General features: G+C 42.8%; 2 protein-coding genes and 1 non-coding gene across 3 annotated transcripts; 1 reads left to right on the top strand and 2 right to left on the bottom strand.

Moving 5' to 3' along the window:
* Positions 1-24,840: 24,840 nt before the first annotated feature.
* Positions 24,841-24,947, bottom strand: LOC123238436. The gene has a single exon (XR_006505606.1). It is a non-coding gene; the product is annotated as a U6 spliceosomal RNA (small nuclear RNA).
* A 17,947-nt stretch (positions 24,948-42,894) lies between these two features.
* EMILIN3 (elastin microfibril interfacer 3) lies at positions 42,895-63,233 on the top strand. Its single transcript, XM_044659803.1, has 7 exons — positions 42,895-43,080; positions 52,920-53,016; positions 53,428-53,577; positions 54,119-54,296; positions 57,155-57,277; positions 60,673-60,917; positions 61,339-63,233. The coding sequence occupies exons 1-7, from the start codon at positions 42,895-42,897 to the stop codon at positions 63,231-63,233; spliced, it is 2,874 nt and encodes a 957-aa protein (XP_044515738.1).
* A 3,677-nt stretch (positions 63,234-66,910) lies between these two features.
* LPIN3 (lipin 3) lies at positions 66,911-96,796 on the bottom strand. The gene is made up of 18 exons (XM_044661569.1): positions 96,605-96,796; positions 96,117-96,212; positions 94,448-94,698; positions 92,180-92,303; positions 91,727-91,820; positions 91,169-91,268; positions 88,847-88,992; positions 88,454-88,547; positions 78,616-78,685; positions 77,597-77,689; positions 76,561-76,613; positions 75,272-75,404; positions 74,023-74,171; positions 72,234-72,320; positions 70,467-70,619; positions 68,632-68,746; positions 68,441-68,544; positions 66,911-67,055 (listed from the first exon to the last, which is right to left on the bottom strand). The coding sequence occupies exons 1-18, from the start codon at positions 96,794-96,796 to the stop codon at positions 66,911-66,913; spliced, it is 2,199 nt and encodes a 732-aa protein (XP_044517504.1).
* Between the last annotated feature and the right edge of the window lie 47,383 nt (positions 96,797-144,179).

Here is a 144,179-nt window from a genome sequence, read left to right as displayed (position 1 = left end):
TTTCTCACTCAAGATCTCCTTTTTAATATATCTTCCCTCCACCCATCCACCCCTACCTCCACCCTGGGGTTGGCTCTGGCTAGGAAAAGTGCCCTCTATTCCCATATAAGCACTCAGGCCAACAAGGCAGATATAAGAGAGACTGAAATGAACCTGAGAAAAATTAAGGTAGGAAGACTTATACTTGGGCCCATAAACGGTCAGGGCAGTTGGCCTTTCCTCTTGGATGGGCCTCCAATGTCCCAGGAACCTTCAGACAGCATTCTACCCTCGGATCAAGGCTCCCCAAAGAAGACAAACACTTGGCTTGCTAGAGAATCCAGCCCTTCCCTTGAACCTGTATAATCCCTGTAATTCACAGGGTGAAGGAAGGACAAAGACTGACCCTCCACGACTCTGTCCCTTGGTGTTCTTTGCCACTGACTCTGCTTGGGCCAGCAGCTCTGCCCTTTGGTCCACCTGTTGAGGGAATCCACCCCCTCTATTTCTTCTGGTTTTCTGTCTGTCATCTTCTGTTTTATTTATGCATTGTTTATTATTATTATATATTTAATTATATTATAATTATATCTAATTATTACTTTATTTTGTTACTTATTTTATATATGTATTATATATTATATATATTATACATAATATATATATAATATGATAGTGTATTATATTGTATATAATTATAATATAAACAAATGCATTAGTTATTTATCTTCCTTAGAGTAGACCCTCAGGAATTCATACCTCCTCAAGGAGTTAGCCTTGACCAAGGAATTTTAGCTTTGCTAAAGAAACATTATCAATATCAGAACAAAGTCCACTCAACACAAAGTGTATGGGGTTTGGGTGGGGGGATTGGGGAGAGGTTTAGCAGAGAATAACAATACCTAGGCTTGTCTATTCTGTATAATTATCTCCATTTCTATCTGATGCCTCTATTGGCCTGTGAGCTCCTTGAGAGTTTTTATATTAAATTTATAAGTTCATAGGATCATAGACTTAGAAGTAGAAGGAATCTTGGCAGTCAGCTTGCTCATGTTACAGAAACACACACTAAATATCAAAAAGGAGAAACTGTGTTCAATAATGAGGGATGTGGAGTCACTTCGTAAGTGTTTATTGACTGAATGAATGTGAAATGAATAATATGAAATAAGACAGTAATTAATGGTTGAGGGAGGCTGGGAGATAGAGTGGTGAGAAGCCAATGGTTGACTTTTTCTTCTATGTTGTGTGAAGTCTGGTTTAGGCGTTATGTAGCAGGAACAGCCAGAACATATTAGCATGTGCTTAGTCCTGAATGAAACTCTTGGCCATTCTATTAATTGTGAGCCAGGCTTTGCTTGGTAAAAATCATTATTGTTACAAAATTCTGTTTTCTCCAATGTTTGTCCTTTTTACATGCTGGTGCACATTACCTAAATTCTCAGTATATCTCATCAGGGTGTCAATCATACGAATAGTTTTTTGTTATGTATGCCATGAGCTGACTTTTAAATCATACAGACTAGATTTCACTCTTCTAGTAAGGAAACATATGAACTCGATTTTGGTTGCAAAATGGACGTCCAGAATCAGACTTGGGCCCCTCACTTCTGCCGGATTGCTGGCATTGGAATACTAACTGGTTGACTTCATGGATCTCAGCCATGCTGTTTGCAGTCCCTGTTTTTGGAGAGAACAAAAAGGCAATTCAATAGATTGCTATGTTGGCTTAACAAGTATATCAGGAATTAATAATAGCTCCCATAATAGCTAACATTTACATAGTTCTTATTATGTGCCAGGAGTTGGGCTTTGCTGATACACCGAGAGACAACTTGATCCTCTCCATCAGCTTACAACAAACTGCCTCAGATGTGAGCTTTCGGTAATGCCTTGTTTCTGCCTCTTTAAGTTACGTTCACAAACCTTGTTTTCAATGCGCTGCCTCTAAAAGTTTTGATGCTTGTAACTTTTTTTTTTTCGGTTGTGATTATTCCAGAATCATGGATTTTTATTGTTATTATATATATTTTTGGTAACTCTTTGGCTGTTGTCCTGGTGTATTCTGACAGTGGATGCATGCGCCGGCCCATGTCAATCGAGGTAGATGATTGTGAAACAGCAGACTTCTAAAATAAACATTTTGGAACTTAGTGGACAAAATAAATGCTGCGTTGGGGATATTATTGCTTAGAAAAAACACCTTTTTAATAAGAATGCAACATTTATTCATCTTTCCAACTGGTTTCTTTTAAATTCAATTCTGAACTCCAAATATTAAATTTTTACTAAGAATCTGAAATATATTCATCCCTTCCTCAACAATTCCTCCTCCTCCAAAAGTCATAAACAGTATAAGTTTCACAGCCCAGAAAACTATTTTAAGAGCAGTGTAAGTCCAATTCCTCCACAAAATAGTCTTTGGTTACTTGTCCCCCATTCATCTGGAATGTCCAAAGCAATTAAATTTTGGACCACAGAGCTAAATGCTTACTATTTAACATCAAGCTTCATGAGGGCAGGGGATCATGTCTCTATTTTTGTCCCCACTGCTCTCCTGAACACAAGAAGCCATCTCTTATACTGTTCAGTCATTGAACACATACTAGAGAGGAAAATTCATCATTTACTTCTCTTCCCTCCTTGATGCCGTCCATTTTGGCCATCTGAGCCAGGCAATCCCCTTTTTCTCTTGCTTCCTGGGTCTGGTGATCCCCACTTCCGTTTCCCCCCTGAACCTAGGGGGTCACCCTTTTCACTTGCCCTCACAATCCCACTTTATAAATATTATTTTGTTTGATCCTTCTAACAACCCTAGGAGGTAAGTATTATTATTATCCTTATTTTTTTTTTTTCCCCGTTTTGAAGATGAGGAAACTGAAGCAGAGATTAAGTGACTTGCCCAGGAGCCCATAGCTAGTAAAGTATCCAAAACTGAATTTGAACTCAGGTCTTCCTGATTCCAGCTCTAGCACTCTATACTCTGAGCCACCTAGCTGCCACAAAGTGTAACCATAAAGTACAATATTCAAATCTACCATCAGCTATGAGACCTGTTTTATTCAACAAAGAACTACCTTCAATGAAATTACCAAAAACAGGGGTTTAGTATTAAAATTAAAAAAAAAAAAAAAGAACCTGATGATTAAAATTGTATCCCATGAAGCTTGGCATAACAAGGAAGGAGAACAACAAAGTGATCAGTTCTCTACCTGCAGTGAGCTCTCCATCCTCAAATCCTCATTTTATTACTCAAGCAGAATATTCTTTGACTCAGTGATACTGCTACTTCTGGAACAGTGGTTCCCAAACTTTTTTGGCCTACCGCCTTCTTTCCAGAAAAAATATTACCTAGCACCCCCTGGAAATTATTAAACTATTTGTTGAACTCAGAATAGAATGTAATACAAAAAAAGTGTGGCCATCACTGCTCTCCTGGATTGCTGCAGCACCCACCAGGGGGTGGTGGCACCCACTTTGGGAATCACTGCTCTGGAAGAAATCAAAGAAAGATAAGAAGGATCTATGTGTACCAACATTTATAAAACAGTTCTTTTGGTGGTGGCAAAGAATTGGAAATCTAGAGGGCTGATAAATGACGGGGCATGAATATGCTGGGATCCTATTTAACTATAAAAAATTATGAAGGGAATGGGTTTTATAGAAACTTGAGGAGACTTGTAGGAATTAATGCAGAAGGCAGTGAGCAGAACCAGAACAATTTCTACAGTAACAAAAATATTACAAAAACAAACAGCTTTGAAAGACTTAGGAACTCTGTTCAAATGAAATGATCAACCACAGTTCAAGAGGACTCATGATGAAACCTGGATAGAGAGAGATGAGAGACTCAGAAAGCAGCCAGAGATTTGGGATTTCATTTCTTTAAATGACCAAGTTGGAACCATCCCACCCACCCACCTACCTACCCAATATATATATTTATAACAGAGGCTTTGTTTTTCTTGCTTTCTCAGTGGAGGGGGTGGAGCAAACTGAAGGGAGGGAAGGTGGACTTCGATTGCTTGAAAAATAATTAAATTAAAAAATAAGTTGAAAAATAAATAAAATAGAAATATGGAAAATATAGGAAAAACAGGAAAAAAAAAACGGGAAAATAAATAAATAAATAAATAACTCAATCAGATCCAAATCTTGTGGATCTTAACTTGATGACAAAAATCACACTAGAGGGCATCTAGGTGGCTCAGTGGACTGAGAGCCCAGACTAGAGTTTGGAGGTCCTAGGTTCAAATCTGACCTTGGACACTTCCTAGCTGTGTGACCCTGGGGAAGTCACTTGATCCCCATTGCCTAGCCCTTACTGCGCTTCTGCCTTAGAACCAATACACAGTACTGATTCCGAATGGGAGGTAAGGGTTAAAAAAAAATCATGCTAAACATGTAACCTATCTATAGGCAAAACACATGCAATCTTCTTCAAGAAGGCACTAAAATATGTTCAAATCATGAAACTTTTCTTGAGAAGAATTCAATACAAACAGTATTCCTGGCATACAGGTAGTGGGAGACTGTTCTTTTACTAGGAGTTTATTTTGCTAAACCAAATACTGCTTTATTTGTGAATAAGACAACAGAGACAAAAAAAAAAGACATTATATTTTTAAAAATACCATCCTCAATAGAAAGAATGAATCTAAGAAAGAAAAATGTGGTAAACAACAACTGACTGACTAATCCTAAAAATGATGATCTTGCCACATTTGCTCCTTAAATTTAATTTAATGAAAATCTTTGTCAAGGCAATGGATTAAAATCATGTGGGTTTTCTTTATCTGAAAAATAAATCTCTAAGAAACAGTGAAGCTAAAATCATAGAATATTTTTGGGTCCTTGAAGAAGGGAAGTTATAAAAGATCAACATTGGGGGTTTAAAATTTTATTTTTACTTTGAATCATCACCAAATGCAACTATTCCATTATACAAAAATAAGAAAAAAAAAAGAGGATTGTCTAGGGTGTCCTGAATTTCTCAAACATGCAGTTTTCTTAAAAATGAATCTCAATAACAAGACCTGTATAACCAAGTGGAATTGCTTGTCAGCTCCAGGAGTGAGGAGAGAAGAGGGAGGGGGAGAACATAAATCATGTAACCACGGGAAAATATTCTTTTTTTTTTTAAACCCTTGTACTTCGGTGTATTGTCTCATAGGTAGAAGATTGGTAAGGGTGGGCAATGGGGGTCAAGTGACTTGCCCAGGGTCACACAGCTGGGAAGTGGCTGAGGCCGGGTTTGAACCTAGGACCTCCTGTCTCTAGGCCTGACTCTCACTCCACTGAGCTACCCAGCTGCCCCCAATATTCTTTTTTTTTTTACTTTTATTGATTAATTTAAAAAATTTCCCACAATTACATAATTCATGTTCTTTCCCTATCCTCCTTCCACCCCACTCCCGTAACCAACGCGCAATTCCACTGGGTTTTACATGTATCACTGATCAAAACCTATTTCCATATTATTGATATTTGCACTAGGGTGATAGTTTAGATCAGTGATTCCCAAAGTGGGTGCTACCGCCCCCTGGTGGGTGCTGCAGCGATCCAGGTGGGTGGTGATGGCCACAGGTGCATTTATCTTTCCTAGTAATTGCTATTAAAATTTTAAAAAAAAATTAATTTCCAGGGGACTAAATAATATTTTTTCTGGAAAGGGGGCAGTAGGCCAAAAAAGTTTGGGAACCACTGGTTTAGAGTCTACATCCCCAATCATATCCCCATTGACCCATGTGATCAAGCAGTTGTTTTTCTTCTGTGTTTCTGCTCTCACAGTTCTTTCTCTGGATGTTGTAATAGGTATAGACTGTAAAAGTTTAAAATCAGATTTGTGTAAGCATGTTAGGGAAAGCCTTTGCTGGAAGTCATGGACATTCTGAATAGAATGCAGGGGGTAGGGAGGAGAGTGCTGAGCAACAGACAGACGGCTTTGCTGTGAGGGGTTCAGAGCAGAAGTGCAATCTGCAGTCCCTATTTGACCTGGGATCTTGGAGAGTGATGAAGGTTGAAAAGGCTGAAGACATCAATTCTGCAAGTCAACTCAGAGTAGGGAAGTGGCCTGTGATCTGGTGGACAGTTTGCAGACATCTCTCCCTACCTGGTCACTTTGGATCATCAGCTGTGAAGGAGTTGTTCCTGGTATCCTGAAGACATCTCTGGAACAGTTGTGAGACCCCAAATTCAAGCTCTCTTCCTTAGGTCCTTAGCCAAGCTGTCAAACTTGACAGAAGCCAGGTTGGCTAAGGAACTTACCCTTTTGACTCCAGTCCTGGGCAGTTAGATATAGTTTCACCTCACCCCTTCACCTATCCCCTCATATTACAATTAAACTGTTACCCTGTGTCTTTTCTAGTACTTTAAAGTCCTCATGGTGTGTATTTAATACTCTGAAGTTATTCCAGGCTGGGTGGGGCACAGTGACAGTTAGTCAAGCTTAACTGCCATTTCTGTCAACGGTCATTCCCCTTATAGTTAAACCTGGTTCCCTGGCTTGTAAAGTCTTACCCTTTGTCCCTTCCTGTCTCCTATCCACCCCACTGAACCCACAAATAATATTTAAGTTAACTCTCCTAGTTTTCCCCATAATAATGTGGATAGTTTTCTTTCTCATAAGTTCTTCAGAAATGCCTTGGATCATTGCATTGCTGCTAGTAGAGAAGTCCATTACATTCTATTGTGCCAGATATAGTGTATCCATCTCTGTGTACAATGTTCTCCTGGTTCTGCTCCTTTCACTCTGCCTCAATTCGTGGAGGTCATTCCAGTTCACATGGAATTCCTCCAGTTCATTATTCCTTTGAGCACAATAGTACTCCATCACCAACAGATACCACAGTTCATTTAGCCATTCATTCCATGGGAAAATATCCTAAAAAAATTTTTTAATTAAAAAAAATTAATCCCAAGAGGTAGCTAGGTGGCTCAATGGATAGAGAATCAGACTTGAAGTTGGGAAGATCTGGGTTCAAATTTGGCCTCAGGCACTTCCTAGTCATGTGACCCTGGGCAAGTCACTTAAACCTGATTGCCCAGCCCTTATTGCTCTTAAAATTCATTTAAAAAATGAATTTCAAGTTGAAAAGGGACATTAGAGAATAATTAAGTGTGGCTCCCTCATTGTGCATACGAGGAAACTAAGGTTTGGAAAAATTAAGTGACTTACCCAGGGTCTCACGACTAATAAGTGTCAGAAGAAGAGATGAGCACAGGGCTCCCTGACCCCAGCACTCCATCTCCTGCACCCAGCTGCCTCTTGGTGTTGCTTGTCTGTGAAATAAGAACATTTTGAAAAACAATTGAATGAAGTTAGAGGAGCTGTGTGGAAATCATCTTAAAGAGTGACCAGAAACTTTTTTGTGAAACTATAAAGCAGAAAATTACCAAGAAATTGTCAATGATCTCCTCAAAGCCTATAGCGTTATGGGAACTAACATGTCATTCAAAATACATTTCTGGGATTTGCATTTGGACTTCTTCCCAGAAAACCTATTGCAATCAGTAATAAGCATGGAGAATGCATGCATCAAGAAATCTCCACCATAGAGAAGTACGAGGAGCCAAGAATGCCAGTTATAATGTACTGCCGGATCCTGAGTCCTGATGCCCCAGGGGCAAAATATAGCCGGAAATCATCTGAAGCTTAGAGATCAGTGGCTCCACCAGAAGCTACAGCCCAGTTAAACAAACCCAATTTTGTTTAATAAAAAAATTATTATTTTTTTTAAATCCTTACCTTTTGTTCCAAGGCAGAAGAGAGGTAAGGGCTAGGCAATGGGGGTTAAATGACTTGCCCAGGGTCACACATCTAGGAAGTGTCTGGAGGCCAGATTTGAACCTGGGACCTCCCTTCTCTGGGCCTGGCTCTCAATCCACTGAGCCACCCAGCTGCCCCCAATAAAAATTATTTTAAGAGGATAGGAAATTGTGATTCCTTTGCAGATAATGAACAAATGACAAAGTAGGGAGTCATATTTGAAATCAGCACAAAAAAGCACTCTGAAGTTTGACTAATCTTAATACCAATTTGCCAGGTAAAATGATGCCCCTCATCTGGGCTCCAAGTGAATAGAACTGTTGGCTGTGTAAGTCTTTCACAATCATAGATGATGAGGTAAAGAATGTCAGCTTCAAAAAGGAAAGTGACAGTCCGCTAAAAAAGGCCTCCATAAAGCATGTTAATGTTTGCAAAGTACTTGAACAATATTATCTCATGGATCCTCACTACAGCCCTGGGAGACAGGTGTTATTATCATCCCCATTTTGCAGGTGAGGACACTGAAGGGGAAGGGATGGGTACAAGCGTTTATTAAGCACCTACTACTTGCCAGGCTCTATGCCAAGGCCTTTACAAATATTATCTCATTTGATCCTCACATCAACCCTAAGAGGTAGGTGCTATTATTATCCCATTTTACATATGAGGAAATTGAGGCAGATAGAGGTCAAATGATTTGTCCCTTGTCATATAGCTAGTAAGTGTCTGACACTAAATTTGAACTTGTATTTTCCTAACTCTAGGTCCAGCACTCTATCTCCTGTGCCACAGGAGGAAAAACAAATTCCATTGGACAGTAATTGTGTGACCCTTATTCTATTCCAAACAGCATTTCTCTTTATCATTTTAAATAGATTTTATTCTTTTCTTTTCTTTTCTCACTAGGACTCCTCCCTGTAACCCTACCAGAGAGACATCCCTTACAACAAAGAATTTTTTTTAAACTCTTACCTTTCATCTTAGAATCAATACTGTGATCAGTTCTAAGGTAGAAGAGAGGTAAGGGCTAGACAATGGGGGTCAAGTGACTTGCCCAGGGTCACACAGCCAGGAAGTGTCTGAGGCCAGATTTGAACCTAGGACCTCCTGTCTCTAGGCTTGGCTCTCAATCCCCTGAACCACCCACCTGCCCCCAAAGAATTTTTTTTAAAGAATTAAAAGAAAGGAAGAAAAGTTCCATCAAGCTAAGCAATGCTTCCAAAGAGCAATTCCAGTAACTCTTGGCTATGATGCTAACACTAAATTTTTTTTTACTTCATATTAACTCTAAGTGAGTACTTCCATGACTTTCTCAGCAAATGGACTACTCCCAGGAAAGAGAGCATCATCAGAGCATCAGTTATATCATTGAAATATCAGAGCACCATTATCCTCATTATGTTTCCATCAAAGTCCTTTTCAGATGGCTCACTGGGAGATGGAGATGACATTGGATTCTCAAAGGCTATGTCAGTAGAGTGTAAGTTCAGACAGATGGGAAAAAGAAGGGGAGGGAAAAGGAAGAAAGGGGAGGGGACTGGGGGGGGGATACCTAATCACATTGAAGACAAACCAAACAAATTAAAGGGAGGAAGGGAAGTCTTTGCATTTTAATAGGGTTACAGGATTTATAAGTAGTAGATATTAGTCAGTCTGTTTTACAAATAAGGAAACTGAGATCCAGAAAGTTCCAGAAAGATGCAGAGAATCACTTGCCCAAGGTCACATAGGTGATAAGTAGCTGAGCTGGGCTTTAAACCTCTACACTCTGACTCTAAATCTAAGACTCTTCTCACTATGCCATCTACCATCAATAGCCATAGTGCCAGGTAAAATGATGCCTCTCATCTAGGCTTCAAGTGAATAGAACTGTTGGCTGTGTACGTCTTTCACAATCATAGATGATGAGGTAAAGAATGTCAGCTTCAAAAAGGAAAGTGACAGTCCACTAAAAATCATACTTGTGGATTCAGTGGTCCGAGGCTGGTTATATATTATTTACAGTAATTTCTTTTTCAATAGTAAGGGCTAGGGGCAGCTGGGTAACTCAGTGGATTGAGAGTCAGGCCTAGAGACGGGAGGTCCTGGGTTCAAATCCGGCCTCAGACACTTCCCAGCTGTGTGACCCTGGGCAAGTCACTTGACCCCCATTGCCTACCCTTACCACTCTTCCACCTATAAGTCAATACACAGAAGTTAAGGGTTTAAAATAAAATAAAAAAATAATAGTAAGGGCTAAGATCCTCATTAGTGCCTCCATACCATGAAATCATGGGTCCTTGAATCATTTTCCTATTGCTATTATGAGGATGTAATGTAGGAAATGAGACTCTTTTGCTTTGAAATTTTTTATTGAGAAATGGACACAGTAATTATCTTTCAGTATCTGAAAGGAGGTCTTATAGAAGAGGGAACAGATTTATTCTGCCCAAGGGCCGATCTAGTCTGTTCTGTCTCCTGAGGAATCTCCAATATCCTTCAGTACTGAGTCCATTCCCCAATAATAGTAGAATCTAGATCTGGAAGGGAACTTAAGACATTTAGTCTAAAAAAAAAGACATCTAGTCTAACCTCATTTTATAGATGAGAAAACTGAGGCCAAGAGGAAGAATATGACTTGCCTAAATTCACAAAGAGAGTAAGTGGTCAAGCTGAGATTTAAACTCAGATCCTCTTATTTTAAAGCTATTGGGGATTTTCGTTATTGTTGTTGTCATTGTACCACACTCTCTGAGTCAGAAACTGAATTAATGTTCCAAGAACAGCATGGAGGCCATGGCCATTTGCAACATCCCCTAAGAGTGTGGTGCTCTGCCTGAATCCTTGACTTATTTATCTCTTCCCTTTTTCCTTCCCAACTGTTGGTTAATGGATAATGAAAAGTTTGGCCAAATTAACCTTTATGGTCAATAACTGAGTTTTCCAGATGCCTCTCTGAAAGGGGTTTTCCTACAAAGACTGGACTTTTTCCCTGTTGAACTGTACTTTGAACAAAACATAAATGACAAAGTTTTATATACTGGGTTTTTCTCCAGGGCTGTTCCCATCAGAAGCCAGAGAGTTTTTATTATATTCAAAACCCTGACTTGGGAGAGCATTGCTGAGGGGGTGGTTCTAGGAGTCTGGGGAGAGACCATGTCCAGAATGGGAAAGACTCGGGAGCTTTCAGGGTGGTCAGGGAAGTGACCCAGATTTAAAGGGGCTGATTCTTGTAAACTAGTCATGGCTCTGGTCATGGCTTGTACACACATACATGCATTCAGCATTAGGTGATGTTTGTATACAATGCACTCTGTATGTATTTATAGACATGTTCACAGATATTCATGTAGACAAGGCCACAAGTGACCACCTATTAGGGATATTGAAGGATGGATTCCTGCTTAGGTACAAGTTTTGCATTAGAGGTCTTCTGGGCTTCTGACAGCCCAAGAGTCTAATATTTGCACACTCATACACAGATAGGGGGACAACATTTTCTTGTTGAATTCCCACCTGTCTTTTAAAGCTCACTTCAAAGACCACTTCCTCTAGGGAGCTTTCCCTGCCAGTAATAGCCTTTCCTCTCAGGCCTCCCATAGCCTCTGTTTTGTAGCTCTCTAACATTCTAATCTATAATGCTATGTCTGAAAATGTCCCTTCTCCCTGTCTTGTCGTTTTTTAGTTGTGTTCAACTCTTTAAGATCCCATTTGGGGTTTTCTTAACAAAGATGCAATGAGGAAACTGAGACAAATAGGGTTAAATGACTTGCCATGGGTCACACAGCTAGGAAGTGCCTAAGGCTAGATTTGAACTTAAGAAGTTAAGGTCTTAATGGACTTCTCTACTAGCAGCAATGCAATGATCCAGGACAATCCTGAGGGACTTATGAGAAAGAAAACTAGCCACATTCAGAGAAAGAACTGTGGGAGTAGAACCGCAGAAGAAAAACATTTGCTTGATCACATGGGTCGATGGGGATATGATTGGCAATGCAGACTCTAAACAATCACCCTAATGCAAATATTAATAATATGGAAATAGGTCTTGATGAATGACATGTAAAACCCAGTGGAATTGCTTGTGGGCTCGGGGAGGAAGGAGGAGGGAGAGGAGGGAGAGGAGGGAAAGAACATGAACCATGGAAAAATATTCTAAATTAATTCATTAAATAAAATTTTTTTTAAAAGTTAAGTCTTCCTGACTGTAGGCTTGGCACTCTGTCCATTGTGCCAGCCAGCTGTCCCCTCCTCTCCTTACCAGACAATCAGCACCACAGAGGAAAGGACTGTGTCTTATAGAAATCCTGCCTCTGCCCCAGCACCCAGCACTATCCTCTGCCTATAACAGGTACTTAATAAATGCTCGCTGAATTGGAAAGATGAATGATTTTGAAAGATTTAGAGACTCTGATCCATCCAGAGGCCTGTTATGATTCCAGAAGAGCAATGAAAAGTGAAGAATGGTGCAGTCACCTTGACAGAAAGGTGATGGACCAATACACTGAAAGAGACATCGTGTTACTGGGCATGGCCAAGGTGGGAATTTGTTTAGCTTGATTGTGTTTATTTGGTTCAAGGATTTTATCCTTTTCTAAACATGTTTGTTTTTTCCAGTGGGAGAGAGAAAAAAATAGATGCTTGGCGATTGAAAAAATTAATAAAGACAATAAATATTTGTTGAAATAATGGACAAATAGACACACAAGCTAAAACAGAAGCCTACCTGCGGAATCCTTCTTAGTTTATAGTTAATCAGGACAATTTTTCTTGTCTCGTTCCCCCCCCCCCCCGCCCCCCAACCTAGGGTCAGAGCTGCCCAGGTATCCAGGATACCAGGGAAAGAGGAAGAAGAACAAGGAGAAAAATCTGATACAGTAGAAAATATTTAACATCAGGGTGGACCAGGCCTTTCCTCCCAAGTTACTGAGGAGACACGGAGCCCCTTACTTTCCTACTCAAAGCCACACTCTGACCCAACCTTTCCCCCCAACTCTTCCCCGAGATCTGAGGGTGAGGGAGCGGGGATCAACACATACGTAGATATACATGCTTTTGCAGGAGCACGTGCATGCGCATAGACACATACAAAAGAACGCTGGGATGGATCCAAAAAGCAGGAAGTGTGCCCGGATGCCGTACCCCACCCCCACCCCACCCCATCCCAGCTCTCCCGAGTATAATTCAACAGTCTCAGCACTGCTTCTCCAGGGCAAGCCATGCCTAGAACTGCCTCCTTTCCTGAAAGGTTTGAAATCCCAAGAAAAAAATCGAACCTGGCCACGTGCAGGGAAAGAAAGGTCCTTTGTGCCAGGCCCCAGAGCAGCTGGAGCCTCTCTCCCAGGATGACGGCCCGGAGAGGCGCAACAGGCGCCAGCCCCGGGCGGCCCCCACACCCCTCCTTCGTTCCCTCCCCACCAAGCTGAATGAGACCCAAGCTGTTTTCCGCCCCCCAGCAGGCCCCAACTCCCCTTCCTCATCCAGACTGCTTGGCTTGAGTTCCAGGGGGAGGTGGCAGGGAGGCAGACTGAGCCCCGATCCGGGCATCACACTGACGCCATCAACCTGACCAACCCCTGCGCCCTCACCTCAGCCCAGACTGAGCCCCAATCTCTAGGCCTTGATCCCCCACCACAGTCAGGCCTGAGCCCCGACCGGGGCCGCAGCCTGGACCCACTAGCCGGGAAAGCCCAGGCTGAATAATATTCCTGCTTTTGCTTGAATGGTAATCCATGGCTTGCCTTATCTTCTGTTTGGGATTCTCTGGCCCTTCTTTATAAATGACCCTCACTTTCAGCACTAACTAGCCAGTGTGCCTAGGCTGGCTCTACCCACCCTGCCCTTCCTTCAGCTCTCCTCACCCAGAGCATGAACAAAGCCCCAACAAGATGGTGTCACTGCTCTCCTGCGTCATGTTCCTGGCACTTCCTAATAAGTCCTGACATTGCTTTCTAGAAAAAGCAGCCTGCTGCAGTGGGAAAGCCTTGGACTTCTGAGGCAAAGGTTCACCCCCTGACACTGCTCCTAGGTGATGTGGGGCACGCCCGGTTACTTCTTGAGCCTCAGTTTCCTCATATGTAAAATGAAGAGGTTGGACTCAAAGAACCCTGAAATCCCATCCGGTTCTATCTCCATGAGCCTGTGATCCAACTTATGATCTTCACCGGCGAACGGGGCAACCACCATCTTCAGACACTTTTTGCAGTATGGTAGAAGATCTTTAAGGGGCCAATTCTTTTATTTCATTCTCCAAAAGGAAGTAACAAATCGGTGTTACAAATGTTCTGGTCTGTGATATGTGAGCGCTAGAAGTGAACTCACAGTCTTCCTTTTATCCTGGTTCTGATCCCTCCCCTCATTCACCATTGGCCGTCACAGAAGAGTTACAATCTATACTAGCTAATCAGAGCACAGGCCAGTGATACCTCATTATACTAAATATTCATTTGGTCCTAGCCAATCAGAGAAAAGCACAATCTGCATAATGATTTTTTTCAACCAATCAGAGGAGGAGAAGGTTATACGCTATATAAACTGCTCTTAAGTTTCAGTTTCTATCTTATCTCGGGAGCCAGATGTATTTCCCTGAGAGGAGTCCATGCTATCTCTATTCTGCACAACTGGGATTTATACTAAAATGCTTTGAGATCCCTCTAGTCATGCTTGGGGAAAGCCTAGACATCTCCAAGCTCACTGGCCAAGGAACTATTTCTGTCTAATCAAGAGGACCCTCTTACCTCTGCCACTTACTATCTGTGTGACCTTGGGCAATCTCTCAGCCTTTCTGAGCCTCAGGGTCTTCATCTGAAAACTGAGGAAGTTGGACTCCACAACCTCTAAAATCCTTTGTAGCTCTAAATCTATTGTATTGTTGTTGTTGTTATCATTGATATCATTATCATTATTATCATTATTATTATTAAAGCTCTGCTTAAATAAATACTTATAAAGAATTGAGGCAGTTTGGGGGCATCTAGGTGGCTCAGTAGACAGAGTCAGGTCTGGAGTCAGGAGGACCTGGGTTCAAATTTGTCTTCAGATACTTCCTAGTGCTGTGACCCTGGGCAAGTCACTTAATCCCAATCACCTACCTAGCCCTTGGAATTGATTCTAAGACAGAAGGTAACAGTTTAAAAAAAGAGTCACGGCAGGATGAAACATAAGATATTTAAAGACATAAAACAGAAAAGAGGTCTTCCAGATGAAGCAGAATGAGTTTATATTTACAGGCACCCTTATTGAGATAATAGCATTTCAGCTATAAATTTAATTATATACTTCCCAACTTACAAGAAGAATCATTGGGATAAAAGCTTTCATTGTCTGGCAAAAAAGAGTGCAAAAAAACTCCCCCACAGAGAAGCTTTTCTACCTGGAGCTTGAATCAGAGAGGAATTTACTATGGATCCTTGGGTAAGGATATACAAGATGCTGACAAAGCTCAGGAAGAATAGAACAAGTATAAACCCTTTGTAAAAGTTGAGGTCAAAACAGTAAGGCAGAACTTAAAGAAAGCCCACGTCCACAGCACTGAGGCAGCATGACCCAACTGCTTACCAAAGGGGAAGAGGTCTTGGCTAATTCAGATGAAGGGATAGACAATGTAATTTCCAGAAAGAGTGCACAGGTCTCATATAAAGGGTAGTTCATTAACAATAGAGGCAAAATGGACATGATGGTAGGACTGGATCATAGGTTTATAGTCCTTCCTTCCTTCCTTCCTTCCTTCTTTCCTTCCTTCCTTCCTTCCTTCCTTTTTAAAAAAACCTTTACCTTCCTTCTTGAAATCAATACTATTGGAAATTTATACAATTGGAAACAATACCAAAGTATTGTTTCCAAAGCAAGAAGAGCAAAGAAGAGCAAAAAGGGCCAGGCATGGGGTTAAGTGATTTGTGTAGAGTCACACAGCTAGGAAGTGTCTGAGTATTGATTTGAACACAAGACCTACCATATCCAGGTCTAGCTCTCAAACTACTGAGCCACCTATGTGCTACCTTTCTTTCCTTTCTTCTTTCTTTCCCTTTTCTTCTTTCCTTTCTTCTCCCTCCCTCTCTTTCTCTCTTCTTTCCTTCTTTCATTACTTCATCTCATCTCTCTCCCTCCCTCTCTCCTTCTCTCCCTTTCCCTCTCTCTTTCTCTCTCTCTCAGACTCTGTCTCTGTGTCTGTCTGTCTCTGTGTCTCTCTCTGTCTCTGTCTGTCTCTGTTTCTCTCTGTCTGTCTGTCTGTCTGTCTGTCTGTCTGTCTGTCTGTCTCTCCTTTCATTTACAGGAAACATTAGAGTTTTAAGAAAGCTTTGCCCAGGTGCTATATCTCATTCAGTTTCTAAATGAGGGGCATCATTATGTAATAAATAGCTTGCTAGAGTCAGGAAAACTGAATTTTGAATGATGTCTCTGATGCTCACCTACTAGCTGGATACCACAGATAAGTGATTTAACAATGCATGAAGAATCTACCAGATCTAACCAAGGCCTTCCTCTGGTTCTTTGGATATTTTATAGATACCTGTGAAGCATACAGGCAATTTATTTGTTGCCACAATGCATTCCAGCCTCTTCTGCTCTTCAGTGCTTGGTCCAGCTCAGTACGGACTACTCATCCAATTACATGTTATTGGGGCATGAGCAATGTGTGTTTTTCATCCACTTAGTATTTCTTGTATGATTGACTGGGCTTATCTCTGTTTATTTGCTATGGCATTATTGATAAGATATAGTATTCAGGGTTGAATGCAATCAATAGAGTATAATCAGCAAAAAGGAACCCCTAGAGAAATTCAACTTTGTGCTACATATATGATCTGAACACCCAACAGGACAGCAAGGCTATCATTTATCTTGTTTTGGACATTAGGATTCTACTAGTGGAAGTGATAAGGGATTTTAATTTTGTTCAGACCCTGAGGAAAACATCGTCCATGACACGAGAGGTAATAAAGTTGGGTGAAGATGGAATATATAAAAAAGTGCTAAAATGTGTAATAGAGTTGATAAGTGCTGAAGTGTTCAGAGATCAATGTGAGCCAGGCTAGTTAAGAAGGCTTCATGGGAAAGTTGGGCTTTGAGCTTGAAGGATGGATGGGTAGACTTTGTGCAGAGAGTGGAGGGGCAAGCACTCCAGGTGAGGACATTAGTATGAACGAAGGCAGGAACAGACATGTTTAGGGGAACATAGGTGCAGTTTGAATGAATTGAATGTTTGGTTTCAGAACGTTGTGGGAAATAAGTGGAGATGACCAGCAAGCATTTGAAAATCCAGGCCTGCAGGTCTGGGGGGAGAATGGAGCTGGAGACGTAGACCAGGGAGTCATCCACATAGAGACTGAAGCCATTACTGGGGCCAAGTTGACCAAGGGAGAATACAGAGAGAAGAGATTAGAAGGCCAAGGATATGAGCCAATAGGAGGATAATGCAGCTGTTTGTAAAGCTAATGGGAGCTTAGCCTGTATTAGTAGGATCCTCATGTCCAAAAAAAGAGAAATGACAGTCTTGCTGTCCTCTTATTTGTTCAGATCACATAATCAGTCCACAAGGTCCAGTTCTGAGTGTCATATTTTAGAAGGAAAAATTGTAAAATGGAATATATTCAAAGAGGGGAGAGCCAGATCATGAGGAGGCTCAGATGAGGAGGTGACTAAAGATATTGCCATGGAGAGGTTCAATTAAAAGAATGAGAATATTTAGTGCAGAGAAGAAAAGATGGAGGGAAGAATGTGCTCTTTGTCTTCAAATACTTAATGCTGTTTAAGTGAAAAAGGGATCAGGCTTGTTCTGTGTAGCTTCTGTGGAAAGGATTAAGACCAGTGGGTGGTAGTTATTAAGCCTCAAGATTCAGCTTAATATAAAGAACTTTCTAATAGCCAGAACTGTCCAGTGATGCAATAAACTGCCTTACTAAATAGTGAGCACCCTGTCCCTTGAGGTGGTCAGAGACAGAGAAGCTGTCTGTCAGAGATGTTATAAAGAGACCTCCCCAGGGAAGAAGGTTAGACTAGATGACCAAGCCCCTTTCCAGCTCTGAACATCTGCGATTCCATGTTCATCCATTCTCATTTTCTGTCCTCCCCTCACCCCCAAACTCACCCTCTTCCTAACTTCGCTTTGTCAAGGGTACCACCATCATTCCAGTCACCGATGTTCCCAAATTCAGAATCACCTTAGACTCTTCCCTTTCCTCCCTCTGCCTTACCCGATCCCTTGCCAAGTCTTATTATAATGCCAGTATACAACCCTGCACTGCAGGGAATGCAGTGGGGTGGATCAAGAAATGGTCCTTGCCCTTCAGGAACTTACTATCTAGCTCTGGATAGAGGATGTGCCCATGGAAAAATGATCAAGGCAAAAGGGAAGCACGTACCCAAAGAGCTACAGGCAACGTGTGCTAGCAACTTGAATCTCCCTCTGTCCATCTGTGTGTGTGTGTGTGGGGGGGGTGGCTCTCTAGTTCTGCCTTTCCCTCCCATGGGGGGCTCCTGGCTTGCCTGGCTTGGCTGCTCTGGCCAGTTCCCTCAGGAGACGGATGGGCTCCTTGATTCCAGGCTGCACATCTGGAAGTCAACACTATTAAAACAAACCCCATTATATAACAATTGACATCTGGAACCCGTTACCGCTACATTTTTAGAAGAAGAAATTGTTTTTGATGTGATTTCTCCTTAAGAATGTGGCAGCGTGCCCTCACCTTGGCCGTCCAGGGGCCGGTGCTGGGGAGGGGGGGGGGGAGCTGGAGAGGAAAGGGGGCTCATGGCCTCGCCAAGCCTTGAGTCTTGGATTGGCTGCTACTTCTTGTGCATCTCGGTTCAGGCTGGAGACACGTTGCGGCCACTAGGACGACGCAGGGAGTGTGACCAAGTTGGAGAGGGTGAGGTTGATGGAGAGGGTCAGCGACCGGGACCAGGACTGGGAAAAGAGACAGAGACAGAGACCAGGAACAGGGAGAGGAAAAGAGAGAGTGAAGAGGCAGGTGCGGGGGCAGAGTGTGATCCCGAGGACAGGGACGTGATGGGTGGAGAGGCAGACGGGCTTTCGTTTGCTCACACAGCTTTATTAAATAGCCTCTGGCTTCCGGGCACTCAGTGTAGGTAAGGCAAGGCGCCTGACTTTTCAAATCTGAGAATTTAATATGGGGACAACGTACAAGTCCAGATGCTTAATTCAGGGCTCGACACAGGGCAAGAGAGAGGGACGACACTGTGTCCTGTCCCAATCAGTGTCTTCAGTGGGAAGGGAATGCCCCACTGGCTGTCGCCGCCCTGGCCACCGACACAGCTTCTGGGCAGGGGCCCCATCCTGGGACTTCGTCTGGCAGCTTCATTCCGGGCCAATTACACGCCTGACTCCTCCATCGCCTGGGAAATCCCGTCTGGTTTTTACTCCAGTGCTCTTGAATAGACAGGTTAGTGTGGGTGGATGAATGGGACAGCAAGCTCTTCCCAGGCCCACTGAGACCCACCGTGGGCCAGCCCGGCCAGCCCAACCCAGGCGGCTGCGCCAAGCCTCAGAGGCCACGGGCTGACTTCCTGGGACTCACAGGTACGGTTCAGAGTGGGCTAGCTGCATTCAGAGTGAGGAGGATCGGCTGTCTTGGGCCAGAAAACATCTCTTAGTTCAACCCCTTATTCCACAGCTGAGAAAGCAGAGAGGTTAAGAAATATGCTCACAGTCAGTCACACAGTGGCACAGTCGGGATTCAAACTCGGATCATCGGACTCAAAATCCAACACTCTTTTTTCCTAAGTCACATTGTTATGAGCCTCCCTTTCCTGGGGCAGAGGAGGGAAGAGGAGGGGAGGGGAGAGGAGATGAGCAAAGTGTCTGTGTTTGGGGAAGGGATGTTGGAGAGAGAAACAGACCAAGATGCATCTGGGAGAGAATGAGCTGACCAGTTTGAGCTGATGACCTAGGAGAATAATAGACTGTAGGACAGGAAAGATAGGTGAGAACATATAATGAAAATCATCTATAACTCAATCAACAAACATTTATCAGGTACTTCCTTTGTTTCAGGCCATGTTCCAAGTTCTTAGAACACAAGATAGAAATGAAGCAGTCAGTGCCCTTAAGAAACTTACAGATGAAAATGATTGAGGCAAAGAGTTTGGACTTATGAAGCAGGTATGGAAGAAAGGGCATGGGATTCTGAGTCAGAGGACGTGGGTTCAAATCTCAACTCTGCTATTTACTGTGTGATTCTTGGGCAACTCTAACTTCACTTACCTGCTCTGTGAAATGAAGGCTGGACTATATCATCAATTTTCAAACCTTTTGGTCTCAGGACCCCTTTACACTCTTAAAAATTATTGAACTTTTGTTTCTGTAGATTTTATCGACCATATTAGATACTAAAACATCTTAGCATTATTATAAAAATAGTTTTGACCTCAAAGACCCTGGTGAAAGGGTCTGGAGACCTTCCCCACCCAGGGGGATCCCCAGGATGCTTGGCGAACCAAATCTGATCTCTTCCAGCCCCAAATCTATGATCACCACGATGGGCCTCAGTTTCACCTTCAGTAATATGAGGATAGTGGATTACATGAACTCTAAATGTGTTGTCTAAAAATAATGTTTGACCTGGTTTCTAGTCCTGATTCTTCTCAAAGCTTGCTATGTGATTTTATAAGTCATTTCCCCAGTCTAGGTATCAGTGTTTGGGTTTTTTTGTGTTTTTTCCCCATCTAAAATGAGGAGACCAGGGAATGAGAGCTGAAATTCTAGAAGCTTCTGGCAACTAGCTTAGCAGTTTTAGTTTTAGATATGCTCCATCTGAGAGAGAGAGTAAGAAATGTCTAGGTGGAGAGACGTCCTCTTACCCTCCCTGGGCCTGGCCTTCATTCCTTTAAAGCAGGGGTCTGCAACCTTTTTGGCCGTGAGAGCCATAAGCGCCACATTTTTTAAGATGTAATTTCGTGAGAGCCGTACAATATGTTTAACACTGAATACAAGTAAATATGTGCATTTTATGTAAGAACAACACTTTTAAAGTACAATAAGTCTCTGAACTATTTTTAATAACATTATGTGCTAACCAATGATGAATAAAGTACATTAATGTGACTTCTGGTGCTGCATGGTTTTGCTGATTATTAATAAAAATTATTTTGATTATTAATCAAAAGACAAGACTTAATGGGGCACTATAGTACTGATATAACTGCACACATACATATAAAACTCCTTTACACTAAGAAAATTGCTGAAATAAAGAGAGAAAATTTCAGGGAAGAATACTTTTTCCTCTCCCTCTCTCAAGTCAGGCAACAGGAGAAGAAAAAGCTGCCGGCCTGCTGGTTAAGCCATTTGGCCACATAAATTAAGTAGGAGATGAGTAGATTACAGAAAATAACATGACTTGTATGCAGGCATTAGTAAGTAGTGGGGGAGGAGGGTACATGGAAAACTGGCCAGGACACATCACACACATTTCCTGGTACAGCACTCAGTGCTGCCTACTCAATCATTCTGTATCAAATGAAACAACTACTGGAGAGAAATGCTTCTCACTAATGAAGCATATGTAAAGATGTAATCTGGCTATAGTTCCCCTTTAAGAGCAGGTAGAAAAGTTAAAAACAATAACAATCCCACAAATAGGGAGTGCAGACCCCATGAATGCACTGAGATAAAGCCATGTAAATCAGAGGTAGAGGGGTAGAGAATGTAGACAAAGTGATCAATCACTATACTGAACCCCAAGATGTTAGTAACAGGTGTGGAAAGAGTAAAAGGAGGGCAGGAGGAACACACAGCACACCTACCAAGCTGAACTAAAGACCAGGATTCATCTCGCACGGCAATATCAATGAGGGAGCCTTCTATCTTAGAAGATAGTCAGGTTCCAAAAGGATCACATGACGCACAATGTCATGCATAAACGGTTAGTCACTGTGCCGCAGTTAGTTACTGTGCCGCGGTTGACTTTATGGCTCCTGCAGAAAGAGCCAGATATGGCTCGAGAGTCATACGTTGCCAACCCCTGCTTTAAAGGAAGAGAGAGCTGTTTTTCAAAATTTTGTTTTCCAAGTTGGAATATACCATTGTTCATTTTTTTAATTAAACATTTTACTGATGCCTCTTTTTTACAGCATTCTCACTTGCCAATATCTTCTCTATTACCCCTTCCCTTTCTTAGGATACTTCACCAAAACAAAGAAAGAAAGTTAAGCAAACCAACCTAAGACACTGGTCCTGTCTTATGTATGCCTCAGTCTTCACCTATAGCCTATCACTTCTCAACTAAGGATTTGAACGCAAGTCTTTTGGCTCCACCTGCTTGCTCTTTCCACTACCCCTAGCCTAAGAGTTATTGAAGGAATCAGGGTGGAGACTGAATACAGAACCTACCGAAGGAGAATGGTCCCTCCAGTTAACTACCCCTCAACATCATGTTTCTTGGTGACACATGTGCCAATATTCTAATGGATCTGTGATCTTATCAATGTGGATAGATGCCAGTTGTGACTATCAGTGCCAATCTATCCTGCGTAACTCTTGGCCACGTCCTCCTATAATCCCTCTAAAACAGCTTTGCCCAAAGTGCCATGGGTCTTCCTTGTGCTAGCTTGGCATAGGGTAGACACCGTTAGGGTATGTAGACTGTCCAATGGTTATCCCTCCCTATTGCAAAGTGTCCAGACAGTCGTTTTTCTGGTCCTACAGTTTTTTCAGTCACATCCTTTATGTGTTTGTCAATGCCACCATGATGCAGTGTTGACCTCTATCTGTGGTCAACTCCAGCAAAGCCCCAGCATTTGTGGTGGACTGGTGGATCAACATTTTATCAGAAGCTACTATGTATGTGTCAGGCATTGTGCAAAGTGCTGAAGATACAAATAAGAAAAAGAAAGGGAGTCCCCGCTCTCAAGGAGCTCCAATCTAATGAGGGGAAATAATATACAAAAGGAAAAGGGATAGAGAAGGGAAACTAGCATGGGGACATGATGAAGTTCAAAGCAGAGTATTCAGGTGGGAAATGAAGAAATGGCTGGCCTGGGAACCATTCCACTTAAGTGGAAGTGCCAGGAGAAGTTGGTCACAGCCCAATCCAGTCCTGTTTCCTCCCCTTACCTCTCACCCCACCACTCAGTCCCCGGGGGAATCTGCCTGTTCAAAACCCCACCCTGCCCTGTTGGCAATCCCCAAAGGCAATGAAGATTACAGAGAGGAGGCTTCTAGTAGAAGCTGAATGGCCACTTTTTGGTTAGGTTGAGTGGGGACTGTTTTTTAGATCTAGGTATGAGTTGGACTGTGTGACCTCTGAGGTCCCTTCAAGCTCTCAGATCCTGTGATCTTCTGGTTCTCTTGCATAATTCCTTGTTTATAATGGATTACAGCTTGCTCCCACCCACCATGTACCTCTCCATTGTCCTTTAGGTGATCCTAAACCGAAATTCTCTGGAGACTGTGATAGTACAAAACTTGCAACCCTCTTCACCAGAAGCACAGAGATATTCAAAGACGAACCTTTGCTTCAGGGAAAAGCTCGGAGTCATTAAAAAAGAACTGCAGAGGGGTAAATTAGGTGGCTCAATGGGTGGAGAGCCAGACCTAAAGACAAGAGAGCCTGGGTTCACCTCTGACCGTGAACACTTCCTAGCTGTGTGACCCTGGGCAAATCACTCACCCTCCATTGCCTAGCCCTTACTGCTCTTCTGCCTTGGAACCAATACACAGTACTGATTCCAAACAGGAGATAAAGGTTTAAAAAAAAAAAACAAATAAACTACAAGCTTTCTAAAGTCAATGCAGCCCATTCTGTTCTTCCTATTAAACTTTAGACCCAGCTATTATATATATAGAGAGAGAAGCATAAGTATTTGGACTAAATGTGTTATCACATCTGTTTAGAGAACTCCCATGAGGAAGCTCTCTTCATTGATGCACATCAGCACATTCTTGTTTCCAGTAATTTATAATCTTAGAGAATTGTCTGGGATCCTTAGGGGTTAAATGACTTGCCTAGGGTCACATATACAGTATGTTTTTGGGACTCAGTCCAGTTCTTCCTGACCCAAAGTTAGCTCTCTAGCCACTCTGCGATAGCTGCCTCCTCTATGTCTGTCTTTATCTGTGTCTGTCTCTCTCTTCTCCCCACTCCTTCTCTGTCTGTCTCTAATTCTTCTTTCTCTCTCTCCCCCTCTTCCTCTCTCTTTCCTTCTCTGTCTCTCCCTTACTGTTTGTCTTTCTTTCTGTCTGTCTCCTTACACATTTACACACACACACATATAGTTATTCATCCAACTGTATATGATAGTCTGGACAGTTGAGAATTCTTCATCTACTTGGTTTTTTCCTGTGTGATAGTTAAATCAAATTTTTCAGTGATTATATATCTCATTTAGGAAGTTTTGTAATGTTCCAGGTCTTGAAGCAATCAGCATAATGTCAACTGTAAACAAGAACATCAAGAGGACCTCACCATCTATAGGGAATACCCCTTCAATTTAGTCTCTCTGCTGGACCTTCTCCATGACAGTGGAGAATACCTTTGGTAAATATGACTCCCTATTTTATCCTCTGCTCTATGTTATTGATGAGAGAGTCATCTCCATATCCATCAAAATATTTATAGCAGTACTTGTTGTGATAGCAAAGAACTGGAATTAAAGTAGATACTCATCAGTTCTGGAATGGCTAAACAAACTGTGATACATGAATGTAATGGAATACTACTGTGCTATAAGAAATGATGTGTGTGATGAATACACAGAAGCAGGGAAAGATCTACATGAACTGCTGCAAAATGGAGTAAGCAAAGTCAAGAAAATAATATATACAATGATTAAAGCAATGCAAATAGAAAAGAAAGCAAATACAAAACAATCAAAAATGAATGTAAAAAAATTACAAAGGCCAAAAATGGCCCCAAGGAAGAGAGAGGAGAGGAAATCACACTCCTTTACAGAGGCAAGAGAGCCACAGATGTGGTACATTGCATATTTGTTGATACTTTTCCAAAGCATTAATTGGTTTCTCCTCCTCCTCCTCTTCCTTCTTCTCCTCCTCTTCCTTTTCCTTCTCCTCCTTCTCCTTCTCCTTCTTTTCCTTCTCCTCCTTCTTCTCCTTCTCCTTCTTCCTCTTCCTCTTCCTCTTTCTCCTTCTCTTTTCTTTAAAAGATATGGAACACTTTACAAATTTGAGTGTTACCATTGCATGGAAACTGTTCTAATCCTCTCTGTATCATTCCAATTTTTGTATACGTGCTACTGAAATGAGCATCCTCCTTTCTTAAAAAATTTTTTTGTTATAGCAATTGTTATATTGACTCTTTGGAAGGAAGGATGGGGAGAGATATTAGAGAGAATCTTGGTAATGTAAAAAACAAATTATATCAATAAAATATCTTTTTAAGTATAAAGAAGTCCTTGAACAAATTATCTTTGTTATTTAATGCAAAGATATTTTATTTTCCCAATCTTTTTTAATGCAAAGATATTTTATTTTCCCAATCACATGTAATAATAATTTTCAACATATGTTTTCCAAAACTATAAAATTCAAACCATCTCCTTTCCTTTCTTCCTTCCCCCCACTTGGAGATGATAAGCAATTTTTATCTGGGCCATACAAGTATTTGCATGTAAAACACACTTCCATAATGGTCACTGTTGTAAGAGCATGCTCATATAAAACCAAAACCCCTAAATAAAACCATAAATGCACTGATGTTAAAGATAATTTTGCTTTGATCCACATCCATCTGACTCTAATAGTTCTTTCTCTGGATGTAGATAGCATTCCCTCTCATAAGTCCTTCATAATTGTCTCAGATCATTGCATTGCTGATAGTAGCCAAGATTTCACAGTTGATCATTGTACAGTATTGCTATTGCTATGTACAATGTTCTCCAGGTTCTGCTTATTTCACTCTGCATCAGTTCCTGCTGATCTTTCCAGCTTTTTCTGAAATCATATTGCTTATAATTTCTTATAGTACTATAATATTCTATCACTAACATATATCACAATTTGTTCAGAGATTCTCCAATTGATAGACATCCCCTCAATTTTTAATTCTTTGCCACTCTAAAAAGAGCTAGTATAAATATTTTTGTACAAGTCCTCCCCCCCCTTTTTTTAATCATTTATTTGGAATACAGACCCAATAGTGGAATTACAGGATCAAGGGGTACTTGCACAGAATCTCATACAGTTTTTAATGTGTAAATGAGTGACACCTTGTTGGAAAAGAACCTTAAGGCACCGTTTTTCTCTCTGAAATCAAATGCCTTACTATAGTTTACAGACAAGCACTACAGAGCCTTATATTCTCAACATCTTTCAATCAATTGCACAGTTGTAAAGATGGGGGTCTGCTTAGGAATATTGTTCCTAAAGTTTGCCCATTTCCTTCTTGGGTTTTCATCACTGATGCTTGAAATTTTTATAGATTGTTTTCATTTAAAATTTTTTTCACAAGTGGGAAAGCAGACATATGGATGTTTCATTATTAATATTCTCTCTCTTGTCTCCTTTTGGTAATAATAAGGTTCCATTTTTTTCTTTTCTTTTCTTTTCTTTTTTTTTTTTTTTTTTTTTTTTTTTTTTTTTTGCTATTTTCCTGTTGTGGATGGATACCTTGAAAACTGATCCTTCAATGAGCTCCTAATTGTGTTAGCTTTAACATAGACTTCCTCTGTTATATATAACATGGTCCAACTGCTAAATTAAAAAAAAAAACGAATGCACTCTTAGGGTTATGTAAAGAGAGACACTGTTCCAGAACATGGGAGGTGATAATCCCACTCTACTCTGCTCTAGTCAGACCACATAGGAGTTGTTGGTTTAATGCTTCACACCATATTTCATGAAGGACTTTGACAAGCTGGAAAGTCTCAGAAAGAGCTGAAGGGACCTGAATGATTGGCTGAAAAAATGAGGATGCCATTTATTTGTTTTGGAGAAAATAAAACTTAGGAGTGGGAAGGGCAAGGAGGAAACATGATAGCTATTTCTAAATCTGAATGTTTTTGATGGGGAAGAAGCATTCAACCTCTCCTTTTTGGGCAAAACTAGAAACAATGAGGGCAACTAGGTGGCAAAGTAGATAGAGTACTATGTCCTGGAATCAGGAATATTCATCTTTCTGAGATCAAATCTGACCTCAGGCATCTAGCAGTTGTGTGAACCTGGGCAAGTCACTTAATCCCATTTGCCTCAGTTTCCTCATCTGCAAAATGAGCTGGAGAAGGAAATGGCAAACCACTCCAGTATCTTTGCCAAGAAAACTCCAAATGGGGTCCCAGAGAATCAAATACAATTGAAACAATTGAACATCAACAAAGGGGAAATTAAAAAAAAAAAGGAGAACTACAAGGAAACTGATTTCAACCAGATATGAGAAAAAACTTCCTTAACAATTAGAGATGACCAAGTGAAAGGGACTACTTCAGGAAGGAGCAGGTTACCAGTCACTTGAGGTCTTTGAGTGAAGATTGGATGGCTGCTGTGGGAGTCCTATAGAAGGGATCCTTGGTTAGGTATGGATCAGTCTAGACTGGTTCTCAGAGCTCTTTCTATGCTAACAATTAAGTGAATTTTGAAATTACTTCCCTATAGAATAATGCATATGTAACAAGCCATGGGCCTAGGGAGGCTGAGGCTCCTGCTTCTACTGAGGAGATCTTGTTCTGGGGTCATATTGATCAGAATCAGTCTTGAGATAGCCTTGCCTCTAAAGAGACAAATTCGAAGCCCTTTTTGTTGTTGTCCCTGCACCATTATTCCCTCACCCCAGCGTTAAGCTCTGGATACAATCACTTTAGGTTTAGGTCTCCCCAAAAGGGATCCAATGTGCAAAATAAATCATGTATAGGTCAACTGTTTCTTTCCTCCATCACAAATAAGGTTCATAAATGTACAAGGACCCTACTTTCACCTCAACTCTGTATTCTCCAAACAAATCACTTAATGTCCTTATTTTCTGGTAAGCTAAAGCACTGCTCTGACTTGTTCTCCTAGTGATGATTACCTTCTTCTCCTTCCTTTAGAAGTTACCTTCTGAACTGTGGGAGGAGAAACACAGAGGAAAAACAACTGCTTGAACACATGGGCTGATGGGGATATTATTGGGGATGTAGACACTAAATGATAACTCTAGTCCAACTATCAATAATGTGGAATTAGGTCTTGATCAATGATACGTGTAAAACCCAGTGGAATTGCGTGTCAGCTTAAGCGGGGCTAAAGGGGCTTGGGGAGAGGGAAAGAACATGAAACATGTAACTATGGGAAAATAGTCAAAATAAAAATGAATAAATAAAGGAAATGTCATCCAAAAAAAAAAAAAGTTACCTTCTGCTGAGCAGCCAGCCCCTGGACCCAGGAGCATCTGACCTTTCATATTCACAAGGTGGCTGGCTTCCAAGGTGAGCAACATCAGTCTTGGGACTGATCACCCCTGCTCAGGGAAAGCAACACAAAACAGGAGAAACATGCTGAGATTTGAAGTCTAGTCACAGGCTTGCCATGGACAAAATGAATAAATGTGAAAAGACATTTATTAAGCATTTCCTAGGTGCTAAGCCTTGCTCTAAGTGATTAAGATACAAGGAGAAAAAAGCAAGACAGTCTTTGTTCTCGAGGAGCTCTCACCTGGAGTGGATAATGCATGAAAACATCAGCTGAAAGGTGAATGCAGTGCCTGAGGGAGCCGCAGCAGGGTAGATGGCACGGCTGCTTAGGGGTTCAGATGATGGTACATGTGTCTGTTAGGGGCAGGAGGGATCTGATGTACGAGAGCACAGTCAGGCCCAGAGGACCTTAGGACACAGTTGGAAAGCAAATGCCAAGGTCTGGTGGCCCTTCATCATACTAAAAGAATTAGAATTATTGATTCCCATCACATCCAAGCAACATAAGCAGTCTTGTCCCTCCTTTCAACTGGTAGCCCTGATGGGGTCTGGACAGTGGGAGTTGGGAGAGGGACAAAGGAAAAGCAAATAGGTTGGATTGATGCCCTTGGCAGCAGATCCAGCCCACTCCCTGGTTTCATTGGATGGGATCATGTGTTCCTGGCCACCAGAGCTGGAAGTGAGGAGAGAGAGGGAGAAGTTCCCTCCTGGCTCCCCTGTAGCAAGTCCAGAGGAAATCTGTCAGAAAAGAACAAGAGCAGAAGTTGTCCTTCCTTTTAAAGTCTACTGAGTGGGTTTCTCTTGCTGCTCAGTGACCAACCTTTGACATAAACTTCCCTTATGGGGAAATGGAGGTGAGCAGTGTGGAAAAAGTACCAACCAGAGACCTCTGGATGCACAAGAGGTAAAGAACTTGTCTCTATTGAAAGTGAGCAGGACATACACAGGGCACTAAGCATGCTCCATGGGGTAGCCCCTGCCACTTTATCCTCAAGTATTCTATGTCAACATGGAATCTAGAGACCCCAAACTTGTGGTCTGGTGAGATCTGATATACTCCAAGGTTTAGGGCTAGCTTTTAAGTTGGAGACCCCAAAGCTTGTCCTTGTTCCCTGTTCCCGTGAGAATCCACCCTGAAGGGAATCTCAGGCTAGCAGTTTCAGACTGAATAATGGACCCTAAGGTAAAGGCTAAGTGACTCCTTTTGCCGTAGAAGCTTCTCCCATTTTACCACATCCCCCTTTCTGGGAATGAACTTGAGACCTTCGGCTTATGAGACTGATATACTGCCTACTGCACTAAAGAGTCACTTGGCTTTTACCGCAGGGTCCATTATTCAGTCTGAAACTGCTGGCCTGAGATTCCCTTCAGGGTGGATTCTCATAGGAACAAGGAACAAGGACAAGCTTTGAAGTCTCCAACTTACAAGCTAGTCCTAAACCTTGGGGTTTATCAGATCCCACCAAGCCACAAGTTTGGGGGGTCTCTAGATTCCATGTCAACATCAAAATGGTAGTGGCTCCACACCACTACATTTTAAAGTTACCATTTATTTTTATTTTTATATATAACATAATATAATATATAACAACAGTATGATGTATATGACTTATTGTCAATATGTAATAAATTATAATAAATATGCTTTTCTAAGAGAAACAAATTCTTCCATTAGCTCTATTTGAAAACTGATGTCTCATCTTTTTTGTTTGTTTGTTTTTTAACCTTCCCTCTCATCCTCCCTTTTCTCCTAAGAAAATAGGTAATATGCTATTGGTCACTGATGGCGAACCTTTTAGAGACCAAGTGCCCAAACTGCAACCCTCAGGCTGCATGTGAGCCCACTCAAAGGGAGGGAGGAAGGACTCCCATTGGGCTTGCTGGGCAGAGGGTGGGGTGATATGAGAAATGTCCTCGGGCATAGTGGAGAGAGGGAAGGGAGCAGCCCCTTTTGGCATATGTGCCATAGGTTTGTCATCACAGACATAGGTTGTACATATATTATCATTTAATGCATATTTCCCTGTTCTTCGTGTTGTGAAGCAAGACACATATTATTTACACTAGATTACATTTTTAAATAACTACTTTTTACTCTATAGCAGATTGCTTGCCATCTCAGGGAAGGAAGAGAGGAAGAAGGGTAAGAATATGACTCAAATAACAACAAAAAAGATAAAAAAAATTGTTTTTTCATGTAATTGAGGGAAATCAATAAATTAAATTAAATAAATAACTTCCAGAGGCAGCTGGGTGGCTCAGTGGATTGAAAGCCAGGTCTAGAGACAAGAGATTCTGTGTTCACATCTAGCCTCAGACACTTACCATCTGTGTGACCCTGGGCAAGTCACTTAACTCCCATTGCCTAGCCCTTACTACTCTTCTGCCTCAGAACCAATATACAATATTGATTCCAAGATGGAAGGTAAGGGTTTAAAAACAAAACAAAACCGAACTTCTAAGCAGTACAGTAAGATTAACAGGACCAGTCATTAAACAAACATTTATTAAGTATCTACTAAGGGTCAAGCACTGAGCTAGCACCAGTGATATAAAGACAAAAAATAAAAGTGTTCCCTATGCTCAAGTGGAAAATGATCCAAACACAGAAAAGTCAACAGAAAATAGACACATGATCATTTTTGGAGGGAGGTGGGCACCGGTAGCTAGGGAGAGCAGCTGGGGGTGCCAGGATCTCTTGTTGAGCTCGTGAGAGCCAGGGATTTGAAAGAAGCAGAGGTGAGGAATGGATATATTCCAGGCAGGGAAGATAAGCACGAAAGGCACGAAGACAGGAGATGGAATGTCATGTACAGGGGCAGAAAACAGGTCAGTTTGGCTGGAAAATACCATGTGCAAAGGGGAATAATATTCAGCCAGCCTAGCGAGAAAGACTGGAGCCAAACTGGGAGGGCTCTGAAGGCTGAACAGAAGAGTTTGTGCCTGAGCCAGGAGACAATCCAGAACCAATGGACCTTCTGAACAGGTTCTGCTGCCAGGTTAGAACTAGCAATATGGCAGCTGGGTAGGATGAACTGGAAAAAGGAGGCCAGAGGCAGAGACCAGTAAGGAGGTGATGAGGGAGAGCTTGAATGAGGGTGGTTGGGTATGAGTAGAGGGAAGAGGGATAGAGGCAGGAATATTTTGAATATAGAATCAGGATAAGATTGCTGATTAGGTATTATGAGTGAGGGAAAGAGAGAAGTTGAAGATGACTCTTGAGGCTGCAAATCTGAGTTTCTGGAAGAAGAGAAATGGGGAGGTTATATAGAAGGTAGGATAGGGTAGGTATGAGGGGAGAGGGGAGAGATGAATTCTCTTTGGGACATGTTAAATTTAAGATGCATTAGGTGGCACAGTGGATAGAGAGCTGGTCCTGGGTTCAAATCTGACCTCAGATATTTCCTTGCTGTGTCATTTAACCCCCATTGCCTAGCCTTTACTGCTCTTCTGCCTTAGAAGTGATACATAGTATTGATTCTAAGGCAGAAGGAAAGGGTTTAAAATTTTTAAATTAAAAAAGACACTGGGACAGGGGGAGCTAAATAGCCTAGTAAATAGAGACCCAGGCCTGGAAACAGGAGGTCCTGGGTTCAAATATGGCCTCAGATATTTCCTAGCTGTGTGTAACCTTGGACAAGTCACTTAACTCCCATTGCCTAGCATTTACCTTCCTTCTGTCTTAGAACTAATATATAATATTGATTCCAAGACAGAAAATAAGGGTTTAAAAACTTAGAGTTAAAAAAAATTGCTAGGACTGGAGGGGGGGAGGGGAGCCAAGTGGCTTGGTGAATAGAGAGCGAGGCCTGGAGACAGGAGGTCTTGGGTTCAAATATGAGCACAGACACTTTCTATCTGTGTGACCCTGGGCAAGTCACTTAACTCCTATTGCCCAGCCCTAAGCGTTCTTCTACCTTTGAACCAATACTTTATATTGCTTCTAAGAGAGAAGGTAAGAGTTAAAAAAAAATGCTTAGGGGGCCATGAGTGCCAAGGAGTGCATAGGACTGAGAGATGATAAATGTGTTTGTACAAATGTGTTTCTGAAGATCCGTGTGTGGTTTTGAGTGTCTCTGACTGCTTAGATGTGCGGGTCTCGCCAGTGCTGCCTAGCTTGGGAGAGCAGGCAAGGACGTCTGGGCTATAAAGGGACCACGAGACATGCGGTCAGAAGCTCTTTGGGTGGCAGGGGAGGGAGGTCACCTCAGAGCCCTCCTCAGAGAAGCACACAGCCCTCCCTGCCTGATGTGTGAGATTTCCCTCTCCAGAACCCCCAGAGTGGGCTGGGGACAGCAGGTCTGGAGCCAGGCTGGGGCCGGGATGCTCATCCGGGCAACTGAGATCCAGAACCTGGAGGAGGGCGGCTTGGTCCCCATCTAACCCCAAGGAGGCAGGAAACCAGACCGTAGCGGTAGGGTGGGGGCGTCCCTGGGGGAGGTCAGAGAAGGACAATCATGTTTTTTTCTTCTCAGCAAAAGACTTTGGTGCCATTCTATGGGCAGGGCATCCCTGCAGGACGCTGCTTGGGCCGGGTGTGATGCTTGGGTTCAAGCTGAGCTCTCTAGGCTGAGACTTTCCCCCCCTCCTTCCCTCCCTGCCTCCCTCCTGCCAGCTCTCAGCCCCAGCTCCATTTCTGGCAAAGACAAGGAGCTGAGAGGCTTCCTTCACCCCACCAGCTCTTCTTCATCCAGGGCTCGACACGAGGGAGACGGGGGAGATGGGTGACCCTCTCCTCTCTGTTCCAGTCACAGTGATATAGTCAAAGCCAGATGCACAGTAGGGGAAGGGGAAGGTGAGGAGGAAGTGATCCAAGAGCAGCCATGGGGTTGGGAAAGGCCATCAAGGCCATAGATTTAAAGCTGAAAGGGACCTCATAAGGTCCCTCTTTTGCAGATGATGAACCAGAGGCCCAAAGAGGTTAAGGGACTTGCCCAAGGTCTCACAGATAGCAAGAGCCTGAGTCAAGATTCAAACACAGACACTTTGATTCCAAACCTAAAAATGCTTTTCACTGAACGACACTGCTTCCAAGAAGCCTTCGTCTGAGGCTCGGGTTAGGATGTATTGGAGTCAGCTTGTATCAGCTTGAGAGAGTCAACTGCTAAAATGTTCTTTGTGAGCATTTATATCTCAGAAACCTGCAAAAGCCACAAATCAGGACTTTTTTTTCCTTCTACATTTTCTTTTGTTTTCAATTTTTCCACGATTCCATGATTCTTGTTGTCTTCCTCCCCTCTTCCCTCCCCGTCCCTGAGGCAACAAGCAATCCTACTGGGTCATACATGTATTATCTATCACTCAGAACCAATTCCCATATTATTCATTTTGTAATAAAGTAATCTTTTAAAACCAAAATCCCAAATTGTATACCCATATAAATAAGCGATAAAGCATATAGGACTTTTTGATTGTCTGGCCTTATGAAAGAGATGGAGAAAATGCTAATGCAGATTAAATTTCAAAGTATGTCATGGGTACATTTTTTTTTAAATCCCTTACTTTCTATCTTAGATCAATACTATGCATTGGTTCTAAGACAGAAGAGTAGTAAGGATTAGGCAATAGGGTTAAATGACTTGCCCAGGGTCACACAACTAGGAAATATGAACCTAGCCAGATATGAACCTAGGACCTCCCATTTCCAGGCCTGGCTCTCAATCCACTGACCGCCTAGCTTACTTCCAATTTTTTTTTTCTAAAGCTGGTTGTTAAACATCTACCGGAATACTTTTGGATTTAGAGCACCTGGGATGGAATCTTGGCTCTACCACAAACTAGCCAAGTGCCATTGTGCAAATCACTTTTCCTCTCCATGCCTTTGGTTTCCTTCATTTTGAAATAGATAACAACTATGCCATCTTCTTTTCAGGGTGTTGTGAGGAACTAATGAACCCTGAACTTGGAATCCAAAGACCTGGGTTAAATCCCACTTTCCTTAATAAAATTGAAAGTAAGAGAACCATTAAACTAATAAATAAGACTATGAGTTGATTTTATGAAAAAAACACAAATAAAATAAACAGAGCATTGGTTAATTTGATTTAAAAAGGGAAATAAGAAAATCAAATAATCAATATCTAAAATGAAAAGGGTGAACTCACCACCAATAAGAAGAAATTAAAGCAATCATTAGAAGTTACTTTGCCCAATTATAAGCTAATAAATCTGACAATCTAAGTGAAAAGGATGAACATTTACAAAAATACAAAAGAGGAAATAGAATCCTTAAATAACCCCTTCTCAGAAAAAGAGATCGAACAAACCATCAATGAACTCCCCAAGAAAAAATCCCCAGGGCTAGATGGATTCACAAGAGAACTCTCTCAAACATTTAAAGAACATTCAATCTCAATACTACATAAACTATTTGGAGAAATAGGCAGAAAAGGAATCTTATGAAGTTCTTTTTATGAAACTAATATGGATCTGTTATGTAAGCCAAGAAAAGAAAGAAAAGTAGAGGCTAATTTCATCAATGAATATAGATACAAAAATTTTTAATAAGATACTAGCAAGGAAACTACAAAAATATATCATAAGGATCATTTGCTATGACCAGGGGGGATTTATAATAGGTATATGCAAGGCTGGTTTAATATTAGGAAAACTGTCAGCTTAATTAAGCATATCAATAACCAAACTAACAGAAATCATATGATTTTATCTCAATAGATGCAGAAAAAGTCTTTGACAAAATACAATACCCATTCCTATTAAAAACACTAGAAAGCTTAGGAATAAATGGTTTACTCCTTAAAATGATAAGTAATATACACCTAAAACCTTCAGCAAGTATCATCTGCAATATGGACAAGTTAGAAGCCTTCCTAATAAGATCAGGAGTGAAGCAAGGATGCCCGTTATCACCACCGTTATTTAATATTGTAGTAGAAATGCTAGCTTTAGCAATTAAAGAAGAAAAAGAAATTGAAGGAATTAAAGTAGGCAATGAGGAAACTAAACTACTGTTCTTTGCAGATATGTGATGGTATACTTTGAGAATCCTAGAGAACCAACAAAAAACCAATTGAAATATTAATAACTTTAGCAAAGTTGCAGGATACAAAATAAATCCACATAAATCGTCAGCATTTCTCCAACAAAGTCTAGCAGCAGGAGTTAGAAGGAGAAATTCCATTTAAAATCACTCTAGACAATATGAAATACCTGGGAATCTACTTACCAAGACAAACACAGGAATTATATGAACACAATTACAAAGCACTTTTCACACAAATAAAGTCAGATGGCTGAGGACACCAGCGTTTAGGGGGCAAGCAACATCTCTCTTGCGATCTTGGTACAACTCCACTTGGGACGATTCCCTCTATTCTCCTCTCTGGTCCCCTGCCACCATCTCCAAGGTCCTATAATCATATACTCCTCTCTTGGGGCCCACCATCACAGTGGTTCCTACCTGCTGAGGCTGCTCATACCCCCTTCTACCTCTTCTCAGGTGTTGGGATAATTAGCCATGTAAAATGTGTATGTGTGTGGGAGAAAGTCAAACTTCTTATGTGACTACACTCAGTTAGAGTGGGTGGTCTTCTGTGGCCAGACCACTTTATACCACTTCCAGGCTTGGGAATCCATGCTACGTCTTTCCCAGGTCTCAAGAGAGATCGTTTTACATGCCAGATGAAATAAGATTTCAGATATTCATATACCCAGTATGGGCCCTGTTTTTCAATTCAAATGATTTAGCCTAGAATTCTTAGTTATTGGTCTGTTATAAGGTAATTTCTATCCAGCCCAGAAATAAATGCAAAACTCTATGGAGGACAAATTTATTTATTTTTCATTTATTCATTCATTTATTTGTTTGTTTGTTATCATTAAAGAAAATTTTAATGGAAATAAGGTGTAAGAAGCTATTGTTGAAGCAGGGAGGGTAAAGAATTGTGGGGAAAAGGAGGCTAAAGGATGGTCAGCATGGGCTCCGGAGCTACTGAGAATGACCTTAGAAGAGTTTGCACTAGGGCCTGTGTTCTGTGTGGTCTTTCTTTCTGGAGCAACTGAGCCTCTGCCTCTTATGTCTCTGCAAATGACTCCAGCAGGGAGCTGAGAGCAGGTACAGGGCAGTCTCGGAAGGGCAGTAAATGGCTCTGTGGGTAGACAATAGTCAAACCAGGGGAGAGCTCAGTGCACAAGCTGAGAGGAGTAAAAAGAGATCAGTTAGCCTAGAGAGTAGAAGTTTTACTTTGGAGAAGATCTGATTGACAAAAAGGCAGCAGGGATCTAGCCAACTCAGTCCAGGAGGAGAGAAGAAAGAAGAGAGGCCAGGCCAGAAGTTGGGCCCACATAAATCTCCTGAGTTGTGTCAGAAGCAAATTTCTCTCTCTAGTATGTTGCCTTTTTTTTTTAACATCATCTCTCAGTGACCTGGAGGTCAAAGACCACTAAGTAAATTCAGGTATAGATAAGCTCTCAGAGAAAGGAAGTTAGAGAACCAAGGAATCAAGGAGAGGGGAAACTGATTCCATAGGCTCTGCCCCTCTGGGTGGCCCAGAAAAATTAAGAAACTATGATTGGTTCCTGAGATGTGATGTGTGAGAGTTAGTGGGTGGAGAGAAGGGTTTATAAGGTCAGACCAGGAGCCTGTTGAGGTCTTCTAGTTGGAATGAGGAGAGCCCAAGGAACTCTTGTCAGAGTTAGCCACAGGCCCATCATGGCAGCCAATAGATTAGAAAGCTAAGTATCTCTCTACCTCTTTCCTACCTTTCCCTCTCTTAATACTCCTATTACTTTGATTTAATAAAATTATTAAGCTACTATCAGCCTCACAATTTAATGATTACAGTTGGACCTCTTGGGTCTCTGCTCTGATCCATGACCGCCGGTGCCATCCTGCCCTTGCTTCATCCCCATAGGACAGGACAGCTGTTGTGGGCCCCAAAGGAGCTGCCTTCTCTGGGAGCTATCAGGGTCCCAAGACTGCAGCCTCAGAAAGCAGCTTGGGTCCTGCATGGTATCAGTGAACTCCAGAAACAAAGGACTGAATCCATTTCAGGGTTTTCATGCAAAGAGAACCTAAAGCCAAATCCCAACCAGGATTTTCTCAAGGGCCACATCTGGTATGGGCAAGAGTTGGGGGGAGGGGGGACAGGAGAGGAGGGTTTGGGGATGGATGGGATATTTTACATATTATTTGCATAATGTTTGCATCTGGTTTGCATGTGTCCACTTGGAGTGTCCCATCTGTTCTCGTGCACTTTTCAAGTTGCTTCTAAACAATCCAAGGCTGATGAAAGTCAATCCGTTTGAGATCTAAAGCTCCTCCACTCAGAGGATTCCACAGTGGCCTCCTTCCAGTCCAGTCTGCCGGTGGCCCCCAGCCAAGGGAGGAACAATTCTCCCAGATAACAAGGTGGCTCCTAGAGACTAGGTTGACCTAAGCAAGTGGGGGTCCAGGTAAGAAGGAGATATAGGTAAGCCACAGAGAATAAACATAAGTACAAACAAAACCTACTTAAAAAAAAAAACTTTACAAAATGGTTGTGTATTTGAGAGCAGCTTTGCTGGCTGGAGTAGGAATAATCAAGATGTAAATGAGCTTTTTACAATGCTAATGTTCCTGCAGAATGGACAGGGAGACCAGGAAGCCAGCCCCTGGTATGTGTTACTTCCTATGGGGAGGAGGGGAGGAATGATTGGAAGCTAGAAAGATCCAGATGTGTAGTGCTTGGAGGAGAAAGTTAAGCATAAAAAGAGACACTGAGGGGCTCTTTAGAGAAACTCAGAGTCAACAAAGGGAGTAAGCTTTTATAGAGCTCCTACTAAGTGCCAGGCATTTTAAAAATGTTACCTAATCTGGTCCTCACCACAACCCTACAAGGTAGCTGCTGTCGATAGCCCCAATTCATAGTCGAGGAAACTGAGGCAGCCTGGATAAGTTACTTGGGTCACACAATTAGTAAGGATCTAAGACAGGCTTTAAACTCAAATCTTCTTAACTCCAGGGTTAGCACTCTATCCAATGCTCCACCTAAGAGATACAGAACCCCATTTACAAAAATTGTAGGACCACATTGAAGGATGAACAGAATGAAGGATGAAGAGGAATGGCATTAGATATACTACCAAAAAAAACCCAAACCAACCAACAACAGCTGTAGAAGATTTAGTAAAGGGTGAATGGGCTGTAAGAATTAATAGAACCTCCACTTGGAGAGACACTGATGGGGTGGAAAGATCCATGACTGAAGCCAGAAGACCTGAGTTCAAATCCAGCCTCTGATACTCCTTGGGCTTCAGTTTCCCTTTGGTAAACCAAGTAGGGGTTGGAAGAGATGGCTTTTGAGGTCCCTTCCAACTCTAGAATTCTCATCCAGAAAAACACTGGACTAGGATATAGGTGGTGACAGAGAACTTGAGGCTGGACCTGAGGCTCATCAAGGAATGAGTGACAGAAGTGAGCTAGCTGATGGGAGGCATGATACCTAGTGCAGCAGCCTGTAGGAATCTGGAGCTGACTGACATTCCCTATAGGTGGTCAGTCTCCTCTCTGACTTTACCTGAAAGTCACCTGGCTCAGACACACTAAACAGAGGGCACCAGGAGGGAAGGAGAGAACCAAAAAGGCCATCTGGGGTCTTCCATGAGCTGCTCCCTGAACATATACACAAAGCTCCTAACACAACCTATGGGTTAAAGGCTCCAGAATATTAGAGGGCTTGGGGCCAGATGTTAAAGCAGGGTGGGGGGCCCCAGAACTTCCCTTCTCTTTCCATCCCAGCCCCACCCCATCTCCAGGCTGGTGCCAGATGCTGGGAGCCTTAGAGGCAACTTAGGACCCAAGAGATTTAGTGGGGGGGGGGGGATCCTCTGAGATCTGGACTAGGACCAGAGAATGTGGCTCAGGCCATGGGGCAGGTTATGATAGTTTCCGACCTTTGGGTGGTGGAATCCTGAGAGGGCTTCAGAATTATTCCAAGAGATCTATTCCATCTAATGATTCCCTCTAATAAATAAACAAACATGACTTCTCTAGATTCACCCACCTCACCCAGATAAATCATCCCAGAATGATATATTCTCAGAGTTGGAAGAGACTTTGGAAATACTTCATCCAAACCTGTGAGTCTGAATAACCTCTCTGGAACTCAGTTTGGTCCTCATTAAATGGAAGGGGTTGATCTAAATTCCTTTCCAGTTCTAATCTATGGTACCATGATCCTTTCATCTCCCTCAAGAATCTCCTTGATTACAGGAGGCTGTCCAACTTCTGCTTGAATGCTTCTAATGCCAGGAGGCAACTTGCCCCATCATTGGTCAGCTCTCATTATCAAAGTTCTTCCCTATAGTGAGTCTTTTGATTGCATTTGCCAGGTCCTAGAACCCACATGATTAGCCTCAGCCCCCAGACCTCCCTGACGAATGTGGCTGAGAGCAAAATCTGAGTAGTCCCCTGACTCCTGAGGGCCAATCCAATTGTCAGATTCTGTGACACCAATGGGAGCCTCTTGGGCCCAGGGCTGTCAAGAGAGGCCATAAATATGCGACACCTAGATCCTCATCTCCATACCTGGGCCTTCCTAGCATCAGCCTCCTCTGAAGACCACCTCCAGGCAGAGTACTGTGGACTAGAAAGGTGTAAATAAGCCTAGGACTTTGGAGGGACAAAAAGAGAGTCAGGAAGTGGAGGCAAGGGTTGAAAAAATAGGGGGAAGCCAGAGGTGAACAGTTAGACAGACTCGCAGGGCTGGCAGAAGATCAGGAATATCTGCATAATAATAATTCGAATAGCATTTTAAGATTTTAAAAGTACTGTCTTTGATCAAAATATACTATATTTCACTTTCTTTTCATTTTTTTGTTCAAATTCTCTTCCACAAAATTTCTGATCAGGAAAAATTTTTACATTAAAAATAATATTATTAATAATAAAGATAAAAGTATTATCCTTACAATAATCTCGTGAGGCAAGAACAACTAGGTCCCAAATGATGTGAATAATGAATCCTATGGAGTGGTTGTATTATTCCAACTTGAACTATCCTACATATAATTATGTTCTTGTGTCACTATTATCCCTGTTCCACAATTTACAGGAACTAGGTTTTTTTTTTTTGTTCTACTTTTGTTCTAGTTTTAAGGGTCACTCAGCTACAATAATACAGGAATCCAGCTCTTTCTACCACTCCACAGTACCTCTTGTAGCAAGACTAAAGATTGTAAAGCAAGACACCAACATGAATGGGAAGGTAGGTCTGAAACCAGATGAGCCTATAAGGAAGACAGATAGGTGGGAAGTGAAATGACCAAAGGTCATCAAGTCCAATGCCCTCATTTTATGGATGAGGAAGGAAAGGCCCAGGTTAAGTAGACTAAGAGAGTAAGAGGTTAAGGGACTTGCATAGAGATGCACAGCAGTAAACATCAAACATAGGATTATTACCCATATTCTCTGACTCTAGAATCAAAGTTCTTTTCACTTCACCAAAATATCTCTCAGTACAGATCAAAATGAGATAGTGATTGTAAAGTGCTTGACACATAGTGTTAGTTTTTATTATTTTTGTTGTTTTTATTATTTATTACTAACAGTTTCCTAGTTCCCTCTATGGGCTTCACTTTTCTCTTCAGAGGCACAAAATAACAACAGGGCTGGATAAAAATGAAGGGGTTGAACTAGGGTTGCCTCTAGCTCTAGAATCAATCATTATCTTTTAGCGCTAATCTCCTCATCTCTCAAATGGGGATAGCAATACCTGAACTATTTGCTGTGAGGAAAGTGTTTTGAAAACTTAGAAATACTAGAGAAATGGTGATTATTATTAATAATAATAATAACGCTAGAAAATGCTTTGTTATGTAGGACGGCTCTTTGAGAGGGTAGGGGGAGGGATAATAGGGAAATTTCACCTGTGTAAAGACAAAAGATATCAAAAGAATTTATTTATTATTATTTTTTAAGAAAATCCTTACCTTCCACCTTAGAATCAATACTATGTATTGTTTCCAAGGCAGAAGAATGGTAAGATCTAGGCAATGAATGAGGTTTAAGTGACTTGCCCAGGGTTACACAGCTGGGAAGTGTCTAAGACCAGATTTGAACCTAGGACCTCCCATCTCTAGACCTGGCTCTCCTCTCAATCCATGGGGCTACCCAGTTACTCCATAGAATTTATTATTTTTTTAAAAGAAAGAAAATAGGTCTGAACGAGACTAGCTGTAAGGCCAACTCAATGGTGTGCCCCAAAGTCACTGGCCCAAAGTCACTAGATTCCCCCATATTAGGAGAGTAATCCTATAGAATGAAGTAGGAGAGAGTGGTTCAACTACAAAGGCCTGAACAATTCATGAATGAAGGAGCTGAACCTCTCATTATAAGGGGGAAAGAAGCAGAACATCTCATGGTTAGAACATAGAGGCAGTTGGTATAGTGAGGGAAAAGCCCAGACTGAGAGACAAGGGACCTAGTACCAGTCCTGGCATTATCACTGAGTGATAGTTGCATGGCTTTGGACAAAGCCCTTCCCCTCCTCATTCTGGGCCTCAGTTTCCCCATATGTAAAATGGGGAGGGGGATGTATTAGAGCATCTCTTAAATCCCTTCCAGCTCTAGAAGTCTGAGTCTAGGAGAGGCCAAGTGCAGGAAAGTCATTTAGATAGAGTTCCTGGGTTGTGGTTTTGGTGATCATGGGAAAAGCAGTTTTGACCAAGAGAGTCCAGAAGAAAGGATTCTGTTTTCACAGGGATCCCTGAGCTTTGGTTCTAAATTGAGGAAGTAAAAGTCTGTGCAAACTAACAAGAAAGGACAGTGGCCTAAAAGATCCAGCTGAAAGACTTGGGGAAACTGGGGATGAACCAGGGGCAAACCTAGAAAGGACCTATCTGTATGTTAAGTTTAGTTAAATTGAACTGAGCAATGGGAAAGTAATCGTGAGAGAGATTCCAGGTGAGTGGTAGCAGAGTTCTAGCAAGCCAGCAGAGAATTCAGTTCTCTTGTGGCTAATGGGGGGAAATGATGGGGATGGGCGAGGGTTGGTCTTCATCATACTCACACGTTGACTGATCTAGGTTACTTCAAAACTATTCTTTAGTTGTTCCTTGGACACAATTCTTATTTCCCCATTCAGACGAGGAGCTTCTTCCTTCTCTCCTTCCCTCCTTCTTTCCCCCCTACTCTCCTCCAGCTAGGTGGCACAATGGATAGAGAGCTGGACTTGGAGCCAGGAAGACCTGCTTTGGGTTCAAATTTGACCTCAGACACTACTAGCTATGTGACCTTAGGCAAGTCACTTAATCTCAGTTTCCTCAACTGTAATATGGAGAGCAGCACCTACCTCAACAGGGTTGTTTTTGAGGGTCAAATGAGATCATTATAAAGTGCCTGGGTCATAGCAGATACTTTATAAATGCTAATTCCCTTTCTGTCTCCTCATTTTTGCCCACTATTTGTCCATCTACTCCTTTCCCTACCTATCTTCTTCGTCCTCCTCCTCCCTCTTCCTTCCATTATGTCCTTCTTCTTTTCCTCCTTTGTTCTCCTATGTTTCTTTCCCCCTTCCTCCTACTTCCCTCTCCCTCATCATCTCCTCTTCCACCTTCTCTTCATCTCACCGAATTCTTCCTCTTCTTTGATCATCATCAACATCTCCTCCTCTTCCCAGCACTCACCATCCCTAGTCCTCTCCCCAGAACAATGAAGCTGAGCCCAGAGGGAGCAAACAGCAGCAGTGGGTGGCTCTCTGATGGCTGGTTGATTGACAAGATAGTCACTCCCCAGAATTGCCGAGTAAATGACCCTGGCTACAGTCAGAGGGGAGAGGGAGGGATTTCTGAACACAACATGGAGCAGCCATGACATGACGTGGCCCTGCAGCTGGAAACACCTCTGGCCAGTCCGTGAAAAACCTCCACCCTATACTCCAGTTAGGGAATTGTCTGGGACAGATGTGAAACACCTGGAGTTCCTGGAATCCCAGGCACAGATCCCAACTGGGCAGCCCCAGCTGCAGCTCCTCTTCCAGGCAGGGGTGGAAAGGCTTGAGGTGGGGAAGGAAGGGGTTGTTCTTTAGAAAAGGAAGGCAAGCCAGTTCCTATCTTCGAGAGACGATCAGAGTAAAGAAAAGAAGTGAAGGGCTCCCCCACGTCAGCTTTGCTATGAAACAAGGAGAGGAAATGTTAAGGGCTTTAAAAATGTCATTGCTCCCTCTCTCCCCTCCCAAATCTGGAGGTAAATGCAGCTTAATATACCCCATCCCTGCAGCTGGTCACTTATTCAAGGAGCAGAGACCACCCAAGGAGATCAACTCTATGACCTAGCCAAGGCTACAGTTTGATGAATTTGAGGGCATGTTCAGAGGACTAGACAGGGTTGGCTGAAAAGAGACTTGCCTAGCTCAGGACTCAGTCTTGACTTTGGGGGCCTTGGAGGGCCAGCCTGGATTGCCTATCTCCCAGGCTCCCCGATGGTGGAAGCAGCTGACAAGGAAATTCCAGGCCAGCCAGGTCCAACTGAACTGAGGGCATTCAGACAAAGCAGTCACAAGCAGGAAGAAAGGTGGATGCTAGTTCCTCTGGATGTGCTCCTGACAATTGTTGGATCCCTTCTGCCCTTCCTAAAGCCATAGGCTCCTCAGACCTCCTCCTGCTGTTTGGCCAGAAGTGGCCTGTCCCTCTTCTCTCCAGCTTCAATCCACTGTTACTACTTCTCTAGAGCCAAAGGAAAAAGTTCGATCCTCCATCCCCATGATGGCCCTAGAAATACACCTGAAAGCAGTAAACATCTTCCCCAATTTTCTCTTCCACTTTAATCCTTCCCAATTCTTTCAATCAATCCTTCTATGGCATAATTTTCAGGACCCTCCATGCTCTCTCTGGTTGACCTTCTCTGGACCAATTCCAGCTTGATTATAACAACACCAAAATATGGCCTGCTCTTATTAAATACACCCTTCCTAGGTGCTGTGGCAGAAGCAGGTAATACCATCTCTTGAAAGCCAATTGTTCCATTTTCAGCGTGAGCATTTATGTTCTGGGATTGATTGATTTGTGGATTGTCCCTAGTCTTAAGAATGTGATGGAGAAAATGTTAACAAAGTGGATTAAACTTAAAAATGTTTCCTGTGTATGTTTTGGGAGAGCCAGTTGTTAAATACTTACTAGTTGTGATTGTCCCCTTCATTATATATTAAGGAGAGAGGGAGAGAGAGAGAGGGAGGAGAGAGGGGGGGGGAGAGAGAGAGAGAGGAGGAGGAGGAAATAGAGTGGGGTTATTGTCTCCCTGTTTTTTTTTTTTGGTTTTTGTTCAAACCTGTGGAATCATCAGAGTGAAGAACTCTTGGCGTGGTAAATCTCTGCTGATGCAAAATGGCAATTGGTCTGCAACTTATGTTCTTAGAGTCGCTAGTATGTGTCAAATGCAAGATATGATTGTCTACCATGTCATGATGATTTCAGACATTTTTCCTTTATTAATGCCACCTGAGATGTTGGCTTTTTTGGTTGCTCAGTTCATCTAATAATTTGCATTGACATTTTGGTTCAATATAAGGAAGAACTAGATAGACAGACATATAGATAGATAGATAGATAGATAGATAGATAGATAGATAGATAGATAGATAGAGACTGACAGTTATACAGACAAAGAGAGATGTAAGTAGAGAGGGGAAGAGAGAGAGAGAGAGAGAGAGAGAGAGAGAGAGAGAGAGAGAGAGAGAGAGAGAAAGAGAAATTTCTATTTATCAGAGCTGTTCAATAATGGAACACTATATGGTAAATAGTAATTGCTACAAATGTTTGTCAGAGACTAGATGACCACCTATCTGGGAGAGGGTCAAAGGAATTGCCCATGGGGTGAAGAGTTGGACTAGATGACCTCTAAGGTCTCGGATGCTTTCTGGATACACATGTGTGATGGGGTTTGATAATAATTTATACTTATATAGCTTCTGTGTATTTAAATGTGAGTGTGTCTGTGACTACTGGGGTGAGAACCTGGTTGGGAAATGATGGAATCTTTTTCACTCTTTTGTCTCTGGTTTCCAAAAATGCACTTGAAACATTTTTGCCCCTTCCTGTCACCTGGATTCTGACCCCTATGACATTTTTGAACCCCTCTCCCTCATAGGACCCCCACCCCGTGTCCAGGAGTCACTTCTCTATTCCTTTCACCCTCTTTCTCTCCTTATTTTCTGCTCCCACTAGGCAAGGTATGTGCTGGCAAATGTTTAACAACCAGCTCCCTGGAAAACAATGCATGCCGGATACACTTTTAAGTTTAACATGCATTGCTGACATTTTTCTCCATCACTTTCTTAAATCTAGACAATCAACAAAGTAAGCCTGATTCATAGTACTTGCCAATTTCCAAAATGCTCTCCCTGAAAATTTAACCATCTGTTCTCTAGAACTAGTATATGCCAGGTCCCAGGTAACCTCTGCCCAAAATCCACATCAGGAGAAGCTGGGGCCTAACCTTGCCCCTTCAGGGTTTTTCTGATTAAAGGGGAGTGGCACAGAGAGGTCAGGTCTGCTATTAGTTTCTTATGAAAAACGCCTCTTCCTCCTTCAGGGTTTGAGCTGGGCCTCTCCTGCTGGCTCAGGCTTGAGGGACAGAGAAGGGATAGTCTCAGTCTTCAAACTTCAGCCTCCTCTCTCTGCATCCTTTTTCCTCCCTCTTCTCTGTCAACCCCAGAACCAAGCATCTGGAGCATCTGGAGCCAGGAGAGGAAGGAGCCAGGGATCCCACCTGGGAGAGACAATCAACTTGGAAGGGGACTGGGAGGGCAAAGGAGGGGGTCGAGGAGGGAAGTACAGTATTTATTCCAAGTTCCAGCTGATTCCCAGGAGCAATAGTCTAGTGGTAGAGAGTACCTGGAGGGATAAGAGACTGTAATGTTAACAACCTCCTCCTCCTCTTCCTCCACCTCCTCCTCCTCCTCCTCCTCCTCCTCCTCCTCCTCCTCCTCCTCCTCCTCCTCTTCTTCTTCCTCTCTCTGTCTCTCTATCTCTGTCTCTGTCTTTCTGTCCCTCCCTCCTTCTCTTCTTTCTCTCATTCTCTCTGTCTGTCTCTGGCTCTCTCACATACACAGTCACTCATTGTCACTCTCTCCCTCCCTCCCTCTGTCTCTCTCTGTCTCTCTCTGTCCCTCTCTCCCACATATTCACTCTTTCTCTCTGTCTCTGTCTGTCTCTATCTGTCCCTTTGCTTCCCTCTACCCCCACTCCCTGTCCTCATTTTCTTTTCTTTTCCTCTCCTCCTCTGTGACTTCAGACTGGTGACTCACCTTCTGGGGACTCCAGCCCCCTTAGTTGGGTCTCAGGGTAGCACTGTAGGGTCAGGGCTGGAGACGGGTATGACTGGTTTGGGTAAGGGGCAATGAGACAGTGCCAGTACCCAGGGATCCCCCTATCATAAGCCAAGGGACAATAGGAAGGGAAGATGAGGTGACAAGTTTTCTGGGTTAGGGGGCGCTGCTGCGCCCCTACCCCCATCCAGAGGGAAAGTGAATGTGGGAAGGTATTCTTTTAACCCTTAAAGTCTCAGGTAGAAATGGAGTGTAAGTCATTTGATACTGATGACTGGGGGAAAGTGAGGATGGCTAGGAAAGACTCAGAGCCTGACCTGGCAGGCCAACCTACAAGGAAGGGCTTGGAGAGAAGCCAAAAGGCAGCTACCCAGGCAGGGATGGCGAGGATGGTGCTGTGTGCTCTCCATACAGTCTCAACCAGAATGTCCTGGTTTCTTTATTTGTCTGATTGGGCTGATTTTGCCTAACTGTAAACTCATGCAAATGTCTTTTTGACCTGCTTATAGCCTTGGTTTTTAATGAGGGTAAGGAGGAGAAGAGGTAGTTAGATAGTTAGATGGCTCAGTGGACAGAGCCCTGAACCTGGTAGTAAGGAAGACCTGAATTCAAATGTGGCCTCAGACACAAACTAGCTATGTGACTTTGGGCAAGTCACAACTCCTAGAGAAGGAAATGGCAAACCACTCCAGTATCTTTGCCAAGAAGACTCCATGGAAGTGTAATCCATGGGGTCATAAAGAGCTGAACATGACTATACAGCAACAAAGAGAAGAAAGGAGAAACCATGTTTCCATGGGATTTTCTTGGCAAAGATACTGGAGTGGTTTGTTCCTTTTCTAGGAGTTAAATGACTTGCCCAGAGTCACACAGCTGGTGAGTGTCTGAGGTCAAATTTGAACTCAGGTCCTCCTTTCTCCAGCTAAGGAAGGTGAGAAACCTTGGATCATAGAGAGCCCTAATTCCTAGGGAAGAAGACCCGAAATTTATTTCAGTGAGAGCCAGGACTTCAACCAATCAGTGTTCACAGAATCCCAGCCTCTTAGCTTGAAGGGACCTCAAAGACCAACTATGGCAGTTTCATAAGGGAGCAGGAATCTTCTCTGTCCATGCCCTTCCTGTATGAGTGGCTGTGGATCCCCACACCTCCCAGTTATCTGCTTGGGTGATGAATCTCCTTCTTCCTCCATCCAAACCCAAACATAGAACTAAATCCTTCATAAACCTTTCTTCACACCTCTTTGGAGCAAGCATCTAGGAAGAAAGAGAAAGCAACACATCACTTCAGGGCCTCTCTGTTCCCTGTCAACTCCTCTGGCACCTAATAAAGCCAGGTCTTGAAGCAGATCACATTGGCTTCATCCAGCCTTCCACTAGCCCATCTACCAGCTTTTGCTGTGTCCAAGCTTGTGTAAGGGGGAAAAAGGGGTTTTATGGGTTCAATGTATTAAAGGTGGTCTCCAGAGGATTGAACTATTATCAATTCTCAATTAAGAATAATCTCAAATCAAAATTGACTTTTATGGAAGTTTATTTATTTATAATTAGGAAGGTTGAAGGTAGGGAAATTGAGAGAGAAACTCTGGCCCAGACCAGAGGCCTGGACCAGGTAAGAATTTAGAGGCCCAGCAGAGGGGCACAAAGGTTCATTAAACAAGGCTTCTAGCCACAAGGCCTTTTACAATTAGAGAGGCAAGAGAGGTCTCCCTGAGGGTAGAGCCTCCAGAAACGCCAAGGGAGGAGAGAGCCAGCCTAACTTACCCACGTGACAGTTCAAAGGGAAGCAGTCTGAGGTCCCACCAGAGTATCAGCATTCCAACACTCCTCCATGAACCAGAAGAGGTCCTCACCAGATGCTTTCTTCCACCAAAGAACTTCGCTGACTGAAGACCTTCTCCTTTTAAAGGGGTCACTTATGCGTCACTTCTTGTTCCTCCCTCCTAATTTTCATGTCCAATCATAATAGATGATTCTCATAGTACTGCCTAGGGGGCAGTCAGTTGACTCTAGCACACTTGGGTTATGGACCTCCCAGAATTAAAGGTCTTCTCACCTTTGGTGATTAAATCTAAAGATGGGCAGTGTAGACTTAATCTAATTATCACACTTGCCCTTGTTTCCCTTTTTGGGGGTGTTGAGGGGAGGGAGAGAAAGAATAAGAAAAGTACTGGCCTTGGAGTCAGAAGATCTAAATTCAAGTCCCAACTCAGTGATTTTGTGAACCCCAACAAATCATTCAAATTTTCTGAGTCTCAGTTTCCTCATATTTACTATGTTGTTGTTCAGTTGTTTCAGTCATATCAGACTCTTCATGACTCCTTTTTCAGGAGGTTTTCTTTTCTTTTTTTTTTTTTTTTTGGTAGAGATATTTTATTTTCCAAATTATACGGAATAACATTTTTCCACATGTTTCTGAAGTTATGTGATTCCATTGATCTCTCTTTGTCCCTTTCCTCCCATTCCTCTGATCTGGTAAGCAATTTTAAATGTGTATTATCATACAAAACCTATTCCTATATTGTTCATTTTTGTAAGAGAATAATCATGTAAAACCCAAACCCCCAAATAAACTAAAGTGAACAATCATGTTTTCTTCTGCATCCCAACTCCAATAGTTCTTTCTCTAGAAGTAGATAGCATTCTTTGTCATAAATACTCAGAATTGTACTGGATCATTGCATTGCTTTTAGTAGCAAAGTCTATCACAGTTCATCATTCCATAATATTTCTGTTACTGTGTACAGTGTTTTCTGGTTCTGCTTATTTCACTCTGTATCAGTTCTTGTAGGTCTTTCCAACTCTTTCTGAAATCCTCCTCTTCATCATTTCTTACAGCACAATAGTATTCGCCATTCCTTCAGATTGGGGAGGTTTCTTGGTAAAGATACTGGAGAGGTCTGCCATTTCCTTCTCCAGCTTATTTTACAGATGAGAAACCTCAGTTTTGTTTTTTTTTTTACCTCAGTAAACAGGGTTAAGTGACTTAGCCAGGGCCACACAGCTAGTAAGTGTCTGAGGCCAGATTTGATCTTAGGACTCCAGGTCCAACAGCTATATCCACTTCACCACCAGCTGCCCTTAGTCCTAACCCATGTCCCCCAGTAAAGCTTCCATCTTAACTGCACCCTATGTGTCTTCCTCTAGATCTCTTGATTTCAGCTGTGTCCCAGTGAAGCCCATGTGCCCCATTATTCTTATCACTCTTTACTGATACTTTAGTAGGTCTATTTCCTCAGTATGGATCCTCCCTAAGTACACATCAAATTCTTTCTATGCCATCTCATTGCAATGCCTGTGTGATTTTTATGCATCTTCTTCCATAAACTCTCCACTTAGAGTGCTTGGGATCATGAAATCATAGATAGAAAATTGGGAGGATCTCAGAAGTCATCTAGTCCTTATTTTACAGATGGGGAAGCTGAGTTTCCCTAAAGTCCCTAAAGTGAAATGACTTGCCTAAGGACACACAAGAAGCAAATGACAAAGCAATCAGTCAGACAAGCCAGACAGTCAATTAACATCTAGTAAGCACCTACTATGTGCTGGGCACTGTACTACGAACAGTTTTCTGAGGGGTGCAAGTACAAAATTCTCCATCTATGATTGGCTCATTTTCTCTTTTTCTGACCTATCAACAAGCAGTTAAGTGCTTATTGAGTTCTCCCCCAACTGTGCTAAGCCCTGAGAATATGAAAGAAAAGATAATGGGTGACCTCTCTTAATTTGGGGGTAGAGTGGGAGGAGAAATCCACAGTTGTGACTTCAATGGAGAGGGAGAAAGAAGGATAGGAGGAATACTTCTACCTATGAATGTGTACAACTGGTTTGCGATTTACTGTCTGAGACTTGCCTGGGGAAAGTGAGAAGTTAAGTTGTTTTTATGTGTTTGAAGCAGGATTTAAACCCAGAACTTCTCTCTTTAAAATCATTATTAAATATTATTTTATTTAGCTCCCCTGGAGATCTATTCTGATGTCATGACTTAACATAACCTTAGTTGGGTTCTTCTTTTTTCTTTTTTAAAACTCTTACCTTTTGTCTTAGAATAAATACGAAGTATTGGTTCCAAGGCAAAAGAGCAGTAATGGGTAGCCAATGGGAGGTAAGTGACTTGTCCAGGATCACACAGAGCTAGGAAATGTCTGAGGTCATATTTGAACCCAGGACCTCCTATCTCGGGCCTGGCTCTATATTCACTGAGCCACCCACCTGCCCCTGGCCTGAGGTTCTTGAAGACAGTGCCATTAGAGGCAAGGCTTTGGCAGGACTAACTGATGTTGAGAAGCAGCTAGATGGAAGTAATATATAAACCACCAGCCCTTGAGTCAGGAAGATTCATCTTCCTGAGTTCAAAGATCTCACCTCAGATTCTAGCTGTGTGACCCTATGCAAGTCACCTGCCCCTGTTTGCCTCAGTTTCCTCCTCTGTGAAATGAGCTGGAGAAGGAAATGGCAAATCAAACCTCTCCAGTGTCTTCACCAAGAAAACCCCAAATGTGCTCATAAAGAGTCAGACACAACTGAAAACTCAGCAACGACAAAAATCAAGTTTGAACTGCTTGGTGGATGCAGCCTCTGTCCTTTGAGGACTGGCCTAAGAGAAGAGAAATTTATCATTAGAAACTTGGTCACCAGAGAACGGTTTCTCTTCTCCCGGGGGAAACTGATCTAGGAAGGATTGGATCTCTTCATAGACAAAGGGTGATCCCATGTCAAAGAAACCAGGGATATTTTGTGAAGTGACTCATGAGAGAATCCACACTGCTGTTTCAATAGGGAGGCAGAGGTCATAAAACCATAGAAAAGGACCTCAGAGACCATCTAGAGTCCAGGCCCACTCATTTTGCAGATAAGGAAACTGAAGCCCTGGGGAAGTTAAGCAAGTTACCCATAGTAAACATTAGAGTAGTAAACATTTGAGGCTGGATTTGAATCTGGATCATCTGACTCCAGGGATAATGCTAGGAATGGGAGACAGGTATGGAAACTGCTCTGGTTTGGCTTGGTCAGGAAAGAATGCCTGTGCAGGGAAGATGGGATTTGAGTTTTTGGACAGCTCCTAGTACAGTAGATAGAGTGCTAGATTTGGAGTCAGAAAGACCTGAGTTCAAATCTATCTTCAGACACTAGTTGTGTGACCCTGGCTGGGCAAATCATTTAACCCTGTTTGCCTCAATTTCCTCTTCTGTAAAATGAGAAGGAAATGGCAAAACACTCTAATATCTTTGCCAAGAATATCCACCCTCCCTCAAAGGGTCATGAAAAATTGGACACAGAGAAAATGACTGAAAAACAATAAGATGAATAATAATAGCTCCCATTTCTATGGGATTTTAGAGTTCTCAGAGTTCACCCTCCTAACAACAAAACTGTGAACTAGTTATTGAAAGTACTATTACATGTATTTTATTTTATTTGTTAACCCTTACCTTCCATCTTAGAATCTATACTGTGTATTGGTTCTAAGGCAAAAGAGCAGTAAAGGCTAGACAATGGGGGTCAAGTGACTTGCCCAGGGTCACACAGCTAGGAAGTGTATGAGGCTAGATTTGAACTCAGAACCTCCTGTCTCTAGGCCTGGCTCTCAATCTACTGAGCTACCCAGATGCCCCCTGCATTTATTTTAAAGATGAGGAAACGGAGGTATGGAAAGTAAATTAACTTGCCAAAGTCATTGTTGTAGTGGGCATATGGATTCAGGTCTCAGGACTGACTCCAAGGCCAGTGCTGTAGAATGGATGGACAGGTAGACAGTTTTCAGCAGAGTCCAGGTTATTGAATGTGACCAAATTCTTCCAGGAGGTGAAGGAGGATGAATGTGGCTAGAAGATATGACTATTCCATTCATTCTATGTGATCCTGATAAGGGGAAGGCATAAGGAGATGTAGGGAGCTTTGCCCATTCACAAAGCCGGGTGATTCTACATTCTCAGAGGAACATCCAGGGTGGTCAGAGAAGAGAGGGTGGGAGGGGAGGCTGGGGTCTCAGAATCACTGTCTCAGAGTTGAGAGAGATTTCAAAATCTCAGAGCTAGAGATCCTGGAGTCCAAAGCCCTGAATTTGAGAGTTGTTTTTTTTTTTAAACTTGTAAACTGAGGCTTAGCAAGGTTAAGCTGTGTGTAGTCTAGCCTGTACCTGGCCAGTAATATCCTCTGTAGCACCCTTTCATTCATATCACTAGTGATGGAAAAATCATTCTCCCTTTGCTCAGGCTGCCCATCACACTGCGACAGCTCTAATGGTTGTTTTCCTTAAGAAGTTCAAACCTTCTCCTTCTGTTAATGGGCACCCATTGCTCCTTTGTCCTGCCTTCCGGGGCCAAGTAGAGGCAGGTTTGATCTTTTGCAGAAAATAACCATTTAACATTTGACTGCTGTGAGTATATTTCTCCTAAGCCTCTTCTCAGAGCTCAGCACCCCGTTCCATCAAAGGAGCTTCCTAAGGTAGGTCGGTGTCCAGCTCTCCCCCAGCTGATCGGCCTTTTCCGAACACTCTTCTGTTTTCCAATACTTCAGAGATCTCCGGTCTTCCCGGAGTGGGCACTCCCTCCACACCCTCTGCACAAGACCTCTAGGCTGTGCCTTATGAGATAGATCATCTGGAAGAATTCATGCGGTGGCAACTCATCACCCAGCGTGCAGCCTACTTGTCAGTGCGCTCCCCCTGCCTTGGTGCCCAGAACTGAGCCCATGCTCCAGATGGGGTCCGAGCAGGGCAGAGGACAAGGAGGTGATCCTCTCTTCCCTGCTGGAGGAAAGCAGACCTCTATCAATATGCTGCTCCCACCCCCGCTTCTACAGAAGCTGGGAGGAGGGGGGTGATGCTGCCCACTCGGAGCACCCTGGCGCACCCTGAGGCCGCTCAGGCGGGCCAGGGTCCTGTTCTGAGCCGAGTTAGAAGGGCATAGCCCACCAGCTCCTTCTTCTTAGGCCCCCGGGTTGTGGGGTCTCGGATTTGCTCCGGGATGGGGTGAGGTCTGGGGCTGGGGGAAGAGGCCGAGGGAACGAGAGCAGTTTATGCTAATCTATGGAGAGCCCGCCCCTCTCCCGCCGGCCTCCCCGCCCCTCCTCTCCCCTCTCCAGCCCCGCCGCCAGCGCCGGTGGAGACAGCGGGACCGCAGGCGCTACAAAAGCACAAGCCCGCCCCGGGCAGCGAGCTCCTGGGTGCGCGGGAGCCCGAGTCGGAGCGGGAGCCGGAGCCCCCGGGCCAGGGCCCAGCAGGAGGAGGGGAGGGCGGGTGGCCTGCGGGCTGGGGCTTGAGGCAGTGGGACTCAGGGAAGGAGGGTGGGGGCTCCAAACTGGAGGAAGGGGCTTCTGGGCGGTCCAGAGGCTAGACAGGGATTCTGGAAGCTGGGGTTTAGAACGAGAAGTTCAGGGGCTCCAGCAACTACAGGGGCAAGGGCTCAGGAAGAGGTGATAGAGGAGCTCGCCTGGGGCTCCGAGAGTGGGGGTTCAGGGGAGGGTGCTCCAGAGATCTCGAGGGAAGTTGAATCTGGGGAAGGGGGCTCACAGGGAGAGGGGCCGGAGCGGGGGAGTCAAGGGGTTCGGGCTCTGTGTGAGGGGAGGTATCGGGGAGCTCTGCGGGGCTCGTGTCTCCTCGGGACATTCTTTGCCACTGATTTGGGCTTGCTCTTTTGGAGATCAAAACTCGGGCCCACACTCTCCAAGTGATTCTGCCGGTGCCGGACCGAAGCAGGCGGGCAGTAAAACAGAGAGGGAGCAGCAGCATCAGTGCCAAGCCCCCAGCTTGCGGGCCGGGGGGCGGCGGGGATAGGGATGGGGCCCCCGGACCCGGGGGCGCGCTGGCTTCGGCTCTGGCTGTGCGTCGGGACACTGATCTCCTGCGCGCAGGCGAAGGGGACCTACTTTCCCCGGCCCGGCCCGCCTAGCCGCGGCCGCTACAACCTGTACACGACGGGATCCAGCCCGCGGCTCCGTGAGGGGCAGCACAAGTAAGAAGCAGCTCCCCCTCCCCCAGCCCCCCATATCTACACTCTCCTCTTTCTCCCCCGGTGCGGCCCCCGGGGCTGGGGGACTGGAGGAGGGGAGAGGACCCTGTTTGGAGGAGAGGGTCGTATGGTTTAAAACAAAGGTTCTAGCTGCCAATTCACTCCCTCTTCTACTTTCCCAAAATTTCTCCCTCTCCTCCTACCCCCTCCCTTCCTCACTCGCTCCCTCTCTCTCCCTGCCCCCCCTTTCCCTCTCTTTCTCTGTCTCCCTCCCCTTCCTTTCCTCCTCTCCTGTCTCTGTGATCTCCCCCCAACTCCTTTCTTTTCTTCTTTTGACTCCCTCTCTGGTGTTTTTTCTTCCCCTCCCCTTCTTTCTCCTCCCTCCTTTCTCTTTTCACATCCCTCCCTCCTCTCTTCTTGCCTCCTCCTGGGAGAAGCAGTTGGAGAGGTAAAATGGGTGATATGGGTGCTGGAGTGGGGAAGGAGGGCATTTTTTTCTTTGAGAATTATGTCCTTACTTAAGAAGGCCAGGAAGGAAAGGATGTGGGGTTTGGGAAGACAAATAAGCCAAAGGAGGCCTAATAGGATGGAGACTGGAACACTGGCCATGCCCACGGAAACATTTCCAGGAAAGTCACATTTTCCAGCTGCTCGAAGTGCAAACATCAGGCAGAGCTAGGGAGCCCGGCCCCAGGTGCTGGGAGAGGAAGGAGGGGCTGTCTGAGAGTCCAGACCCAGCCCCCGAGCTGGCCTCCCCTCACCAATCCTCAAAGCCCCCTTTTCACAAACCCCTTCATAGAGCCTGGGATGAGGGCACCAATCTGATCATCCGGCTAGAGAGACAAAGGATAAGTAGACAACATAGGGTCTTTCAGGATGGCTAGGGGCCTGTTTGTGCTTTCCCTGGCCTCAGTTCTCCCTGTCCTCACTCCCTGTCCACCTCATTTCTTTCTCCAGCTTGGCTCTGAGGCAATATGCTGCTGTTTTCATTCTAGATGTCCCAGCATAGTATCCTGCATGCCCTGAGCCCCAGGCAATATTCAGCATGTGTGCCTGATGTTCAAGGGCTGGGAGTGGGATGGGGGTCCTCTCCCAGGCCACGAACTCCCTCACTAGGTCATGCAGAACAGGTGCTTGGCCCAGGATTCCAAGCATGGGAATGCCTATGGGATTTTGGGTCAATTGCTTTAGCTGATTCCCAATTTCTCTATTGATAGAAACCAAAGGGTTTTTACTTGAGAGGCTCTTCCCATAAGCACTAAACCAAACCTGAAGGGGCTAGCTACTAGGTCATGGGACCGAAGGTTAGAGGTACCCCCGAGATCATTTAGTACAACCCCTTAATTTTCCTGGGAAGGAGTCTAAGACACAGAGAAATTAAGCAACTTGCTCAAAGTCAGACAGCTATTAAATGGCATAATCTGAATTTTAAGCCTGTCCCCTGACTCTGGATGGAAGAACCTAGAAGTTACAAAGTGGCTGTCAAGGCTTCTTCTTTTCTGTAGCGCTGTAGGTGGATGCTAGACTTGGAGTTTGGAAGACAGGAATTTAAATCTTCCCCTGGACAGTTGAGGTGACATAAATCCCTATCTGTTAAATGGAATTCTTAATAGCATCTACCTCACAAAAGTGTTGTGAGGAGAAAATGAAGTGATGTGTGCAAAGCACTAAATAACCTTCAAATGCTCTATGAATGTGAGCTGTTAAGGATTTCTGGGAGTTTTCCCAATTTCTTTAGTTTTACATGTAGCTGCTGGTTTTGAGGGGGATGTTGAGGATGTGGGCTTCCTTTGACCTCACTCTTTCATCTTCCCTGAAGTCCTCGTAAGGCCTTCTCTAGGAATTTATGGAATCTCTTGAGTCCATGTGCTAAAATAGATGGGATCACAGTACCAGCATGAGAGAGGGGGACTGAGATACCCTGGTTTTGAGTAGAGCTCTGGGGAAACTGAGTGGGACTTGGTCAGTAGAGGAACTAGAAACTTTGGGCCCCAAGCAATACCAAGAGGGTCTCTAGCACATCCTGGGACTTTGAATAATTAAACTGCCACAAACTGAGGCACTAATCCTCAGCAAGTGGTCCTCTCCTACAGGTGGTGGGGGTAGCTGAGAACCTTCAGTAAGTAATCCACATTCTATGCCCATCAGAGCATTGGCTGAGTAAATCGTGGCATCATCAGGGTATTACTACACTCTAAGAAAAGGCAAATATGAAAACTGCAAGCGGCTCAGAAAGGCTTGCATAAAGTGATATGGAAAACAGCTTGGCAATAATATATCCTGGTTGTAATTATGGGAGATTATATAAAATTGGCACTATATACCAACTACAACTATGCAAAACTAATGGCCACAAAATATTTTTTAAAAATACCAAGAGAAAAAGAGATGGGGATGTCAAGGGAGAAACAAAACAAACAAAAAATTTTAACCTTATTTTATTATGGCTATAAGCACATTTTTAACATTATAAGAATTTGAAGTGTACAATTTCATCTATGATGGTTTTTAATGGTATTCAAATATTTGCTTTTATTGATGGTTACCAAACTTAAAATTCTAAGATTGCCAAATAATAATAACGAAAGAACAGAACAGAACTTTAGCTTGGTGAGTAGATAGACTCCATCTATCTTGGGTTTTAGGGGTCAGGCAGCCACTGGGTCTATGTCTATAGGAAGGCTCCTAAGGAGAAAAGTGGAGAGACCTGTTTGGGAGGTGGGTAGGGTTTGATGCCAAGGATTTATGTTGAGAAGTAAAGGGAAGAAGGCATATGGGGCAGGAAAGGGGAGAGAAGAAATGTATTCTAAGAGGGAAGGCACTGAGGCCAAAGACCTTGACAGACTGCTCTGTCTTCCCAGCATGCTCTGTGCTTATGTGGTCCAGAAGAACGTGACATGCATTTTGCAGGATGGAGCTGAAAGCTACATCAAAGCGGAGTATCACAAGTGCAGCTGGGGCCCCAAATGCCCAGGAACTGTGGTGTGAGTACCCTTAGAACTTAGTTTACAGAGGGAGGGGAGGATAGTAGAGTCACAGAGGCCAAGGGAGGAGGGAGAATTCAGGAGAGGGAAGTGATCCAATATTGCAGAGAAGTCCTGGACGATGAGGAGTAAGAAATGGTCTTACAGATCTCCATGCTGGAAGAGAGTAGAGTTTCAGAAGAGTGGTGGCCATCGAAGCCAGATTGTAAAGGGGTTACTGGGGAGAGGGGCAGATGGTGAGGAAGCAGAGGAAAGAAGATAGTTCTTAACCTGGACAGATTTTAGGGAATCTGTGAACTTGGCTGGGGAAAAAAAAATCACATTTATTTTCACTAAGCTCTAACTAAAATTCAGCGTTTCCTTCTATTATGAATTTAAAACAAACAAACAAAACATTACTCTGAGAAGAGGTCCAAAGGCTTTACCAGACTGCCAACAGAGTCCAGGACAAAAAAAAATATTAAGAAAGCCTAATGAGGCCAAGTAGGCATTAAGTATAGGAGGTTAAGACCGTGTGTGTGTGTGTGTGTGTGTGTGTGTGTGTGTGTGTGTGTGTGTGTGTGTGTGTGTGTATCTGTGGGAGTATGTGTTCAGGCATGTATATACATGAGGGTAGAAGTGCCTGGGTATTGATCTCTTAGAAGCTGTGCCCATATCCCCGCGTGTGTCCGAGTGAGTGTGCCTGTGTACTCTTAGAAAGTGGGAATGCCTGGGCATCCATGGAAGGTTAGATCAGTGTATGACTGGATTCGTTTCTGGAAAAGTGTGTAGGTGTGTGCATGTATGTGTTTCAAAGTGCATGTCCGTGCATGTGCATGTGAAGGGGAGCCAATGTGCATATGTCTCTGGAAGGGGTGTAGGTGTGAGTCTGTGTGGGGATGCACCATATGTACAGTGAGAACCAGGGAGCCAGCCTGTACAGTCCTGCCCTCCGGCCTCCCCCTGAATCCTAGAAAGCCAGGGCGGTCATGCTGCCTGCAGCTGAGATCATGGAACAGGCCCGGGAGGAGTGGAAACCTTCAAGTCATGTGGACCTCTCCAGTGGGAGCAGGCAGGAGCCAAGAGGCTGGAACGTAGGGGGTTCTCTGCCTGGTAGGCAGGGAAGGGGGACTTCTCAGGGGCTCCCCCTCCATCACTGTCCCCACCCGCCCCTCTCCTGCCTCCCCTCAACCCCTCAGTTCTCCCTTCCACCAAGGTTACCTTCCCAGTTGGAGGGGGAAGAGGGGCCAGCAGAGGGGAGGATTCCAAGCCGGAATTCCAGGACTCAATTCCAATTCCAGGACTCAGTCACTGGCCTGCCCTCAGCTTTTTGCCCCTGAAGTCACAAGGCCAGTCGCATCCAGCTCTTAACCTGCTAACTCCAACAGCATCCCCTCTCCCTTTCCCACCCTTACTAAAGGGCCGGATATGTCTTCAGGGTGGGATTCAGCTAGAGGTGCTCAGACCTGGCTGGCTGGAAGGAGAGGGAAGCTCAAAGTTTGGCAGACAGGGGAGATATGAGATAACTGAGGTTTATGCCAGAATCATCTAGGTTTTTCAGGCGGAAGTAGATGTGGACACAATAACAACTCTAGTCTGCAGGGCACATTTTTTTTATAGACGAGAAAACAGAGGCTCATAGAAATAGAAGGTCCTACCTAAAGGCAGGCAACTCCGAAGTGTTAGGCTGGGAATTCAAACTCAGGTCTCTTGATCCCAAGCCCACTAAGATGCCACTCGGCCACTAGCTGTGGCCTAGGGTCTGAGAACTCTTAGGAAGGGAGGTAGCCTCCAGAGGATTCCATAAAGAGGACACTCTATCTTGCCACCTCTTTATAGCTACAAGAGGGTTAGATTGAGAGAAATGAGCCTCCCAGCCAAGATGGGACTCTAGCTTAAAGTTCTGCCCATAGATAGCATCACTTAATTAAGTCAGTTCTCAAGGACACAAGGAGGGGTCTCATGGATCACTTAGTGCAACCCATAGTAAAAAAGAACCTCCTTTAGAACATGTCTTATAAGTCTTGGGGAGCCCACCCTTCCTGAGGCTGCCCATTCTTTCTTTACACAGTTCTGCCACTTATAAGTTATCTTCTTTATATCTTCCCCACGTTTCTCCTAGTTTTGTCTACTGGGGAACAGAGAAAAAACCAAATCCGTCTTCCCAATGACTATATGTCAAGCACTTAAAAGAAGTCAACATTTTCCTCTCCTTCTCACCTCTATTCCTTTACCAAGACTTCATATGGCATAGACTTGAGGGGCTTCCCAATCCTGACTGCCCTCTTCTGGATGCTCAGTGAGGGGGAGTAGAGTACCAGAGTCAGAATCATAAAGACCTGGGTTTGAATTCAGTCACAGATCCTTCCTGGCAACATGACTGTGGGCAAGATCCAATCTGTAAAATGGGGATGGGGTTATTTGATGACCTCTAAGATCTTTTCTGTTGAAACTTTTATCCTGTGATCACCAGTGTCTGCATAACTTAATACTCCAGATGTAGTGTGAGTAGTGATAATCAGCATCTATGTTTAGAAGCGATGGCTTCTCAGCCCATGACATAGGGTACACCTGCAGTAGCCACCATAGGGCTCTATGGATCACCTCACCTCTAGACCGAAGAGAGAATAAGAAGGGAAAGAGGAACAACAACATCAACAACAAAAAAAGAGCAGATCAAGGGAAGACCCCCTCAGGCTATATTTAGGTCCCTGGGTGCCTGGGATCCTGTAGCCTCAGTCCAAGAAAAGGGTACCCACCACTATCATCCTTCCCCTCTTCCCCTTGCCCCCAAGGACCCCGTGGGCTATGTGCTTGTGCCTGACTGGTGGAAGAAGTCCCGATGCTGTAACCTAAAGCCACCACTAATGCTCCTCAAGAAAGAGGCGGAGGAGTTTTGGAGGGAGGACGGAGAGAAAAACTAGCTATGCCCGTTTGTGTGTCCAAGTCATTTGTATTGACTTGGATAGAGTGGGTCTACTGGAAAGAATGCTGGACTTGTAGTCAGAGCACCTGGGTTTAGATCTCAGCTGATACACCATCCGAGTGACTAAGGAGCAGGCCATTTTAACCTCTCCAAGACTCGGTTTCCTCATTGTTTAACATGGGAATAACACGTGCAACATTAACCTTGTAGGGGCTTGTTAGGAGCCACAAAGGGCAATTATTACCACTGTGCTCTCAGAATATGGTTGCCACAAACTATGACAGCCTCTTTTCCTTCTCCCGTTCTACTGGTTTTCTGCATTCTTTTAGGCCAAGGGGTATGTGGTTGAGCTGACCTGAATGGGGTACGGGACAAGGGCTGAGACCCAGAAGCCTTGACAATAGTTCAGCCTGTGCCGAGCGGTCTACTCAAGAGTGAGTCCTCTTACTGTCATCACTAGTGAAAGATATCAATCTCTTCTCCATCCCAGGTACCGCACACTCCTTAGGCCCAGATACAAGATCGGCTACAAGACCATCACGGAGTTGGCCTGGCGTTGCTGCCAGGGCCTGACAGGAGAAGGCTGCTCTGACCCTCTCCCTGACTCGGGGACATTTCTCCCTCAGCCAGGCCCCCAGACTCCTTCTGGGCAGAAGCCGTTTTTAGGCCCCAGAGTGCCACCTTATGCCAGACTGCCCACCAGCCCCTTCCCAGGAACCAAGAGCCATCCCTACGGTGAGACAATGAGTAGCCAGCTCCTGGAGAGTTCCTTGAACAAGGCATCAGAAGTTAGGTCTGTAGGGAGGACCTTGAGGGCCAATCTAAGTTGGGAGATAGCAGGTCCCAGGGACAGAGTACCCAGAACCTTCTTTCTCACACTCCATTGATGGAATCTAGTGGCCTGGGGTAGGGTGGGGAGGACAACTAGGCTTGATTTTGAATTCTCACTGCTACTTGCTGTTTGTGTGACCTTGGGTAGTCATCTTCTATCTCTGGGCCTCAGTTTCTTATTTATAAGATGAAGAGGTTGGACTGGATGACTTCCAATGGTCACTTCTAGTCTTTATAAGCCTGTAGTCTTTTCTGAAGGGTGATTGAGGGGTATAACTCTAGGAATTCCCTTCTACATCCTGCTATTCCATTTTCTCCTTCTCAGGTAGGAAAGGTTCGGGGCTGTTCGGTGAAAGGCTAGCTCGGCTGGAGGGTGATGTCCAGCGCCTCACTCAGTCCTATGGTACCCTCAGTGGACTTGTGGCTGGGCTAGGAGACCACCTTCAGCTGACTATTCACGAGGACAGCAGCAGGATGACTGGGGCCCTGGGGAATCCCCCCACTGCCCCAGATGCCCCTGTGGGCTTTGGAATAATCCCTGGAGGAGTCATAGATCCTGCAGATAAAGCAGGGGGTCCATTTCCAACACTAGGAGAGATCCTGACCAAAGTAACCGAAGTGAGTGATGTCCTTAAGACCAAGACCAGCCTGTTAGATGAGGTTCACAGCCTGGTTCTGGGTCATGATACTCAAATAAAACACCTGCTGGAGGGGACTCGGCCATCTCCGCTCACCTCCCTGACTCTGCTGGAAGAATATATTGACCAGAGATTGAGTCACCTCTGGGGTGACCTGTTGGATGGTTTTGAGAAGAAACTACTGGACCTGCAGGCCACATGTGACTTCCGGATCAAGGAGCTGCAGCAGCAGTGTGAGGAGGAGAAAGCCACGAGCCTCAGGCTGCAGCAGAGCCTGGATGGCAAAGAGCTGGAGATTAAAAAAGAGCTGTCCCTGCTGGAGACTCAGATCCAGGGGCTGACCATGGCGGAAGACTGCTGTAGCCACTTGACATTTGTCACTGAGAGGATGGACATCCTTGAGAAGGGTCTGCACACCCTCGCTGAAGCCCAGAGGAGTCAGGCCCCACAGTTAGATGGGGAGATCAGCCCAATCTCCACCACCATCCTGGACAACTTTATTGACCAGCGATTGGAAGACCTGGAGGCCAGGCTTAATGCTACTGAGGGAGGGGTAGGTGGCTGTTGCCAAGACCTAGAAGAAGGCATGAAGGGGTTAGTGGGATCTGAGCTAGATGGCATCAGAACCACAGTGGAGGATAGAATGCAGACCATGGAGGATCGGTTCATGACCATCGTAGGTGAGCTGGGAAACATCAGTACCCTGAGATCTACGGAAGGGGTAAACCTGCCACTGGTGGAGATGGAGTTGGCCAACACTGGGCAGCAGACCATCCGGGAGCTAGCCGTGGTAGAGAGCAGGCTCACCTCCCTGGAGAGCTTATGTTCTACTGGCTCCACTTCCAAAGATATAGAAACCCTGACCACAGAAGTGAAAGACTGTCAGAGCAAGAGCAGAGCCCTGCTGCTCCAGGTGGACAGCAATGCTGACCTCCTTCAGAAGCTCAATGCCACCGTCTCGGAAATCCAGAGACAGCTGGAGAAAGCAGCAACCAGCTCTCTACAAGGAGAAATCACTCTGCTCAAGATCAACCTTAACACCGTTAGCAAATCCCTCACTGGCCTCAAAGACTCCGTCAGCCAGTACTCGGACACCGTCTCGTATGTCAACTCCTCGCTTGATGAGCGGGAGAGGAGAGTGGAGGATGAGGTCCACTCGATCCAAGCCAGAATCAGTGATCAGGGATCTAAACTCTTGGTGAGTAACAAACAGGTCACGAATCTCAAAGGGGACCTGGAGAGGTTCAAAGCCAGGGTCACCAGTGACCTGAGCAGTTGCCAAGATGCAGCGAGGAACGTGCAGCAGGAGGTGGGCCACTTCGAGCAACGGGTAGCCCAGATAGAGAGCACGTGTGGCAAGCTTGGCCTTATTGCGGGAGGCCTGGACAGCCTTCAGGATGAGGTCCTGAGACGGGTAAGGGGGATGTGGGGTCACATGGACCAACTGAACAGAACCCTAGTTGCCCATTCCCAGGAGATCATCAGCCTTCGGGATGGCCTCATGGACTGCCAAGCCAAAGTGGCTGAATTGTCAGAGCACATTGGGCCTCTGCCAGTGCCTGGAGAGCAGCAGGAGAATTAGCCAAGCTGATACAGGGTCAAACTCAGCTCAAGCCCCTCGAGGTTCTCCTTTCTGCTGCTACAACTCACCTCCCCTCCCCCCAATCACAGTGAAAAACCATTTTGGGGAACTTCCAGGATAATTCTCATTTGCCAAATACACGCACTGGCCATTCTCAGTGCAACTCAAAACTAGAAAATCCAGGAGTGCCATGGATGTTGGTTGTTATGACTTGGAGAAAGGAGATTGGACTCAGTAGCCTCTTTGAGGCTTTTTCATTCATACCCAGATCATTGATCAGGCCCACAGGATTCTAGCCACCAAGCCCTAGACATGCATGTCCATTTGGGCAATGTCTGTGTTAGGAGGTTCTATCTCCATCACCAGGAGGAGCTAGCTTCCTCAAAGACTTCCATTCTCCTTTGCTCCATGGAAACCAGATTCTTTCCTCTGTTCCCATTCTCATCCCACCTGGGCTTCTCCTTCAGGCCCACCTCAGACTTTGTTCTCAGCAGGATCTCCAGGCCCAGGCTCATCCTCCTGGGACTTTTTCCCCCCCATACATGGCAGCTTTGCATTTCTATGAGGAGCCTCCATTTCTAGGTCTGACAACACAACCTGAGGGGGATTCAACCTAGAGATGGTTGAGTTTTTCCTTGGAGACCTCCCCTTCCTCTAAAAGGACATTATAGGCATCTACTTTTTTCTCAGGGGAAGGAAAGCAGGCCTTCAAAGAAAAGAACGAAGATAGCGTTCAACAATGGAAGTTCCTAAAGATACAAGAACTTGTGAGACTGGTTTGTCTTTTTTTTTTCCTTCCTTTCATATCCATTGCCATCCCATCTAGAAAAGCACCTTCTACTAAGCACAGGCCTCTGGGAAGTTGGGTCCTTGGCTGATCCAGTGGTGTCATGAAAAGAATTTAATATTTGGAGATAGAGCATGGATTGAAACCCCAGCTTGACTATTTAGAACCTATGTGACTTTGGACAAGTCAAGATCTTTGGGCCTTGTTTCCTCATCTGTAAAATGAAAGGGGCTGGAGATGATCTTGAAGACCTCCATCTAGCTCTAAGTGCTATGATCCCGTCTTGTCCTTTGTTTCCATTCCTAAGAGAGAAAATGCTATGGAAGCAGGGATTCTTCTCAATCAAATAGGGGGAATCTCAGCAAAGTAGAGCCATTCTTAAGTTGGCAATAGCCAGGGTGAAATCGTGCAGATCCTGATGTCCTCCCCAACCCCCCCCCCCCAGGACCCTCCGAAGGCCTGCTTGGTGGGAAATCCAAGCATGAAGCCACCTCCTAAGCTGATGAGCAGCAGCTTGGAATCTATGGTGCTAATCTGGCCTCTTCAAAGGCCATTTAGAAAAGGTTCCTTGCCTGGCTCCACTTGCTCAGGGACAAGGTGAATGGATGTAGAACTTTGATTTTCTCCAGAAAGGAAAGGGAGGCCTTCTCAGGACAGAGCTGGTATACTGGGAAAGGGGTGGGGGGAATGTGACCCCAGCACACAGTGGGTCCCATTAGAGTGGCCATGGGTCTTTTTCCAGGGAAGAAATGCTCAGCACCACCCCCACCCCTTCTATGTAGAAGATCCCATCAGGGCTCCCTCGATTTCTTTTGATATTATGTGCTTCATTTGGATTTGGAACTGTTTGTTATATTTGGGAAGGGCAGGAATTGGATTAAAGCTTCTTGCCAGTCAGAAAGTGATTCCTTTGATTATGAGAAACAGGATCCAGAGCTGAGAGGACACAGCAGGGTCATGCCCGTCTCCTCACACCAGTGCCTTTGTCTCAAAGCTGCCTCCGCAGGAACTGGGCCAGATCTCAGGATTCCTTCGGACGTGGAAGAGACAGTTACCAGCTCTGGGTGTGGGGAGGAGGTGAACTACACTGCCTTACATGTAACATCAGGAAGGCCGACCCAGATCATTTCTACTGTCTCTCTCACCTTGAGTATCTTTAGGTCCTTCCCCATCCTGAGCCAAGAAAAGATCTTGTGTTGGGTCACCAATACAAGGCTTCGGTGAATGGGCCAAGGAGGCAAAGTGCACCACCCACCCAATGCACTGTGACCCCAGGAGGGAAAAGTACTTGGATGTTGGTTCCTCAGGATGGTGTAGATAGAACTCAGAACTAAAAGTCAAGAGACGTGATTCGTGCCCTGTCTCTGCAACTTCATGACTTTGAGGCAGTAGCACAGGACATTTGAGTCCTACCTCAGATACTTACTAGTTGTGTGAGGCTGGATGAGGTATTTAACCTCTGTGTGCCTTAGTTTCCTCATCTGTAAAATGGGGTTAACAATAGCACCCACTTCACAGGGTTGTTATGAAGATGAGCTAAAGTAAAGCACTTTGCAAATTTTAAAGCGCTATAAAAAGGCTAGGTGGTATTATTATTATTATTATTATCATTATCATTATTAGGCAAGACGCTTTGCCTTCACTTCCTTACTTGTAAAATCGGGAAGGTTGGCCCAGATCATCTCTCATGTCCCTCCCACGCTGAATGTTTATAGGTTGAAGGTGAAGACAAAGGCAGTTTTATTTGGAAGCTGTTCTGGGTGCTCTTTCCCAGGTGAAGACAAGAAGTTGCAAGAGAACCAGAAGGTACCTTAGAAGTCATAATTATGACCATAATAATAGTAGACGTCTCTATAGTTCTTTATAAGGTTTGCAAAGCACTTTACACATATCTCATTTGATATTCACAATAACCCGAAGAGGTAAGTGCTATTATGGCCCCATTTTACAGCTAAGGAAGCTGAGGCTTAGAGAGGTTAGCTGACTTGCCCAGGGTCACACTAGTGGACTTGCCCAGGGTCACACAGCTAGTGTGATCTGGGTTCTGAACCCAGTTCTTTCTCACTTATAATCCAGTTTTATTGACTATACCTTACTGCCACTCACATAATCCTAGGATTTAGAGCTGGAAAAGACCTTAAAGTTCAGTGAGTTCAAGCATTTTATAGATTAGGAAATGGGGGCCCAAAGGAAGGGAATGACTTTCTCAAAGTCACAAAAGTACTGACAGAGTCAAGACGTGAACCCACATCTCCTGACTCCAACTCCGATATCCTTTCCATTGCATGGAGATGCTACCTAGGGAATGCGCTCAAAGGGAAAACGCCCTCCTGAACGAGGGACACCGACACCTGGACATCGGACAGACAAGCAGGGCAAGATGCAGAATAAATTGCAAGGGCAGGGAACTACACACTCTTGGTTTAATCTCTCCAGGGCAATAAGACTAAGGCCTCTTTCCACACTGGGCTCCCTTCCCTCCTTCAGCTCTTGTGCTGTATTCCCGCATCCTATCCACTGGGGCAAGAGAAATGGCTACTCCGGCTGGCCAGGCAGCAGGGTCCCCCTTTGGCCTGCCCTAGAAGGAACCTCCAGGCCTGTGCTGCTCCCCGCCCCCTCTGCTGCTACTCTGCTCCGTGTCACAAATTCCAATCCATCACAGCCCACGCTGGGAGAAGGCCCCCCAGACCACACTGGGACTTCCCATTCTGAATCCGGCCCTCACGCAACCCCGGGAAAGTAGAAGAGAAGATGGACTTGCTCTTGCCCTCCTCAAGCCAGGGAAGTAGGTGTGTTGTGGGAGGAGAGGGGGATGGATGGGCACCGGGTGCCTCTGTGTGTGTGTGTGTGTGTGTGTGTGTGTGTGTGTGTGTGTGCACAGGGGCAGGTTCTAATGGATCTCTGACAGGTCAATTGCAGCCAAGGGTTTCCTCCAATAGCAGAATCCACTGAACTCTGGATGGATCAACTTTACGGTGGGCCCCGCGTTGATAGGTGGAAACATGTGCTCCACGGTCTCTAGGAGGTGGTCAAACCTAAGGGGGGAAAGGAGAACTGGAAGTGAGGCCCGGTGCCAAATCTAGGCCCATCTGCCAGGGCCTGGCTCCATGCAATCTTCTCTTATCGGGACGGGACGTGGCCTTTCCTTGGAAGATGGAAACTTCCTCTCCCCATTTGGACTGGTACCTTCCCCGTCTTTTGGCATCTGTGAGAGGTGGGACTTGAACTCGGGTCTTCCTGGCTTTGAGGCCCCCTCTCTATCAACTCTGCCTCACTTGCTTCTCAACCAAGAGAAAAGCTGGCATTTACATAGCACTTTACAGTTTGGGAAGCACTCAAATACACATTCGAATCAAGGAACTCACACTGTTAACTCCAGGCCTTTTACAAAGTCGTTTATCTCTATTTACCTAGAAGACCCAGGCTTCCCAGATAGGATAGGACTGAATATCCTAATAGTAGATAGGTAGACGGGAGGCCCTGGGTTCAAATCTGGCCTCAGACACTTCCTAGCTGGGTGACCCTGGGCAAGTCACTTAACCCCCATGGCCTAGCCCTTACCACTCATCTGCTTTGGTACCAATACCTAGTATTGATTCTAAGACAGAAGGTAAGGGTTTAAAAGAAAATATAGATAATTAGTAGAAATGAAAAGCCTCAGGAGTCTGACCCTAGCCCAAACTAGTTTCTCTCCCTCTTTTTTAAAAACCTGTTCTATTTTATCATAGGTATTCTTATTCCTCAATGAAGGCTGAAGGTGGGGGTGATAGAGGAGATCAAAGGCAAATACCATAACAATAGCTATGCTAATTTTATAATTTTTTATATTTTTATATCTATATATATTTTTTTATAATTATTTTTTTCATTTAATCCTTGCAACAACCCTGCAAGATGAGTACTCTTATTACTCTCATTTTACAGATGAGGAAACTGAGTCAAATAGAGGTTAAATGACTTTGCCCAGGGTTACCCAGCTAGCAAGCGTCTGAGGCTGGATTTAAACTTGGGGCGTTCGTGACTCCAGGCCCAGTGTTCTATCACAGCACCCTCCAGCTCCCATAGTATGGTGTAAAGCAGTGATGGGCACACTTTGTAAAGAGGGGGCCAAAGGAAAGGAAATGCTCCTCTGTCAGTCTGTTTCTAAGGCAACTCTTTCGAAGTCTCACCGTATTGTATCCTACTCATTGTATTCATCATATTAGGAATAATGTAGCCTGGCTGGATAGAACATTTCAGGGGGCCGCATCTGGCCTTGCCCATCACTGGTATAAAGAACGCTAGCTCTGGTGGCAAAGGAATTCGGGCCAAATTCCACCTCTGATAGATGCTCTGTGGCACCCTGAAAGAGTTCTCGGACCTCTGCGTGCCTCGGTTTCTTCATCCGCCAGACAAAGTTAGATTAGAGAGCAACACTTACGTGGTCTTGTGGTTCTTGATAAGTTCCTGAATGAGTTGTCCTTGGGGGTTGACGGTGAAGATTCGGCATTTGGGAATCCCTACGTGAAGATAGGCCCGGACATCCTGGAGAAGAGCAGGGAGAAGATGGAGAGGTGGGGAGGACGGACCTCCCTCGGCCCAGCCCAGGAGCCACACACAGGGCACACTCACACTGTTACGGTTCCCGAAGCCCGCATAGAAGGGATCTCCTCCGGGCTTGAATAGGTGAAGGATGTCCTTCAAGCATGCAGTCTTGAACACCTCAGGCTTCTTTTCAACCACCTCCCTGGAAAGGCCAATGGGTAGAGAGAGTAATAGCAGCTGATTTTCAAATAGGCCGTCCTCTTGGAGCAGAGCCAAGGTGGCAGCTTAGTATAAACCAGTGATTCCCAAACTTTTGTGGCCTACCGCCCCCTTTCCAGAAAAAGTATTACTTAGCCCCCTGGAAATTAATTTTTTAAATTTTAATAGCAATTAATAGGAAAGATAAATACACCTGTGGCCATCACCACCTCCTGGATGGCTGCAGCACCCACCAAGGGGCGGTGGCACCCACTTTAGGAAACACTGGATAAATCCTCCCAAACCAAATATACCATCATCTCATTTGGTCGTAACTGCCCTGTGACCTAGGTCCTAGCGGAGTTATCATCCCCCATTTTACAGAAAAGGAAACTGATAAAGAAAGGCTAAGAGGCTTCCTCAGCCTCCCAAGCAGGTCTCTCCTAATTCCAAGGCCAGTGCTACAGAGGAGACACAGGTCTTCACACAAGATGCTGAGGGAAAGTGCCCCAAAATGTACGTGATGCGATGGAGAGAAAGAGCTTGTGATATAGATTCAGGAGATCCAGGTTCAAATTCTAGCTGGTTACATGACAGTAGACAAGATATCTCTCTTGGACACAGTTTCCTAACCTGAAAAACTGGGATAATATTTATACTACTTAAATGATAAAGAAAGTACTCTGTAAATCTTAAGTGTAAGTGGTAGTAATGATGGCTTTTTTTTAAACCCTTACCTTTCATCTTAGAATCAATACTTGTTTTGGTTCTAAGGCAGAAGAGTGGTAAGAGCTAGACAATGGGGGTCAAGTGACTCACCCAGGGTCACACAGCTAGGAAGTGTCTAAAGGCTAGATTTGAACCCAGGACCTCCCGTCTCTGGGCCTGGCTCTCAGTCCACTGAACCACCCAGCTGCCCCTCCCACCCCCCCACCCCCCCAGTAATGATGGTATTAACTGAAAATGGAGAAGGGGAAAGGAGAGAGAGAGAACAACCAAAAATTTTTTGGATCCTTTTTCAGATAGTGAGAAACTTCCACACATGGTCTATCACCCCCAGAGGTAACATCCTTACAGAAGCCTTGACTTCATCCTCACCCCAAAGGCACTGAAAATCTCCTAATGAGTACCACCTTCCTAGTGAAAAGAACCCAGCTCCAAGATGCCCCAGAGAAGGGGACCACTCAGTACAGTTACTTTCTTTTTTATTTTAACCCTTACCTTCCATCTTGGAATCAATATTATGTTTTGGGTGCAAGGCAGAAGAATGTTAAGGGCTAGGAAATGGGGTGGGGGAGATTGAAATGACTTGCTTAGGGTCACACAATATTTTTTTTATTTTTTTTAAACCCTTACCTTCCATCTTAGAGTCAACACTGTGTATTGACTCCAAGACAGAAGAGTGGTAAAGGTAGGCAATGGGGATCAAGTGACTTGCCCAGGGTCTGGCTCTCAATCCACTGAGCTACCCAGCTGCCCCCAGGGTCGCACAATTAAGAAGTGCCTGAAACCATATTTGAACCCAGGCCCTCTCAATTCTGGGCCTGGTTCTCAATCCACTTCACCTAGCCACCCCCTCCTACTCAATGCTGTTTCAAGCCATTCCCTATATGGTACAATGTCTGGCAAATTGTAGGCCCTTATTAAAATACTTGTTGATTAATTCATTCCAGGGACATGACAAACTCTACTGAATTTGGGCTGGGAGAAGGGTTGCATTTTACCTGTGAAGGGCAGAGAAGAGGCTGCTGGGGGTCAAGAGGAGGGGGCCTCGGGGGAGAACACAGCCCTGATCATTCACCCACTTCAGGTATCTTTTAGTGATGTCCGCCATGCCAATAGCTCGAGCCGAACAATAAAGGAACTTGTACCCGTTTCTGCAGGAAGACCGGAGAACCCGTTACACATCCTCCCGACAGCTGCCAGAACCAAACCTCTTAGTTAACCCTGCCAAGAGAGCAGACACCAGACAGAAAGGGAAGTCTGCCCTGAGACAATAGCACGCAGTTATCTCTCTGCTCTCCATTCTTTTCCACTCTCTAGAGAAACTATGGAAGTAGGAGATGCTCTGGACAGGGCTCAGGGAAGAGGCCCAGAACAGAGGGAACAGTCTGGAAGGCCTGAAGACGCTCTGAACCTTCCATTCTCCCCACAGGACAGGCAAAGACTTGGGCAGATGCCAGCCTGTCCCACGAGCCCCTCCTCTTCACCTTGAAAGTAGGGATTGTCTGATTTTACAATTTATGTTCCTAGCACTTCAAACAATATTTTGTACACAGTGAAGCACTCAATAAATGCTTTTTTTTTAGTTCACTCATATTCATTCATTCATTCATTCACATCCTAAGGAACCAGAACAAAAGCCTATGAAGATGAAAAACAAAACGAAGTTCTAGCCTAGGCTACAGAATGGTTTAGGGGATCTACAACTATTTCTCCCAGAGAATGATGGCTGAGGAGATGCTGAAGCCAAGTCCTGAGTGCCATGAAGGCATGATTGAGAGGAGCGACTGTCCTCCAAGTTCGTGATGCTCAGACCAAGATTAAATCATTTCCCACCGTAGCAGAAGGGCCTGAAAAAATTAGGGATAATAGAAACTCTGTTAAACATTTCCCAAGAATTTGTCTCTGGGTTTCAAAGAAAACCTTTGAGGCTCTCAGAAAAGCGGGAGGGACTAGATCTTGAGTTCTCTTCTAATCTTCGGTTTATAAATTTCTTCTCTTCCTTGTACGGAGTTACTTAAAATGGCTGTTATGGACCATGGAGGATTCCCAAGGGGCCTGGGGAAAACTCTGATCTGTTCCTTTGATTGACAAGGAGGCAAGAGCATAGAGAGGTGCTGAGGACACTGTCTCAAAAGCTCCCCCATTACCCTGTCTCTCTCCGAAAGTGAGCCATCATGATGGCCCAGCTTCTTCTCGGCCCTCTAGATGAGGGCTGAGCTACTTAGGAAAAAAAATGCCAGGGGAAATTTCAGCCTCAAAATGAATTGTGCCCTGCTTTTTTCTAAAGTGGCAGACAGTGCCATCCTGTGGCAAACCTGGTCTGCTGCCTCCTTCTCTCTCCCCCATCCCTACTCACCCTTCTAGCATTCCCTCAGTTAACCCTGCGGGGAGAGCAGACCAAGTGAGGGCTGTGTTCCTGAACAGAAAGTCTGACTGGAAGCCGATGACTTTGGCACTGGGAACATTCTTTCAAGTCCTCCAGAGACACCTGTCAGAGTGGGAGATGCTGAATTCAGCATCCACTAAGGTGCAGTCTGTGAGGTCCTGGTGCTTAAGGCTCTGGGGATGGATGCTCCCTCTCTTCTCTCTTATGACTTTCTAGTTAAGGGATCGCCAAGGATCAATGCCTAGGACAGAGCCTGCAAGCCCAGATGGTGAGCCTAGTGGGTACTCATTCCCATGCAAGGAAGGGAAGCAATCCTGAACCTCTTCCCTCCCCAAGCAGGAACCCACCACAACAGCTCCAACCTTCCTGAAGCACTCACAGGTGAATTTTGTGGTAAAGTTTGATGATGCCATGGTGAGTCCAGTCCTTCCCCAGCTGGGGCAAAATGTGACCCAAAGCATCAGACCTGGGAGAAAGAGAAGACATCAGTCATGAATACAGGTCAGGCGACGACAATCAAATAATTAGGTTTATCTAATACTTCCTTCACAAAAACTTTAAGAGGTAGTAGGTAGGAGTAAGTATCTCCATTTTACAGATGAGTTAACTAAGGCTCACGGAAAAATGATTTGCTCATGGTCACAAAGCCACTAAGTGTCAGAGATGGGATTCCAACCCAGATTTCCCGACTCGGAGCCAGCATTTCCACTCCACCAGACTGTCTCTACAGGCTTCCAAAAATCCAATAGTGATCCTTAGATAGGAGCCCAGCTCCCAAGATAGAATGATGAAGAATGAATGAAAAAAGAAGCACTAAGTGCTTATTATATGCCATGCACTGGCCTAAGTGCTAGGGATACAAACACACACACACCCCAAAAAAATAAACAAGGGAGGCAAGAACCAACCCAAAGCTTTAGGTCAGGGCTCCCCAAATTGCAGCCTGACGGCCAAATTCAGCCCATTGTAGCTTGCTCTTTTGTTTCCTACAGAAGTCAAAAATGGATTTTTTTACATTTTAACATACAATAAAACCAAAGTTTATGAAATTTAAAAATATAGAAACCAAGGCTTCTTGGTGGCTCTCCATGGATAGAGAGCCAGGACTGGAGAAGGGAGGTCTTGGGTTCAAATCTGGCCTCCAACACTTCCTGGCTCTGTGATTGTGACTCAATCCCAGTCACTTAGCCCTTACTGCCCTTCTGCCTTAGAATGCATACTTAGCACAGATTCTAAGATAGGAGGCAAGGGTTTGAAGAAAAATAAAAATATCAAAACCATTCCTAGCTTATGAGCCAAATGAAAGCAGGTAGCGGGCCTCAGTTTGCTGACCCATCCTTGGATAAGAGGCAGCTTACTGTGGCAGACCCGCCACCGGTCTAGGAGTTAAAGAAAACTGGACTCTCATTCCATCTCAGATATCTAATATCTGTGTGATCATGGGTAAGTCACTGAAATTCTCTGACTCTCAACTTCCTTAGCTATAAAATGGGGGTAACAATAGAAGATCATACATGTTTAATACTTTTCAAAGTTTAAAGTTTATAATATTAATGAGATATTACTGAAACATCATCATCTTCAACTTCCCTCCAAGGAGCTCTAGTCATCCATGTAGGAAAAAAAATGGAGATGATTTTCATCATTCATTCAGTTATATCCTACTCTTTGTGATAGCTATCCATGAGATTTTCTTAGTAAGGATGCTGGAGTAGTTTGCCATTTCCTTTTCCAATGAATCCAATGGATCCTTTTATCGGACAGAGATTAAATGACTTGCCTGGAGTTACACATTTAGGAAGTGTCTGAGGCCAGATTTGAACTGAGATCTTCCTGCCTCCAGGCCCAGTGCTCTTAGCCACTGAGCCACAGCCACCCTCTATAGTAAACAGACAATAATCATTTTATTTTTAAGCATGACAGGACCTAGTCACCCCAGTCTGGTTACCCAGGTCCATAAAGCCCTTATGGCCCCCCTCACTCTGTCCTTGACAACTCAGAAATTTGCAAAATTTGCAGAATTTGTAAAGCATTGGATTCTTTGAAGAGCACAATCCCCACCCCTGAAATCTACCCTTCTCATCTCCCCCTCCCACCCCACCCCTCCTCTTTATTGCTACACACACACACACACACACACACACACACACACACAAAATGTTTCTTACTTAGTGATGGTCCCATCGATGTCTGAGACTACCACCTTGTCAGACCAATTCCACAGATAGATGGTAGCTTGGCAACGGCAGGTACCCTGGTACTGAGTAGTCACACTAAACACCACCTCATTGGATCCCTCCTTCAGGTTTAAATTTCGCTGGAGAGTCCAAGGGAACCAGAGGATAGTCAAAGTTAGCTCTAGCAAGACCCAATCCCACTCCTGTTTGAGAGATCTAGCCTAGCTGGCTTCCTGCCTCCCTCTACCAGCCTCCACACTACTGTTATAAATTCTCTTCCTCTATTCTTTCTTTAATATTGTTTGAAATTGATGCTCTTTCAAAAGAGCATCACTGTTACTTCCTAATGACTCTCTTCACTCCCAAAGAGAGCCCTCCTGTGGGACAAAGTACAATTAAGCAAAATCAATTTATTGGCTGTGCCTGCCTCAGTCCCCACCCATAGTCAACCAGTGCTCTGATTAGAAACATTCTCCTCTTTGCCAACCCCTAAAGGGCCTCCCCCTCCAACCCCTAAACCTGGCAAAGACCAGTCCCAAAGAGATAAACTGATGCAGACCCAGCCAGCTGGGACTACCTAATCTAAGTATTAGTCCTCTATATGTACTCTGTACCCTTCCCCACACCCATGCCAACACTGCGCAGAATTACACATATCATTGGGTTTCTTTCAGTAAGAATTGCATATATATACATATATATAATTTTTTTTAAACCCTCACCTTCCGTCTTAGAGTCAATACTATGTATTGGCTCCTAGGCGGAAGAGTGGTAAGGGTAGGCAATGGGGGTCAAGTGACTTACCCAGGGTCACACAGCTGGGAAGTGTCTGAGGCTAGATTTGAACCTAGGACCTCCATCTCTAGGCCTGGCTCTCAATCCACTGAGCTACCCAGCTGCCCCCTAGAATTGGATATATTTTGATGGAGGCCATAGGAAGTTTCTCCGACCAGTAGAATAGATAGCCTTGTCCTTGCAGGGAGGTGAGGAAGGCTTTATAAGGCAGACCCAAGGGGATATCATACCATTGGCCATCCTAAGAGCTCATCTCATAAGGCAGTATTATAGCTTAGCACAAAAGACAGCAGTTAATGAAGCCCCAGAGTATTTATTTTTAAGGCTACTCACCTCTGGACCTCCTCCTTCCCCTAACTCCCTCTCTCCCATTCCTGAGGTACAGAAGCCTTCTTGGACCCAGGCAAAGGCAAGAATAGCCCAACCCTCCAATGCCTGAACTTACAATCTGATCAGAAGAGAGACGAAGGGTCTTCTTGAAGTTAGGGATTCTAACTGGAGGTTTGCCTGAAGGGGCATCAAAGTTCACGACGGGGTCGAGGGGGTCCTCAATAGTAAAAGGATGTAGCTTCCACCTGCTAAGAAGCCCCCCCCCCCCAAGTCTTTAAGGTCCCTCTTCCTCCCAAGGTTTATTATAGGAAGACCCACTTCTACTCATCATATGACAATCTGATAGAAAATAAGTTCATCAGGTATCTGGGGAAACTCAACTGAGCAGGTCTCCTAACCAATCCTTTCCTCCCTCTTCCATCTGTATGGTTTCTACTTTATCATCAGGCCTCCCCCTCAAAATGGTTCATCACTAAGAAACTCATCATCATACAGACTGCTCCAGCTTTGGTACCCATCCTCTATAACTGCTCGTAACTGCCTCTGCCCCTCTGATTGGAGGGCTGGAGTGAAAAACAAAAAAAACTTCTCTCAAAACTTCCCTTTAAAGAAAGGCCCAGGGAGCAACTGGGTTAACAGTGGGCAGAGCTCCAGGACTGGAGTCGAGAGGCACTGGGTTCAAATTTGGCCAGAGAGACTTCCTAGCCTTTATCATTCTTCTCTGCCTTAGAATGGGTACTTAGCATTGATTCCAAGACAGAAGGTAATGGTTATTTTTTTTTAATTTCTTTTTTTTAACCCTTGTACTTTGGTGTATTGTCTCATAGGTGGAAGATTGGTAAGGGTGGGCAATGGGAGTCAAGTGACTTGCCCAGGGTCACACAGCTGGGAAGTGGCTGAGGCCGGGTTTGAACCTAGGACCTCCTGTCTCTAGGCCTGACTCTCACTCCACTGAGCTACCCAGCTGCCCCATAATGGTTATTTTTTTAAAAAGGGAGGGGACCCTAGATGCCTAGCCAACTACTTCCCCTGCTAACTGGTTTCAATTTGTGGTTAATTCCTCCCACCCTATTATCCCTCCCCAGCTTTTTCAGCTTCCTTTTCTGTGTGGTCTCCCCCATTAGACTGTAATCTCCTTGAGGGAAGAGATAATCCTTCTTTTTCTTATTTGTATCACCAGCACATAGTAGAGACTTAAAAGATGAGTAATGAATGTATTGTGTTGATCTGCATCAGATTTTTTTTAAGTGGAAGGAACATTGGGCTTGGAATCTTGGATTTGAATCTTGCCTGTGATAGTGATTAGCTGTGTAATAGTGAATAACCCACTTAATCTGTTAAGGTGCCCACAGACAACTCTTTAAGACTAATGCCCCTCCTTGGGGTCTGGCCAAGATAACTTACCTGGTAATGTAGGACTGTAAACTTGATGGACTTATATCCTCCTGGATTTCATCCTGCAGAGGAAGAGTTTTCCCATAAACCCCTTTGTTAAGTGGGAAGGCCAATCCTAGTTCACTTAGGTCTGAGTCCTTCTAAAATTTAGAATCTAAATGGAGCTGGCCTTCAATCCCAAGGGCTTTCCAATGTGAAAGAGAATTCTTTACTCTATTGCCTATCCTGAGTTAACACTAACTTAATTACCTCACTAGAGACTAAAGACAGGATTAAATCTCCTTCGGCTACCTTTTAAATTGAATCAACAAAAGATTGAACACTGGTTAGTGCTAGGTGAGAAGCCAGCAAGATACTTGGAGAGCTCCATCTTTTTTTTTTTTTTTAAACTCAATCAGTCAGAAACTTGTGAATTCTTTTAAGAAGTTCACACAAGAGTTCACACCCTCAGAAACTGTTTCAACCAGGAATCTGTGAACCCTTTTGATGAGTATTCACCTCTCCAGAAGGTGAGAATCGGTCCCCATAAACACTGCCCCCGGGCAGTATTAGACAAATTGGAAACTGTGATTAGCCCCTGTGAAGAGGGGAAGGGATAAGGAGCCACCATAAAAGCCATGAAATCCTTCAGCTAGACTCAGATGGGTCTTTGAGAAGATAGTCTGAAGAGAGTGTCTTCTGGAGATAGTCTTCAAAGGAGTTTCTCTGGAGACGGGCTTGGATCATGGGCTTGGAGTTTTGGCTTCAACTTAGACTCTGGCTTCTGGACTACTTTGTTGGGTGAGTGAAAGTCTGATTCTCTCTTCATAGTTTCCTAAGAGACTAATTTCCATTTTGGAGGAGGCCTCATGTTTACTCACTGCCAGCCCTCCTGGCTGAGGTATTTTCTCTAACCTCTCTCACATTTCTCTACTTTATTGTTTCCCTTCTATTTTGGTAAATAAACTTCTGACTTGAGATATAACCATTTCGGTGACCATGTTATTTCATATAATTTAAGTCCAACCATTACATTTAACCTTTACACCAAGAAGTCATCACCTACCTCAGGTATCCAGTCTTTTCGCCTCCAAGAGAACCACCAAGAACTGCTAGACTTCTTGGACATTTTCTCCTTCACCAGCATGTCAACAGTACTCTGAATGCCAGAGAAGATCAGAAGTACACAGTGGGCAGGACATTCTCAAGAACAATCCACTCTGGGAAAAAACCCCCTCAAATAGATAGCCTCCATCCAGTCTCTACTGGTGACCAAAAATGAAAACCCTTTCTGGATGAGTTCTCTGAACCACCTTTCTGAGCTCTCAACAGAGATTACCTGATCAGGAGGGGCCTTGGGATTTACTCCAGAGGGTACTGCTTATAATACTCATGACTGAAAGTCTGAGTGCTGGCATTGCCCCTTGAACTGAGGGTACTGATTAACTACAGCATTCATTGGTCCAGGCCTCATGGTGGGTCAACCCCCACTAACAAAATATAAATGATATGGTAAATACTTGCTGAATAAATGAATGGAAAAATAGAATTTAGGGGCCCTTCCTCCTACCCAATAGGCCAGAACACTTACAATGCCAAGAGAGGTGGTACTTTAGGGGAGGTGGCAAGGCTTTCTAGGGTTAGGGACTTCCTATACAAGGTCACCAAGTGTTTGAGAAAAGGGAAAACACTTTGCTATCTTTCCTTCTGACCCAACTTCCATCCAAACTTCCCCAATAAAAATCCCTATCCTTGGTTCCCACAATAAGGCCATCTGGACCAGCCAGTGCCTTAAATGTCTCTGTGAACAGTTTCCTAGGAAGTACAAAGGGAGAAGGGATAGTCAAACACTGAGTCAGGAAGGAATAACTGAATTGGTTTTAAGGATTTGGAAACTTCCTGTTCCAAGATTCAAGAATGACCCTAGTTTGGAGCTCTATGGCTAATCCTGTTGGAAGTCTAGAGTTTTGCAGTGGCATTTCCCACCAATCCTCCTTCTCTTCTCCCTCTCTAAATTCTTTGCAGCATCATCCAAACCCTCTCTATGATCAGAGCAGGAAAGATAGATGGAGAAGGAGTTCTGACCTTGGGCAAAGTCTTCTGAAAGGCCTGTAGGGACAGGATCATTGGGGCAGCTACAGCCCAGTTGTAATGCCTAGAAAGGTAAAGCAGGGATAAAAAGTAACTTCTGAGGAATAATAGCTAAAAAAGGAGAAGCCTAGCTATTCATGGACTTGAAGCTAAAGGCCCAAAACACAATGAGCAATGGAGCTAGAACTTTCTGTCCAAAAAAGAACCCTGAGCTCCTATTCCTAGTTATTTTGATTAGATCCTAATGGCCTTGCCATATAATAATAATAACCCCTCCCTTGAAGTCCATCCAAATGTCTGTGCTCTGTGTGTGTGTATGTATATATATGTGTTGTGTGATGTACTGCAGAGATTTTGTGTGCCCTGAGACTAGCTTTGAAGGCCTGGTAGGAACCCTGAAATGCTGATGAACTGGGCTCTGCTGATTCCACTAATGAGATAAACATCCCAGTCAGAGGCATTGAAACTCCTCCAGGAGACAAAGAAATAGATGGGACAATCAAACACTTTAGGTTGGTCCTCAAAAGCATCATAACACAGAGAAGAGTACAAGTGACTCCCCATGTTTTGGTATCCCAAAGGCAAAATATTAGAACAAATGAGAAATACCAATACCCTACCTGATGGAAATGCTTCAGTACAATTGATGCTGAATGCTAAAATAGGCAAGACATGAATTACCCATGAAATGATTTGGAAGCATCAACACTTTCATTATGTTCCAGAACTAAGTTCTTAACAAAATTGGAAGCAGATCTCAACAATTAAGGCAAGGGTCTCATACTTTTTGTCAACTGCACTCTCAGTTCCAAGTCCCATGGCAATGTGTAGTTGACCAGGACAATAAAAAACAAACAAACGTCATCCTTAGAGCCATATAAGATAAAATAAAAAATGAAGTTAAAAGGCTACTAAAAATATGAACAGGGAAAAGTTGAGGACCTTGGAGGTCTTAGAAAACTTTTATTTCTAATTCAAAATCCAGAAATCCTACCTCATAATGAAAAGATGACAAAAGCAGCACTGAGGTCTCCACTGACCTTGAAAAGGAGATGACCATACTTAAGACTAGAACTCTGAAAGATTCTTTTTGAGTTTGATGGCATGAATTCAACTAGTAGGCCAATTACGCCAAAACAGAGTAATAAAAAAGGGCCAGTTTCTGCTATAACCATTATGAACAAACATTTCCCCACAGAATTTGACAGAGTATAAAAATCTTTTCAGAACCAGCAGTTGGTGGTATCGCAACAGTTGTTGCCATGATAAGGACCATGGTAGAAAAGGTAGAGCTATCAAGGAATTTTCTCTACCCACCCACGGCCACCATAGTAGAAGAAACTTGAGAAAATAATTGATCTATGGAAAGGCATTGAAAGATCTAACTGGTATGGACAGTAAAATACTTGAACATTATATTGCCCAGTGAAAGGGACCAATAGTAGAACATAGAGAAATGAATGTGAAAAAGAAAGCATATCAGAAATTCTAGACTACCCAATCAGCAACTGAGGGCACAAGACTAAGTGATAGAAGGCATCAAAGAAACACAAAGAACAAATTTGATGGTTTGATATCAATCCAAAATTTTACCCCTGACACTTGAGAAATAAAGAAATCATAGGTTAAGAAAGAGCACCTAAAGAAGGATGTCAAAGTTTTTGTCATCTCTAGGATGGCAAGATGGGGATCAAATAATGTCTCAGTATTCCTTCCAGATGTACACAGAAGCTGGTCTTGATATAAAATCTCAATTAAGGAAGTAAGACTAGAAAATATGAGTGAACAGAAGACACATTAAAAAGGAAATTATGAAGTGATAAATGTTGGAGAGGATGTGGCAAAATTGGGACACTAATGCATTGCTAGTGGAGTTGTGAATTGATCCATACATTCTAGAGGGCAATTTGGAACTATGCCCAAAGGGCTATAGAACTGATCCTGTGATACCACTTACTGAGACTGTATCCCAAAGAGATAATAAAAAAGGGGAAAGAACCTACTTGCACAAGAATACTTTAGCGGCTCTTTTTTGTGGTGCAAAGAATTGGAAATTGAGGGGATGTCCATCAATTGAGGAATGGCTGAACAAATTGTGGTACACATTGGTGATGGAATACTATTGTGCTATAAGAAATGATAAGCAAGATGATTTCAGAAAAATCTGGAAAGATCTCCAGGAACTGATTGCAGAAGGAAATAAGCAGAACTGAGAGAACGTTGTAAATAGTAACAGCTATATTATACAATGACCAACTGTGAAAACTTGGCTATTCTCAGCAAAGCAATGATCTGGGACAATCCTGGAAGATTTATGATGTAGAATGATATCCATATCCAGAGAAAGAACTGCTGGAGTCAGATGGATGTAGATCAAAGCATATTAATTTTTCATATCAGTAAAGTTAGTTTAATTTTGTGGTTTGGGTTTCTTATGAGTGAGCTCTTACAACAATGGCCATTATGCAAGTGTGTTTTGCGTGATAATAAAAATAAAAGAAAAACGAAAAAAAGAAATTATATATCCAAGGATGTACAGGAGAGACCCAGTAGAAGATAACTCTACAACATCTACAAAAAAAGTCTTAATCAAAAATACCACCTTGCCACAAAATTTAGAATTCCTAGAAGAAATGAAGTAAAAATTTTAAAATTATATTATAAATTAAATAGCTTAAGGAGAAAGAATTGGAAGAATAAATAGCTCAGTGTTCAAGGAATATGCTCTCTGAAAATTAAATCAAACAGAATTCAATGAATCTATGACAATAAGGAATATTGGAATTCAAACAAAAAGCCAGAGAGAGAATTCCCCTACAAAGCCAAAAAAGTTGAACTAAAATATCTTATTAACCACTTGCCATATACGAAAAATACCAAGCTATGACTGCTCCTAATAACAAATTAAACAGTTTTCCTCATAGAATCTTTCTCCAGTGTTATCAAAATGTTATTTTGGCTCAATAAGTGTTAAGATTCTTAACATTTGCCAAAAAAAAAAAAAAAAAAGATAAAACCTGAAGACTCTGAGCTTGAGACACAAGGTCACATGGAATTAATGGATAAAAGCAATTAACTTAGAGCAATTAACCACTTGTGATATTAATAACAACATTAATAAAACATAGGGCCCATCACTGTAGAATAGCTATGGAAAGCTCAATAACTGGGCCAAAAGGAGAAAGAAGTTTGACATTTTTAGAGTCTATGACAAAGAGCTCAGAAACCTACAGAAAGAATTTTAGAATAAGCAGACATCATTTCACCAAAATCCTAAAGACTGAAGAGAGGCACACAGCTTTGGATTCTTATTCAGTTATTCTATCTATTTGTGAAATAGTCCACAGAACATGAAACATAGAAGAATCATAGCATGAGAGAAACTCGTCCTAGGATGGTTTGATCTGAACCCTGATCAAAAATCGAGAGGAATGAAATAATAATCATGATAACTAATTATAGTAACAACAGCTGACATTGCTTTAAGATTTGCAAAATGACTTTACATTCATGATCTCTTTTGAGGCTTACCACAGTCTAGTTGGGTAAATGCTATGGCTATTATTATCTCCATTCTGCATATGTGGAAAATGAAGTTTAGCAACTTGATCAGGGCTCATACAACTAGCTACCACTTAGGTCTTTCTAAATCCAGTCCTTCATTTTTGCTTTTTTTGTCAATCAAAGTCTTTAATAACCTGTCATCTCTCCTCACCTTTCCAATCTTCTTATTACCTTTCCATCCTTCTTTTCACTTCTTTTTTAAAACCTTCACCTTCCATCTTAGAATCAATACTGTGTATTGGTTCCAAGGCAGAAGAGTGGCTAGAGAAGAAGAAGGGCTGGGCAATGGGGGTTAAGTAATTTGCCCAGGGTCACACAGCTGGGAAATGTTTGAGATCAGATTTGAACCCAGGACCTCCCATCTCTAGGCCTGGTTCCCAATCCATTGAACCACCCAACTACCCCCTTCACTTATTCTTCCATCCAGTGACACTGACCTCCTTGCTCTTCCTAGAATAAGCATCCTATCTTTTGACTCTGGGCATTTTTTTCCTAGCTATTCCTTATACCTGGAATGCTTTCCCTCCTCACCTCCATCTCCTGGTTTCCTTCAAGTTCAAGCTAAAATATAAGCTACCTTTTCCAAATCACCTTTAATTCTAGTATCTTCTTTCAGTTGATTCTTTCTTTAAAAAAATCCTTACCTTAGGTCTTAGAAGCAATACTCAATACTGATTTCAATGCAGAAGAGCAGTAAGGGATAGATAGCTGGAGTTAAACAACTTCCCCAAGGTCACACAGCTAGGAAGTGTCTGAAACCAGATTTGAACCCAGGACCTCCTGTCTCTAGTCCTGGCTATCTATCTACTGAGCCATTTAGCTGCTCCTCAGTTGATTATTTCCAATGAGTCCAGTCTATAGCTTGTTTATACATAGTTATTTCCATGCTGTCTCCTTTATTAGACTGAGCTTGAGAACAGGGACTGTCTTTTTGCCTTTCTTTGTATCCGCAGCCTTTAGTACTGAATCTGCTACATGGCAGGTGCTGAACAATTTTTTTTAGACTGACTAATCACTGGGCTCCAAGAAATATCTAATTGCTTATTCTTTCCTCTCCATTCAATTGCCTGTCCCAGACCAATACAATGGCAGGGAGTGAGATTAGTGTCGTGACCCTGAGATGCTATGCTTTACAGAAGAATTGGGTTCGCCATGGAAATAGCTCAAGAAGTTCAGTTCCAAGCCTGCCAACTTCCTCTCCTCTGCAATTCCTGTCCTTGCCTGAGAAGACCTGGATATCCATGTAGATGCTTCCTCAGACTCCTTAAATCCAGCCACATAGGGATGGTCACACAGCAGATCTCTCACCATTAGTGGAACCTCAGGTGTGCCACTGCCCCAGTGAGCAGCTTTCCTGTTGTCCTGTCTGACCCTAACTTCCTGTTTTTTCCCTATTCCCTATCCTTCATCGCTTCCATACCCGCTTTCCCCCTCAAGACCTCTGATGCTCAACCCTTTAGTATTTTCTCAGGCTATTACTTCTACTTTGACTTCATTCTCCAGTCCAGATGGTCTTTTCAACTCTATGCAAGTCCTCTGCTCTCAATTTCTTTGCCCTCTTGTCTTATTGCTGCTCATTTCTTGCCACACCTCAGCTCTGACTTAATTCCACCATCCATTTCCTCTATTCCTACTTAAAACCTGCTGAATGAAATCGTGCTGATGGGGGACACTACAAATTATCTGTACTTATCTGACTTAAGCTGGGCCCTTTCGATACAGCAAAGCAGTCTTCTTCCTCTCTAACACCCAAAGAAGCCATTCTAGACTTCTCCTTCCCCCAGCTCTCTCGGCTGAGAACATAGCCTCTTACTTTACTGACTAGAATTGGGCGCCACTAGATGAACTCCTTCTTCAACTCAATACTCCTTAACTTGTCCCATTCTCTCCTTTCCCCAGTCTCTGACTAATCAGTGGCCTTTCACCTTGGCAAGAGCAACTCTTCCAAGTGGGCACCGATCTGACCTCCTCCCATCGTTTTTAGTAGATTGTGTCCTTTGTCCCTTGGATCTTCAACTTCTCTATCTTTTGGTCCCTTTTCAAACATGTCCAAATCTCCCCTAATCCTTAAGAAAAATCTTCATTAGACTTTACAATTCATACTATTGCCCTATATCTCTTCTTTTGCAGCCATCTCCTTGAAAAGTCTGTCTGCACTTGCTGCCACCGCTCCCTCTCTTCTCATTCACTCCTTAACCCTTTGCAATCTGACTTTTGACCTCATTACTCAGTTGAAACTACTCTCTTCAAAGTGACCAGTGGCCTCTGAATTGCTTAATCTGATGACCTTTTCTTTCCAGGCCTCATTCTACTTTATTACATGTGACATTAATGACCACTTTTCCTTCCCGGATATTCCCTTCGGTTTATGTGAAGAATTGAAAGAAGGCCAGTTTGTCATGTCAAGCAAGGTTGGAGAGATAATCTCTTACCCCCTGGCCTCCAACCTATCTCCCACTTTTCCTCCTACCTGGTTATTTTTTAAATATACTTTCAGTTTTATTGATGTGAGTTTGTTTTCTGTTCACATTATAAACATTTCTAGATTATTCCTCCTTCCCGAGAGATCTCTTCTAACAAAGTTATACAAATAATAGTGATCTCATCTGAAAGTTCATGTAACATTTCACATCTGTAGCATCCCCTACTTCTTTATTTAAAAAATTAACAGAAATCTCTTTTCTCTTGCTCCTAGCATACATCCCACTGAAAAAGGGAGAAAAAAAAAACAACTTTTCTGGAACAAATATACCTAATCAAGTAAAACAAATTTCCACCATTGACTATGAATACCCATGACACATATACATCTTTATGTATTTATGTGTGTATCTCTCTATACACATATATGTGTGTATGTGTGTGTGTGTCTATATAATTCTGTACCCTAAAATCCATCACCTCACTGTCACAGATAGCATGTTTCACCATTAGTCCTCTAGGATCATGAAGGGTCATTGTATCAATCATCAATTTTGTCACAGGCCCACTTCTCTGTTTCTCCCTTCATGACACCTCTAAAATCCACCTCATTTTCTCCACTCACCCAGCTCCCTAGTTCAGGCTCTCCCTGCCTCTCTGAATCAGCCTCCCAGTTCTTCCCTTTGTTTTGAAAGGCCCTGACCATACCACTCCATCCTGTCTACTGCTGTTAAAGTTCACTCTGACTTTATGGCTCCAGCGGCTTCCTATTGCCCACCTGTTTAGCTTTTAGACCTCTCCTTTCAGCCTCATTGGACAGTAGTCCTTCTATTGCCTCTGTAATCTCCCCCAAACCCTCTGGTCCTCTCCCATCTCCATACCATCATACTGGTAATCCCGCAAGCTTTCTCTCCTTACCCTCAAGGATCATCTTCTTTACAAAGCCTTTTATTTTTATCCTCCAACTGCTAGTCTCCTCCCTCAAGTCCCCAATGTAAACATACTCCCTTCTATTTAATTTTTTCTTACTTATATTTCTTCCTAAATATATGTACACCTACACATCTGTCTATATATGCCTACACATGTATGTATGTATATTTACTCTCCCACTAGATTGTAAGCTCTCCTCGAGTAAGGATTGCTTCATTCTTTGTATTGGGATCCCCAATGTCGATCCATTTGTAGGTACAAAATACTCACTCACGGATTGATTCTAATTCTGTAAGTGGAGAGAGAAGAGACTGTCAGTGCCAGGAAGACTAGATTCAGAATCCCAACTCAGACCTTTATGTAGGAGCTTTATGACCCCAGATGATCACTTAGTGTCTCTCAACTTCAGTTTCCTTAAAAATGGGGATAATAGTATTGACTACAGAGGGTTTTTGTGAGGATCAAATGAGATAATATATGTAAAGGACTTAGAAAATCTTTTGTTGCTGTTCAGTTGTGTCAGATTCTTTGTGACCCCATTTGGGTCCCATTTCTTGGCAAATACACTACTAGAGTTTGTCATTTTCTTTTCCAGCTCATTTTATAGATAAGGAAATTGAGGCAAAAAATATTAAGTGACTTTCCCAAGGTTACATGGCTTGTATGTGTCACAGGCCAGATTTGAACTCAGGTCTTCTGATTCCAGAAGAGTTTACAATCTAGTGGGAGAGTTCTATTCACTGTGCCACCTCGCTGCCCCCCACTTTAGGAAGTAGATGCTATTATCTCTATTTTACAGATGAAGACATTAAGGCAGATGGAGGTTAACTGACTTCCCCAGGGTTTCACTTATAGTAAGTGCCTAAGGTTGGATTTGGATTCAGTTTTTCTGACTCTACGCCTAGAGTTCTATCCACCTCACTGCTCTTTTAAAAAACCTTAAAGCACTATGTGAATGTCATTTTTTATTATTTGTTAGTAATTCATATTTTTAAGGCTTTAACCTTAAAATGTTTTTATCTTTTAACATTTATCAGTATTATCCATCCCCATTTTATATTTGAGAAAGTTGAGGCTCAGAGGCTAAATGGCATTTTCCTAGGGTTACACAGCTAGTAAGTATTAAAAACTGGGCCTGGAACACTACTCTCCTGCTTCTAAAGTCTAACAGGCAGCTTGCAGGGCTCAGGGACTCTGGGGCAGGCAGCTCCAAGAATTCAGGCAGCCAGGTCCCGGGGGGAGCTATTTAGGGTGAGTTGGCATCTCTCATGCTCAGGATTTCCTTGTGTGTTTCAGTTTATGGGGTCTCAGGGATTGTTTGGAACGAAGTAAGAATTTCACATATAAAATGCAGAGTGTGAACAGCAGATGTGGATATAACTTAGCTAACAGTGATGGAAAGGATACACTAGCCAGCCCTGGCAAAGAGAATAACCATAGATACGCAGAATCAAAGTTTTAGATCAGTGTAGAAACTATGCCACCCTTCTTTGCAAAGATGAAGAGAAAATATGAGTGTAGAATATTACATAGACTGTCAGACACAGCTGATATTTCAATTGCTTTTGCTGATTTTTCTCTCTTCTACAAAGGATATATGGCTGGATTGGGGAGAGTGGAACAATGTATTTAGAAATGAATATTATAAAAAAAGGAAGATATAAAGAAAATAGGATAACAAAGTAAAAAAAATGTTGTAAAAGGGACCTGGGAGATGCTGCTAATAGGCCCACCTTTCCAGACGGGCTCCCATCCTGGTTTCTTTGGCCAGGATGCATATGTCTTTTTGATGGAATCAACCGCTAATTTCCCAATAATTTTTTTGACTTTGTATATTTTCTTAATCAAAGAATTGATGCTCTTTTTTGTGGTGGCAAAGGATTGGAAATTGAAGGGATGTCCATCAATTAGGGAATGGCTGAACAAATTATGGTATATGATGGTGTTGGAATATTATTGTGCTATAAGAAATGATAAGCAATATGATTTCAGAAAGAGCTGGAAAGATCTTTATGAACTGATGTTGAGTGAAATAAGCAGAACCTGAACAACATTGTACACAATAACAGCAGTACTATGAAACAATCAAATGTGACAGACTTTCCCACTAACAACAATATAAAAGATCCAGAGCAATTCTGAGAGACTTATGAAAAAGAATGCTATCCACACTCAGAGGAAAAACGATTGGAGTTGGAATACAGATGAAAACATGATTTATCACTTGTTTATTTGGGTATATGTTTGGGGATTTTAGTTCTATAAGATTTATAGCTTTTATACAGGGTATATATTTGATAAATACACCTCTACCAAACAGAGGTTTCCCATGGGTTTGGTGGCAGGATGGGGGGAGGTGGAAGGGGAATAAACATATATAGTGTGTACGTCCCACACAATGCTAAGCACCTTACAATATCATCTCATCTGATCATCACCACAATCCTGCAAAGTAGGTGCTGTTATTATCCCCATTTTACCGATGAGAAAAGTAAGATAAACAGGATTTAAGTGACTTGCCCAGGATCACATAGCTAGTAACTGTCTGAAGCCAGATTTGAACTCAGATCTTCCCAACTCCAGGCCCTGTCCTCTATCTGCCGAGTCACCTAGCTGCCTCTAAATGGAGAAGGCTCTGAGATATGCTTTATCCCCAGAAACACGGTCTGAACTGCTCAGAGAGAAGGTTGGGGATGTTTAGCACGAGTGTTCTAGGTGCCTAAAGATGGCATCCCCTAGACTTTCTGCCATGCAGAGGTGAAACAAGGTGGTTTAAGAGCAAAGTGAGTGTGTGGTTCAGACTCAGAGCAATAGCCATCTTTCTGATCTGGGCTCCTAGAAGGATGGGAAACATGTCTGCCCACTGGAAGACAAACGCCTCCTGCCTTGACCCTGCTCCTCCAGGGAGACTTACTTATCTTCGATTTTCACCACAAGTCTGGGGTCCTGCAGGATTCCTGGGTCATTAGCGAGATCCTGGTAGGAGATGATGTGTTTGGAAAACTTCTCTATAGGCAAGGGGAGGAAAATGAGAGAAGGAGAACAAAAACAGATATGAGAGACCAAGGGATGAAGGGACTGGAGAGGAGGACAAAGAGACCGAAGGCCACTTCTTCCTTGGGGGCTCAGCTGTTTGGGGGATGAGGGCAGCCTTGGTACACCAATGACCAGACTGAATAATGCCCACCATAGACCTTTTTCACATCTATTGAAGGTTTCCTTCCTTGCCTCCCACCTCGGTCTTGAAAAGAGGGTTCCCTGGATCCATCTCCTTTGCCCCCCCATGAAAGACTACCATTGGACTCACCTGTGGAGATGCCCTGGTTTTCATTCAATCCACCACATAGAGAGAGCGTAATGTTATTCTTCTGTTCTTCTGGGACTTGGATCTTGGGCTGAATGATCTCTGGGTGGGTGGATGCATCCCAGAATCTGTCATCACACCTAGAACAACTGAGTCAGGAGGAAGAAGCAGTGATGATTTACTGAAGGGGCTAGGGATGGACTTGCTGCTACCATAATGGAACTATGCTGACTTTCCCAGAAATCCACTCCTTCTACAGGGTTAATCAAAGGGAATGAGTGAACCTTTACTGAAAACATCTTTCTTCTTTTTTCCAAACTAAACTTTATTTTATTTTTTAATCAACAAATATCCACTTTATCTCCCTTCCATCGTTTCCCCTCACTATTAAGAGACAAACTTGGCCTCAGATATTTCCTAGCTGTGTGACCCTGGGCCAGTCACTTAGCCTGCTTGCTTCAGTTTCCTCAACTGTAAAATGGGGATCATAATAGCATCTACCTCCCAGGGCTGTTGGGAGGATCAAATAAGACAATATTGAAACCCTTCCTGGCACATAAGCAATCACTTAAAAAGTACTTATTTGGGGGGCAGCTGGGTAGCTCAGTGGATTGAGAGCCAGGCCTAGAGACGGGAGGTCCTAGGTTCAAATCCGGCCTCAGACACTTCCCAGCTGTGTGACCCTGGGCAAGTCACTTGACCCCCATTGCCTACCCTTACCACTTTTCCACCTATAAGTCAATTCACAGAAGTTAAGGGTTTAAAATTAAAAAAAAAAAAGGTACTTATTTTTTTCATTCCTTCTTTCCCTGTTACAAATATACATGGTTGGGCAAAATAAACTCCCCCATTAGCCATATCTTTCCCCATCCCAACCCCAAATAACTCAGTCTACACTCTGAGTCCAACAGCTCTCTATGCAGAAGTGAGTAGCAGGTTTCATCATAAATTCTTTGGAATTAGGGTTGGTCATTTCTTAGGTAAGAGTTTCTAAATCTTCCAAAGTTGTTTTTCTCCATAATATTGTTGTTATTATATAAATTGTTCTACTGGTTCTGCTTATTTCATTTTTCATTAGTTCATACAAGTCTTCCTAGGTTTCTCTGAAATCATCCCTTTCTTCATTTCTTACAGCATAACAGTATTCCAACATATTCATATTTCTTAACTTGTTCAGCCATCCTCAGTTTCAATTCTTTGCCACTACAAAAAGAAAGTTGCTATAAAAAATTTTGTGCATGTGTCCTTTTTGTCTTTCTTTGATCTCTTTGGAGTAGAGGCCTACTAGTAGCCTCAATGGGCTAGACACCTTTTAATAACTTTTTGTACATAATTTAAAGGCAACTTTCCCATGAGCTCCCTGTTACTTTACTCTAGTAGGAACCCTGGCACCCTTAGCCAGCTCTCCACTCTGAGGAATGAGAGTCCCTAAAACTTTAGACAGGATCAAAAAAAGAAAATAGTAAGACCCAAATCAACTTACTTATCCAGTGTCATACTGACCAAACTACCAAAAGATTACTTTATAGAGCTAGAGGGGAAAAAAATAACAAAATTAAACTAGAGCAGTGATGGGCAGACTATGGCCTGCAGGCCAGATGTGGCCCCCTAAAATGTTCTATCCCAGCAGGAGACATTATTCCTAATCTGACGAATACAATAAGTAGGATACAATACAATGAAACTTCGAAAGAATTGCCTTAGAAACAGACTGACAGATGAGCATTTCCTCTCCTTTGGCCCCCTCTTTAAAAAGTTTGCCCATCACTGAACTAGAGGAATCTCAAGGGAAATTATTTTTGAAAAAAGTAGGGGGAGAAGGAGCCTAGTGGTATCAAATCTCAAACTATATATACAATAAAGCTGTAATAAGTCAAAATGATTTGTACTGTTTAGGAAATAAAGGGATCACGGGATAGATTGGATATCCAATATACATAAGCAAATGGGAATAGTAGTCTATAGAAGAGGGAAGTAAGCAGAATAATTTACATAAAAACATTATCAAAATAACTTGGAAAGATTTAAAAACTCTGACTTATGCCATGATTCCAGAGAACTGACGACGAAACATGCTACTCATCTCCTGACAGAGAAGTGATGGACAGAGGGATGACTTTTTTTGAAACTTGTGGGAATTAGTTTTGTGAATATGGAAATTAGTTTGGCTTGACTATGTATTATTGTTACAAGAATTTTCTTGTTCTTTTCTTCCAGTGGGGGAGGGTGGGAGAAGAAAGTTAGAGAGAGAAAATAGATTTTTTTATTAATTGAAAAAATTTTAAAAGAGCCCTACAAAAGAGAGAATGATAAGAATTCCACTACCTTGGGGGGAAGTAAAGGGCAGCACTACTTGAATTAAGGGAAGGCAAGTCTTCAAGGTAGATATCATTTGGTCCCATGTGATAGCTTCTCTTTTGTGAACCTGGGTACAGAGGAAAGGAGTTTCAGGCCAGGTAGTATCAATGTGGGCATGAGAAAGCAGATCCCATGGCATTAGGTAAATTCAGGACCATAAAAATATTATCTGGGCTGATCCTAGCCTGGGGAGGACATCACTGCTTCCTCTCCCATACCTCCTGCCCATCCACATTCCCTTGCTGTTCTTACCCTTGCTTTCTGTTTTCTGCGCAGAGGGATTAGAGCCTCCCTGAACCATCTGCCTGTTGGCTGGCATTCCGTAGCCAGATGAGGAGTGCATCTTCTGAGAGCTCTCAGCTTTATTCTCCTTATTGACTGGCGCAATGCTTATTTGTGGCATTTGGAACATCTCTGTTATACTTGGAAGACGGCTACGCTTTTGGGGTGTTGGCATGTGAAACGCAGAAGAGGAGCCAGTAATGGCTTGAGCGTAATGTAACAAAGACTCAGATTCTACCATACTGGGTAAATCTTCATTTGACTCTTCCCAAAAATAAGGAACGGTTGTATCGAAACTCTCTTCCCTCATCCTGTCCGAAGACTCAAATTTCTTCACCTTCAGACAAACAAGTAGAAGAGATTAAGTCAACAGGATCTAAGGAGCACTTGAGGTCTTGTAGATCCTACCCCTGCCCCAGGGAGTTGATGGGGAGTAGGGAGGTAAGAGGGGGAACTGGGCCCACAGGCACAAAAGATATCTTATTGAGTTCAGGGATTCTATTGTCCATCCCCAAGGCTGGGACACCTCTGGGAGACAGTGACTTAGACAAGGGATCTCTCTAATGGTACCCAAAGGAAGCCCCACATGCTCATCATCACCGTCTATGGCCTTAGGGAGAGATAGCTGTTTGGATAGAGACCTCTCCAAATCCCTTTCTCCCAAAACAGGACAAAGTCAAGCTCCCACTTGCTGACCCGAGGCTTCCTGCAGCAGCACGATGACTTATGGCATTTAGACCTCTTGCAGTCTGAGTCTCTCTCCACCTCAGAATCACTCTTGAAGGATGTTAGATATTCTGAGGATGAACTGAAAGAATATCTGCCAACAAAAGATTTATTTTCTTCTTCTTGCCAAGCTCATCTCCTCCCTTCTCTGCTGCTTACCCGTGGCCTGCACTGGCTCAGCTCTCACCCCAGTGCAGTTAAGGCTGGTAGTTGCCACAGCCCAGCACTGAACTTTCCTTTGGAAGTGGTCTTCATGCATCCTACCTCCCGCCTCCTTTCCTACAGCTACCTGAAAAACAGTCCCCCCTGAGTGAGTGACCACGAGCCTGCCCAGTGATGCATTCTTGTACCTCTCCTTCCATTGGCTTTCCCCAACTGAAGAAAGATATGGATTTTGAAACTGCCTATGGACATCATCCTTAAACTGAAACCTAGTAAGACAGGGAAACATACAGGAGAGAGAAAGGAGAGGCCATGCTCCCACCACCCTGGGCCTCATCGCCCACAGAGCAAGGGAAGGCCAATGCCTTGTGTCTCCTAGAAGACAAAGACATTAAAAATAAGAGAGAAGTATGGCCTGGGGTCCTTGAGGGCCCAAAGCCCACCCCTAGAAGTCAGAGGAGAACCAGAAGCATCTCTTGTATACCTACTGCCACATTGGTCCTGTACCTCCCCAGGTCCCAAAGAGAGCAAGGCCTGGGGATGATTGGTAGTCCCTAAAAAACTGGGGATTCAAGAGAACAGTTTTCAAAGCAGAAAAAATGTTGGACTCTTTGACAATGCTGAAATGGAAATCTTTTCCTTTTCAAAAATCAAAAGAGAAAACCAAACACATGGTCCTTCTTGACCCTCCCCAACTGCTGGTGCCTCCCCTTCCAAACAGTCTTGTATAGTAACTATGATAACAATAGCGATTATATATGTAGTGCTTCAAGGTTTGCAAAGCACTTTTCCCGTTGTTTCATTTGATCTTCACAACCCTGTTTAGGAGGTACTATCATTATTCCCATTTTATGAATGTGGGAACTGAGACAGGCAAAAATTAAGTGATTTACCCGGGTTCACATAACTAGTATCCAAGACAGGATTCAAACTCAAGTCTTCTTGACTTCATTTCTAACTTCCTTATATTAACAACCTTATGCAGATTTGCATTTATTTTCTTATATTTTTGTCATATATTATTTAGATATTGTTGTCTCCTCCGTTAGAATATAAACTCCTTGCACATAACAAAGACTGTTTCATTCTTTGTTTCTTATATCACAGGGCCTAGTATACTTCCTGGCTCATAGCAAGTACTTAACAGATCCCTGCTGACTGATTGAGTGATCAAGGGGTTTCCAGGGCTCTGGCATAAGCCACATCGTCCCTGGATCTTTGGGGAGCCCAGAATCTGAAGACATGGTCTCTAGGAGAGTCCTGCTACTGACTGCCTATGTTACCTTGGAAATGTCACTTCTCCTTAGCTACATCTTAGTTTCCTCGTTTGCAAAATGTAGGGGTTTGATTTAATGATTTCTAAGGTATCTCTCATAGCTGAGAGATGTTAGAAATGGGATCCTGTGAATTCATGGGTTGGAGCTGAGGCAAGGTGTAATGAATCAGGGAAGAGAGGGGAGGTCACACGGTGATTGGTAAGAAGATTTTCTGTCTTTGCCCTCTGAGTTTGAATCTTGTCCCAGATACTAGTTATGTGACCCTAGACAAATCACTTTATTTCTCCCCGTCTCAGTTTCCTCATCTATAAAATGGGAATAATGACAGTACCTCCTATGTTGGGTTGTGAAGGTCAAATGAAATAATATATGTAGGGTGCTTTGCAATCCTTGAAGTACTATATATGTACTAGCTATTGTGATGATAGATACTGGTTATGGTGGTCAGTCGCTCTATTCTCTCTACACCACATATATGTACACACATATTCCCTTAAATGACTCTAATTGTTCCATGCCTGCATCTTCTCTCTCCAACTAGACAAATTCCCCCCTTTCTCCATCATATACACACAAACAAGGGCAGGGAACCCATGGTAGATTTCTGTATCACTCCCCTCCCCAGGGCCCAGCACTGGATAGGCTGCACCATACCTGCTAATATTTGTTGACCTAAACACTTGGCCAAGAAAGACTCCAACCATCAGTTCCTTCGAGGGACCCTGAATTGGAAGGCCTAACCCACCCAAGTTTGAGGAACGAGAGCTAAATCCCAACCTGCTATGGCCTTCTCACTCACAAGGAAGAGGCTTTATCTTCTAGTAATGTCTCATATGCATCTTCCAGCTCCTCAGAACTTGTATCTGCTGATATTATTGATCCTGGTAGTTTCTCATCCTTCTTCTTGGCCTTCTTCCGGAGGCGCTTCTTCCGAGAGATGCTGCGTGGGCGTGCGCTCTTTCTGCGGGCATCCACAATGAAGTCTGTCAGCATCTCATTCGAGGTGTCCAAAGGGAAAGACGAACAACACCGGCTGAAGGGGAGATCCTCCTGGGGACAGGGAGTGTCAGGCCCAAAGGAGACCTTGTGAGAACTTGGAAGCCTTCTTTGACTGCCCACTCTCTCCATGCACATGTGCACAGAAGGCCTATTGGGTTTAAGACACTATTCAGGCAGAGGTCTGGAGTCCAGAGAATGTTTGGCACTTTGTGAGATGTAGTAGAAAAGGTAATACAATATTTAGGAGACTTAAATTCTAGTCTTGGTTCTTATACCCTTCACAACCTGGACCCTTTGTCCCTTTCCCAGCCTTCTTACATTTTACTTGCCTCCCACACTCTAGCCACTCTGGCCCACCCCATCTCCTGCTTCCATACTTTTATACTAGCTGTCCCTTCTGCCTGGAACACTTTCTTTCTCCACCTCCACTTTCTGGCTTCCTTCAAATCTTTGCTCAAAGATCACCTTCTTCATGAGGCTTTTCCTAGTTTCTCTCTACATACATATATACACGCATAAGTGCATGATCCCAACTGCTAGTGTTTTCCCTCTTACCTCCTATCTACTCTCTCTCCATCTTATGAGTACCAAATTTATGTATCTTCCTTCTCCCATTAGAATGTAAGCTCCTTCGGGTAGGCTGGGACGTGTTTTTTGACTTTCTTTGTATTGCCAGATTTTTGCCCTAGAGTCCAGCACACAGTGAATGATTACTTAACATTTATAGAAGGGTGGATTGATGGAAGTCACTCCCCTTCTTTGAGACACAATTTCCTCATATACAAAATGGGGAAAAGAATATCTGCATTATCTTAGAGGATTGTTATGGGGAAACCAGTTTGTCAACCTTAATGCCTAGAAAATAATAATGATCATTATTTTTTCAGGGACCAAAACAAGTTGGGGGGAAATATTTGCATTATCTCAGAGACCGTTATGGGAAAATCATTTTGTCAACCTTACCGCCTAGAAAATAATAATGATCATTATTTTTTCAGCGGCCAAAACAGAATAAGTGTTCAATAAGGGATTGAACACTTACAGGCATTTATGGCTTTAAGGCTTGCATAACACTTTGCTTGTTTTATCTTGTTTGATCTGTGTAATAACCCTCAGGGAAACTGAGGTACAAAGATATTAAGTGACATGTCCAGGGTCACATAACTAGTGTCAGGCCCAGTTTAAATCCAGGTTTTCCAAGGTTCCTCCAAAGCCCATGCCTCACACTTAGAGAAGCAAGTGGCCCATGTGCTATAGTGTGAATATCAGCAGGGCTTCATCCCAGATCCCAGGGACCCTTTGAAGATCTCCCCAAAGTATAGACCCACAGATTGGTCTGGCAATGCACTCAGGCCCACCCTGGCACTTTGGGAGCTGAGTAGAAAGCAAAGGGAAAAGGCAGAGGCTATTTAGAAAATCTCTGGCAAGGGCAGGGGGAAAAGAGACTTAGATTAGGGTAATACACTCACTTCACTACTTTCTGGCTCCTGGACAAAGAAAGCTTCTCCATCAACTCCCAGTTTCATTTGCAGGTCCACTGGCTTCCCATTAATTTCAATGTCAACCTGAGAAGGGATGAGGGAACCATGTCTCTCAGGTAATTCTCCTTTGTCCATATTGGTTAGGGTTATCTAGGCCAATGTTCTCATTTTAAAGAGAAGGGATGTTCAGTGACACACAGAAAGAAAGGAGACGAGCTAGGACTCAAACTCCAGACCTCTGAATCCATTACCCCATTACCACACCGCCTAGCCCAAGATGCTCTCTGCCCTGAAGCAGGAGATGGTGCCATTCCCCCCAGCCCAATCACCCTATGAAGTAGAGAGTGTTAACTTGGGGTAAATCCCCAAGGGAGGAAGGCTCTCCCTTGCTCCAGGACAATACTCAGGGCCCTGAGCCAAGATGACCCAGAGGCAAGGAGAAGCCTGAGGGACTTCCCCCAGACCCTGCAACTCACCACCTGTTCCTTGGTTCGCAGGACATCCAACTTGCCAAAACGAACGTGGAAAGGGGAGCAGAGGAAGGAGCCATCTGGATGTTTCACTACTAACACATCGACACCACCCGATAGTGTGGCAGGGTTCAGGCCTTGGTACAGTTCTTTCACTGCTTCATACACCGTCTCCGCCAACTGGCCCACATAGTTCATGGTCTGGCACTGTCAACAAGACCCATGATAGGAGGGGTCAGCAGGCCAGGCAGCCCAGCCACATGGCTTTCTCTTAGCCTTCACAGAATGCTGACCACAAGGGTGATGCCCACATCACCCATCGTGATTCACCACTTATAAACCATATCTAGGATTTTGTTTTGTTTTGCTTTGGACATTTTTATTTAATTAATTTAGAATATTTTTCCATGGTTACAAGATTTATGCTCCTTCCTTCCCCTACCTCCCATAGCTGACGCACAATTCCACTGGGTTTTACATGTGTCACTGATCAAGACCTATTTCCTATCATTGCATATCTAGAATTTTACAAGCATTGCTGATGGACACCCATTGATAATCAGCACCACATCCTTGTCTTACAGAACTCTGGGATGCCGTTGCTCTTACCTGGTCTTTGAGGTATTGTATAAGAAGAAGCTGACTCCAAGGCCAAGGATTCTGAGAGTTACGGATGGAACTGGGCCAGAAGAACAGGAAAATGGGCAAGAGGAGAGTCAGGACCTCAGAGTTCACTCTCTAGGTTCTGGGATGCCTTTGCCAGACTCTGTGAGGTCTCTAAGTGGGGTGGAAGCAATAATTCTGCATCCAGAACCCCTTTAATATCTCAAAAGCCCCTGTATCTCCCTCCTTTTCAGGGACCCTCTTTGATAGGCTGGGCGGGTAGCCCTACAGAACCTCAGAGTTACAGGAGCCCTCTGAAGGTCTAACTCAGTGATTCCCAAAGTGGGCGCCACCGCCCCCTGGTGGGTGCTGCAGCAATCTAGGAAGGCGGTAATGGCCACAGGTGCATTTATCTTTCCTATTAATTGCTATTAAATTTTTTAAAAAATTAATTTCCAGGGGTGCTAAGTAATAATTTTTCTGGAAAGGGGGTGGTAGGTCAAAAAAGTTTGGGAACCACTGGAACTCTAACTGATCATCTAACATCTGCCCTTCAATGACAAGGAACCCACTGTTTTCTATCTTTATTTTATTATTTTTAAGTTTAATAAAGATTTTTACCAATTACATGTAATAACAATTTTCCACATAAGTTTTCTGAAGTTATATGGTCAAAATTGACTTCCTCCTTCCCTTTTCTCCCCCTTCTAGTGATGGCAAGCAATTTGATCTGGACTATATATACACCATCATGCAAAAATATATTTTCAGAGTGTTCATTTCTGACACTATCTTAAAAGGCAAAGGTGGCCTCAGAACCTCCTCCTAAATTCAAAGCAGCAAGTGGCAAAGGAGCTCTGGGAGGCCAACTCGTCATCCCTTCGCCCTAAGTAGGAGGCCACTCCATCCCCAGGGATAGAAGGGGCTTCCCCACGGGTCTCCCAGGACAAGTCTTCCTGCCCTCCTCCCACCCTGAAGTTCCTTCCTTTATACCCATGCTGCTCAAAGGGAGAAGCCCAGCCCACCTCCCCTGCTTCAGATGTAGAAACAACACCCTCACTGTGCCACAGATCCCAGGAGGCTGGCCCCCAGCTCCCTGCTCCCAGGAACCATCCCGGCCTCCAGTGGGGCAGCCTGAGGGAAGCTGCTGAGTCTAGCTAGCTCACCTGCAGAAAGCAGAGAGCAGGGTAGGCCAGGGGGTGGGACCCCATGTGGGGGAGCAGTGGGCATCACCCCACCCCTCCCTCCAGCCCTTCCTGTCCTTAGGATGAGGGCTAAAGCTCTGACCCTTGAACACTGGGCACATCCACGTACAGGGACAGAATGAAGAGCAGCAACCCTGAAATCCCCCGTGGCCAGGCAACAGCTCCCCAAGGCCCTTAGCAGATGCCTCCCCACACGCAGCCCAGTGTGCAAGCCTGGTAGGGTGGTGGCAGGGCAAGAAACATCTGAGCTTAGACCAAGGGCTGGAAGGGATTTCCCAAGTCAGCTAGTCTCACCTCTTCTTTTATAGATGTGCGTGTGTTCGTGTGTGTGTGTCTGTCTGTGTCTGTGTACCTGGGTATGTCTGTGTGTGTATCTGTGTGTATCTGTGTGTGTCTGTGTGTTGCTCTGCGTCTGTGTATCTATATGTGTCTGTGTGTGTATGTCTGTGCATCTGTGTGCCTGTGTATCTACATGTATGTCTGTGTGAATATGTCTGTATCTATATATGTGTGTGTGTATGTCTGTGCATCTGTGTCTGTGTGTGACCCCACCTCTATGTTACGAGGCCACACACAAGCCTCCGTTTCTTCCTGTTATCATGAGCAGGTCAGCAAGCTGTTCTCCAGATCCAGCCCTTTCCAGAGCTTAGGAATCACCTGCATTGACACCAACATAGGCAGCTCCCTCCTTCCCTAGGCCTGAAGGCAGAAGGTTGCTGTCTATCCTTATTCCTGAATTCTAGAAGTTTCTGGGTCCGATTCTTTCTGCCCTTGGGATCTAGAAGGGTCTGATCCAAGTGAAGTAAGTGATACTGATAGGCAGAGCCCAGAGCCCCAATACCTTCAAAAATAAAGAGAAAAGGGGACAGCAAGGTGGCTCATAGAATGAGAGCCAGGCCCAGAGAGGGGAGATCCTGGGTTCAAACCTTGCCACAGATGCTTTCCTAGCTGTGTGCCCCTGGGCAAGTCACTTAACTCCCATTGCCTAGCCATTACTGCTCTTCTGCCTTGGAGCCAACACTTAGTATCAATTCAAAGACAGAAGGTAAGAGTTAAAAAAAAATCAAAAAACAAAGAAAGGGAAAACCACTGTCTTCTCCTTGCCCTTCATCCCCCACCATAAGGCCAAAGCTAAATCCTTCCCAGACAAGTCTCTTTTACTTTAATAAAAATTTTAATAACAAATTTCCACATAAGTTTTCCAAAGTCATATGACCCATATTATCTCCCTCCCTTCTTCCCTCCTCCCTTCTGGAGCTGACAAGCAATTCAATCTGGGTTATACAGTATTACAAAAGAAACCACATTTCCATATTTTTCATTTTTGTAAGAAAATAATCTTATAGAACTAAAACCCCCAAACATATACCCAAATAAACAGTGAAAAGCATATATTTTCATCTGCATTTCTACTCCCACAGTTCTTTCTCTGGAGGTGGAGAGCATTCTTTGTCATAAACCAGACAAGCTTTTTAAGATAGAGCAGACAGCACTGCCTGGATATAAGAGCACAATTTATCTTGCCTCAATTTCCCCACTAAAAATAAACAGCCACTCTGGACTGTGGGATTCTCGGGTCTTTGGGATCAGTTGGGGCAGGATCAGCAAGGACTCCTCCATTCTCCACCCAAAAGAAGCCACAAGAAGACAGACTTAACTGTGGTTTCTGTCACACCCAGCCTGGTTGTGCTATGTCGACCAAGAGTGCCCCAAAGCCTAGCTGAGCTAAGCTCACAACATTAATAACACTTTCCTGGGAAGTGTCACTGAGGCCACCTCAGCTAAACTCACTAATTTTAAGGGCAAGGCAACTCGGGCCCTAAGGGGTTAAATGACTTGTCCAAGGCATTAAAGGCAGGACCTCTGACTCTGAGAGTGTTTTTTCCACTGCAGCATTGACACAGGAGAAACCCCACTTTCTCTACCTCAATAGTGGGTACCTCCATTTTCCCATCTGCAAAAAAGGGGTAACTTTTGTTCATACATTATGGGGATAAGGCAGGTTCAGAAAAAGCAGGCTGGATATAAAAACACTGCTTGAACCATAGTCTCTTTGTCCCTGATTAAATGGAAGTAGGGCCAGTGAGAATGAACCACTTTGATCCCCTTTCCCTCCTCTCTACCACCATCACCACTACCAACTAACCTGGGGCACTTCTCCTCTGCCTAGGAGCATCCCTAGAGCCTGGGGGAGCCCAGCAACGCCACCTCGAGCCTTCTCAGCTCAACCTCATCAGTGACAGCCAGGGCTCTGTCCCAGGGAGAAGGCACCACCCTGGGGAAGGAGAATCTCACCCTTTCCAGGTAGCTGGGAACCTTTGCCCAGATTCCCAGAGCGCAGGCAGCCCCCTACAGGCTGGGGAAGGGGCTTCACATGGCCCTTAGAAGTGGTAAACCAGGGTCTAATTCAGAGGCCATACATGCCCACTCCACCCCTGACCCTAAAAATTGAGAGTTTTTCATTTGTGGCCTTTCAAGCCCTAATCTCCAACCCCTTTGGGTCCTTTACTCTGGGGTCCCCACTCTCAGAAGCCTCCCTTATGCCCAAGCCTCTCACTCCATCTAGACCACCTATATTCAAGTCATTTTTCAGTTGGGTCCAACTCTTTGTGACCCTGTTTGGGGTTTTCTTGGCAAAAGATACTAGAGTGGTTTGCCATTTCCTTCTCTGGCTCATTTTACCATTATAAATCTAATATTCCCACAAAATCCTGAGCACCTCCCATGTTTGGACCCTTTTATTGAAAGAAAATTTGGGTTCATTTCCTGATTCTACTACTTACTATTTGTGCAAATCATTTCCCTTCTGAGGGTCTCAGTTTCTTCATCTGTAAAATGAGGGAGTTGAACTAGATAATTTCTAACATCTCTTCTTCTTTAATCCTAAACCTCACGTTTGGGCTCCCTCAGGTCCCTCACCATATCCTGGGTAAAAATGATTACAATTTCCAGCAAATCTAGCTTCTTTAGCTCTTTAATGTTTGCCGAGTTCACTGGGAATCAGGAAATACAAGTGACAGAGACTGGATTTCAAGATATATCGACATATATATACATATATATTTATATATAGAGAGAGAAGGGTATAGAAATAGGTAGGTAGATAGATGGAAGGATATATGGATAGATGGATGTATAGATACAGTAGGTGGGGGAGAAAGAGAGATGATAGATAGATGGATGGATGGATGGATGATAGATACAGTAGATAGGGAGACAGAAATGATAGATAGATGGATAATAGATGATAGACAGACAGACAGATAGATAGATAGAGAGATAGATAGAGAGAGATAGATAGATAGATAGATAGATAGATAGATAATGGATGGATGGATAATAGATACAGTAGACAGGGAGAGAGATGATAGATAGATGGATGGATGATAGATACAGTAGATAGGAAGAGAGAGATGATAGATGGATGATAGATAAATAGAAAATAGATGGATGATAGATGGATGATAGATAGATAATGGATAGATGGATGGATGATAGATATAGTAGATAGGGAGAGAAACAGATAGATAGATAGATAGATAGATAGATAGATAGATAGATAGATAGATAGATAGATGAATGANGATAGATAGATAGATAGATAGATAGATAGATAGATAGATAGATAGATGAATGATAGATACAGTAGGCAGGGAGAGAGAAAGAGAGAGAAACAGAAAGATAGATAGATAGGACATTGCTCAGACCTATGCCCTCAGACATTGAACCCTACACCCAAGGCCCTCAGAAAGTATCAGGGGTTAATCACACCTCATTGTCCCTCAGACTCTAAATCCTAAATGTGGGCCCCTCATAGCCAAGCCCCTAGCTCCTTATGCCTCAGACTTCAGGCATTCAAGCTGCTTTGCTTCAAACCCTGGACCTCATTTTTTCTCTGCTTGTGATGAAGACTGAGAAAAATACACAACAAGCCAATGTTGACTGGTGGGGGTTTTGGAGAAAGGACAGAGGAAAGAAAAAAGGAGACAGATCATGAAAAAGAGAGAGAGGCTTAGGAGTAGGTCTTGAAGAGAATGACCTGTTCTCATACATCATCACTCTATCAAAGTGCCATTTTGATGAGCAGTCTAGGGGGCTTGGATCACCTTGACTCAACCAACTCAGAGAAGGCAACACTGGCCTTTCAACTTCAGAGCCTGACCTAGAACTGACCTACACCCATGTACGTACCCTTGGGGAGCCTGAACTCTCTCCTACCACTAGGATCCCTGATATCACCAAATTGTGATGCCAGTCACCAAGAGTAGTAACAGGTAAAAGAAGTTCTGCCAAGGACAGACACATGGATGGTAAATACATTCATAAGCTTCAGCCTCCTCTCCTATACCTTCCCCTACCTAAACAACCTCCAGAACCCAAACCCAAGAGGGGGATGAATGTTTATCTAAAGGAGCCCTGGTCTGCAGGCTGGAATTTTCTGAGGTTTCTTTATATAAATCCTAGACTTTATACTGCTCTACCACTGGGGTTTTTTTGAGGGGGCAAAGGGGGGGGGTATCCATCCCCTTCCAGCCTTGGGTGGGAAATACAGGAGCAGTTCCAGGCTCCAAAACAGGACTTATTTTTGGAGTCTGAGTCTCTGACCTTAGCCTGGTCACTTATTATTTTAATAAGCATTTGGGTATTTTCTTAGCACCATTTAGGGAAGATGGCCAGCCTCCCATTAGCCCAGCCTTAAAATGAAGAAGCTAAGTCCCTGGCCTTGGAGACAAAATACTGTTAGTGACAGAGATGCACTAAATCAAGCTGGTTAGCCTCTTTCTTGCCAAGAAGACGATGCATCGTCCCTTTAAGTCTTTCTCTAGCTTCTAGCCGTTTCCTTTTATTGGCCAGGGTGGGTGGGAGTTCTTAGCTCTATGATCCTCTCAAGGAGGAGACCCTCCAGGCCAAGAGGCCAAGCTCAGCATCCTCTGGTCCTGATGAATATATGTAAGTGTATATCTGTGTGTGTATATGCATATATCTATATACACATGTATATGTATACACACACATATATATCTCCCACAACAAGGGAACTCCATCTTCCTGTCTGAAAATGGAAAGATAGGACCCTCACCAAAGACATAAGCAGGAAGACTGAAAACTATACCATATGAGAATAGACTAGAAGAACTAAAGAATTTTATGACTGCTTCCTTCAAATATTTAGAAGGTTCTATGAAATAGTTAGCATGCATATATATGTGTGTATACATATATATATTTATAGTTTGTAAAGCACTTTACACATCATCCCATTTAATCCTCACAACCACCCTGTGAGATAGTTGTGATTACTACTTTCCTTTTACATTTGAGGAAACTGAGGCTGAGAGATCTGTAAGAACCTGTAAAATGGAAATCAATACCTACGATACTCCCTTCAGAGAACTGTCGTCAGGCTCCAATGAGATATTGGGGGGATGTAAAATACCTTGCAAACCTGAAAGTACTCTGTGTCAGCTTGGTTTTTATTATTCTTGTTGGTCTTGTGAATTGAGGATGTAAATTTATGATTTATTATCACTGTATATGCATATAGGAAGGTAACTCCAGGTGAGGAAATCCCTTCCACCAAGACAGACTTGAACTTCCTGCACCTAAGAGCCTTGGTTGCCTGGGGCACCAAGAAATTAAGTGACTTTCTCAGGATCACATAGCCAGTAGGTACATATAAGAGATGGGAATTGAACCTAGGTCTTCCTAACTCCCAGATCAGCTTTCTATCTGATATACTCTGTTGCTCCTGCCATGTCAGTTAGGTTGTTATAAATATTTCATAGTTTCCACTTTTTTTCTGTGCAAACGATTCCCCAATCTACTTTATTTGGACAAAAGTTCTTCATCTCCACTTGTCCTCCTAGAAGCCAGATTCTGAACTTTCATAAACATAATCATTTAAAACTTATAGAATTACGGACTCTCAGAGTTAGATGGGATCTCAGAAGTCACCTTGTTTACCCTAAATCTGAACAAGAATCTCCTGTACATTATTAGTACATTATTTGTATGATGGAAAGGGCTTTGGTCCTGTGAGTCAGATGACAAGGGTTCAAATACTGCCTCTGACACTTGTGACCTTGGACAAGTCATTTCCCTTCATTCCTCTATTTTCTTATGTGTAAAACAGATTGGACTACATGCTAGACTTTTGACATTTCTTCCAGTTTTATATCTATGAGCCTATGATCCAAAAAAGAGTTGACCAATCTGTACTTCCATGGACTAGAAACTTACTATTTTGTGAAGCAACACATTCCACTTTGGGACAATCCCTATTGCTAGGAAGTCCTCTCAAATACCATGTGTGAATCTGTCCCTCTGCAATTCATACCAACATTTCTGAAATCAAACCCACAATGTCACCTCATATTTAGTATTTTTGTTGGTCAAATGCTTCCACTTTTTTTATGTGATTTTTGTCTTTACACACACACACACACACACACACACACACACACACACACACACACACACACTGTGAAGACANCACACACACACACACACACACACACACACACACACACACACACACACTCTGTGAAGACAAGAGGCATTCTCATTGACAAATAAGGAACATGAGGCCCAAAGAGATTGTTACTTGCTTGAGGTCATGCAACCTCTACCAGTTGGAATTAGAACCAAATCCATCTTCTTGACCCCAAACTATCTCTATGTCTCTGATCATGTCTCTATTTAAAAAAAAAAATTCTTACCTTCCATTTAAAAATCAAAACTGAGTATTGAATCCAAGAAAGTGGAAAGAGGAAGGCAATGGGGGTTAAGTGACTTTTCCACGGCCACACAGCTAGGAAGTATCTCTGAGGTCAAATGTGAATTCAGGACCTCCTGTATCTAGGCCTGGCTCTCAATTCATGGAGCTACCCAGCTGCCCCCTCTTACTTCTCTATTTTAAATATCATCAGGGGCAGGTAGATAGCTCAGTGGATAGAGAGCCAATCTGGAGATGGAAGTGAGATCCTAGGTTCAAATCTGCCCTCAGACAGGTCCTCACGGGGTGACCCTGGGCAAGTCACTTAACCTCCCATTGCCTAGCCTTTATTGCTCTTTTGTCTTGGAATCAAAATACAAATTTGATTCTAAAACTGAAGGTAAAGGGGGCAGCTGGGTGGCTCAGTGGATTGAGAGTCAGGCCTATAGATGGGAGGTCCTAGATTCAAATCTGACTTCAAATACTTCCTAGCTGTGCGAACCTAAGAAAGTCACTTGACCCCCATTGCCTAGCCCTTATCGCTCTTCTGCCTTAGAACCAATACACAGAATTGATTCTTAGATGGAAGGTAAGGGTTTTTTAAATAAATAAATGAAACTGAAAGTAAAGGTTTTTTTTAAAAATCATCACTCTGTCACCTAAGCAGAAAAATTCAGAAATATCTTTACACCTCCTTCCCCCATCCCCCAACACCTCCCAGCTTTTGAAGCAGCTGGTGGCACAGTTTCCAGCATACTAGGTCTGAAAATAGGAAGATCCAAATTCAAATCTCTCTTCAAGACACTTGGGAGCTATGTGGCCACTTAAGCTGGTTGCCTCAATTTTCTCAATTGTAAATAATATCTACTTCAAAGGATTGGAATGAGATAATATTGATGTTGTTCAGTCATTCAATTGTTTCTGAGTCTTTGTGACGCTGCACAGCATGTCAATACTGTCCTAGGGGTTTTCTTGGCAAAGCTACTGGAGTGGTTTGCCATTTCTTTCTCCAATGGAGCAAGGCAGAGTTAAGTGACTTGCCCAGGTCACACAGCTAATGAGGGTCTTAAGATATCAGATTTTGAACTCAGGTCTTGACTAGAGGCCAGCACTCCATCCACGGAGCCATCGAGTTCCCTCTGGTACATAGTAAGGGCTATATAAATGTGCATTCCCCTTTGATTCCCTTTGGAAGTCCTCTCTAGAGCTGAACTCTCCTGATCCGTGAGTTAGTAAGTAGAGATTTACCTAACTTACTATATCTGACCAACCCAAGACCACACTTTATATGTTCTCCAGGCATCTTTATCAAGCAACCAGGGCACTTTGTCACCTGCTCTGCCCTTCATGTAGTCCCCTTCACTTGCTACCTTTTGCTTTGAGAACAAAAATCAAATCAATACCACCACCATGACCAGAAAGGGCTCAACAATGGACTGTTCTATTCTCTACTCGCCATCTCTCTGTCCCCCCAGACCAAAATTCCTTTCTCTGGCCACCACTCCCCTGTGGGGTGACTCCCTCTAGGAGAATGTTAGTGCATTGAGGGCAGAGACCCATAACACTTATATGTGCCTAGCACATAATAAGTGTTTACTAAAGGCTTTTTCATTTATTCATGGCCATGTGGTTGCCAAGTCTTACCCATTCAACCTCTGCGATCTTTTTTACTCACCTCTCTTTCCTTTTCCTCCATTATCACCCTTGCCTAAGACTTTATTACTACACACTTGGATTATTGCAATAGTCTTCCAACTGGTCTCCCCACCTCTGGTTTCTCATACTTCCAATACATCCTATGCATACTATCCGGTTACTTCAGTCCTTCAGGGATTCCTTATTTAATTGCTGTGGATTCTCCTTCCATATGTCAGTAGCTGGTCCTTGTGGATTATTGTTGATAAGCCTCTCTGGGCTTAATTGGGCTAATCCTCAGATGGCAATCATATTAGTCATGAATTGGGCCATACTACTAAATTCTCTGACTTGGTAAAGCATGCTGTTCCACTGGGGTAGCCTTAAGAGCTCAGGATTTCTAGCCTGATTAATCTTCCTAAAAGACTTTCATCATAGACAGGAGAGTTTAGAAATCTTCACTGATGTTACCTGTAAATTAAAGCCCATACTCCTTGGCCTGGCATTCAAAGTCCTTTACATAGTGTGACTCCATCCTACCTTAAAATAACAATAACACTTTAAAGGCTCTTTAAAAACATTTTTAAACATTACTGTCACTTTCCAAGAATTTATTTTTGATGGATAAAATAAAACCCTCCCTAGAAACAAAGCCATAATTGCCTTGCAAAGTCAGTCAACTCAATAGCCACGTCTGATTTCTTTCTGCAACTAGTGTCTGCCATTTCTCTTGAGAGGAAAGAGGCAAGCTTCATTCTGGGTTCCCTAAAGTCATGATTACTGTGTTGATCATTTATTAATCTCTATGTTGGTCAGAGTTTGGGTGTCCTTCGGGGCTGTTTTCTTTTAAGTTATAGATACTCATATCAATTGTTCTTTTTTTTTAATTGAAAAAACCTTTACCTTCTGTCTTAGAATCAATATTATGTATTGGTTCCAAGGCAGTAGAGCAGTAAGGGATAGGCATTGAGGGTTAAGCGACTTGCCCAAGGTCACATAGCTAGGAAGTGACTGAGGCCAGATTTGAACCTAGGACCTTCCATCTCTGAGCCTGGCTTTCATTTTACTGAGTCATCCCACTGCCCCCTATCAATTGTTCTTATGGCTCTTCTCACTTTGTTTTTTATCAGTCAGAAAAAATCTATCCAAATTTTCCCCCAAAAGGACATAACATAGAACTTATTGTCTACACCAGAGTCTTAAAATCATGATCTACAGGCAGTATTTCTAGAGTATACCCAGAACTACATCAAAATATTATTGGGAAATGTTTAACAAAATAAATAAAAACACAATGAAACATAGATAATGTTAATTTGTGATTTTCCAAGTCAATATGTGTCCTTCAGATATCTATTTTCTACTTAAGTCTGACACCATTGATTTGATATTTAACAATACAATGCCTTGAAATAATTTTTAACATTTCATATATATATATATATATATATATATAAATAACAGTTCTAGAAGTCATATACATCTTTGTATCATGTCCCACAGAGCCTAATTCAGGGGTAATGTTTCAAAATTAATCTGTTGGTAAAAACTGTACCACCCTCTATTTGTATGCACAGTACACTATAATTTCCAAAGCACTTTCACATCAATATTTCAAGTGAACTTAGGCCAGTTTTGGGTTGAACCTCAGTTCTGCCATTCACTACTTGTATGACCCTGAGAAACAGAGTGGTTTAGTAAAGACAGCACTGGATTGGGAGAAGACCTAGATTTGGATCCTGGCTGAGACCAGATTTGAATGCAAGACTTTCATATTCCAAGCCTGGCTCTCTATCCACTGAGCCAGCTAAATGCTCCTTTTCCCATAACTTAAAAAAGTTTTTCTTTAAAACCTTTACTTTCTGTCTTAAAATCAATACTGTGTATATTGGTTCCAAGGTAGAAGAGCAATAAAATGCTGGCAGCTAGCTGCCCCTTTCCCTATTACTCTTGAAGGTACCACCCATCTTCCCAGTCACCCAGATGACAATCTAGGTATCGTTCTCCAACTTCTCACCTCTCACCCCTCACCCCTTACATTCAATCAGTTGCAAAATCTTATTGTTTCTATTTTCACAATAGCTCTCCTATGATTCCCCTTCTCTCCTCTGACATGGTCAAAGCTCTCATCACTTCATGTTTATACTATTGCAATGGTTTACTGATTAATCTCCTTACCTCAAGTCTTTCTCACTCAATTGTCAAACTGATCTTCCTAAAGCCCAAGTTTCATAATGTTACCCACAATTCAGGTAATAACAGTGGCTCCCTGTTACGTCCAGGCTCATATTCTCTGTTTGACTTCTAAAGCCGGTTGTAAACTAGCCCTTGTGTCCCCCTCCAGCCTTCTTACTCTTTATACTCTCTCTGCCTACCCCAATATTCTTCCATTCAATGATTTCATCCCTCAACTCAGACTGGAATTTTCTCCTATTTTATTTCTGCCTCCTGGCTTCTCTGACTTCCTTCAAATCTCACTTTAGGACAGTAAGGTGGCTCAGTGGATTAAGAGCCAGGCCTAGAGATGGAAAGATATGGGTTCAAATCTGGATTCAGACACTTCCTAGCTGTGTGACCCTGGGCAAGTCATTTAACCCCCATTGCCTAGCCCTTACTACTCTTCTGTATTGAAACCAACACACAGTATTGATTCCAAGATGGAAGAAAGAGTTTTTTAAAGTAAATAAATAAAATCCTACTTCCACAAGAAGCCTCCCCCAAACCCCATTATTGCTAGTGCCTTCTCTCCATTATCTTGGATTTCTCTTGCATTTCTCTTAGTTTGTCCATAGTTGTTTGCATGTTGTGTCTGACTGTGAACTCCTTGAGAACAGGGATTGTCTTTTACTTTTCTCTGTACCCCTCCTGGCAATAATAGATGCTTAATAAATGTTTGTTAACTGACTTGCCCAAAGTTACTCAGATAATAAGAGGAAGAGGTGAAATTAGAGCCTACAAAAATCTTCTTTCTCTTTAATGTTCTCCCCCCCCCCCCAACTCCCCACTAGTCTAAGCTACTAATCCTGACATCTGATCCCATCCTATACTATCAAAGAGGGAAAGAGGGAAACAAAGTCTGGGGCCTTGCGGCTCCCAGCGTGATGATGGGAGAAGAGCCCAAGTCACAGCAGCCAGGCACAAGAGGAAGCACCAAAGAAGGGAAACCCCTGGCAGGACCCTTGCAAGAACCGAGGATAGGCTACAACTCCAGGGGGCAAACCAGTTGGAGCAGTCCTTGGAGGAGGGCCAGGCGCTCTGCTTGTGCAGTCAGTGAACAAAATGCCCCAGTCTGGAGGCCCGGAGTCCCAACCTCTGGTGGTCAAGGAAAGCCTTCCTCCCCGAGGAAAAGCAGCCTCACCTCTTTTTCTGCTTCCCCCATGACAACCCTCGCTTCTGCTCCGCCCGGTACGATTTCTTGAGTCCCTCACCACCGAGGACCTTACCTGGGGGCTGGGCTCGGCGCTCCGCCTCCCACCTGTCACCTTCCACCTCCCTGAGCCGCCTGACTCAGACTCCCACACACCTCCCCTCGGGAGCTGGTCCCGGACCAGAGGAGGCATGGGGGATTTGCCTGCCCCTCCCCCACTCGTCTTCCCCTCTCACCTGCCTCTTCCCGCGCCCCTCCCTGAGGCGGGCGGAGGAAGGGAATGAGGGAGGGGCCTCCCAGCTGCCTCCGCCTCTGGCGGGGAGCCTCGGTCCGTAACCCGCCCCCCACCCCATCCCCAGCACACCCCCATCCCCGCGGCGGGGCAGCTGTTCTCCGTACCTTGGGTCTCCTGTAATTAAAGGCCCCAGGGAGGGAGCAGTGATGGATACATCTCTGTGTCAGGGGCAAAGCTGCCCGCCCGCCTGGGCTGGTACCCCAGGTCCGGAGATTCTTCCCTTTCCCCACCTTCCACCCGGTCTTAGGACCAAGGCCATCCTCTCACTCTTAGTCCATTCTCAGTTGAGGCCCCAGTCCCAGGTGCCTGGAGGTTCCATTGGCAGAGTCATAGAATCACAGAATTTCAGTTAGAATTTCAGAATTTCTAAGCCTATAATTTGTTGGTGGAAAGAGTTCCCACACTTATGAAATCACCGAATCCCCTGGAATTGTAGAGTCACGGGACCCTGACATATAAACAGATACACAAGGCTGAGCTAGATGCTATGACCACATGGACACAAATTAATCCGTCGCTATTTTCAAAGAGTTTACCTGCTGCTGGTATTGAGGCCATGGGTGGGGCTTCCCAGTACCCCTTATTAACTAGCTTACAGGGCCTCCCCGCCCCGGTGGAGTCTTGAAGGTAGTTTCCACAAAATAGGCTGGGGCTGTTCTGGAAACAGCTGGCCAGTTCAAAGGATAGAGACCCTCCCTAATGGCCGAGCAAGACTTCCTGAAGCTCCACCAAAAGCTAGTGACCACAAATTATTTTATTCTACATCCTTTATATCTAAAATGAAATCAAGCTAAAACTTGCAGCAGACAAATTAGACCCCAAATCTTCTGGCAAACCTTCCTCTCAATTGAAACCTGAGGGAGACAAGTAGTAATCCCAAATAAAGATAGACCCCTAAGGGATCTGGAACTAGAATAGATCTCAGGGGCCATTTCTTCTGCTCTGTTCCTTTTAAGAAACCGGTACCCAAGGAAGTTAAGTGACTCGGGTATTAAGTATTAGTGAGATGTGAACCCAGGTTCTCTGAATCAAGAGCCCAGTGTCCTTTCCACTGAACCATAGACCTGGTTAAAACAATCACAAAAAAGACTTCTCATTAGGAATTGCTTAAACTTAAATCTGTTTTTTTAATGACAAGCTGAATTTTCTCTGAGAATTTTCTCAATATGGGAAAAATAAGTCTAAACAGTATAGATTTGCCCAGTGCCCACTGAGAGAGGAGTTAAAATGAATATGATGGGGATAGGGACCTGAGTAAAGAACAGGCTGGGCATTCCCCAAATTCTATTCCTGGAAAGAATGTGGAGGGAATGCCATGATTATATCTCCCTCAGACTTAGGCTTCTACTACCAAGGGATATGCTGATCAGTGCCCCTGCCTTGTCTCTACCCATCTCCTTTATCTCAAAATCCCAAAGGTCCTAAGCTGACTTAATAGACCACTTGAGCCTTAAAGGGACATTGAGATACCATTTTCTCCATCTTTTGACTTCAGAGGTATCTCTAACTCATCTCCAAGAAGAAGGGCACTAAGCAAAATCAGATGTTGTGGAAATCTACTGCACCTCATGGTGGTGGCTAGAACCATTTCAGAATACAGTCCCCTAGCTGGCCACAGAGAGCAGGTTAGAACCAACCACTTCACTCTACTCCCCTCATTTCTCCAGCGGATAGGGGTAAAGAGAATCATGGTTCTCAGTCTTGTCTTTGTGTCCTTTAGGTTAAGTGCTTTCTTAAAAGCTTAACATTGGGGGCAGCTATGTGGCTCAGTGTTTTAGAATGCCAAATCCTAGAAACAGGAGGTCCTGGGTTCAAACCTGACCACAGACATTTCCTAGCTGTGTGACCCTGGGCAAGTCACTTAACCCCCCATTGTCTAGCTTTCACTGCTCTTCTGCCTTAGAATCAATACGTAATATTGCTTCTAAGACAGAAGGTAAGGATTTTTTTTAAGCTTAAGATTGAACATCAATACAACCAAATAAAATTGTTTCATCACCACTTACATTGGAATTAATCCAACACATAAAGCAATTTATCAAGTTTTCAGTCATTCTGAGACCTTATTAGGACTTTTTAAAATGTCCATTTGACCTCATTTTTCTTCATATATGCTCTGTTAGTGTACTTCATTTTCCTTCTTTGGCTGTTTTTACTTAGCATTATTTCACAAAAGTCTTTTCAGATTTCTTTGTGTGTTTCTCACTTGACAGTCTTAATTGCATTAAAATAGCCTGTTATATTATGTGCCACAATTTATTTAATCATTTCCTCACTGATGGAAATTTAGGTTGTTTTCACTTTTTAAAAAAATTACAGGGGGCAGCTGGGTAGCTCAGTGGATTGAGAGCCAGACCTAGAGACCGGAGGTCCTAGGTTCAAATCAGGCTTCAGACACTTCCCAGCTGTGTGACCCTGGGCAAGTCACTTGACCCCCATTACCTAGCCCTTACCACTCTTCTGCCTTGGAACCAATACACAGTATTGACTCCAAGAAGGAAGGTAAGGGTTTAAACAATGCTGTAGTGAAAATCTTTGAGTAGATACTTCTTTTTTTTTTTTAATTTTTATTTTAAACCCTTAACTTCTGTGTATTGACTTATAGGTGGAAGAGTGGTAAGGGTAGGCAATGGGGGTCAAGTGACTTGCCCAGGGTCACACAGCTGGGAAGTGTCTGAGGCCGGATTTGAATCTAGGACCCCCTGTCTCTAGGCCTGGCTCTCAACCCACTGAGCTACCCAGCTGCCCCAGATACCTCTTTTTTGATAGCTTCTTTTTAATAAGACTTTCAGAGAATATTAGCAACAATGGAATTATTGGGTCAGCAAGTATGATTTTGTAATGTTTATTAAATCACACAGTCCTTTTCCATAGTGGAACCTAAAAGTGCCCCATGCCAGTAAGCTTTGCCCTTCCAAGTTATAGGCAAAGGGTGTTTTAACTTGAAGAGAATAAATTCCAAACCCCTCATTTTACTGATTAAGTTAACTGAGCCCCACAATGGAGAAGTCAATTGCTCAATGACACCCAACAAGTAGTAATTAACTGAGCTAAGATTCCAGCCCAGGTCTTCTGACCTCAAATCCATTGCTCTGTGCCCTGCTGCCCTAGATACTCTGGATCTCCTAGAGGCTGCTCTCAGAGAAGAAGCATCTTCTACATGATTCTGAAGAAACACTCTGTTGGCCACGAGAGCAGACTGGACTCCCAGACACTTAGGGCTTATGTGTAAGACCTATGTTATTCTGAAGGCAGCCTAACCTGGTGGGAAAAAAGTCTCACCAGGGACTCAAGTGCCTCTGCTAACTTAGTGTAATTGATGACGGACAAGGCAGGAAAGAAGGGTGGGAAGAGTGCTGGACTGGATGTCCAAAAGCTCCTGAGGCCTAGGTTTGAATCTTGACACTATCACTAACTCTGACCTTTGGCAAAATCAGTTCACCTTTCTGGCCTTAGTTTTCCTCTTTATAAAATAAAGGGAGTCTTAGTTTCCCTATTCATCCTATGAGGAGACAAGTGATTGCTTTTTCTCATCTCACAAGGACTGAGTTGGTATTCTCTGATATACCTACAAGAAAAACATCAATAAAGTCAAAGCTTCTTTTAGTCTTAATTTGCTACTCTCAAAGGAGAGTGCCCTGGGCTCTAGAGTGAAGGAGATGCTCTGTGGGAGAGGGGAAGAATACATCTTGCAGCCCCCTTTCTCAAGGAACCTACAATTGAATGGAAAGAGGCAACGTGCAAACAACTGTACAGATAAAACAATATAGAGATGGAGCTAAGAGAAAGCACTGGTATGAGAGAGAGCCAGGAACTCTTATTTTTTTTAAACCCTTAACTTCTGTGTATTGGCTCATAGGTGGAAAACTGGTAAGGGTGGGCAATGGGGGTCAAGTGACTTGCCCAGGTTCACACAGCTGGGAAGTGGCTGAGGCCGGGTTTGAACCTAGGACCTCCTGTCTCTGGACCTGACTCTCAATCCACTGAGGTACCCAGATGCCCCCTAGAAGGAACTCTTATTGAAGATGAGGTTTGAACTAAGACTTAAAAGAATCCAGGAGACAGGATGAGGAGGGAGAAAGTTATAAGAATGGGGGGTGGGGAGGGAGGGACAGTCAGTGAAAACACACTGTTAGGAGATGGATGTGAGAAGGAACAGCAAAGAAGCCAGTGTCACCAGAGTGAAGAGTATATTGAATAGAGTAAGGTATAAGAAGATAGGAAAAGTAAGAAGAGGCCAGGTTATGAAGAGTTTTAAAAGTCCAGCAGAATTTTATATTTTATCCTAGAGGCAAAATAGAGCTGCTGAAGTTGTTTGAACAGGGAAGGGCTATGCCCTCAGAATACCCCTCAACCTGGGTTAGCCAGCCTGCTGAGATGGTTCTACTGAGATGTGGCTACTGCATGTGCCACAACTTCTTGGAGCCACAGGAGAGTGCTGGGTGGCAGGTAGACACCAATGGAGGAAAGAAGCCCTGAAAAGAACTCAGAAAGTCCTCATATCAGGGGAATTAGTCTTCTCTGAACACTCCATAACACCTTACATTTTTGCAAGCTTGGAGGTCTACTGATGTGGAATTCTGCATCTGTTGAGGAAAAACAATAACACTCAAGGCATGGTCAATTATCCCAAGAGGTACCTTGAAATTCTAAGTGGAAAAACAAAACATTTAAAGAGAAATGCATCGAAATCCTTTTTCATTAAATAAAAACAACCAAAGCTGCATAGGTAATGGTGGGTTAGGGGGTAGAATGAAGTGGAGAATCAATCCGTCCATAAATATCTGCTGTACCAATCTGTCATTGGTGGTTGGGTTCCACTAGGAAACAATTGGAGTATCCCATCTCCAAACAAACAGATTAGGGATCCCTGACTTCCTCAGTGATAGTTGTTAGATCTTTTGCCTAGATCAGAGAGAAAGTGGGACCACGTACTGCCATCTTATAAATGAGTGAATGAGTGAATGAATAAAAGAAAGAAAGAAAGAAAAATAAAGACGGTGATGTCCAAGATATTGTTATCTCAAGGAGCACCTTTAAAATTAACAAAAAGAGGGAAGGAATGGGTTATCTTTCTAGAAAGACAGTTGATGCTTCTGGGCACCAGAGGGCAGTGTTTCCATTTTAAACTATCCCCCAACACCCCTTACATACATACAAGGATTAGGGTTCAAGGATTGCTAGTCTGGAAGGAACTTCGGAGATCATCTCATCCAACCTTTACTCCCATTCCCCGCCTACACACACACACACACACACACACACACACACACACACACACACACACACACACACACACCATTTTAGAGAAGGAGAAATGACTCACTTAAAATTTTTACAGCCACTGGGAAGGAAAGTTAGGATTTGAATCCAGGTTGTCTGAGTCCATGTCTTACACTCTTTGTTTCTGATCTTCCCTCACCAGTCCTCCCTCCATATAATTGCTAAAGCCTTTTTCTGAAAGCTCAGGTCCTTCATCCCCCAGCTCAAAAGCTTTTATTGGATCCCAGTTGCCTCTAGAAGAAAACACAAACTCCTTAACCCTCCCCAATTGGGATCCCACCTATCTTTCCAGATTTATCTTGTGTCACTCTACTTCATATGCTCTGTTCTAGTTAAACTGAGTGACTGTTTGTTCTCCAAACTTGGCACACCATTTCCCCCATCTCCTTGTCTTCCCACCGGCTGTTCCCAGGGTTTTGGAGTACCTCCTCTGCTCAGCTCATGTGCCCATATGCAAAGTCCCAGTAGACTCAGACCTACCAGGGCAATTTCTGTTCATTTTAGTCAAATGAAATTCAATATATTTTCCTTTTAAGTTCGTTTTTTGTTGTTAATTTTAAAGGTAATTCTCAAGATAATTAGTAATATCTTAGACATCACCATCTTTATTTTTATTTATTTTATTCATTCATTCATTGAATTATTTAATTTATTAATCAATTAAAGAGCAAGGCCTACAACTTCATGCAGCAGGCCATTCAGGATATTGGAAAGAGTACTAGATTTGGAATCTTTGTTTTGATTCTCCCCCACCTGCTAGCCCTTGAATACTAGTAAGTGTTCTGAGATAAATAACTGTTTCTCCATCTAACAAAGAAAGTTGAACTAAAATATTTTTAAAGCCTTTTTAAGCTATGAACTACAGCATAGTAAGGCCTTTGGCCCAAGGTACCCATGTCTGGTGTGGAGGGTGCACTTTTCCTTCTAAATGACACATACCTTTCCCATGTGGCATATCGGTCCTGGGTCACCACCCACAGGGTCCCAAAACTGTGGTGCCCCTCTTCCAGGACCTACCTTTCCTCTCCAATCCCAAATTCAGTGTTAATTAGGCTGTCTTAGAGAGGGGCCACCCCCTCTCCAGATGTAACACATTGACGAATGATGCTCTGCACCACAACCACCAACGCACCTTTAACCTTCCCTCATTTTTCCCCCAGAACTGAACTTGCTCAGGTGCCAGAATTTCTTGTTTCGGCTCTGCTTTTCCCTTCTAAATCTTATGTTCTCTTCTAGGAGGAGTGGGCAGGAGGAAAGGAGAGGCAAGAAGCCAGCGTGTCGAATCCTCCTGTGCACACCATCCAAAAACAGCCAATAGAGACTGTAGCCTTTGAGTCCTTCCCTTCCCGTCTTCCCTCCACTCCTCAGCTCCAGTCTCCCAGGCTCCAATCCTGTGATATTTATGCCATCCTTGTTTTCAGACTCAACACCTGCTCTCCATAGCCAGGCTAGGCCTCCTCCCCCAGCCTCTTCTTCCCTCCAGGGAGCCTTCTGGAGCCCTTTCCTGGTGCCAGCCTTTGTGTGAGTGCGGGCAGTGGTGGAAAGTAAGGGACTGATAAGAGGGGCAGGAGCCAGGCACCAAGCAAACCAGCCTGGGGCCAGCTTCCCACACTGCACAGCCCAGCAGGACAGAGAGGAGAGGAACAGAGCCCTGCCAAATGCAGCTTGTCCCCAGCTGCCCCCGCAGCCCTGCCAGCCCAGCCCTCTTCTGGGCTCCTCTCCCTTGAAGAGAGCATGCACATTGCCTGCTGGCTAATGTTTCATCATGGCTTTTCCTTCCAAAATCATTTTTACTTCAAACGAGAAAGAAGCTAGGAGTCCAGTTTGGGTGGGGTGGGGGAACACAAATGAGGGAAGGGAGGATGTCCACATATGCTCTCCCTTCATTTTCCTGTCCTACATTTGGGACATGAACCAGGAAATTCCACCCTTGAAGGGTACAGGCCAGCCAGAGGGTGGGGCCTCGAGGGGCACTTACAGTGAGCCAGGCCATGTGGCTTCAATTCCTGCCTCCCCCACTGACTTATTTTAACCATGTCCTGCCCCAGCTCTGTGCCTTGGCTTTGGTCCCTGTAAAACAGAGACCATTACACTGGAAGAGCAGAGGAATTTCCAGGCTGGCTCAGAACCTCTGGACTTTCCAACCCAGTACTCCAGTTGCCAAAGGTGATTCGGGGTGATATATTGTCTTTGAGATCCTTACCTTAAAGGCAAGGCATATCCAATATCTCATAGAAGTCACTGAAATAAGTTTTTGCATGACTTCATATGAGTAATTAATATTACATTTCTTGGGGAAGGTGGATGGGAGGGAGGGAGAGAAATTGGAATTAAAAGAATTTTTACATGTTAAAATAAATAGCAATTTTTTTTTTACAGAAAAGGGAAAGGAATCTATTTATGACTGGCATTCATTAGTTTGTCTAAGTACATTCTGAATCAATCTCCATATATATAATGTGTATGTGTGTGTGTATCGTGTTAAGGCCTACTAGATCAGTCTTGTTAGGATGCTAGATTAAGGCTGGGGGAAGATTAAATACTGATTCTGTGTACTCCCATTTGATTCTGGTTGGCCTCTTCAATATGGGTAGGTCTCGTTAGCCTTGACCAAAATGGCTTTGCTGGCAGGCTGGAGGAAATAAATGTTTTCTTTTGTTGTTAAACCCTTATTCGTGGCCTAATGTGGCAGGCACTGTACTGTGCTGGGCCCTGGAAATACAAAGACAAAGATGAAACACACCCTGCCCTCAATAAGCTTACTGGGAATTCACAGAGAAGTAAACTCAAGGAGGGAAAAAAAGAGCACAAACAACCAGAGAGAAGACTTCCTGGAGGAAATGGCATGTTACCTTTAAATGAAGATAAAGATTCTGAGAGGTAGAGATAGAGAAAAAAGGGCATTCGGGGCCAGGGAGGAATTCGAGGAAATGGAAGATAGAACATTTAAACAGTGATTGGTGGTCCAGCTTAATAGGAATATGAAATAAGACTGGAAAAGTAGGCTTATAAGATCATAAATTTCGAGCTATATGAGTATATTGGAATCAGATTGTGAAAGGCTTGAGTGCCAAGCAATCATAGATTTTGAGCCAGAAGGGGCCTCAGTGACCATCCTGTCTAACTCTTTAACTTTACAGATGAAAAAACTGAGGCCCAGAAATATTAAATAACTTGTCTGAAGACACGTCTTAAATGTTTGAAGAAGTTTATATTTTATCCTAGACAATAATGATCCACTGAACATTTCTGAATAATGACATGGTCAGACCTGTGCCTTAAAAAAAGATTATTTTGGCTGGGCATGGTGGCAGCCTCCTATAATCTCTGCTATTGGAGAGGCTGAAGTTAATGGATCACTTGAACTTGGGAGTTCTGAGCTGTGGTGGAACTAAAGCTGACCAGGAATCTGCAGTAGGCCTCTGCCAGGGAACACAGGGGTCACCAGATTATCTAAGGAGAGGCAAACTGCCCTGGTCAGAAATCGATTAGGTTAAACCTCCTGTGGGCTTTTAAGCAGTCACTGTACTTCTAGCCTGGATCTGTTAGGGAAACCCAGTTTTCCTCCCTCATCTCCCATATAATTTTGGGAACTATTGCAGGCTGGATTAAAGCAGATGAGTGGTATAATGGAGAGTCAGATAGTCAATAATCAACAATTAATAATTTAATTGTCTACTATGTTCCAGGAATAGGGCTAAGTTCTGGAAACATAAAGAAAGGCAAAACACAGCCTCATTCCAAAGGAGCTCATAGTCTAATGGACAAGAACACTGGACACACACATATGCCCCTCTGTTTCTGAGTTCTCTAATTAACTCTATAAGAGCACAGGAAGTTCTGAACCTTCCAAGGAATATCCTCCTTTCCATATCCATTTGGAAATCCACAGGGTCCTCTGCCTCATCAGGTATTTGTTCATTTTCCTTTGTCTTGCAATATTTATTCAAAGATGTCTGAAATTTTTACCTTAACTGAAGGCAATATTCCCTTTTGTTAATAACATTGTTCAAAATGTTTTATGTTTATGTTCAAGGTCTTTAATGCAGTTTTCTTCTTCCTGAGATTTTTAGTAATTTCAGTAATTTTTTTCCCTCATAGTCCCTGATAACTCACTTTCTGACTCTTTCCCCTTTGATGGCAATTTTCCTAGGAACTAGATCTCAAAGCCTTCTTCCACACTAAGAAATTCATACTTCACTGGCTTAGGTTTCTGCCCTCAGTGACTATGGGGAGGACAGAACTAGACGTCTTCTTTTGTCAGGATTTTGTGGAGGGCTACACAGTCACACATCCCTCTGTTTTGTAGTTCTCTAATTTAACTCTGTTGGAGCACAGAGCTCTGGCATGCTGCTGCCACAGTCTGGGGACATTTGTGCTATTTGGATCTTGTAGGCACTGGGAGGAGGGGGGAGTTGCATGTAGAGTTGAATTCTGTTGCAAGTCTAAGGGGAAACTAGTGCAGCCTTGACCATGTGGTGGGTGGTAAGGGAAGGAGTGCTTAGTGAGTGCCTTAGGGACTAGCAATTAGCTTCCTCTGTTATTAGTTTGCCAAATTGTTACTTTATGTTCTTATTGTCCTAAACCATGGAGACAAAAGAAATTGCTTTCTCTCTATTGCCTAATTCCTATTTTAGAAAGGTTTGAGAGGTCACAAGGACCAGGAAAAATGTCTAACCTACCATCTTGTTTGGTGATGTGATTCAAGTCCAGAAATCCTGAGTTTGAATCCTACTTCAGTCACTTATTAGCTGTGTGACCCTGAGAAAGTTATTTTACCTCTCTCAACCTCACTTTCCTCTTCTATTAAATAGGGAGAATAATAGTATCCACTTTATAAGGTTGTGGGGAACCAAGTGAGAAAATAGATGTAAAACACTTTGCCAACCTCAAAGTGCTATATAAATTCTAGGTATAGTCATTATTATGAATTAGGTAGAAGAGAGACTCAAAGCAGAGGCTATAAATAGGAGGCTGTTATAATAATACAGGGAAGAGGCGATCGAGGTTTGATCTCACTGTGTGAGTGGAAAGGAGATGAATGTGAGAGATGTATAATTCTCTGGATTCCTTCTTCTTTTTCTCTCCCTTCAACTCTGACCCCTCTGGCCCCAATCCTCTTAGATATTGCCTTCTTTACTAAGACTTACCTCTTGTACTCTACCCTGAAGCCAAGGCTCCTCCTCCAGCTTCAATTATTATCAGCAAGATCTGACAACTGATGGTATATATGTGGCTAGGGGAAAGTGAAGAGTCAACCTTGACTCTGAGATTGCAAGGTTGGGTAACTGAGAGGCTAAAGGTGCCCTCAACATAGCTAGGTAAGTTTGGAGGAGGGGAAGATGAGTTCCATTTTGGACATGTTGAGTGTGAGATACCAATGGGGTATTCAGGTAGAAATGCCAACAAGCAAATGATAATGGAAAACTAGATTTCAGAAGGAAGATTAGGGATGGATACCTAAAGTTTTGAGTCCTCTTCATAGAGAAGATTATTGAATTTAGGACTGATGAGATCACTGAGAGAGTTTATATATATATATACACACACAAACACACACACGTAGAAAGAAAGAGGAGAGAGAGAGAGAAAGAGAGAGAGAGAGAGAGTGAGGTCTAAGTCAGAGGAATGGTGAATTCTCATATATAGGACTTGAGAGGCAGATGACAATTTATTCAGTGTTATTTTCTTCCTTAGGAAAAGGGACTGAAAAGGAACATCCAGACAGACAGGAGGAAAGCCAGGAGACAACAGTGTCACAGGGGCTGAGGGAGGAGGGAATAAACAGGAGATGATGTTGAACAAAAGTTGCAAAGAGGTCAAAGTGGTTATGTGAAGACTGGGAACAAGCTGGGAGATGAGATTACTGTTATTTTTTGAAAAAGGAGATTCAGTAATGTGGTGGGGATTGTAAGAGGTTGAGAAATAAATGGACTAAATGGCAAGGAAATGGAGACAGTGGGTATAGATGACTCTTTTTAGGAATCTGAGAGTGAAATAATTGGTTGAGTTGATAGCAGGGTTGAGTGAAGAAGTTTTGTTTTGTTTTGTATTTTTTTTAGAATGAGAAAAACCTGAACATGTTTGTAGGCAGTAGGGGAAAAGCAGGCAGAAAGAGAATGAATATGAGAGAAGCGGAAATGCTTGAAGGAGCAAACTCTCAGAAGAGATGGGAAGAGATGGGGAGAGATGGAATCCAGCGTACAGGACACTTAGCAAGGATAAAGGAAGAGAGAATGATTAATGATGAAGGAGGGATTTGAAATGTGTAACAGTAGAAATAGGGGAGATCTACACAATAGATGGCCTCAGTATTCTCAGTAAAATAGTATACAAAGTCATTTGCTGAGAGGGAATTAGGAGAAAATAGCATAGGGAGCTAGAGAAGTGGGGAAGTTTGAAACAACTGCTTCAAGGGGACATGATAGAGAACCAAATAGGGAAGAATAAAAGGACTATTGCACAGCACCTAAGGAACCAGATAAGATTAGACAGCATCAACTCACTCAGGACTTAGCATTCAGTAGAGTGTTAGGACTTTTTCAATTGTGGTTTATTAGCATGGAAGGAGGAACAGAGAAAACAGATAAGATAGTAGAAATGAGGCAAGAATTGTCAGGCCTGAACAACTGTGGCACAAGGGGGCAGGAGTTTCTAGGGTGACAATCAATGTTTAAGGAGAAGGAAGAAATCCAAAGAATATCGTATTTTTCATATTCATCTCCTTCTTTGCACTCACACAACTACCACCAGTGACCAAGGTCTAAGGGGATAAGAACTTGAACTAGAATGGTAATGAGAGAATGAAAAAGAAGGGACGGGATGCAAAAGATACTAGGAAGGAAAAAGCCACAGGAAGTGATGATTGATTAGATGTTTAAGACAAAATATGAACCTAAATGCCTAAAAAACAATGTTATCCCTGAGAGAAATGAAGAAGCTAAGAGAAGGGACAGGTTTGAGAGAGGAAAATAATGAGTTTGGTTTTAGGCATGTCAAGTTTGAAGCACTGGCAGAAAAGGCTGGCAGAGATGCATTGGAATCTAAGATGTAAAGCTGAAAGGGACCTCAGACATGCTGTTTGCCTCTCAATGTGGGAAGCCTTGGTGTGGAGGTGACAATGAAAACCATGAGAGTGGATGAGATTACCAGGGGAGAGAATGTAAACAGCAAAAAGAAGAGACATGTCCTCATCTTACCTCTGGCTCCAGATGTGGTCCAGCCCAGTTCAGGTACAATGAGCCCCTGAAATGATTCAGCAAAGCCTAGGTGAGCCCTGAAAGGAAGCATTGTGTGCCATGAAGATCAATTCCCAGTGAAGGAAACTGAAACTCTCCTGGGGACCAGCAGGCAGGCGCCTGAACCAGCAACCCATACCCCCACAGTCCTTGCACATAGTAACCATTCAACAAATATTTATTCGGAGACTGAATCCTTTCCTGTCTGCCCTACAACTCCCCGATCCCAACTCCATTATCCCCAATGTCTAGCATCTTCAGTCTCTCTCTCTTTAGTGGCTCCTTTCCCATTACACTCAAATACACTCAATTCTCCCCGTTTTGAAAAGAACCTCCCATATATGGCAGTCCTCTCACATAAGAACACCCTGGCTCCATTTCCATGATAACTTACCCTTTTTCTATAATCTGACACCATCCTTTGGAAACTATACTCTTGGGATCCAGCATTGACCTCCTCATTGCCAAGTCCAATGGCTTTCTCTTCATCCTCACTCCACTTGGACTGCTCTGGAGCATGCAATGACCACCTTGTCATGAAATATCTCACTTCCATGAAGTTTCTCTGACCATGCCTGCATCCAGCAACCCATTTTTCCTTCACATTTCTGAACTCCTATGACAAAATATTAGCATATTAGAGTTAAAAGGGGACTCCAGAGGCCATCTAGCCAACTCTATACCTGAACAGGAATTTCCTCTACCATTTATCTAACAAATGGCCATGTGGCTCCTACTAAAAGACCTGAAATGATAGGGAACTCACTACCTAATGTAACTTATTCACACTTTGTGACTGCTATAATGTGTTGTCTGAACCATTGATTTGACACTAATAATATTTACTGCCTCTCATAGTTATTTAGTTTAATGTGTCTTTATGTCTTATTTTCCCCATATAGAATATCCATGTGTTGGAAAGAAAACTATTTAACTGGTTGGGGGGGGACCAGAGCTTTTCCTACAAATGTGGGGGAGGAACACTTCTTTTTCCTCCCCAACCTTTTGTGACCCTGCAGCATGAGACATCACAAAATTCAGGCCTCTCTCTCATTTCATTGCCATTGCCCCTCCTCACCCTATAACTACATCCTGGAGCAGCATGTGCCTGCTCCATAAGACTCTTGCTTCTTTCTCAGGACCAACCTTTTATCATGAGTATTTGTCTTTCTCCCCACCCCTTACCTACTGCTTTCTCCTATTTCCTCCTTGTTCCAGGGTGTTGTTTAGCAAGATTGGACCCATTGGAGATGAGTTAAGCTCTGTACTTGTCTCCTCTTTCCTCTTCACCTTCTCTATGGGATTGCCAGATAAGACTCTGTATATCACAGGGCTTATGCTCCTCTTTTGGGGTCCATCTTCTTTGAATGTTTGATAAAATACACTTGTGGATCCATCAGGCCCTGGTGATTTTTTCTTAGGGAGTTCTTTAATGGCCTGTTCAGTTTCTTTTTCTGATATTGGATTATTTAAGTATTCCATTTCTTCTGCTGTTAATCTAGGCAATTTATATTTTTGCAAATATTCATCCATATCACCTAGATTGCTAAGTTTATTGCCATATAATTGGGCAAAATAGTTTTTAATGATTGCCTTAATTTCCCCTTCATTAGAGGTAAGGTCTCCCTTTTCATCTTTGATACTATTAATTTGGTTTTCTTCTTTCCTTTTTAAATTAGATTAACCAGTACTTTGTCTATTTTATCTGTTTTTTCAAAATGCCAGCTTCTAGTCTTATTTATTAATTCAATAGTTCTCTTACTTTCAATTTTATTCATTTCTCCTTTGATTTTTAGCATTTCTAATTTAGTTTTCATCTGAGGATTTTTAATTTGTTCATTTTTTAGTTTTTTAAGTTGCATGCCCAATTCATTATCCTGTGCCCTTCCTAATTTGTTAATATATGCACTCAGTGATATAAATTTTCCCCTTAGAACTGCTTTGGCTGTATCCCATAGGTTTGGGTAAGATGTCTCATCATTGTCATTGTCTTCAATGAAATTATTAATTGTTTCTGTGATTTGTTCTTTCACTAAATTATTTTGGAGAATCATATTATTTAATTTCCAATTAGTTTTTGGTTTGCCTCTCCATGTAGTCTTACTAATAACTATTTTTATTGCATTATGATCTGAGAAGGTTACATTTATTATTTCTGTTTTTTTGCATTTGTTTGCCATGTTTCTGTGCCCTATTACATGGTCTATCTTTGTGAATGTTCCATGTGCTGCTGAAAAGAAGGTATATTCCTTTTTGTCTCCATTTATTTTTCTCCATATATCTATTAACTCTAATTTTTCTAAGGTTTCATTCACCTCTCTTATCTCTTTCTTATTTATTTTTTGGTTTGATTTATCTAAATCTGAAAGGGGAAGGTTGAGGTCCCCCACTAGTATGGTTTTGCTATCTATTTCCTCCTTGAGCTCCACTAGCTTCTCCTTTAGAAATTTGAAAGCTATACCATTTGGTGCATACATATTGAGTACTGATATTTCTTCATTGTTTATACTGCCTTTTATTAGGATGTAGTTACCTTCCCTATCTCTTTTAACCTTATCTATTTTTACTTTGGCTCTGTCAGAGATCATGATAGCCACCCCAAAAACTACCAGACCAAAGAAAAAATATTACAAGCTGCTAAAAAGAAGTCATTCAGATATCAGGGGACTACAGTTAGGATAACACAGGATCTGGCTGCATCTACATTGAAGGACCAGAAGGCATGGAACACAATATTCCAGAGAGCAAGAGAACTGCGTCTACAACCAAGAATCAACTATCCAGCAAGACTAACTATATTATTGCAGGAGAAAGTGTGGTCATTCAATAAAATTGAGGACTTCCAAATATTCATCAAGAAAAAACCAGACTTAAACAGAGAGTTTGCTGCCCAAACCCAGAACTCAAGAGATTCAACATAAGGTAATTAGGAGAATGGGGGGAGGAGAAAAAAATTATTTTCTTTAAGGGACACCGCACATTCAATCAATTTATATCCCTAGAAGAAAAGAAGGTATTGGCAAATATTAAAAATTATTATTACCAACAGGGTAACTAGAAGAAGTTTACATAGAGGGAACAGGGACAAACTGTATAGGATGAAATGTCAAAAGATATATAAATATATATATGTATGTAGGTAGGTAGGTATAAATATATACAAAACTGGGGGGGGGGGAAGAAGATGATATTAAGAAAACTAGGAAAGCAAAAAAAAAAAGGAATAAATTTATATTCCATAAAGAAGCGTGTGGGATCAACAGGGAAAAATAACAATATACTGTAAGGGTAAAGAGGTTAGAGAGAGGTAATATTCAATACTTAAGTGCATTGAAATCAACTTAGAGAAGAACAATCAGAGCCATAGGGGCAGAAAATTGATTCACGCCCTATAGAGAAGTAGAAGGGAAACAAACGGACTGGTAGGGAGGGAAACAATACTAGAGAGGGAGAGGGCTTGGGGGGGAGGGGACCCCTGTGTAGCTTTAAAGAACAATAAGAGGGGAATAAGAAGGGAGGGGGGAGAAAGGGAAGTACAACAAGGGAGGGGATTATAGGAACTGATTAAAAACAAAACACTGGTATAGAAGGAAACAGTGAAAGAAGAAAGGACAGGACTAGGAGAGAGAATCAAAATGTTTGGGAATGCACAGTTGATAATTATAACTCTGAATGTGAATGGGATGAACTCTCCCATAAAACGGAAGCAAATAGCAGAGTGGATTAGAAACCAAAACCCAAACATATGTTGTCTACAAGAAACACACATGAAACAGACAGACATACATAGAATGAAAATGAGAGGATGGAGCAAAATCTTTTGGGCTTCAAATGGGGTCCATCTTCAATAAGAGTCTGCTCTTCTTTTGTCCAATCACTGTACTTTTCAACTGCTCTGCTCCCCTCCCCCATCTCCTTTAGAGGGTCAAACAGTGGAATTGTACTTGACCAGAACAAACTATTTTCAATGTTCCTTCTCCTTCCCCAGTCCTGCTTCATGGGCATTTCCCAATGAGGCTACAGTGGCAGAGTCTGTCTTTCCCTCTGCACTGCCACCTTTCCTGCCTCCCTGCATCATCTAGGAAGACTATCCTCTGTCATTTCCCTTCTTGTTCCTCCCACTCTTTTCCAAACTCTAGAATTCCAAGCTATAGCTCTGTGGAAATGCCATGGCATTTGTAAATATTAACTCTGACATTTGTTTACTTTGTGCAAATCACTTCACCTCCTTTGAACTTCAGTTTCCTGATCTGTAAAATGGGAAGAATAATATATCCACTTTCTGCTTTACAATGCTACTGTAAGGGAAAAAGCACAATGCAAACCTTAAAGTGAAGGTGGAGGTTGGGGAAAGAACAAGCATTTATTAAAAACTTACTATAGGGGGAGGTGAAGTCAAGATGGCAGCTTAGTAATAGCAAAAACTGAAATCGCTCTGATAATCCGTCCAAATGAATTTTTAAAAAAGCATCTCAAAATGACAGGAATCAAAAACTAATATCAAGACAGAGTAAGGGGGCTCTCTAGCTGAACACATCTTAAAAGTAAGTAGAGATAGTTGAGTTTCATAGGGTAAGGGGGAACCAAAAGCAAAACTACATACAGAGTAGTGCTAGCTGACCACCCCCACCCCCCACCTACTGCACTAGGTTCAGCAATTGGGAATAGGCTAACTTTGGAATCATAGGATGTGGACTACACCAACAAAAGAGTACATTAGGCCCATTCCTTAATGTCCCAGGCCCTGGCACCAGCCTGCAGTGAGGCCCAGAAGTCCATAGCATTAGGTCCTTTCAAGCCTGCCCTGCCTCAGTGAAGACCTAGCCCCAGGACAAAATAGCTCACAGTGCTGAATCCTGCAAGCCAGATGCAGAGGAAACAGAATCAGCAAGCAGCTTTCAGCATTCTCAGTTCACAGGCAAAAAAAAAAGTTTGGGAAAATGAGCAAACAGCAAAAGAAACTCTTAACACTCAAAAATTTCTACAAGGACAAAGAGCAAAGTACATAACCAACAGGGGATGGGGAGATCCAAGCAACCACATGCAGAAAAAAATGGGAATTGGTCTGAAGCTCTGGAAGAACTCAAAAAAGGATTTAAAAATCAAATAAGGCAGGTTAAAGAAAAATGGAAAGAAAAATGGGGGAAAATTTAAAGTAATGGAAAAGAAAATAAGAGCTTAAAAAGCAAAATTGGGTAACTGGAAAAAGAGACCCAAAAATCCAATGAAGAAAAGAGTGCCATGAAGAGTAGAATGGACCAAATGTAAAAGGAAGATCAAAAAGTTATGGAAGAGGGCAGCTGGGTAGATCAGTGTATTGAGAGTCAGGCCTAGAGACGGGAGGTCCTAGGTTCAGATCTGGCCTCTGACACTTCCCAGCTGTGTGACCCTGGGCAAGTCACTTGACCCCCATTGCCCACCCTTACCACTCTTCCACCTAGGAGCCAATACACAGAAGTTAAGGGTTTAAAAAAATTAAAAAGTTATGGAAGAAATTCAGTCTTTAAAAATTAGAATTGGGAAATAGAAGCCAATAACTTCACAAAACATTAAAGAAACAATAAAGCAATATCAAAAGAATGAAAAAATAGAAGAAAATATGAAAAATCTAATTGAAAAAACAACAACCTGAAAATAGATCCAAGAGACAATTTAAGAACTATTAGACTACCTGAAAGTTATGACAAAAAAAAAAAAGCCTAGACCAGTGATGGGCAAACTTTTTAAAGAGGGGACCAAAGGAAAAGAAATGCTTATCTGTCAGTCTGTTTCTAAGGCAACTCTTTGGAAGTTTCATTGTATTGTATCCTACTCACTGTATTCATCAGATTAGGAATAATTTTGCCAGGCTGGATAGAACATTTTAGGGGGCCACATCTGGCGGGGCCATAGTTTGCCCATCACTGGTCTAGACATCATATTATAAGATATTATAAAAGAAAACTGCCCTGATATTCTTGAACAAGATTTTAAATAGAAATTGAAAGAATCCACAGATCTCCCTCTGCAATAAATCACCAAATGACGACTCCCAGGAATGTTATAGCGAAGTGCAAAAGCTCCCAGGACAAGGAGAAAATACTGCAAGCAGCCAGAAAGAAACAATTCAAATATCATGGAGCCCCAGGTAGATTACACAAGATCTGGCAGCTTCTACTGCTTGAAAGACTGGAAGGGTTGGAATATAATATTCCAGAAGGCAAGGGAAGTGAGTTTACAACTAAGAATCATCTACCAAAACTGATTATTTTCTTTCAGAAGAAAGTATGGTCATTTAATAAAATCAAAGAATTCCAAGTATTCCTGAAAGAAAGACTAGACAAAGAGAAAATTTAATGTCCAAATACAAAATGGGAAAGGACCTGTTTGTACAAAAATATTTATAGCTGCTCTTTCCATGGTAGCAAGGAATTGGAAACTAAAAGGATGTCCCTCACTTGAGGAATGGCTGAACAAATTGTGGTACATGATGGTTATGGAATTCTATTGTACTTTAAAGAATGATGAACAGGATAATTTCAGAAAGAGATGGAAAGACCTATGTGAATTGATGCAGAGTGAATAAGCGGAATCAGGAGACCATTATACACAGTAAGCGCAATATTATGGAACTAACAAATGTGATAAACTTTGCTACTAATGGCAATACAATGATCCAGGAGAATTCTGAGGACTTATGAAAAAGAATGCTATCCATCTCCAAAGAAAGAACTTTTAGAGTAGAAATGCAAATAAAACATGATTTATCACTTGTTTATTTGGGTATTTTATTTGGGATTTTGATTTTATAAGATTTTTCACCAAATGAATACTATAGAAATGTTTTGCTTCATAAAACATGTATAACCCAGAAAAAAAATTGAAAAAACCCTACTATGTGGTAGGCACTATGCTAAACTCTACAAATACAATTTCATTTGATCCTCATGATAACCTTGGGAGGTAGATGCTATTATTATCTCTATTTTACAGTTGAGGAAACTGAGGCATACAGATTAAGTGACTCCCTCAGGGTCACACAGCTAGTAAGGTTCGGAGGTTACATGTAAACTCAGATCTTCCTACTCCAGGCCCAGCATTCTGTGCCCCTTAGTTGCCGTCAAGGCTATAGAAATGTGAGCAAGAAAGCGGATGCCAGTGTTTTCATTCTCAGCCTCCAAGTTCCAGTCCCCCATAGTATGTAGGTGCTCAATAAACCCTGGTTGACTGATTTGGGGTCAAACACCTGAGTTCAAGTCCCACCTGTGTCAACTTATTAGCTATATGACTTTTGAGAAGTCCTTTAATCTCTCCAGGACTCAGTTGCCTCATCTTTAAGATAGAAAAGTTGGATAACGTGGTCTATGAGGTCCCATCTATCTCTAAATTGATGATCATGTGTTAGACTGATGATTCCAGGAGCCCAAGAACAAGTCAGAGCTTGATCAAAATGATTCCAGTGATTATTTTTTATTTTTCCATCCTTCATCATTCTAGGTCTAAGGAAAATTGTTCTTTTTCTAGATCCATAATAGCTAGGTTTTATCTATATCCAAGTAGGCTTTTGTTCATTTTTAAATTTAAAAGTCTTTAAAAATTAGTTAACATGCCCTTATCCCACCAGCTGGAGATTTCTGTCTGGCTATGGCAGAGCCAGCCTGCAGGATCAGGCAGTCAGAATAGCAGGGTATATGGAACGTTCTGAAAGGACTACCATCTCTGGTGGAAGGGCTTGCTGCGCCCTTTTCAGGTTGCTCATTCACTCTGGTGTCCAACTTTCTTTCACCCAACTCTCACCTATGACACCAAGAAGCGGTAGCATTTGTAGCAGGCACAAGATGGTAAAATCATGTAGGCCGATAGATTAAACTATGTTGAGAGCCTCAAACCCATCAGTGAGGGAAGGGGATGTCTACCCCAAGCATGTGAAGACTTCTCCTGGTGGAACGGGTGGGAAAGCACAATTTGTTCCAGGGGCTATGAAGGTCGCTGAAGCCTGTGCCATAGAGTACTTAGAGTTTTGTCAGATATGGAAGACTCCAAGGTCTTTCAGGGTCCATTGCAATCCTGAGCTATCACCAGTTGCCTTGACTTTTGTCTTGTCACTGGATTTTAATGACTCTGGAAGAGAGAGTGAGGTTGATGTCTGTGCACCTCTGCCTCACTTAAATCTAATTCATTCTCAAGCCAAGACATCCTCTATGATGCCACTGGTCTTCTTCAAAACAAAAGAAAAACAACATCAGAATAGCTGGTCATTAGAGAGCTATTTAAGGTTCACTAAGCATTTACAGACACTCTCCTTTTTGATCCTCAAAACAGCCTTGTAAAATAGGTTCTAGTCTTATAATTGTTGTATAAAGGAGAAGTCTGAGGCTTGGAATTTAAATGACCTCAAAGGATCGTAAATATAGAGTTTGAAGAGACACAATAGGTCATCTTTTCCAAACTCTTCATTTTACAGATGAGGAAACTGAGGTGAAGGGAAGTTAAATGACTCACCCATGATGACATGCTAATAAATGCCAGAGGCAGGCTTTACACCCAGGGCTCTCCTCGGTCCAAGTTCAGAACCCTTTCCATTGTATAATGCTGCAGAAATATTTCTAAGTCTCATGAATGCCCCCAGTTTCAAGATCTGTTCTTTTTCCTTCGGGGTCAGGGGATGAAAAAACCCTGGACCCAGGAGCTTAAGATGCTGATTCAGATGGAATGTCTAGATAGGTTGCTGGCTTAGGCTGTCAAAGAAAAGGATGCTTCCTTCCTAGGTTGCTACTTTCACAGAGATTCCAGTTGGAGCCTTTGTGTGTGTGGGATGATAAAATGTTCATCGGGTTGGTTGGAAAGGCCTGCTTTTGTCCTACATATTTTTAAAAAGATCTGCCTAAGAAAAATATGTACAGATTGAGCCTTCTCACAGAGCCATCCGTAGGTGAGGGCAAATTCAGACGATGGTTTGGACCAGAGGCCACAGGCTTTGGGAACCCTGCACCGGGAGGATCCTAGAAGCTAGATCTGGGGCCCCAGCAACCAGAGGGAAGGGGGATGAAGAGAAAGAAGAAAGCCAATAGAATAAACATAGCAAGGGACTCTCCCATTGCTGTATCATGTCAAAAACTCTCCCCACTGCATTCCCTCCTTCCAGGCACCAAGTAATGAAGAGAGGCCCTTCTCTTGCCTAGTGGAAGCCACAATCACTTAATAGGTTTATCCCATAAGAGAGGGAATTTGAGACTAAGAGGGAAAGTGGCTTATCCAAAGTGGCTTAAGGAGAGGAGCAGCTGATTGGCTCAGTGGATTGAGAGCCAGGCCTAAATGTGGAAGGTCCTGGTTCAACTGTGGCTTCAGACACTTCCCAGCTGTGTGACTCTGGACAAGTCACTTAACCCCCACTGCCTATCCCTTACCACTCTTTTGCCTTGGAACCAATACATAAAAAAAAAAGCATTAAAAAAAACCCAAAGAGTTAAGGGCAAATTTGGAGTAAGGGAGATATGGAGAGGAGATTGGAAAGAATCCTAAACCAAGAATTAGAACTTGGTTCTAGTTCCAGCTTTGGCACTGGTTTGATTCATGGTTTCTAAAGGCTGAGCAGCCCACCCAAAGAGATCAGAGCAAGGCTGCTCTAAAGATGTCACAGCAGAACTGTACCCTGTGCCTCTAGCCTTCTCCATGTCCCTTTGGGGGAGACTGAAATCTCTGGTGGAAGAAAGACTCTTAACTTCAGGCCTACTAATCACTTCTCTGCTTATTCTTCTTAGTTGGACCTTTAGAAGGAGGAACCTCAGGGGACAACAGCTGCTAAATGGAGTCCAAATCACCCAGGTAGAGGTCTTTTGAGAGAAACCTTCCTAGCAAAGGGAGCTAGTAGAATACTAGTAAGGGGTCCAAACCATCCAACCAAGTTAGGATGATCAAATGTGAAATGTTTCAGAGCAGAATAGTACAGTGAAGAGGAAGGACCTTGGGACTTTTAGAATCAGGAGAACTGGACTCGAGCCCTGGCTCTCATATATCCTAATTCTGTGACTTTGGGCTAACATCCTAAGCTCTCTGTAGTTCAGTTCCCATGGAAATGGGGATGATCATGTTTGTGCTATCTATCCCATAGGGCTGTTGTGAGGAACGAACTATGGAAACCTTAAAGTGATAGAGAAATGTTGACATGTTGAAATGTTGAGTGGTGCCTTCCTGAATGAAGTGCTTCTTCTCATGACTAAGTCACAGGCACTGAATGTGGGAAGTATGGAAAGAGAAAAAGAAAACTGGCTCAGTGCAGGAGTGTACTGGAGTCATCTCCCTGGAGCTCCTCAGAGCCAATTGTTAAGTTTTCAGTGGGAGAATTTACACCTCGGAAATCAGCAAATGCTATAAATAAGACTTGAATTATCATTTTGTTGATTGGCTAGCCTTAAGAGAGTGAGGGAGAAAACGTTAACAATGTAAATTAAACTTTAAAAGTGTGTCCTGCATTGTTTTTTACATCAGCATTTATTTATTTATTTATTTATTTTTTTTTTTTTTTAAAGCCCTTGTACTTCGGTGTATTGTCTCATAGGTGGAAGATTGGTAAGGGTGGGCAATGGGAGTCAAGTGACTTGCCCAGGGTCACACAGCTGGGAAGTGGCTGAGGCTGGGTTTGAACCTCCCTGCATTGTTTTTTAAAGAAACAGTTGTTAAACATTTACCAGCATACTCCTAGCTTTACCCTTCATTATCTCAAATATATGCTAACCCTAAAGCACTGGTAAATGTCAACTGTTGTTGTTATTTATTATTACTACTATTTCATTCATGTCCTGCTATTCTATTACCTTCATTCTCCTGTTTTTTGATGGAGTTCGGATAGAAACGTATCTGGGACAAGTCGCTATCTTGCTATTATTGCTTATTGTTTAATGTTCCATTGTTCATTACACAGATAAATGAAATAATTGCTTTTCATAGCTGAATAAAATATTAGGATGTAAACATCCTCTGTTAATCTATAAAAGAGAGTGAGTTTTTATGTATAATCCTAGATAGCAGGTTATTTCTTGCTAAGTAGGTGCTAAATTTTTAGTCGTGTATTATACATTCCCCACAATTTCCTTTCACAAGCTATATTAGTCACTAAGTCTGACTTTTTAAAGACGTCTTTTTTTTTTAACCTTCACCTTCCATCTTAGAATCAATACTATGTATTAGTTCTAAGGCAGAAAAGCAATAAGGGATAGGCAATGGGGGTCAAGTGACTTGCCCAGGGTCACACAGCTAGGAAGCGTCTGAGGCCAGATTTGAAACCAAGATCTCCCCTCTCTGGACCTGGTTCTCAATCCACTGAGCCTCTCAACTGCACCCTAGAAATAGCCTTTGGTGGTTCCTGGTGGCAAAGACCTGGTCCTGAACTGCCCTTTACACAAACACATCTTCATGATCTAAGCATTTGTTCAGTCTTTCCTTGTTGACATGTTATTGATCAAATTCACACGGATGTTGTCCACAGAAGGCCTTTTGATCTCACTCTTGGATCTTAATAATTTGATAGGCTCAATCTAGGGCTAAACCACTTTTAGTTATAAAAACCACATCCAATGGCATGTATCTATTATTATCCTTTACTATGGCTTTGTGGAGTGATGCCTTTTTATTCCAAAAGTAATTCTGTCATGAGTTTGATCTCTTTACTATGTACTCTAAGAATATTTATAAAGTCTGTTCCTCTTTTTGATGACAAAGTATTCTTCTTGTTATAGCTACCTTAAATGGCTTCTATGTTTTGTTGATGTAGTATAAGTTTTTGTTGGAATACTTTCTAAATCTGTTATATTCCCCATAAAAACTCAAAAGATATACATAAAAATTGGCATTGTATATGTATTAATGACTTTCAATGTGTTCTTCCCATTTAGCTTTGACATCAGGAAGCCAGTAACATGTTTAGGAAGGAACATAATAGGAAGCCATTTTAACATATTTAGCCACAACTTTCTCCAATGGTTTTATACTCAATATGTTTTGCTGAAGGAAATCAAGGTATTTGTACATAATACTTTCAATCCATAGGTTCAATGGGAACTCCAAATTCAAGATCTAAACCTTCAGTCTCTTTCCTTGGTGTACATTATGAATTTTATAATTATTGAGTCCAGATGATATCTTGCTGACATTGACATAAGTATCTATAATATGATAAGAGTTGTTTAACCTGTTGTTGTTGTTATTGTTTTTAGAAGAGCTATCTAGCTTGTTGTCATGCATACACAAGTGATTAATAAGATGTTTTGTTCGACTCCTTTAATTTGGAAGCTATGTGCCTTCAGCCTAGAACTTGTACTGGTGTCATAGAGGCATTAAATCAGCATAGTTATTTTAATAATGATAGTTTTTTGTTGAGTACATCTCAGTGGGGAAGATAAAAAGGTGGAATGAGTAAAAGTGAGAGCTGAAATAATGAGCAGGGATCCATTGGAGGCATGGAGGAAAACAAGGAAAAAGGAGAATTTTCTGAAGTGAGTAGTCATTCTTGAAAGAGTCAGCTGAACTTGTCTAGGGGAAGTATCACACAGGGTTCCAGAGGTCTCTTTTTTATATTAGGCAGTTAGGTAGAGTTCATGGACCTAGCTGAGGACTCATGGCATAAACCAAAGGAAAGTAATTCTGGTAGGAAACTTTTTTTTCTTTTTTGTCTAGTCACGGCTTGGGTAGGCTTGAAGTGAGAGTTTTTGATTGGCCGATTCTTTTTTTTTTTTTTTTAAACCCTTACCTTCCATCTTGGAGTCAATACTGTGTATTGGCTACAAGGCAGAAGAGTGGTAAGGGTAGGCAATGGGGGTCAAGTGACTTGCCCAGGGTCACACGGCTGGGAAGTGTCTGAGGCCAGATTTGAACCTAGGACCTCCTGTCTCTAGGCCTGACTCTCAATCCACTGTGCTACCCAGCTGCCCCCCTTGATTGGCCAATTCTAAGGGACAGAGGGTGCCTAGAAGCAGAGTGAATGGCAGTGGGGAGGATATTGCTGTGAATATTTCTCTAGAAGTTTTTTTATTCCTTGCCTTAAGAGAGAACAAATTTAAGACAAGGAGAAAACATATTGAGCTTAAACTCTAGGAAAAATGTATATGACTTGTTCTTGATATTATTGCATGAAAAAATTTAAAATAGAGAACAGTCTTTATATGGATATTAGATACTCTAGAAATCTCACTCTGTTTAGGCTCATTTTATTTATTTATTTATTTGCAGTATGTGAATAAGCCTTGAGTGCATAACCACATGAAAGACTTTGTGATAATCAATAAAGGCAATATATTTCTTATGGTGCTTTGGGGAAGTTTGTTTTCAATAATTATTGAATCAATAATGTTATCTTTTTTACTTATGAGTTTTTTAAAATACCCCTTTTGTCCTTCAGTCAATATATTGTTATCTTATAAGTGATCATATATATATATTTTGAATTTTGAATTTTTTTACTACTTACGTGTAATAAATTTCCACACAAGTTTTTCTAAGTTATGTGATCAAATTTATCTCCCTCCCCCTTCCCTTCCCTCTCCCAGTGCTGGCAGGTGATTTGATCTGGGTTATATAAGTATTATCATGCAAAATATTTCTATATTGTTCATTTTTGTAAGTGAATAATCTTATAAAACCAAAATACCAAAATATAAATCCAAATAAACAATTGAAAAATCTTATGCTTTCATCTGCATTCTGACTCCAACAGTTCTTTCTCTGGAGGTGGATAGTATCCTTTGTCATAAGTCCCTCAGAATTGTCCTGGATCATTGTATTGTTGTCAATATCTTAAGAATATCAGAGTTGATCATTCAACCATATTGCTGTTACTGTGTATAGTGTTCTCTTGATTCTGTTTATTTCACTCTGCATCAGTCCATGAAGGTCTTTTCAACCCTTTCTGAAATCATCCTGTTCAATGCATAATAGCATTCTATCACCATTATATACCACAATTTGTCCGGCCATTCCTCAATTGATGGACATCCCTTCCACCCTTTCCACTGGTGTTTTTTTTTTTATTTTTTAAACATTTATTAATATTCTTTTTTTAGAAAAGTTAACATGGTTACATGATTCATGCTCCTACTTTCCCCTTCACCCCTCGCCCTCCCCCCACCCGGCCGATGTGCATTTCCACTGGTTTTAACATGTGTCATTGATCAAGACCTATTTCCAAATTGTTGATCATTGCATTGGTGCAGTAGTTTTGAATCAAAATCCCCAATCATGTCTGCCTCAACCCATGTGTTCAAGCAGCTGCTTTTCTTCTGTGTTTCCACTCCTGCAGTTCTTCCTCTGAATGTGGGTAGCGTTCTTTTCCATAAATCTCTCAGAATTGTGCTGGATCATTGCATTGCTGCTAGTACAGAAGTCCATTAAATTCTATTTTACCACAGTATATCAGTCTCTGTGTACAATGCTCTTCTGGCTCTGCTCCTTTCACTCTGCATCAATTCCTGGAGGTCTTTCCAGTTCACATGGAATCCCTCCAGTTTATTATTCCTTTGAGCACAATAGTATTCCATCACCAGCATATACCACAATTTGTTTATCCATTCCCCAATTGAAGGACATACCCTCCTTTTCTAGTTTTTTGCCACCACAAAAAGCGCAGCTATAAATATTTTTGTACAAGTCTGTTTATCTATGATCTCTTTAGGGTACAAACCCAACAATGGTATGGCTGGATCAAAGGACATCCATTGATGTTTTTAATACAAGCTGTGAATACTTTCTATTAAGCATGCCAACACATAATTAATTGGTCCATATGTGGAAGAATCATTGGTGTTCTCATCCCTTGGTAAACACTATATGATGTCTTCTATTAAGAAAGCGGGGATCAGAATAATATTTGAAGGGAAGCTGATAAAGTCTTTTGCTAGTGATTCATTTGACTGTGAAATGGTTGTGCAAATAATTAAGGATTTTATTTAGCCCCATCACTTTCTAGTTTTGTATAGAAACTAGAACTTTAATTACCCTCCTTGATTTCTTTGTACTGTCATTAATTATATCATCACTTTACAAAGTTTCTATTTCTCCTTTGATCCAACTTTTTGTACTTCTAATTACCATATCAATGACCAGAAATTTTCCACATATTCCTTTAGGTGTTCTTTTTCTTTATGATTTCTTTACTTATCAAGCCTCTTAGCAAAGTTTTTCTTTTTTTTTAATCAATGTAGAATTGTTTATTTTACCCTTTGCTTGGTAACTCTATGAGTTGCCTTATTTTCTTTACTTTTGTTTTTAGTTACTGATGAAAGGAAACTAGAATTTCCAATATGTTTCTGTTTTCTATATTCCTTTCTGCATATGTTTGGTACCTTTATTTGGACAATATCATATTCAAATTTTCTATGTATACTAGCTAGATATTGAGGTAATCAATTAGTGAATTAATATTTATTAAACACTTACTATGTACAAGGCACTAGAGATATAAATATGAAAAAAGGCAGTTCCTGCCTTCTAAGAGCTTAGAATTGAATGGGGGAAGACAACACACAAAAGGAAGCTGAAAGCATACAGTCAAGTGGAAAATGGAATCTTCTAATGCCTTTTCCCAGATCCTCAATAATTCTCTCAAGTCACTTATGTCACTGAGGCTTTTGAATTGAATGGAGTTGTCATCATTATCGTCGTTATTCTGCCCATGTTGTCCCACAGAGCAGCTTCCCTTGAACTCCTGACATTGACAAAGATGTGAACAAAGACCCAAAGGAGAAACAATACTGGGCCTGAAACAGCCCAGAACCATGTTGATCCTCATTCCCAAATTTCTGTTATCTTCTTTGTAAGAAGAACTAGCTCTTCCTGCTACCATAGGCTTCTGATGACAATCTCTGCTGCCAATCCCAGGACAAATTCACAGATTTTCTATTACAGTATCAGCAGTAACCTCGGGCTTTTTAAAACAGGGACTATTTTTCTTCCTACAAAGCTCCGGAGGATAGCCCCAAATAAGGAAACAAGGTCAATAAAAGGACAAATATAAAATGAAATTTCTTTTGCGGCACAGACTTGGAAAATAAAGTGTCTAGTGGCACAGTGGATAGAGCACTGGGGTTGAATTCAGGAAGACCTGAGCTCAATACTTTAATAGATGTGATTCTGGGAAATGTTTACTCTTTTTTTTAAGTTTTTTTTCATTTGCTCCCATTTACCTTCATCTCATTCCCAAGTTTTTTTTTTCATTTAAAAAAAATAAAAATCGAAGGCTATTGATATTTGGGCAAATAACAGCAGGTTAGATTTTCTTCCAATATTAACCCATTCAGGGAATTTCAGCCACAATTTCAGATTTTGTTCCATAGTCACCCTTTCCACAGAGGAAATCTTCAACTGTAAAGTAGAAATAATAATAACACCTGCTTCCCAAAGTTGTTTTGAGGATTCAATAAGAAAATATTCGTAGTGTTTGGCCCAGTGCCTGGCACATAGCTGGTATCATATAAATGTTTATTTCTCCCTCATGGGTATGATGAGGCACATGGCAGAGTAAGTAGGCATTAGCTCTTCCCTGGGCACTAACAAAGGGGAGAGAGAGTTTCCTACTTAGCCTGGGGCACGCCTCCCTCTGGATCTGCCTGTAAGGTTGGTATTCTTGATCCAGCATCTCTGCCAAGTATCTCTCTCACTGACTACCTCTTCATTTACAAAGTTCAACCAGGAACATTCCTACAACAATATAAACAATAATGATGTAAATAATAACCACTTATTTTTCTCCAGTGGGATGTTAAAGGACAAAAATTGTCTCACTTTTATATTTATATCCCGATTGCCCAGCACTTAGTAATTTTAATAAATGCCTGATGATTCACCCATTCTCCTATCCTTTTTGGAAAGACTTTGAGAAGCCACCTGGAGTGATTTACATGCCTCAGAAGAAAGTGTGAGGCAGAAAGGCAAAGAGAAGAGGGGCAGGAGTGTATTTCTGAAGCCTCTAAAGACTCTATGGAAAATGCTGAGTGGGAATCATGTCTGCAAGATGCTTATTCAAGGAGAGAGACATAACTATTTAGTGTTAATGGATGTGATTTAATTAGTAGTAGTAATAGCAGTAGTAGTTGTAGTTTATGCCAAAGGGCAAGGGGAGAGAATTGGGGGAGTAAAAGGACTTTATGAATTGTGATTCAGAAAAGACCTGAGATAAGACCAGATGTGATTTAATTAGTAATAGTAGCAGTAGTAGCAGTAGTAGCAGTAGCAGTAGTAGTAGTAGTAGCAGTAGTAGTAGTAGTAGTAGTAGGTATAGTAGTGGGTGTAGTAGGTATAGTAGTAGGTTTAGTAAGTATAGTAGTAGTAGTAGTAGGTATAGTAGTGGGTGTAGTAGGTATAGTAGTAGGTTTAGTAAGTATAGTAGTAGTAGTAGTACTAGTAGTAGTAGTAGTAGTAGGTATAGTAGTGGGTGTAGTAGGTATAGTAGTAGGTTTAGTAAGTATAGTAGTAGGTGTAGTAAGTATAATAGGTGGTAGTAGTTTATGTCATAGGGCAAGGGGAAAGAATTGAGGGAGTAAAAAGACTTTACCAATTGGGATTCAGAAAAGACCTGAGATAAGACCAGTTATCACTATAGGATTTATTTAAAATCATGATGCCTAAAGGGTTTCCATCTCTGCCTGTGATATCTAGGAGAACATCACATACGAGCATCAGAAGCAGAGCTGGGCTAAGAAAGAAGAAACGCGTTAGGCTCTGGGACTTGCTGTCATCTTTTGTGGGCAAGAAGGGACAAGGGCACTGAGGAGCTGCTTGGAGAAGGTGCTGCCAGTTCAAGGGAGGAAGCGTTTATGAGGATTGAACTAGATAGGGAAGTCGGGGGAGCACGCAGGATTTTCCAACAAAAGAGATCTAGGAAAGGAGATTAAGAAATGGAAGCAAGGAGCCAAAGCCTGAAGGAGTCATGAAGAGAAGGAGATCTGATCTCTCTGCGCTAGGCTGATTTTGCACATTCCATAGTCTCTGGGTTTGGGCCCCCTGTTCATTTGTGCTTCCAATATTTCTGAGTCAGTGTTGGCTGTGGGGGCTAAACAGCCTCAGCTGTGTGATTCGGAAAAGGCAAAGAAGTGTGAAGGCAGAGTAAACAAAAGCTAGGAAGGTGTGGGGCAGAGGGAGACTGGTTTATAATAGAAAGGGGTAGCAAGGGAGAAGAAGACCTAAATACTGAGTGGGATTTTGATGAGCACAGTGCTCTAAGGCACCAGGTATATTTTATTTTCAGGTTTGTAAAAGTTATTAAAGCATGAGTCAACACTGTGATGTGGCAGCTAAAGAAAACTTATGTGATTTTGTACCTTTAAAGAGACACAGTGGCCAGAAGGGAGTTAAGCATCCCACTGTCCTCTGTCTCAGTCTGACCCCATTTGAAATAGTATGTGTTCAGGGCAGCTGGGTGGCTTAGTAGAAAGAGAGCCAGGTCTGGAGATGGGAAATCTTGGGTTCAAATCTGGCCTCAGATACTTCTTAGTTGTGTGACCCTGGGCAAGTCACATGACCCCAATTGCCTAACCCTTACTTCTCTCCTGCCTTGGAACTGATACTCATTATTGAGTCTAAGACAGAAGATAAGGGTTGGTTTGGGTTTGTTTTTTTAAAAAAAAATTTATGTGTTCAGATCTGGACAACTTTTGTACTAAGGATGTTGGCAAAAAGGATGTGTCCAGAAGAGGAACTCCAGGATGTAAATGGGACTGGATTCATGTCATACAAGCATTGGTGAAAGGAACCATGGATGTTTATCTTGGAGGAGTGAACATTTGGGGGGAGGAGGGAGAAGTGGTCATGATAGTCCACTCAGTAATTGGTTTTAATGAAGCTTCCATGGCATGTCTTGTATTATGATGCCCTATCTTTCATGAAGCTGTGAACTCCAAGAGAGTAGAGCTCAGTGTTCTGTCTAAACTTTGTATCTCCCCTAGGGTCCAGCACTGTGCTTTGTACACAGCAGGCACTTCATAAATGCTTAATGGATGAATGATTGGTTGGCGTCTTCCTGTATTTCAAAGGTTTGTTTTGTGGAGAAAATAATTTATATAATACTTTAAGCATGATTTTATTCTTTGCATATGTTATCTCTCTTTATCTTCTCAGCAACTCAGGGATGAGAAAAGGCTTTATTAAGAAAGGGATAGTTTCCAGAACAAGAAATGCTTGAACTCCTCCAATTCTCTCACCTTAACTTATGGCATAAACTACTACTATTACCACCACCACCACCATCACCACCACCACTACTATTACTACTACTACTACTACTACTACTTCTACCACCATTACCACTACTATCACTACTATTACTACTACCTCTGCTATTGCTACTACCACCACTACTTTAGTTACTACCACTGCTACTACCACTACTATTATTACTGCTACTACTACTATTATTACTACTACTCCTACCACTACTATTTCTACTCCTACTACTACCACTACTATCAGTACTACTATTACTACTCTCACTATTATCATTACTACCACTACTATCACTACTACTATTACTACAATCATTCTCAGACAGAAGGGAAGGGTTTTAAAAAAAAGATTAGTTTACCTTTCTTCTTTTTTAAAATTTAATTTTTATTGTCATGCAAAACCCACTTCCATATTGGTTTTTATTGTAAGAGCACATTCATATACAACTAAAACCCCAAAATAAAACCAAAGAGACACTGATGCAAAAGACTTCAACAGTTCCTTCTCTGGAGGTCGATAACATTCCCCATCATGTCTTTAAGGATTGTCCCAGATCAGTGCACTGCTAAGAGTAGCCAAGTTTTCACAGATAATCATCATACAATATTGCTGTTATTGTGTACAATTTTCTCCCAGTTCTGCTTATTTCATTCGGCTTCAATTCCTGCAGATAGTTCCAGCTTTTACATCTTGCTTCTCATTTCTTATAGCACAATAGTGTTCTATAACCAACATGCATCACAATTTGTTGGGTCATTCCCCAACTGATGGACATACCCTCAATTTCCAACTCTTTGCCATCACAAAAAGAGCAGCTATCAATATTTTTGTACAAGTAGATCCTTTCCCTTTTTTAAATTATCTTTTTCGGATACAGACAAATAGTGTTTACCTTTCTTCTTAAGAAGGAAACCAAACTGCCCTTGAGCAAGATAACTATTATTTGGCTATTTGTTGTGGTTGTCCAGTCATTTTCAGTCCTAGTCTGAGTCTTCATGACCCTATTTGAGGTTGTCTTGCCAAAGGTATTGGAGTGGTTTGCCATTTCTTTCTCCAGCTCATTCTATAGGGGAGAAAACTGAGCCAAACAGGGTTAAATGACTTGCCCAAGGTTACACAACTAGGAAGTGTCTGAGGCCAGATTTGAACTCAGGAAAATAAGTCAGGAAGATCCACTGCCTCATTAGCTGCCATTGCTTGGCTACAGGGAAAAAAACCAAACATGTTCAGATTAATTCAAAAAGTGTCTTGTTCTCTCTATTTTCTGGAAGCAAGTCCCCAGTCCTTTATAATACTTGCCTGGAGTCTAGAAAAGGGTGAATAGAAAACAGAAAGGACAAATATAATTATCCACTTGGCCTGGAATTGCTAAAAAAACTCTCTTAACTTTTTCAAAATGTTTTTATAGGAATTTAATTCATCTAATTTGGACCTTTTGATCCTGAGTTATATGTAGCTACTACTATCTAGATGTTGTTTTATGACTTTATGAAATAATATTGCTAAGACAAAGGCACAGACTCCTTGAAGTAGGAGCTCTAATTTTGAAATACTGAATTATCTAAACTCTATCAGACATATGGTTAAAGAAGTTCTTTTGCAAGTTCTCCCAGTACACTCCCCAATACCGTCCTAAGATTACCCATGCCATGATTTTTGTCCCCATGATATCCCCAAGTAGTTTTCCTTGTGTCCAACTGAAATCTCTTCCTTTTATTTCGGCCCATTTCCTCTAGCTTAATCTTCTGCAGGCTTGGAGAACAGCTGTTCCAAATTCTAATTGTCAAATGAAATCAAAGACAAGGATCATATGCTCCTTAGCCTTCTCATTTCTAATACTACTAATAATAGCTCACATTTCAATAAGGCTTCTCAGTTTAAAAAGCACTTCTCTCATAGCACCCCTGTCAGGGAGGCAGTACATATATTATCCTCCCAATCTAATAGATAAGGAAATGGAAGCTCTCAGAGGGAGAGTGGCTGCTCCACAAAACTCAAACACAGGGCAAAGAAGTCCAGTGTTTTCTCTTTCTTTCCTCCCTCCCTTCCTCCCTT

Source organism: Gracilinanus agilis, chromosome 2 (assembly GCF_016433145.1).
Source record: "Gracilinanus agilis isolate LMUSP501 chromosome 2, AgileGrace, whole genome shotgun sequence".
NCBI lineage: Eukaryota > Metazoa > Chordata > Mammalia > Didelphimorphia > Didelphidae > Gracilinanus > Gracilinanus agilis.
The sequence above is the reverse complement of the archived record's forward strand: the minus strand, read 5'-3'. Positions and strand labels throughout refer to the sequence as shown.

What these genes read in the sequence shown, in the direction of transcription:
- EMILIN3 (XM_044659803.1), top strand. Translation starts at nt 42,895, where the DNA reads ATGACGTGGCCCTGCAGCTGGAAACACCTCTGGCCAGTCCGTGAAAAA. An exon ending in AGTGCGCTCCCCCTGCCTTG is followed by an intron (nt 53,017 to 53,427) that starts GTGCCCAGAACT and finishes TCCCCTCTCCAG; the next exon opens with CCCCGCCGCCAGCGCCGGTG. An exon ending in CTCCGTGAGGGGCAGCACAA is followed by an intron (nt 54,297 to 57,154) that starts GTAAGAAGCAGC and finishes CTGTCTTCCCAG; the next exon opens with CATGCTCTGTGCTTATGTGG.
- LPIN3 (XM_044661569.1), bottom strand. Translation starts at nt 96,796, where the DNA reads ATGAACTATGTGGGCCAGTTGGCGGAGACGGTGTATGAAGCAGTGAAA. An exon ending in GCTGCTGCAGGAAGCCTCGG is followed by an intron (nt 91,821 to 92,179) that starts GTCAGCAAGTGG and finishes GTTTGTCTGAAG; the next exon opens with GTGAAGAAATTTGAGTCTTC. An exon ending in GTCAAATGAAGATTTACCCA is followed by an intron (nt 91,269 to 91,726) that starts GTATGGTAGAAT and finishes CTCTGTACCCAG; the next exon opens with GTTCACAAAAGAGAAGCTAT.